Source organism: Camelus dromedarius, chromosome 10, assembly GCF_036321535.1.
Source record: "Camelus dromedarius isolate mCamDro1 chromosome 10, mCamDro1.pat, whole genome shotgun sequence".
Taxonomy (NCBI): domain Eukaryota; kingdom Metazoa; phylum Chordata; class Mammalia; order Artiodactyla; family Camelidae; genus Camelus; species Camelus dromedarius.
The window spans coordinates 70,845,287-70,987,674 of record NC_087445.1 but is presented as its reverse complement, the minus strand read 5'-3'; the positions used below and the strand labels follow the sequence as shown (position 1 = coordinate 70,987,674).

The following is a 142,388-nucleotide window of genomic DNA, read 5'->3' as shown; positions in this document are numbered from 1 at the left end:
CAAGGTGCCCAGGGAGCATAATACCCAGAGAGGCCTCCCTCAAGGGCCTGGCGTGCAGGTGCAGGTGGGCTCCTGAGAGCACCGCCTACTTACGTTTTGCATCCCACGTGCCTCCCTGGCCTCACCCTGGCCCTGCTACTGAGTCGTCTTCATCTTGGCTGGTGGGCAGATGTGGCTGATCAGAGGCAGCGTCCCCAGATTAGGGCCGTGGGAACAGTGTTCATCTTCGATAGAATCAGCACCTCCTAGAAGTCTAGGCATCACTGGAACAAGATCAGACTGATTTCGGTGTTCCCAGGGCCCAGCAGGCCCCACCCTTTCATTCAACACTCACTGAAGCCTGCTGTGTGCCAGGGGCTTGCTGGGCCTGGCAGCGTCAACCAGAGTAAAGTCTAAGCTCTGCCCTCAAGGGGTCCCCAGTCTAGCTGGGGGGACCGACACACACCAGCATTGACCTCTGTGAGGTGGTGGTGAGAGAAATCAGGGCAGCCTTCGTGAAGGAAGTCTCTTAAGCTGGAGGAAGCAGGAGTTTGCCTCCACAGGAAGGGCATCCCTCAGGGGAGGAGCCTGAGCCTGGGACATGCCCCGACCCCCGGGGCCCAAGGTGGGGGTCAGTGTCTGGGGGAGGAACCTGTGTCCCTTGAAGCTTCCGGTGGTCAAGTTCGAGGTGCAGGTCCTCGGAGAACTGAAGCATAGACAGGAGTCAGTCAGTGCCTCCCAGGGTCCTGGGCCCGTTTGTAGGAGGGGTGTCCTTTGAGGTGGGGCCGGTCTCAGCACAGAGCCCAAAGCCCAGAGGTGTGAGGCTGGGCGGCGTCAGTCTGGGGCCCCGACAGTCTGACTGGAGCAGATCCAGTGTTGAGCACAGTGATTCTCAAACTTGGCTTCATACCCGATGGATACAGGCCTTTGTCCAGACTTTTGAGCCCCAAGAATTGGAGGGAGGGGAGCAGGACTGGTCAGAGGATGAAGCTGAACTGTGCTCCAGTTACAGCAGAGACCTCAGACTCACTCCAGGGCAGGGCAAGGAGGCCGTTCTTTCATCCCAGCACCAGGCAGACCTTGGCCCTGGGCCACCCTGTGGGACGGAGGCAGTCCCACCGGCCAAGGGCCATCAACGGGCCACAGGGATGAGGAAGCGGGATGACTGAGTGCCTTGGTCCCGAGCCTCCAAGACACAGCCTCACCTGTCAGGGTTGGGGTGCTGGCGCCTTCCCGACAAAACGCAGATAGGCCGCTTCATACAGCACTGTCAACAAACCTGGAAAATAACACGCATTGGTGAGGATGTGAAGAAGTTGTGGTAAAACAAATAAAACATAAGCTTTATCATCTTAACCATTTGTAAGTGCACAGTTCAGTGGCATCAAGAACATTCTTAGTGCAAAAGGGCTGTAGTTGGTAGGAATGTAAAATGGTGCAGCCACTACAGAAAACAGCGTGGCAGTTCCTCAAAAAGTTGAAAACAGAACTAACCGTATGATCTAGCAACCCCGCTTCTGGGTACATACCCAAATGAATCAAAAGCAGGGATTCAAAGAGATACTTGCACACCTGTGCTTATAGCAGCATTATTCCCAATAGCCAAAAGGTATAAACAACCCAAGTGTCCATTGATGGAAGAATGGATAAACAAAATGGGGAATACATAGATATATAAAATAACCTTAAAAAAGGAAAGAAATTCTGCCATATGTTACAATATGGATGAACCTTGAGGACGTTATGCTAAGTCACAAATGAACAAATACTGTATGATTCTGCTTATACGGGGTACCCACAGGGGTCAAATTCATGGAGACAGAAAGTAGAATGGTGATTGTCAGGCGCTGGAGAGAGGGAGCAAGGAGAGTTATTGTTTAATGGGCATAGACTTTCAGTTTTGCAAGATGAAAAGAGTTCTCTAGATGGATGGTGGTGATGGAAACCTAACAATGTGAATGTATTTAATGTCATGAAACTATACACTTAAAACCAGTAAGGTGGTAAATTTTATGTTATGTATATTTTACCACAATTAAAAATAAGTTAACTAAGCAACATAAGTGCCCATCAATGGATGAGTGGATAAAGAAGATGTGTATATATATACATACATATACAATGGAATATTACTCAGCCACAAAAAAGAATGGAATCTTGCCCTTTGGAACAACATGGGTAGACCTAGAGGCTATTATGCTAAGTGAAATAAGTTAGACAGAAAAAGACAAATACTGTAAAATTTCACTTATATGTGGAATATAAAATAAGAAACAGATGAACAAACATAACTAAACAGAAACAGAAAATAAACAGGTGATTTGCCAGAGGGGAAGGAGGTAGGGGGAGGAGAGAAGTAAGTTAGGGAGATTAAGATGTACAAACTTTCAGTTTCAAAATAAATGAGTCATGGGTATGAAATGTGCAGTACAGAGAACATAGTCCATAATTGTGTAATATCTTTGTATGGTGACAGATACTATCTAGACTTATCATAATGTGAAATAAAATTCCTATTTTATGGCAAGACAAGAAAAATTTAAACATAAAAAGTTTTTCTCTGCTCTTTGACCTCCTCTCCCCCACTGTGCAGTGTGTATCTGTATTATGCATTTAATAAACCTCTCCTATCCACAGAAATACCTGCTCAGCCTTACAGAGCAGCATTCTCCTATCCCTAAAAAGACAACTCCTTAAAAGATAACATTCCTTCTTGGTCTTGTAAGGGGTCACGTGACCCACCAGGAGGATGCTTAGATCTGGATTATGTAAACTGTCAATAACATGTCATTGGTTGTACAGCCCTCTGTCTCCAAAAACTTATAAAACTGAACCTTGATTTCTAATAGGCAGAACAGTCCTCAGAGCTTTTTGAGATCCTCTTCCCAGGTACAATCCTCAAATTTGGCTCAAATAAAACTTCCCATTTCTTTCTTAGATGGACTGATTAGTTTTTTTGTCAACAATGAAGATCATTTTGAAATGTACAGAAATATTGAATCATTATGTTGTGTACCAGGAACTAACAGTATTGTAGGTCAACTATACTTCAAAAACAAAGAAACAAACAAACAAGTAAACAAACTCATAGAAAAAAAGAGATCAGATTTGTGATTACTGGAGGCGAGGGGCAGGGGCAGGGAGAATTGGAGAAGAGCGGTCAAAACGTACAAACTTCCAGTTAGTTATATGATAAATAAGTGCCAGGGATGTAATGTACAATATGATAAATATAATTGACGCTGCTGTATGTTACACATAAAAGCTGTTGGGAGAGTCCATTGTAAGAGTTCTTACACCAGGAAAAAAAATCTTTTTTCTACTTCTTTAATTTTGTATCTATAGGAAGTGATGGGTGTTCACTAAACTTGTTGTGGTGGTCATTTCGTGATGTATGTAAGTCAAATCATTATGCTGTATGCCTTAAACTTACGCAGTGCTGTATGTTAATGATATTGCAGTAAAATTGGAAGTAAAAATAAATTAATTAATTAAAAAAAATTCAGACCTGGAGGTGACAGGAGAAGGGGTGTCCTGGGTACGTCCTCTTCTGGGCAATGCCCCTTTCCAAGCATATTGTCTCTGTAAGAGCAGCTACTTTGTGCAAGGTCATCCTAACTCCTTGAGCTCAAACAATGGCCAAGGGCTCGGGTGTTGTGTTCCTTGGGTCTTCAGGGAAGCAGGAACTGAGAAAGAGTTAGGAATGCAAATGGTTTGTTGGAGAGTAAGACTGTGAGAGGGGAAAGGAGGAGAAAGCTGGAGGGGGTTGGGGAGGGGAAGATGGTGGTGCAGACCAGGCAAAGGATGCGCTGGCCCGGTGGAAAGCTCGGGGACAAAGTTGTCAGTTGGGGTGTCCTGCCTTGGACCCTTCTACCACAGTCCTGTGGAGCAACACTCATTGGCTGGGGCCACACCAAAACTTGACCTTGGCTCAAAAGCTGAGGCAGAAAGCTAACTACCCTTCCTGCCGGGGCAGAAAGTTCTTCCTTGAAGGGGAGGTCTGAGCAGTGCATCTCCCTGTCTGTGCAGCTGTCCACCCAGGCTGAACCAGCGATGTCCCTTCCAGGACTTAGGATGTCAGATCCAGGGACCATAGAGTGACGTTCTCTGGACAGCCGGAGCTGTGGCATGGCCAGCTCTGGAGCCCTTGCAGCAGGTGTTCTGTGGTGTGGACATGCAGGCTGAGGGGCAGGGGAGCCTGTCTGCAGTGGGAGAGCAGGGGGAAGCAGGGGTGCAGAGAGAAGAAAGGATGGGTTGGAGAGAGGAGCCGTCGGCACTCCATTTGCTGTTGCCACTTGTTCAGGCTCAGCTGCATCCTGCCCTTCCCAGCTTGGTGGCTCACCATGTTCTTCTCCAAGATTCTGCCAATAAACCCCCATTTTGTTTAAACTAGTAGTTTTAGAAAATCACTATAAACCAGAGTTTTAACCAATACAGGGAGGATTGGTTGGGCTGGAGCAGAAGGAGGAGGAACAGGCACAACAGAAACAAGAGGACTGAGAGGAGGTGGTGGCAGAGCTCTGCTGACGGCTGCCCTGCTCTTTCCTGCGTCGTCTCGGGGAATTCATCATGACCTTATCCAGAGCGTGGCTGGTCCTTCCTGGAGGCTCGGGGCTGATTAGTGGAGATGCAGCTGGGCCCATACCTGAGGCCCCAACCCCTGCCCCCGGCAAGCCTTGAGCTTACACTTTGCTGAATGCCCAATGACTGGTGTGCCAGGAAATCCATTTTCTGGCAAAGACTAAGAGAGCACTAAACTCTCAGCCTCTTCCATCAATCCCTGAAAATGGTAGGAAAAGATTTATAAAATAAGTTAATTAAAACAGAAATGTATTTGAAAGCAAGGAAGAGGATGTTCTGAGCAATAGAAACAGACAGGAATCCTTAAAGGAAGGAAACAGATGAAAGCTACACAGGAAGGAGCCACTACAGCCACAGTATGTGAGGGGAAATCTCAAAGGTGAGCATTCTTGAGTCACCCAGCGCCCGAGGATGCCAGCACAGCAGACAAGCAACAGCGAGCCCAACAGATGAGGAAGGTCACCAAGGAAGATGGGTGAGCAAACAGAAAAGATTTTGAATTAAGGATATTAACAGGATCATCAGAGATGAAGGAGGGGATTCCATTCTACAATCATAGGAAGTGATGAAGTCAAAATAGACACTTAGGAAAAGGAATCGACTAGTTTTTAAAGAAGAAATAGATCAACAGTGAATTATTTAAAAAAAATTCTGCTGAAGCATAAGTGGGTGAGCTGAAATACATTTCCAGAACATAGCACAAAGATTAAAAGAGGAGGAAATGTCTGAGAGAAAAGTTAAAAGACATGGAGATTAGATCTGCAACTTCTGTCTGCTGGAGTTATGGAAATCATAAAAGTGGTGCTCCCCTCAAAAGATAAATTACCTACAAAGAAATGAAACTCAACTGGGCATCAGACTTCTCATCAGCAAGAAAAAAAATGTAGAAATGGCTTTAATATGCTGACTGGATATAACTTTGAACCTAGGATTCTATAATAAATACATAACAGATATACAAGAAAGCAGAAAGTATGCTGCTCAAAGTCCCTCCTGATACTAACAAAAGATAAATTACAGCAAGAAGGAAAATGAAGCCAGAAGGAAGTTGTGGGCTTTACGAAGCAGTGGTGAGGCAACATAACATGTGTTGGTGATTTTTAACTAGTAATAGTAAAACATTATTTTAAATAACAAGCTGGAAACACAATTTAAATCTAAAAGAGTGTGTATGTGTGTCTCTGTGTGTGTGTAGAAGAAAGAATCAAAAATGTTAAATTTTTTGTTTTCATTTTTTTCTTTAGGTGAAATCACATCAATTCTGATTAACTTCAGATATTTTATGAAAAAACATGTTTAATAATGGGTGTCAATAATTTAAGGGAAAAAAAGTTTTTTAAGAATAACCATTAAAAGAACAGATATAGAATGTATGGCTTTCAAACTTTTAGAAACAGATTTTTGATCAACAACAGAAGAAAAAAAAAACTGTGTGTGTGAATAATGAAGAAGGCATGTTTATCAGTTATCTTTGGCTGAGTAACAAACTATCCCAAAATTTAGCAGCTTAAAACAACATCAAAATATGGTGAACCTTGAGGACATTATGCGAAGTGAAATAAGCCAGATACAAAAAGACAAATACTGTCCGATTTCACTTATGTGAAGTATGTAGAGAAGTCATATTCATAAAGACAAAGTAGAACAGTGGTTGCCAGGAGCTGGGGCTGAGGGGATGGGAAATTGTTGTTTAATGGGTTTTGCAAGTTTCGATTTTGCAAGATGAAAAGGTTCTAGAAATCTGATACATATAGTTAATACTACTGAACTGAATACCTGAAAAGGGTTCAGATGGTAAAACAAAAACAAAAATCAAACAGCAATTTATTTGGCTCGTGATTCTGTGGGTCAGTAGTTTGGGCTGGGCTCAGAAAGGCAGATCTGCTGATCTGGGCTGGACCCATTTGTGAGTCAGCAATCAGCTGCTTCGTTGGCTGGGGGCTGACTTGGCTTAACATGGCTCACTGGAACAGCTTGTAGGCTGCCAACGTGGGCTCTCATCCTCCAGAAGGCTAGCCCCGGCTTGTTCTTAGGGCACTGCAGGAGTCCCCAGAGTGAGGGTCAGGCTCAGAACTGGTGTACTGCCTACCACTCCACTCTGTTCCAAGGGCCAGCAAGTCACACGTTCAGCCCAGATTCAAGGTGTGGGAAATAGAAATCTCTTGATGGGAGAAGCTGCAAAGTCACTTGCAAAAGATGTCTGCTGTCTTATCTTCTGTTCTCTATTTGCTATGCTGGGGTAGATTCCAAAAATAGGGGCACATTATTTACCTCCCGATTCTTATCCCCATTTTACAGATAGGAAACTGAGACTCAGAGAGTTTCAAGGGTTTTGATTTGCTCAAGGTCTCATAGCCGTAAGGAAGTGAGTAAGGACATGGGATTGGAACAGTCAGTCTGATTCCAAAGCTCTTGGAGAACAAGATGTGGAGAATCCACACTCATTTTCTTCCTGCCTCTGGGGAACAACTATGTGCCCCCTTAAGCCTTCCTGGCCCCCACATGGAGGGGGAACACAAAATTCCAGGAGAACTTGACCTTCCTAGGCAGCTGCCTTTTCTCAGTGGCCACTTGATTTCCAAATGGATTCTCTTTAGGAAAATCCCAACTCTGAGTTAAATGAACTAAATGGCAAGAAGCTTTTGATTCATACTGAGAGTGGGGGGAAAGTTTTGAGAGGTACAGGACTAGGGAGTTAGAGGAGGAAGGCCAGGGGAACTGGGAACAGAGAGAAGCGGATGGGGAGACCAAGATGTGGAAGGAAGGTGATCGAGAAAGAGAAAGGAAGGAGGGAGGGACAGAGGGAAGAGAGAAGTGTAGGAAGAAGAAGAAGAAGGAGAATTTAATAGGAGAGAGACATTGAGGAAGGAATAAAGTGTGGAAATGATGAGGAGAAAACAGAAAAGCAAAGTCAGAAAGAGAAATGCAATGAGAAACAGTCACAGAACTCAGAAACAGCAACAGAGAAGGATGGTATAAGGGCACAGGGTGAACAAAAGGGAAAGAGAGAGACAGCAAGAAAGGGAGAGAGAAATGAGGAAGAAAGGAGTAAGAAGGAGAAACTAGTAAAGAGAAAGGGCAGAACAGACGGAGACAGAAATTGACAGAGAGTTGACAGGAGGGGACCAGAGGGAGAGGCGGGAGGGAAGACAAGGAAGCAGAGAGGCAGAGGCAAACTTTGGGGATTGTGGGTGCCTTGCTGTCCGCAGGGATGCTGCCTCCCGCTCCAGTGGGGACGATCCTCTCCCCTCCCCTTTGGCGCCACCGAAGACAGGAAGCTCCCCCTACCCCGCCCCAACTAGAAATCAAAGACCTGGGTACTTGGTACAAGTATTCCTCATTCAGAACAGAACCATTAATGTATTCTAAAGAGCTTTTTAGCTGTGGCCTGCTCTGCATGTTATTAATTTCTTTATTACAGATCTTGTTATTTTCAGAGGTCCCCGGGGATCCATTAACAACAGATTTTTATGGGAAAGAAGTCGGTTAAAGTGGTGGGAATAACTGCTCCTCAGCTCTGAGTCAGTAATCGGAGTTGCACTGAGGATAATGTAGGCTGTTTTAATTTCCAAAATAGCAACAGTTCAGACATTTAATTGCAGTTTTATGCCCTTTTTTCATGCTGCCGAGTGTAAAATATGTGACCAGTAATATATAACGGCTAACCACTGAGCCATAGACTGCCCAGCCTGCTGCATCTCTCCCTGAGAGAGGAGGAGAGAGGAAGGAAAGAAGAAAGGAAGGAAGGAAAGATGGAAAAGTTGAAGGGAAGGAGGGAGAGGGACAAAGGAGGCCACAGGTACGTTTTCCGGAGCTCAAACTGCTACGCTGATTCAGTCCTTTCTGCCGCTTCCTTTTTCACATCCTCCGACCCTCTTTCACCAGCTCTGTATAGTAAGTTCGAAAACTGCATATTTTCTTCTTTTTTTTCCTGTTGCTTCACCGTCCCCCACAAACACGCTGTGAACGGCGGCCCAGGTGACCACAGGTGACTAGATGCACCAGTGTGATAGATTTGGTCTCTGTCACAAGTTCCTCTTCTGATCCTTCTCTCTCCGCATCCTGCAGACACATCCCTGGAATGAACATAATGAATGCACCAGTGAAAACATTTGCATCTAACTTTCAAATGTACCAGTAAAATCCCTTTGCGCCCTTTTGCCTGTACCCAACCCTGACTCCCAATAAAGACACTTGCCCCGGGGGTCCTCACTCTCCTTCTGCTCCCTCGGTGCTCCTCCAGCATAACTCCTTCTTGGCATGCAGTGACTTTCTCTCTCAAGGACCTTTGGATATAACGAAACAAACTTTGTTTTCCTGAGCCTCTCCTGTGTCTCCTCTTGTGGCCACACCTGACAGACCATCCCCTAAAAGAACACAGAGCAATCTCCTAGCATGGCCACTGACACCTGGGAAACCTTTTCTGAGCGAACATGTGAGCTTCTCCCGTGACCGTGATGGTGGGTGTGTGGTGCCGAGGCGGGCTCAGTGATCAGCAGCCCGCTGGCAATCGTTCAGTCTATAGAGTTGAAAAGCGGCTTGTCCTGTGAATATCACTAGCCTACATTTCCTTTCCAATCCCTTCTTCCTTTGAGGGCCAGGCCTCAAGCATTTAAAACCTCCTAATTTGCAAGCGCCAGGAGAACTGATATGGTACTAGTTCCCAAGCCTAGTACAATGCCTGACACGTGGTGAAAATTATTTGAGTGGATGACAAGGATTTTCATTTTTATCTTTGGTTCCTTTCATGGACACAACTCTACTCTCTCTGTGAGCAGGTTACCTCCAACTCTCCAAATTCTCGATTTTACACGGTAGCAGTTGAGGAAATTTGTGCATAGGCTATGCAATAACTCCCTTATCTGAGAGCTGCCCCTTGACTCCCAGGAGAGGGCACCCAGCCAAGTTTCACACAGAGACTTGTGCCCCTGGGGTATAGCCATTGGACCAGGTGTGGACACATGGCTCTAGCAGAGCCAATCAGTTTCTCTTTCCATGCTATTTGGAGCCTTGACAGCAAATCAGTCCCAATCAATGGCTAATATTAAAACTTGTAAATTTATGCACTGTAGAGCCGTAATATTCCCTGTGTTGGAAAGTTCTATGGTTAACTTGGTTAAGCTTTGAACTCCCCTCCCAAAATCTCCTTCCAGGGTAGAACTGACTAAAAGAAGAATTGGGAGGTGGAGGCGCGGTAGCTGCCGTTATTCTCTGATGGTCTTTGTGGTTGAACATGGGACAGACAGATGCTGGGGTGTCTCTCCTCCTTCTTCCCTGCTTCACAACTTGCATTTCTTCCTGTTCACCAGGAGCAATTCCAGGTCCACCATGAGACACTTAGCAATGGCCTCACATGGGATGTCACTACTCAGAGGCAACAGCATCCCATGGACCACCTCACAAGCCCCCCTTTGCAGTCCCACTTCAGTGGCTCCATATGCTTGGCCTCCTAGATTCCACTCGAGCCAAAGCTTCAGGCATAGCGCTTAGTGACTTTGCCTCTGACTCTCCAGTTCTCCCTCTGGCCCTTCACTTCCCTAGCTCTGTCCACAGTTGTGTCAGGCCTAATCCCTATAATAAATCCACGTCCTATAACACTCACAGTGGCTTTGCTTCCCAGACTGAACCCTGACTGATACAGTTATTAGCAGTGGTGGTGCTTCCAGGAGAGCAGATCCGTAAGGATGGGAATCTGGCATTAGTGCTCTGAGTAGATTTAGAGGCATTAAGGACATTGTTTTCAGGAATAAAGGGGACACTGGTGGTCCACAGCATGTACTGGTGAAGCCATTATTAAATTATCACTTTTAGACCCCTGGAGTCACGGCCTGTCGAAGGCAAGACTGACCGAATGTCTACTGCCAGGGAACATTTCAGTGGCAATAAAGAGTAGGGTTGGCTGCATCTTAGTGCACAGGAAATATTAGAGAAAAAAGATGATGAGCTCAGGACTTTAAATTCCCAAATCAAGAACTGGGTCAAGATCCAGAAAGCAGTTATGTCTTCCCTAAAAGAAATCTTTATCTCCTGGAACTGCTAGTTGAGATTTCTGAAAACCAGGTCGAAGTCTATTCCTGTAGTTGCCTGGAGGGCAATGCCAGCTGAATCCACACCTTGCAAGGTCTCCTATTAAAGTTAGAGGGCTTTGACTGAGGAGTGGAACCCTAAACACTGGGATGGAGACACCTGGGCAGAATCTGATGAAGATGAGAACTGTGAACTCCTGAATCTAACCAACCTTTTTGCCAGTAGAAGTATCTCCTCCTCCCCTTCTGAGGAGGTTGCTTTCCTGGTATCTGGAGAACCTCTAGTGGTCTCTCCTGAGATGATGTTTTTGCTGGGGAAGGGGGATCTTCCTCAAGACCTGCCCCTCTACCACTTGCTGCTTCTAGATCAATAACCAGACTCAAAACCTGGCAAATTTCAGGGGCTCAGGACAAAGTGTGACATGTGAGGAGTCATCACATATAGAGACATATGAGATGTCTCCAACTTATATAAACATGGGAACAGACCCTAAGGGTGTTGGATCATGGTGGAAGAAATGTTGGATCTGGCTGAATTTATTGGTATGAATGTACTAAGAGATTTTAGATTAGTTTGGTAGTTTAAGTGGCTGGCTATTAGAGAAACAACCATTAGGATATAGATAGATTTCGATAAAAGATTTATTATCGGAATTGGATCACCCAGTTATAGAGACCACAAAGTCCCACAGTCTGCCATCTGCAGTCTGGAGAACCAGGATAACCAGTCTGGTATAATTCAGTCCAATTCCGAAGGTCTGGGAATCTGGGGGGCTGGTGATGTCAGTCCTCATTGGAGTCTAAAAGCCTGAGAATCAGGAGTTTGATGCCCATTGGATGTCTCAGCTTAAGAAGAAAGTGAGTTTGCCCTTCCTCTGCTTTTTTGTTTTATTTAGGTCTGAAATGGATCAGATGATGTTCACGCATGTGGGGGAGGGGCATCTCCTAAAGTTCACCAATTCAAATGCTAACCTCTTCCAAAAATTCCCCCACAGACATACCTAGAAATAATAAATGACCAGCTATCTGGGCATCCCTTAGCCCAGTCAAGTTGACACACAAAATTAACCTTGAGGCTGCGGTGGCTAACAGTTTGCTCGGGTTGATTGAAACCCAGACCCAAATATGAACTCTCCTGAGCCTAAACTGAATAAGGCTGGGATTTCAGAACTTCTCAGCCATGCTATAGAGGGAGGCATCCAAAAGCTTAGGGAAAGCAGAATGCCAGAGTGGACTTCTTATATAAGACCTGATCACCCCTGAAGAATGCTTTAGCTTGGACTGGTTGATTGTGGTGTCCCTAGGATTGAAATAGATGGGCATCTTACTTGATTTGTATAAACAAAAAGCTCTAGATCTGGTGAACAGAAGTCTGGCCTGAATCAACAGAATAAAGTGCTGCATTCTCTAAACCCATTCCCAGATTTGAGCCAACTCATAGAGCCCCAAACCCTTTGAATGATGGGGACACACTTGAGGAAGGAATGTTACACTGCCAAAAATGTATAGTGTAGCTCTTTTTTATTGTTTATTTTTATTATCATTATTCTTTTTATTGAAATATAGTTGATTTACAATGTTGAGCTAGATTCTGGAGTAGAGCAAAGTTATTCATTTATATATGTATATGTGTGTGTGTATATATATATATATATATATATATATTCTTTTTCAGATTCTTCTCCATCATAGTTTATTACAAGATATTGAGTACAGTTCCCTGTGCTATACAGTAGGACCTTGTTGTTTATCTATTTTCTATATAGTGGTTTGTATCTGCTAATTCCAAACTCCCAGTCTCCCAATTTACCCCTTCCCTCCCCACCCCCACGGCTCTTTTTTAATGTACTGGAACTTTTTGTCTTTGCCCTTCCTAAAGGGACCAGCAGCCATTTACCAGGGTGACTGTGCATGGGAGAATGGGAAATAACCAGATTTAGGGGGATCACTATATGCTTTGGGACCCAAAATGACATTGTGGCCCACCAATTATAGAAGAGGATTATGGTAATTGGGTGATTAATGGAGTTTTGGCTTGAGTTAGTTTCCATGTGGACTCAATGGTCTCCAAAACAAGCCACATCATCATATCACATCACTTCATCAAGTGGAAGTGGATTATACTAGATTGGGCTTGGTGGCTCTAGAAGGCACAACTAAGTTGGATGAGTAGGTGGCTCTTCTGCTATTTTGCATTGTCTCTCTTAATCTGTTCCTACATACTTATGAGAAGTTTCCTCATGGCCCATTAACTGAGGAAGAAAATTTTGAGGATTTGAAAATGATGATGCATGGCCACCTGAGTGTGGACCACTATAGCACAAAGGCCCCACTTGGGATGGTTCTGAAGAGCAGTGGTGAGACAGAATCCTTCCAGCGGGCAGTTGAGCAGTGTACCTCATTGATCATCTTGCCTAGAAGATCTACACAGATATACAATGATTGGTAAAGTTAATTGCAGAAAGTGGCCAATGGTTGGCTGGATGATCAAGGACTTGGAAATAACAGATTGGAAAACTGGTGACAAATATATCTTGAGAAGAGATATGTGAATAAACTTCTCCAAATTGTCACCCTGTGTGAAGATATTTGTGTCCCATGTAAATGCTCATCAAAGAGCAATCTTAGCAGAGAAGGATCTCTATGCTCAGACAGACAAGATGATCCATTCTCTGGATCCCAGTCAGCATCTTTCCCTAGTCACCCTTGTCCTTGCCCAATGGACTCATGAACAAAATGGCCATGAAGGCAGCATTGGAGGTTATGCATGGGCTCAGTGACACAGACTTCTGTTGAACAAAGCTGACCTGGTTACAGTCGCCACTAAGTACACGATCCACCAACAGCAGAGACCAACACTGAGTCTCTACATAACATGATTCCTCAGGGGAGCTGCCAGCCATGTGGTAGTAGGTTGATTACAGTGGACCACTTCCAACATGGAAGGGGCAGCACTTTGTCCTCACTGGAATAGACACTCTAGATGTGGATCTGTCTTCCCTGCTCACGATGCTTCTTTCACAGACACCATCCACGGCCTTATCTACTGTCATGGTATACCACAGGGCATAGCTTCTGACCAGAGAACTCATTTTACAGCAAATGAAGTAAGTGTGGCTGTAGGCTCATGACTCATGGTATCAACTGGTCTTCTCATGTTCCCCATTACTCTGTAGCAGCTAGCCTGATAAAACAATGAAATGGCCTTTTGATGACTCAATTATGACACTGGATGAGTGGTCACACCTTGTGGGCCCAAGGCAGAATCTGCCAGTTTGCGGTATATGCTCTGAATCATTGTGACCAATGTGTAGTATCATTTATTCTATAAACAGGATTCAAGGTCTTGGAATAAAAGAGTAGAAATGGGAGTGGCTCCTTTCACTATGATCCCAATAGTCCAATAATCATTAAGATGATCATGTGGCTTTTGCCCTTTATTCTAATAACATTGTGTGTTACATTGATTGATTTTCATATGTTGAACAAACCTTGTATTCCTACAATAAATCCCACTTGGTCATGATGTATAATCCTTTTAAAATTGATGAATTTAGTTTCCTAGTATTTTGTTAAGGATTTGTACTTGTATATTCATAAGGGATATTGGTCTATAGATTTTTGTGTGATGTCTTTGTCTGGTTTTGGTATCAAAATAATACTGGCTTTATAGAATGAATGGGAAGTATTCCTCCTCTTTTATATTTTGGAAGAGTTTGTGAAGGATTTGTGTTAATTCTTTAAACATTTGGTAGAATTCACCCGTGAAGCCATCTGGTCCTAGGTTTTTCTTTGCAGAAAGTATTTGATTACTAGTTCAACCCCTTTACTTGTTACAGGTTTATTCAGATATTCAACTTTTTTAAAAAAGCCAGTCTCAGTAGTTTCTGTCTTTTTAGGGAATTGTTTTATTTTTCATCTAGATTATTTAATTTGTTCATAGTATTCCCTTACAGTCTTTTTTTATTTCTGTAAGTTCAGTAGTACTCTCTCCTCTTTAATTTCTGATTTTGGTAATTTGAGTCTTCTCTGGAAATGGGACTTTGAAGGGGCACCAACTCATTCTGCTCCTTCCAACAGCTGCTGGGTTTTACTGTAATTGCAGTGAAAGGGCAACTGCAGGGCCAGGGAGGGGGATATGAGAATAATGAAAGTTAAAACACCATAAAGCTTGCTTTTCACTCTGAGATTCAGCTATTGGTTTTTAAAAAATAATAATAAATGCTCCCCAGATTGTTACAAGCCATTGGTTAGTTTCCAGAGTTCTTGAAAAGTTATTTCTGACAATTTTTTGCCAGTATTTTCATTATTTTTATAGACAAGGGAATTTTCAGGGGTCCTTACGTTGTCATTTTTGTTGACATCACCCCTCTTTTCTCTTAGAGGTACATAAAATAATAGTGTTTCTTACAATTGATAACATCTTAGATTTGATAAAATATTGTAAGCCTTAGCTGTAAAATACAACTACCTACCTAATGGGAGAGTTAAAAGTAAGGTAACACTAAATGCTGGACAATAAAAAAAAAACAAAACAGATGATGGGCTGATACATAAATTAGATATCTTAGTCCTTATATTATTATACAAAATGATAGAGATCTTTATTATTAATTCCTGAATTTGTCACATCAATTATTTATGTTATGTAAGGATAACTACTCAGATAAGGTAAGTGGAATATATAACTTATGAACCAATAAAAGGGAAAAGGGAAAATTATTAATTCAATGGAAGGCAGGAAAGAAGGGACAAAGCAAAACAGTGAAGAGACACACGCAGACACAAAATCAATGTTATAAATAATCTCAAATAAAATAATAATCACGATAAATGTAAAAAAGTTAAATTCACCCATGAAGAGATGGAGTTTTTCTGACTGGTTTAAAAATTCAGCTGTATATCTTATCTACAAGAGATACACCTAAAAGAATGAAAACAGATTGTAGCAAATGTACAGAAAAACATGTACAGTAATAAGTAGATACCAACCAAAAGAGAGTGTAGAGCAATGTTACTACTAAACAGAATAAACTTTAGGGAAAAGGGCAATATTAAGAAAAGTGGATAATAATTAATGATACAAAAGAACAACATCCCAGGAAAATATCACCCTGAATTTGATGCAGCCTAGAAGGCATTAAGCAAAAATTGACAAATTCCCAGTAATGCTAGGAGATTTAACACATTTCAGATGGAATAAGAAAAAAAAAAAAAAAAGAAAAAGAAAAAGCTAGTAAGGATAAGGAAACAGCAGAACTAACCAACTTAATATAAAGAACCCATATAGAATTCTCAATGTAGGAAATGAAGAAACCACATTTTCTTAATGCAGACGTGGAATGTTTGTAAATACCAACCATTCTAGCACAGAAAAGGAGACTCAAAAAATAGGAAAGAAGCACTACAACAAAGACCTCAGGAAATTAGAATTTAATAATCAAAGGCTAGCCAGAGTGGGAAAACATCCCTAAATCACCAATGGGTTAAAGAAGAGATTATACCATCAGTTACAAATATTTATAACTGAACTATTAAAACTCCACATGTCAAAACTTGTGGGTTGCTGCCAGAGTGGAACTTAAAAAATTATAGCCTTAAAATAGCTTTATTAGGAAAACCAAAATGACTAAAAATAATTGGACCACATTTTCAACTCAAGAAGATAGAAAAGTGAACTAGAAGACAAAGAAACAACAGAAATTATCAACAAAATCAAAAGTTAGTTCTTTGAAAAGAATAATAAGATAGACAACCTCTGGCAAGTTTAATGAAGGGAAAAAAGACATTTTTTTTTTAAAGGGACCTAAGTACAGACACTGTAGAGATGAAAAGGATCGTAAGGGAATACTTCCAATGCCTCTATGCCAGTGCATTTAGAAAATTGTAAGGGGAAAGCGAAATAGCTTAGTGGCACAGCAAAAAAACAAACAAACAAAAACCCAAACCAAGCCGAAAGAAAACCCTCAGAAACTTGAATAATGTAGATTTTTAAAAAAGAAATCGAAAAAATGATCAACACTAGCTTCAGAAAAATATAGAGAACTCAAATAGACCTATAACCACTTAAGAATTTGACCTACACTGAAAACATCAGAACTTGGAGATATTTTTCAGGTGAGTTTTACCAAAATTTCAATAAATAGGTAACTCCTATCTTATTTAAACTCTTTCATGAATAGAAAGAGAATGACCCCTCATTGCCATCTCCTTCCTAGTGGCTGAGAAAACCTTGATACCAGAATTAGAAAAAACAGCATGAGAAAGAAAAATGATAGATCAATCTCATTTAGGAACAAAAATACAAAATTTCTTTTAAGATGGCAAAATGATTCCTAAATTTTATACTAAAAATACACCAAGACTAAGTTGAATTTATCTCAGGAAAATAAGGATGGCTTAATATTTGTAAATCTAATGGTTCAATTCACCATACTCAACAGATTAAAAATAAGATCATTTTTTAATCTCAATAGATGGAGACAAACCATTTGGAATAAAAATAAAATATTTAAACTCTTAGAAAGCTATGAATAGTAAAACTTTTTTAACCTGATAAAATGAACCTACCAGAAGTCTACAAAGTGGTGAAATATTAGAAACAATCCCTTTGATTTTGTACTGAAAAGAAATATGTGCAACATGAAAGATATGATCGAAATAATTGATAAACTGAACTTCATTAAAACTATATCCAGAACAGCAGTAGCATTAAATGCTGATGAGGATGTGGAGCAACAGGAACTTGTATTCATTGCTGGTGGGCATGCAAAAATGTTAGTTACTTTGGAAGACAGTTTGGTGGTTTCCTACAAAACTATACACACTCCTGCCATACTCCCCAGCAGTTGCACTCCTTGGTACTTACTCAAAGGAGCTGAAAACTTATGTCCACACAAAACCCTGCACACAGATATTTATAGCAGCTTTATTCATAATTTCCAAAGCATGGAAGCAACAAAAAGATGTCCTTCAGTAGGTAAATGGGTAAATAAATTGTGGTACCTCCAGATGGTGGGATATTATTCAGGGCTAAAAAGAAACAAGCTACCAAGCTATAAAAAGACAAGGAAGAAGTTTAAAAGCATATTGGTTGGGTGGGAGAAGCCAATCTGAAAAGGCTGCATACTGTATGATTCCAAGTATATGACGTTCTTTAAAAGGCAAAACTTTGGAGACAATAAAAAGATCAGTGGTTTTTAGAGGTAGAGAGTGGGGGGAGATTTTTTTAGGGCAGTGAAAATACTCTGCATGATATTGTAATGATGAATATAGGTGATTATACATTTGTCCAATCCTTAGAATGTACAACACCAAGAGTGAACCCTAAAGTAAACTGTAGATGTGGGGTGATTTTGATGTGTCAATACAGGTTCACCCTTTTTTAAAAAGATGTACCTTTCCAGGAAGTGATGCTGATAATGAGGAGGCTATCCATGTGTAGGGGCAAGGAAGATGGGAAATCTCTGTACCTTCTGCCCAATTTTGTTGTAAACCTAAAACTACTCTAAAAAAATTAAGTCTCTTTAAAAAAAGAAAAGAAAAGAAACGTGGAATAGGGATAGGAGAAAAAAGGGATAAATTTGACATTATTTGTTTTGTAAGAAAAATCTATTGAGCAAAGCACTGGGGGATATGGAAGTAAGCAAAACAAAATTTCTGCTCTTACAGAGTTTACATTCCAGTGGAGGAGGCAGACACAAATAAACCAATTTATAGTACGTCAGTCCTAAAAAGAAAGAAAGGAGGAGAAAGATTGCTGTGTGTGTGCTCAGGGAAGGCCTGTCTGATGAGATATTTGAACAAAGACTTGAAGGTTGTGAAGGAGTGAACCAGGTGGGATAAAGGAGTTCCAAGCAGAGGGAATACCAGGTAGCAAGTAGAGGCATCTTTTGTGTGTAGTATATCTAAAAAATAAACATCAGAACTAATAAGAGAAATTTAGCAAGGTTGCCAGATACAATAACTATTCAAAAACCATTAGGGTTCCTATACAGTAGCACCAACCAATTAAGACACAGAGAGTGAAAAGCAAAAAAAAAAAAAAAAAATTTCATTCACAATGACAACAAAATCAGCATAACTATGACTAAAAGTAGCAGAAAATACACAAGAGTTATGTATAAAATAAATTATGTATCATTATTGATCTAATAAAATCTAATAACATCTACTAAATAATGTCTAAATATATGGATTATGTTTATGAATGGAAAAACTCAGTATTGTAAAGAAAGTAAGCCTCCACAAATTAATATAGAAATTAAATGGAATTCCAACCAAAAACAGCCAGGTCTTTAAAAGGAACTTGGTAAACTGATCTTAAAAGTCCTATGAGGATGTGCCAAAAATAGCCAAGACAATTTTGAGGAGGAAGAACAAGAGGACAGGGAGGTAATTAGCCATACTGTATTAGGATGACAATAGTTGCTGAAATGAACAAACCTCAACATGTTTAAGGTGCAAATGTGATAAAACTTCATTTCTGTCTTGTTTAAAATCCAAATCGGATATTCCTGACCAGTGGGCAGCTGTCTCCTTCAAGCAGCAATTCGTGGACCCAGTCTTCTTCCATTCTTTGTTCCCTTCTTTCAAGGTCACCATATGCATGTTTGCTTCAAGCTGGTAGAAGGGGAAAGAGAATGGAGGCTCATGCATGCTTGGGAGGTTTTATACGCAGTGCCTAGAAATGGTGTACATTGTTTCCATTCACATTACTGGCCGAACTCATGCACCTACTTGCAAGCGGAGCCCAGCTGTGGTCCCAAGAACAAGAAAAAAGAGATGTGGCAAAGTGTGAGCCAGTCTTCATCACATCTGCCATGTATCAATATTTCTTATGCAAATATAATCATCCAAACTGTCTGGTTGTGGCACAAGGATAAACAAATAGATCAACAGAATGGAAAGCAGAACCCAGAAACTGACTTACACATGTATAGGAAGTCTGTATATGACAGTATTCACTTCACAAATCAGTGAGGAAATGGGGAACCATGTAACATATAGTGCTCGGACAATTGGCCACCTATATGGAAATCAATATAAAGTAATACATATAAAAGAAAGGCCATATATAAAAATCTAGGTGACTTGAAGGCTAAATATAAAAAAAGCAAAAACTGAAAGAACTGGAGGAAAGTATTAGAGAGTATCTTATGGTGGGGTTTAGGAAAAGATTTCTTAAACATGGGAGAGAGAGAGAACCAACCATGAAGGAAGAGAGTATAAATCTGACTGTCCTTTCTCCTTCATTGCTTTGCCTATTCCTATGCCAAAACTACCATATACAAAGCATCTTAAATTTAAGATATTTAAAAACCACAAAGTGGGAGAAAATATTTTCAAAGTAAAAAAATTGTAATGGATTAATACTCAGGTTACATAAAGAACTTCTTCCATTCGGTAAGATGAAGGCAAACAGCCAGAAGAAAAGTGGACAGAGGACATGAACAGGTAATATACAAAGGAGAAAATGGAATTTCCTTTAAAAAATGAAAAGCTCAACTTCACTAATAATTGGGGATACACATAAAAAGGATCAGCAATAAAACACCATATCACATCCATCAAATGGGCAAACATCGAAAAGTCTGGCAGTACCAAGTATGTATTAATAAGGCTGTGGGGAAGTGACTCTTACACACTGCTGGTGGGAGGGCAAATTAGTGCAATGACTTTGGAGAGCAATTTGGAAACACAGCTTGACAATATTCACACCCCAGGATCCAGCAATTCCACTCCTCGGTATATTAATCAGAGACACTCTGTTCTTACATACAGAGACATGCACAAAGATGGTCATTGCAGGATCATTTGCAATTGCGTAAGAAATAAGAATGCAATCTGTTTGTCTACCAATAGTGGAGGAAATGAAGAAATTTCGGTGTTTTCATACAGTGGGTTGGTTACTCTTCCTCAGGCAGGATGAATGGACCAGGGCTACATGTATCAACATGAACAAATCTCAGAAAATAATGTTGAATAAAAGCAAGCTGAGAATGATTCCACTTATGTAAATATGTATATAACGGTATATGACAACTTATTTAAATATTAAAAAGCATAACATAATACTATATTTTCATGGACACCTATACAGTAGAAGTATAAAAATGTGGATGGCAGGACACATCAATTTAGAATAGTAGTTACCTCTGGGTAAGTAATAGCGAAGAAGGTAATGAAAATGGATCAGGAGGGCAAAATCAGATAGAAGTAATACTATGGCATCAAGTTAATGATTGCTAAATATGGGTGATGAGCAGAAGGTTTTACATTGCTCTCTATTATCATATGTATAAAATACTTTATATTTTAAACTTTAATAAAATAATTTTTTAAAATCCCAGCTAAGGATTCTAAGTGGCCTATCCTGGGTCAGCTGCCCACTTAGGGACCAACCAGCTGAGCCATGGAAGAACACGGCCGTTCCTGCATAGTCATGTATCGGCAGGAGGCTGGGGATGGAGATGCTGCCTTTGAGAAGGGAGGGGAGCTGCACAGACAGAACCAAAGATACCCACGGAGTGCTGGTCCCAGGGGCATAAGCAGCCAAGATATATTGGAAATTAACCAGGGAGCAGATTAGAATTCCCTAGGAGCTCCTTTCAGGACTCAAACCCAGATCTGCTGAGTCAGAATTTTCCAGCCATTCACATTTCAAAAAAGTCTTCCTGTTGGTTCTGATGGGAAACCCTAGTTAAAGAAAGTCATCTAAGACCTCAGGTTCAAACCAAGTTGAATCCCTGGCCCAGGTGAGCGGCCCAAGCCTTTAACCACCCAGCATGTGCCCAGATAGGGACTCCTTCCCTGAGACTCAGCCTGTGGACAAAGGAGAGGATGTGCACAGGTGGGCTGGTTTCTAGGAAAGCTCCACTGCCAGACTTCATCCTCCAGTAAGTAATGACCTTGGCCTGAACCACCCACTTCCGTTCCTCTTGGGTTTGGCTTTAGGAGGTGGGTGAGGAGAGGAACTTGAGCTTCCCTTAAAGAGCAAAAGTGGTAAAGTTGGTGGTTCTCCAAAGATCCTTCACCTGGTTTAAAATAACAATAATAAAAGACAATAGCTTACTAAGTGCCAGACACTGTGCAGAAATGATGTGCCCAAAGTCCCTAAACTAGGGATTGGCAAAGTCAGGATTCATACCTAAGTCTGTCAGACTCCCAGATCTATTCCACGGGGAATTTGGGGTCATTAAAGATCCCTCATACTGTGGCAGCAACTAGCCTCCTCTCCCTATCACCTGCTCATGACACCCTAGAGAATACGCTTCTCCAAGCACCCGGAGCACCACCTGGTGGTGGCGATGATGTAGTCGATGGCGTCACACCCTTCTTACAGCTGCGCTCCCTGCCAGGTGTCCCCTGAGTATCCTTCCTACCAAACCACCTATGTAACAAGGCTTCCTGGTTCTTCAGGGCGCTGCAGAATGCACACCATGCATTGCTTACCTCTCAACCCCCTCCATTCCACTGTGCACTCCCAAAGGTGGGCACCGATTTACTCACCTCTGTATCCCTAGTTGATGAGCACAATGAGGGGATGAGTGAATACACAAATAAGTGAACGAATGAATGGTAATGGTGATGGCAAGCAAATGGTAGAAATGCAGAGGAGGGGGATGCGGTGCCTGCAACCATAGTAACGATGATGTTGCTGTGTGATCGTGCTAGGAAGATGGTAACCATGGCAACACTGATGGTGAGGCCTGTTTGGACAGTACTAGTGCTGCCCGCTGTCCCTTTCCATGGCGAGCCTGACCCCCTCAGTGGCCAGACAAGATGATGTGCACAAGTAGCAACTGTTGTCCTGCTCCCTTTCCCAAGACACCCGCCCAGAGTTTCACAGTGGTCACACCCTCTCTTTGAGTGGCCCGTGAGACTTTAGGAACACCGTGTTGGAGGCAAGGAGGTCCAGCCTGCCTGGATGTGCACAGGCAAGAAGCAGTCCGATGGGCAAATGTACAAGGTGTAATTTGCACTAAGGACAATCTCATCTGTGTGAGTGCCATGAAAGGATCTGCTGCGAGTGCATTAGGGGAAGAAGGATTGTCCCATATATATGCGTGGGGCACGGCCAGATGCGTAGGGGGCTGAGTGTGTGGGGGGCGGGGGGAGTCAGTCCGCCTCGTGTGTGGCTGCAGCGCAGTGTTTCTGGGATGGGCGCCGGGTGTGTGCGCGCCCGCGCGCTCTCGAGTTTTGTCCTGGGGGGCGGGGTTCTGGGGCTGCCGGGCGGGGACCCTCGGCCCCACAGCGTACCAAGCCCGGAGTGGGGGTGCTCCGCCCATCCATCACCCGCAGCGCAGCGAGCGTGGCGGATATCACCGTGTCACGGGCCGCTCGGCTCGCAGATCTTATCCTCTTCATTTCCGCCTGAGCCGAGCCCGCCCGCGCTGGCTCCCTGAAGGCTCCATCCATCATGGGGGGAAAGACGGGGGGCTGGACGGGAATGGAGGGGACTCTCAGACGGCGAGGAGAGGGAGGGGGCGGACACTCGAGAAACGCATCGGGACAAGTTGGGGAGGCATTTCTGGGTCCGTTTTTCCACGTGGGGGAGGGGACGCTCTCTCGGCCCTGGTGGGGACGAGGGAGAGTGGCCAGACTCAGCCCTAGCCAGGAACACCCGGCAGGTTGCTGGGGTCCGATCCCCGGTGCCTGGCCTCGCCCTCCCCACGCTGGGGGGGGCAGAAGCGTGTCTCTACCCCAACCCTGGGGAGGGGGTGTTAAGCGCGGGGCCCACACCTGGACCCTCCGGGGTGACCGGGGGCCCGGGCGGCGCAGGCGGGGGCGGGCGCCCCGAAGGGAGGCCTTATTTCATTTCCCCGCGCTGCTGAGGTTTCTGCGAAGTGTCTCTCTCACCTCTTTAAATTTTACGGCGCTTGGCTTGTGGCCGCCGGGCCCCGCCCCGCGGAGGAAGCGGGTGCTGGGGTCTGGGAGCCTCCCTGGCCGAGGGGTGGCTCCGCCAGGCAGGGCGCGGGTCAGACCGGGGCTCACAGCCTGCGACCACCCTCTGTTTCCCCGGGCCTTCATGGAGGGGGTCTGGATTGTCTGGACCCAGGGATAGGGTTTGCCTCCAGCTTCTCAGGCCTGGCCCCGCCCCTCTTCCAGGCTCCTTTGACGACCACACCTCCCTCCTCCTGCTGCCAGCTGAGTGTTGGGGTGTGCGGGGCGGAGGGGTACTGGAAGAGGGAATAAGAGGAGCAGAAATGGAGTCCAGCCTTGGGCCCCACTTGCGTTTCCAAATGCCCCTCCAGCTTCCCCTGGGGACATCCGGATGATGCTTCCGAGTCCTGATTTGGGTCAGTACACCAGTACACACTGCAGATGGGGCAGGCAAGCTCTGGTCCTTGATGGCCGGCCTGGCACCTGCCTGGAGATCAGGTTGGGGGCCGGAGCTGAAGAGAAGAGATGGGAAGGCAGCTGGGCCCTAACGCTGTTCCCTCAGGAGCCTGAGATAATTCTTTACCAGGATCAGCTGGTGGTGGGAGCATGGCCTGGCACTGGAGGGGGATGACGGCGAACAGGAGATGAGAGTAAACAGGAGAGGGGCTTGAGGGAGGCGAGAAGTGTGAGCAGAAGGGCATGGAATATCTGAGGATCCCGTTAACTGGGGGAGGCACTGCCCACAGACACGTAGCCTGTTAGGATAGAGTCAGGATTTGAACACTGTTATGTTGGACTTCAGAGCCCCTTTCTAAGATTTGTAATCATCACCTTGATTCCAAGGCAATTTCCTTCTTAATAATACAGCCTCAGGCTACCCAATCAAGCAGCCACAGACATAACTTTGTGACAAGCACATAACCAGAAGGAAACAAGGCACAAAACAGAAATTTGGCTCCACTGCCCTGGGAGATGTGGAGCCAGTGGCCTAGCACTGAGAGACACCAGCTGCCCAGACTACCCTCTGCTGAGGCTCTGGGACACCAGGGCTGGCTCGGTTCAGCTGGGAGCAGAGGATTGGGGTTGGGGGCAGAACTGAAGCTAGAATATCTGCCTGGTGGTTGAAACCTGCTGGAAGCCGCCAGGCTGAAGAAGGCTCTGAAACATTCTTTTTCTGCACTGACCTGGAGAGGCCGTGTCCTGGACAGCACACTCCAGGGAACCTGATCACTGGCATCTGTATGAGGAAAATCGGTCACCTCCACATGCCCTGGCAAGGGCCTGTCATAGCTGCCCCTCCCGGGTTCCCAGCACTGCTCCTGGTTAACACTCCTGTCTTCTCACATTCCTCACAGCCAAACTTCTCACCAAGTCCTGTAGATTTGGCCTTCTAAACACCTCTCACATCTGTCCCCTTCTCTCTTGTCCCTGCCACTACAGTCATTGTCCTCCTTGCTGTGGACACTCCTTGTGTTACTGCTATGAGCTCCTATACACCCTCGATACAATGATGACAATTGGGCCCTGTCAGACTCTTGTAAAACCCTCTCAGGGCAGCCTGCTGCTCTCAGGATAAAGCCAAAGTTCACAGCACTGAGTTCAAGGCTGCCTTTCCTGCTTCCCTCATCTTGTTTCACCAAAATGACCGGGCTCCTTCATGCTTCTGAGCCCGCTGCATGTAGTTCCCTCTGCCTGAGATGCCTTTCCCTGCCTGCTCTACTGGGCTACATTTTTGTCACTCCGGGCCAGCTCAAATGTATCTGCTCTGGGAAGACTTCCTGGAGGGAATCCCTCTTCTGTGCTCTCATGGCCTCTGTGCTCCCTTGTCCCCTGGTTGTAATTGGCTGTTAGGACCTGCCTGGGTCTTGCACTAGACTAACTGCTCACCAAGGACAGGGACCCTCATTTAACATAGGAACCTGAGGACCTGACTGGAGGAGGCAAGAGGGGATTTCTGTTGAATGAAAAGGGGGAACCTGGTATTGTTTGAGACCTAGCACCAGGCTACTCTAAGCCTGTTTCTGGACTTCCTTGGACCTGGGTCCCTGGGGCCATGGTAACTAGGTTGTTGGTGAGGAAAAAGGGGTAGGTGAGTTTGAACATTATCCCTTCACATGAATTCTCTTTCCTTTGAATTCCCCCTCATAGTGCCCCCCAAGGCTGCAGAAGACCTACCTGTAATGAAGACTCAAGATTCAAGAATGTTCCACTCATTGCTTGTGACTTTTGCATCTCATGTAGGGCAACTGGTTGTCATGGAAACCCGAGTGCAGGAAACTCCTGCTGGCTCCCTTCCCAGGGTGGGAGCTGTGGGCTGACTGCCTTGTATGGGCTCTGGCTGAGCTGCTGTTGAGCTGGCAGCTGGTGCTGGATGGCTGGGGCCTACCCACTCTGGGGCAGGTATCATTCCTTCCTTAGCAGAAGCTTGTGGGTTTATCCCAGAGAGTTGACCTGAGCCTGCACCACACACTTCAAGGCTGCAATCCTTTAAACCTTTTTCTTCTCCTTTGGAGAACAGCAAACCACGGGACAAGCTCAGTTTCAGGCTCTGGAGTCAGACAGCATGGGTTCCAGTCTTGATTCTGTCACTGGTTGGGTTGGCTGTGTAGTCTTGAGCAAGACATTTAATTTTCTGAAACTCAGTTTCCTCATCTATAAAATGGGGATAAAATGATAATCATGGGATTTCTAATTTTGGCAAGATGGTGGACTAGTGCTCTGAAAGACCCTCCCACTAAAATACAACTAGATTCTGCATGAATTATAAAAACAAAACAAAACAAACAAACGAACAAACAAAAACAAACACTGCTGGGTTTGTTAGAAAGTTAGGGAAATCTCTAAGGACTAAACATCCTCTGCCAAGAAAAACACATCAAGACATTGGAGAACTGAAACTAAAGCCTGGAGGGGTGACTAATAGGTAAAAAGGAAAGTCAGGCTAAATGTTGAAATAAGCACTGTGACAGGCAAATTAAGCCTAGGGCAGAGGCAAGGTGAAAGAACTTAACTTGAGACTCTTTTAATGTGCCAGGTTCTCTTAAAGGGGGCTAAAGTAGTCCTAGGTTAATAGTGGCCCCGACTCCCTCCCGGCAGAAGCAAATGCAAATGCCCTCAGTAGGAATGCACCTCCAATTTAGGCCCTCAGGATTCCCACCGAGTAAATTTAAAATATGAGCTCACAATCAGTGATTATCAGACTACGAGGAAACAAACCACTATGAATAAGAGTCAGCAATACAATAAGCAATACACTGAGATACCCTTCCAAAATACTATGGCTATTGGAATTAGCAAATATAGAATATATGATCACCATGTATAAAATGTTCAAAGAAATACAAGATGGAATCACATCATGAAAAATATGTAGAATAAAAACTTATCAAGAATGGACAGGAAGATCTGAATAATAAACCAAGTACAACTTGTATAAATAAAAATTATAATCAATGATATAAAAATCTCATCAGATGGATTCAATAGATTAGATGCAGCTGAAGAGATAATTATGAACTAGAAAATAGAACTGAAGGAATTACCCAGAATATAGCATGGAGAAAAAAGGAGATGTAAAATATGAAAAGTAGGTAAAGAGAGATGGAGGCAAGAATAGGAAGGTCTATTATGCAACTGAGACCCACAAGGGAAGAGCAGAAAAAGCCAAGGTGAGATTATATTTGAAGAGATAATGGCTGAGAACTTTTCAGAACATGTAAGAGACATAAATTCACACCTAGACATATTGTAATAAACTTGCAAAAGACCAAAAATCAAGAGAAGACCTTAGAAGCAACCAGAGGAAAGAAACAAATTAATTATAAAAGAATGGCATTTAGACTAACAGTAAATTTATCAATAGCCACATAGAAATCCGTAAGAAACGGGAAACAATCTTCAAAGTGCCAAGACAAAATAACTATTGACCTAGGCCTGTGTATTCAGTAAAACCATCTTTTGAGAATGAGAACAAAATAAAGTCATCTTCACATGAGCAAAAACTGAGGGCTTTGCCACTGTCAGATTTCACTAAAAGAAAGTGAAGGGAAATTATCCCAAAAGGAAGGTCTGATATACAAGAAGAAATGGTGATAAAAGAAGTGGTAAACATGCAGGTAAATCTAAACAAAAATTATCTTTATAAAATAGTATTAATAGCAGTAATAATGTCTACTTTGTGGACAAAAAAGAAAAAAGGGCAGAACTCAAATATTGGATGTCAATCATATACAAATTGGGATGGGTGCTTGGAGTTAATGTGGTTTAAGGTCCTTGAATTATTTGGTGGGGAGTACTAAATAATTATTAACTAGAGACTTCTGTACATTTGAAACATAACATTTTAAGGGTAATTAATAAAAATAATAGAAAAGGAGTATGCAATTACCAAATGCGTAGAGGAAAAGAAATAAATGAGGGAAATCCCTCAGCTTTTAAAAAAGTGAGAAAGGAGAAACAAGAACCATGGAAAAGATGGGTGGGTCAAAAAGAAAGCACAAAATTAGATGGCAGATACAAGTCCAAATTTATCACTAACTCTTAAAAATTGTAAACGGGCTCAACTCTTCAGTTAAAAGACACAGACTATCAGAATAATAGTTTTTTTAATCCAGCTATATGTTGTCTACAAGAGTCACTCCTAAAACTTAAGGACACCAAAAGGCTAAAAATCAAATGATACTTCAGAAAAATATCAACCAAAGGAAAGTTGAATTGGCTTTGTTAGTATCAAAAGCATAGTCATTAAGTTAAATATTATTGTAAGAAATAGAGTTCCTAGCAATGATAAAAGTTTTAATGAACTTGATAAAACAATTCAACTCATAAAATAGCCTCAAAATATACAAAGCAAGAATGGATAGAACTACAGAGAAAATCGGTTAAATCTATGATTATTATGGAAGACTTCCACGTATCTCCTGTAGTTATTGATATGTCAAACAAAGAAACAGTTAAGATATAGAAGATTTAAACTACAAAATTAACAAACTCAAACAAATAGATGTAGATAAAATCCTAAATCTAGCAACCAGAGAATACAAATATTTCCATGCACACGTGGGAAATATATAAAAAGTGACCATATACTAGAACATAACGCAATTCTCAATACTGGTATCATATAGATTATGTTTCTGAAACCTACAGTGCAACTAGGTTAAAAGCCAATGATAAAACAAGGAGTAAAAAAATTTCCATTTACTTGTAAATTAGAAAAAAAATCACACTGGAAGATTTTAAAGTCCTTATGAATGAAAATACTACATGTCAAAACTTTTGTAATGCATGCTCACTTTGGCAGCACATATACTAAAACTTCTGTAATGCATTGTAAGTGGTAGTTTGAGGGAAATTTAGACTTAAATGCTTATTAAAAAAAAGAAAAGAAAAGAAAGCTGACAATTAGCTAAGCATCCAGCTTACAGAATTAGAAAAAGAATAACAAAACTCAGTAAAAGTAAAAGAGAGAATATCATAAATTAATCAAATAGAAAAATAAAGATACAGGAGAAGAAATCAACAAAGCCAAAATCAGTTCTTTGAAAGACTAATAAAGTAGATAAACATCTGGCAAAGTTTAAAAAGAATTTTTTAAATGTGTAAACCAATAATATTAAGGATGAGAAAGGAAATATTGTTACAGCTAGAGATTAAAAAGACAAAAAGAGAATATTCTATATAACTTTGTATTAATAAATTTAAAAGTAGGCAAAATGCACAAATTCCTTGAAACACATGACATCAAAACTGGCTTAAGAAAAAAATCAAAATCCTGAATAGTCCCACAACCACTAAACATAATTGAATAGCTAAGCCCACATAGAAAACATCAAACCCACAGAAAACTTTCAAAGAATAGATATTAAAATTCTATACAAACTCTTTCAGAGAACAGCAAAGAGGGAACACTCATCAGTTCACTTTGAAAAACCAGTATAACTTTATTACCCAAACCAAGGCAACCTCATTCATGTGCTTAAAATTCAAAAATCAAGAAAGAATAGTAGAAGACTGAATCCAATGACATATTTAAAAATCATGACCAAACTGGGCTGGTACCGTGGATGTAAGGGGTGGTTTAACATTAATACATATTATATATTAATATAATAAATATATATAATAATTAGATTTTATTAGTATATAATGTGTTCTATAATGTTATTTATATATAAAATTATAAATATATGCAGTGACATTAACAGGTTAAAGAAGAAAATCTATACAGAATAAGCATTTAATCAAATCAACACACTTTCATGATTAAAATTTCTAGGAATATAAGATAATTTTCTTCACTTGCAAGATTTGGCAAAATGGTACTTATTAATAAAAAGTAAAAAGCATTCTCCCTAACAAAACAAGGATCTTAATCAATATCCTCCTAGTCAACATTTTATTGGAAGTGTTAGCCAATATGTTTAATATAAAAAAAGAATGAGAAGGAAAATAGGAAGGAAAGAAGGAGGAAACATATAATGATTAGAAAAAAATGAAATTATAATTTCCAGGTGAGATGATTATCTACATTAAAAAGTCCAAAATAATATACCAAGAGATGATTAGAATTAATGAGTTTATCAAGGTGGCAGGATATAAGATAGCATTCAGAACTTAATTGCTGAGTGTGGGCTCCGGGGTGATGGCGGCGGCTCTTCGGGATACTTGGCTCACTCCCATCTAGGCCGGCTCTGGCCCAGCTCGTCCCCAGGAACTTGCTGCTTGGGGACCTGCGGGGAGCCGGAAGTACGGCCTCAAGATCCCCCAATACTATCGGGAAACGGAAGTGGCCATCGGTGCCATGTTGGGGGAGACCGGAAATGACGAGAGCTGTCGGCCATAGAGCCCAGAGATAGTACCAGTACCAGTATGGAGGGGCCTGACAGCCTGGAGGTGCTGGTGAAGACCCTGGACTCACAGACCCGGACCTTTATTGTGGGGGCCCAGATGAATGTAAAGGAGTTTAAGAAGCACATTGCTGCGTCTGTCAGCATCCCCTCCGAGAAACAACGACTTATCTACCAGGCTCGAGTTCTGCAGGATGATAAGACGCTCCAGGAATACAATGTTGGGGGAAAGGTTATCCACCTGGTGGAACGGGCTCCTCCTCAGCTTTGGCTCCCTTTTCTGGCATCTTCTGGGACAGGGTCTACCTCAGCCACCTATGGTGGGGGACCCCCGCCTGGTACTTGTGGGCCTAGGGCCTCTGTTCGTGACCGGAATGCCAACAGCTATGTCATGGGCGGAACCTTCAATCTTCCTAGTGATGACGGCTCTGCTGTAGATGTTCCCACCAACATGGAACAGGCCCCGATTCAGAGTGAGCCCCAAGTCCAGCCAGAGATGGCTCAGCACATGATCGGGGATATAGAGACCTTCCTACCCTGGAGCGAGTGCCGAGGTGGGTCCCAAGCGCAGCACAGTCTGCTGCCCCCTCAGACACCAGCTGTGGCCCCGGGGCCAGTAGCCTTGAGCTCTCAAACAGCAGAGCCGGCCAAATGTGAAGTGCGCCCTCTGGAGGCCGTGGAGGCTGCGGAAGTGGAGAAGCGTGCCGCCGCCCAGAGCCGGGAGCTCACCCCTTCCCGCCCAGGCCCAGCGGGCCCAACACCAGCCCCAGAGACAAATCCACCTAAGTGAGAGATGGAGAGAACCTTTTGGGGTGGGGGTGGGTTGGGGATTCTAAGTATGGGGACCAGGGAAGGTCTGATGGGAAAGGATTGCTTAGAAGTCTTCCTTGGAGGGTTAGTGTTGAGGGCCAGGGAGGGGCTCGGGAGTAGGTAAATGAGGTTAGGATTGGCGGCTGCGCGAGAAGCCCCACTCTCTCTGGGGCAAGGAAATCCAAATCCTGAGCCTGATGAAGATTCTTTCACCTGAGTTCACCCAGGCCCCATCTTTTTTTCAGTTTGTTTCTTCGCCGTTTGTAGATACAGGATTGTGTGGTGGGGAGGGTGGAAGCGGTTTATTTTCCTCTCCTCGTCTTCCCTTGGATAAGGTTAAAGACGAGAAGCTCTGCTAGTTCCGGAAGGGATTGGACAGGGGTCTGGGAGGCTAGGAAGAGACAGGGCAGGCATGGTGAGGTCGGGAATCTGAGGAAAGCCTTGGCTCACTGACTCTTGGGGTTGCACACAGCCGTCATGTCAAGGTGCTTCCGGAGCTGTAGCTGCTCGAGAGCCGCCTCCAGCCCTGCCTGCAGCGATACCGTGAGATTCTGGATGCCGCCGCCGCCGCCACCACCTCGGACAACAGCAATGTGAGCCCCGCTTCCCCACCACCTCCACTACTCCCCAGGTGGAACAGGGTGAAGTGCAGATCACCCCTTCCCCCCAAAAAAGACATTGTCCGCAACAAAATGGTTTCTGTCTGGACTTGCAAGTAAGCGATCTTTCCCTCCCTGGCAGAGGTGATGATCTTTATGACGGCCACTGTCCTTGCACCCCCTTGGTCCCTCAAATGAATTATTTAGGAAGTTTAGAAAGTAAGGGATACACTTGAAACTAACATTGTAAATTGACTACACTGCAATAAAAAAAAAAAGAATTAAAAAAAGTAAAAAAAAACTAAACTACTTATCTCTGCACTAGTTTATAAAACAATTCAGAAAAAGACAACGTTTAGGATAGCAACAGAAAGTAAGGAATCTGAAAACAAATCTAACAAAAGATGTGCAAGACCTGATGCAGAAAATGATAGAACTTTATTGAAGACATTAGAGAAGACCTAAATAAACAGGGAGGTTTGTCCTGTTCAAGGAGTCAATGACTCGTTATCCACGTTTTATCAGTTCTCCCCACGTTGATCTATAGAGCAAATGTCTTTCCAACCAAAACCCCAATAAGACTTTTAAAAGTACTTTACAAGCTGATCCTAAAATCTGTGTGGAAGAACAGTGGCCCAAGACTAGCTATACACTTCTGAAGAAGAAGTGGTTAAAGCATGCCTAAATGCAATCAGGACTTACATAACGTGTTAGTGGTTAGGATCCTGTGCTATTGGCACAGGGTGAGATCAACAGGCCAGTGCAACAGTAATAAATGCTCACGTGTACAGAAATCTGACATACAATAGAATTGGCTTTCAGGTGACTGGGAAGGGATAACTGCTGGATGTAAGGTGCCTGGATATGTGTTCATTCATATGAAAAAATGTGAAATTGGATGCTTATCTCTCCTGTACCCCAAAATAAATTCTTGATAGATTGAAATTTTAAATGTGAAAGCCAAAACTTTAAAATTTAAGAAAAAAATGTGAAAGAGTATCTTTGTGACCCAGGTAGGGAAGGATTTTGTACACACAAAGAAACACAAACCATAAGTGTATGATGAAATCAGACTATGATAAAATGAAGAACTTCTACAAACTGTAAGAAATTACTTGTAGCACATATAACTAGCAAAGGATTTGTATCTCAAATATATATTTTTTAAAAACAACCCTAGAAGTAAATAAGAAAAAGACAACCCAAAAGGAAATTGAAAGACGTAAATAGGCGTGTCACAAAAGAGGAAACACAGGTGGAGGATATACATATGAAAAGATGCTCAACCATATTAGTAGTAAAGTAGCAGCAAGTTCAGATCATTTAGAGCAGGTCAAAATCAGTAAGTACAGCCAAAGACGGGGAGCAGTGGGAATTCTCAATTGCTGATGGGAGTGTAAGTAGTAAAATCACTATGCAAAACACTGTCTTTGTCTGACAAAGATGATCCTCTGCATAACCTGGCAACCCAGCAACCCCCCACCAGGTTATGTTAGAGGTCATGTGGATGGACACATTGCAGCATTGTTTATTTTGATGAAAAATTGGAAAACGCCAAATATCTGCAATAGGAGAACTGCAGTTGAACTCCAGTTATATACTTTTTTTAAACAAGAAATAACCAAAAAAGGACAAAGAAAGATTGTAAAATAAAGGGCTGGACAAAAATAGTAGGGTAAGGCAAACAAACAAACAAAAAGGGATATAGGAGTATCAACATTATTATCAAAGTAGAATTCAAGATCAAAAGCATTAAACAGGGCAAAGAGAGACATTGGCTGATGAAGAAAGACATTCCCTGAGAAAGATAAGACAATCATAAACCTTGCTGTACCAAACAACACGGCAGCCAGTGGGTAGAAACTCCAGGGGAAAAAAAAAATCTGTCATTTGTCTTAATATTCTTCCTGCTCAGTGGTGGGAGAGCCCTCCCTGCAACGATGCTACAGCCAGACCCACTCCTGAGCTGTGTCGTGGCTTTGAGGAGTCACCACTGAGACAGGTGCCCACCTTTTCCAGTGGTTTGGAAAGGGCTCGGGGAGTATGGCCAGGTTCCCAGGGGTCTCAGTCTGCCACTGCCAGCCTCCAGCCCAGCTCCTGCGCTTGCTTCTATACCTGGCCTCCCCGTGGATGACCCCTCCTTCTTCCTGCTTCATCTTCTGACTCACCTGATGTTCATCAACTTTCTAGGCTCCTAATCTGCAAGATTTCTTCCCTGGACTTCCCTGGTGGGGGAAGGGGGGCCCTTTAATCTGAAAATGAGCCTGCTCTGCTCTCTCCCCTTCCCTGTCTTCCCGTCTGTGCTGACTGGCTGTGTGAACTTAGCAAGTGGCTAACCACTCTGAACTCGGCCATTCCCTTCTGGGCAGCACAAGGCAATGATTCAAGAGGCACAAATCATGCCTGTGATAGGGCTGGGCTAGTCACGAGAGGAAGGGTGGCTTTCTGGCCATCAGGCTCCATTTCTCCCTGCTTCTCTTGTCCTGGCATGTCTGAGCCAACCTGCTGGCCAGCACTCAGGAAGCAGCTTAGGCTAGGGCCACACCTCGTGGCCTGCTGTTGAGTCCTCACTCCTGTTGCTCTGGGCTGTGGCCTCCTCCTCTGTCCCTCAGGCCACTCCAAGGCGCTCTTTGGCATGTAGCCTGGTCTGGTGAAGCTTGCTCCTCCCCTCAGAAAGGCAGAGTTGCAAAATATCTGGGGCTTTTCCTTGTCTGTCCTGGCCTTCCTTCTAGGCAGAATTGCTTGTTTGCACTGGTAACCTGCTCTCAGGATCTGCCACTCACTAGCTCTGTGAACAAGCTGCGTCACCTCTCAGAGCTTCCGTGTCTTCATCTGTAAAATGAGGATAATACTACTTGGAGTATGAAATGAGCTAATGCCTGAAGGCACTGGCCTGTGGTAAGTACTCAGTACTCAGCAACTGTCATCATTGTCCTGGTCATCATCAGTAGTATCGGCATTACTCACTGGCAGAGTACTTTATAGGCCAAGAGACCCATTGCTGTAAGTTGCCTTCTTCCAGAGTTATTGCTTCACTTTGTTTTGAAGAGCAAGACTCCAGGTTTCTGCCCTTGTCACAATCGCTCTGTTTGTGGACATTTTTGTGATGGGTATAACTTGATTATTTGCTTATTAGTAACTCAGCAGCAGTAATTCACTTTTTCGATTGAACTCTGTTGCTTATGAAGTACCCCACTGCCTGGCCCTGCGGCACAGCCTCCCAGTTGCAGCTGTGGGTGAAGCAGGAGGAAAGGGTTCCCCTTCATGTGTGTGGGACCATAGGGGACCCCACACTAGCCAAGAGCTCAGATGGCAGGAACTGTGTGTGTGTTTTACACCAACAATCATTATTCTTATTTGTTCTCAGAAATCTCTGACAATAGCCAGCTTATTGGAATTTTTAGAGAAAATGCCCACCAAACAATGTCTCCTTTTAAATACTAGCTCAAAACCTGTGTACATGTTAGGGAAAGTTTTCATGGACTGTATTTGTATAAGCAAAGTGGGATGATATTGGAAAATTGGGGCTGGAGGAAGTGCAGAGGCTGTTACTGTACGCTGTTGAGAACCTTCTAGCTGCTTTTTTTCCAAGCACTGATTTTTATACCAGAGACTTGGAAATATTATCTCATTTATTCACCCAATAACCCTGTGAAATGGTGTGGGTTTTAGCCAGGACTCTTTGGTGGCCAATGACAGAGACAACTCAAACTGGCTTAAACAATAAAGGGCTTTATTAGCGCTGCATTTGTTAGCCCTTTAATGCCGCCATAAACTGAGGCTTTGGGAGCCTCTGTCTCTGTCCATCTTTCCTTCTGTGGGTGAATTGGCTGTGGTCTCTAGGGCGCCCCACTGTGGTAAGGAGCATAACTGCCAGCATCCCTATAACTTGTGCTCCAAGGTACCCAGTTTCACCTTGGACCAATCACTGGTCAGGAGGCCTGGGCCACGACACTCAGGCCTCACTGACTGGCAGGGGAAAGCTCCCACTGTCTGTGCCTCGATGCCTCCTTTGGCATGGCCCCTGAGGTAATGGGAGGCCCAGGTGTCTGTCAGCCTCGAAGCACAGGGAAAGGAAGGTTGAGGCCACAGGAAACCCAGCTCCTGGAAGCTTCCCTGGCCTAAAGGGGTAGGAGGAGCCTTGCCGTGGTCAGTGCCGAGCACTACCCCATACCCACCCCTTCAAGGCCCTTGGGCCCCTTTTGGTGCAGGGTGCTGGGCTGAGTTAGCTTCCTGGGTAGGCAGAGAGAGGGGCACCTGTGAATAATTTTAGCCCCACCATTTGAGGACCTGGGGAGGGCTGAGCCCTGTGCCTGGTTCACTTGCTCACATGACCCTCATGATGGGTCTGTGCTCATCCCTAAGTCTGCAAAGAAACCAAGGCTTGGGGTGGTCATGTGACTTGCCCAAGCTCACGTGGCTAGTGAGTGGCAGAGCTGAGACTGGAGCTTGACAACACTGCACTCCCTATCCAGTGAAGCTGAATGGGATGGGGCACCCTCAAACCCCAGGCCCCCAGGCCCCCTACCAGATCAATTGTGCCCCCACCATTGGGAGGCCCCAGTGACAAAAATGATCAGAATGAAATACTGACACTCAAATCAGGGGCTCCCAACTGTGACCTATACCCTCTATTCTGGAAGCATCACCAGGGCCAGCACAGCACACACCGAGGGTGGAGCTGGATTTGCACCAGTGACAAAAGCCCCCATCAGGTGACTGGGGAAGGTGAGTCTACCCTGGGTCCTCAAGGAGGGATGGAGGAGAAGGGGCTGGGAAGGGCTGTGTCGGGGGGATGCTCAGCAGTCCTCATCTCACCCCTGTGGTCCTCCCTCTGGGCTCAGGGAGGGCTGATTCCCCAGAAGCCAGGGCACTGAGGATAAGCAGCCTCCCCCAGGCTTTTAGCCTCTCCCAGCCTCAGTTTCCTAATCAATGAAATGGGGGTGGTGAGAGTAGCTGCCTCACAGATGAGTGTGTGGAGTCAATGAGACGAGAAAACAAGGCTGGGAGTCACTGAAGCAAGGGCTCAAGAAGAGGCTGCTATCCGCCCCCCCCCCCCCACGTCCCCTTATTGCCCTCCTCCTCTGTCTCTGACACCACTCCAGCTCTGGTTCAAATCCCAGCTTTGCCTTTCCCTAGCTGTGTGGCCTCGGGAAGATTCCTTAACTTCTCAAGCCTACTTTCCTGTTCTCTAACATAGGAATGCTGAAGAGTACAGGGTATCGTCCTTGCAAAGCGGCCACACAGGGCCTGGTGCACAGAAGCCTCCCAGAAGGAGGATTTCTTCCCTCCTTCCCTCTCTGGCTATAATCTGAAGCCTCGGCCACCTCTGCATCATCTGAGCCTAACCAGATGCTCAGCGCGCACCTGCCTGACTCCTGGTTGCCACCTCGTGGGCTGATGGGTGACTTGCAGGTTCAGTAGTGAGATTCAAACTAGCTTCTGATCCGTCTTGGGATTTAGTAGCAAAGCACCCCAAGTGTTGATAAGGGAGGTAAGGAGTGAAAATGGGATGCTGCCTGCAGAAAGGCGCTGGGGTGTTCTGTGCAGACGGGGGATGCACGAGGGGTCCCCTGCCTCTGGGTCCATTCCTGCTAGAGTCTATGCTAAGAACTTCCCCTGTTTCCTTCGTTGCTGATTTGGCTCTGATTTGATCAGAGGTTTTCAAATGAAGAAACAGGCCCCTGGGACCACGATGGGGCCCAGTGAGGGCTCCAAGGAATTGAACATGCACATTTTCTTTATCTAGGAAGTGGATGCAGAGGTGTTGGGGTTTTATTATTCCTCTTTAGGCCATAAACAGGTACTTTATACAGACTCCTCCATATTACTCAAAATCTCACAATGCGCGCACTTTATTCTCAGCTAAATCAGAGTACGGGACGTGCCGGGCATCCTCTTACAGCCAAGGGCCTGACTGACGCCAGTGCCGGTGCCAGGGATCTCACCTCCTGCGTCTCTGGCCTTTAGACCCTGAATTCAGCCTGGTGTGCCCCGCCTCCCTGGTCCTCTGCGGCCCCCACCTGTGAGCACTTGTTCTGGCTGCTCCCTCCTTCTGGAGGTTTTCCCTGATTTCCCAGGCACAGCTGATGAACCCCTCCCCCAACTTTGAGTCCTTCATGCTTCTCTCCTAGCTCCTTCCTGTGCTCTTCCCAGCGGGCCTGGGTTCTAGGGGGTCTGCCACGCAAGAGATGAAGACCCAAAGGATAAGCAATCTGGGCGCTGTCTCTACTCCGCGGTCAAGCCCCAGGGGTTGCCCTGCAGTCAGAGCCATACCTAGAGGCCCCATCCATCCGCCGGTGCCTGGGGCCAAGGTCTGCCTGGCATGGGGCCTGGGACACTCATTGGCCACAGGAGCAATGCTGGCCGCAGGAGGCAGAGTCTTCACCTGTCAGGTAGACATTACAATTGCTCCCGCCCCCGGGGCTTTGAGGAGAAAGTGGGACAAGATGTGTGAGGCTCAGCAGAACTCAGGGTGCATGGTGAGTGTCCCTGAAGGCTGCTCCTCCCGCTCCCAGAGGCAACGCGTGGGGAGCTCCTCAGCCTCCTGATTCTCTGCCTCAGCACCTGTCGACCCTTCCAGCAGGTGAGCCATGGACAAGCAGGCCAGCAGCATTCCCCGAGTCCAGGGGACGGCCCTCCTTCTGACCCTCCTCCTGAGAAATGCCTGTCGGACCATCAGTCTAACTGCCTGTCTGTCCAGGCAGATTCTCACTCTATTTTGCAGCTGAACAGACCTCACCTCCTCCAATCCAGGCCTCACAGCCCGCGGCTTTCTCTGGCCGCAGTGGTGAACTCCAGAGGCAGGACTGGGCCAGGCCTGTGACCCCTGAAGACAAGTTTTGTAGGGTGGGCTCAGAGCCATGTTCCTCTCCTGAGGCCACCCCTCTTCTCCACTCCCACGGGACCGTGGCCTAGACCCTCTCCAACCCCAAGTTCCCTGAAGGAATCACCCTGGAGCAAGTTACTCCTCCCCAGGCCTGGGTTTCCTCATCTGTGCAATGGGATGAGAGCTGCTCTGTGTTGTTGTGAGGGTCAGTGAGCTGGTCTGTGACTGGCAGTGGTGGGGACTTGACTAGTATTGGTTCTCGGGAAGGAGGGACCTGGAGGGAGACCTCCCATACCATCTCTTGTCTCCAGTCTCGGCCTGCATTTCCTCCCCCTCCCCTGACTTCCCCTTCTGGGCGGTGGGGGGTGGAGGAGGAGACAGGCAGGAGAAGGGGGAGCAGTGGATCAGCACAGCCCCTCCCCCACCGAGAACATTTTTTAGTGACGGGATTTGAAGAGAGTTGGCAGCCCACTGCTGTGGGGGTGTGGAGCTTGGAGGCCGCTCTCACAGAAGCCTCAGCCTCGAGCTTGGATGGAAGACCCAGTTTATTCCTGCCCCTGTGCTGTGCAGTCTGGGCCGAGTGACAATTTCTCTGAGCCTCAGTGAGGCCGCTCTGAAGGTAGGAGAATTTCCTTGCTCCCTGGGCCCCCAGGCCTGACCTTGGAGGACCAGGTTGCAGGGCCCAAGAGTGTTGGCTTGGGAGGCAGCCAGGGAGGTGTTGAGGTCATGGGTTTGCAACCAGATCTGGTTTTGAGCCCTGGTTCTGCTGGCCCTTTTTAGCTTTGTCATATTTAGTCATATTGAGCACTTCCTCCCTCTGAGCCTTGGGTTTCCCTTCTAAAACATGGGATCTTGACATCTGCCTCTCCAGGTGTGTCAGGTGCAAAGGAGGCATTGAATGGAAGGGCCTCGACATGTGTCTAGACACCCAGAAGCCCTGGGGCTCTGAGGCACCTGAGGCTGCAGGAGAGGGTGAGGGCGGGGCTGCCCCCAGGGGGCGCTGGGGCCCCTGGGCAGAGGAAGAGATGCTCTTGGTGGCCTCCAGGTGATCCTGACTTCAGGAGGCCAGAGGGGGGCTGAGAAGGAAAAACCCGAAGGTGGGGGAAGGAAGAGAGCATTAGGACTTCAGTCTGCAGGCAGGAGGCCTCCCAGGTGCGCAGATGTGCGAGACACGCGGGTGTGGATATACAATCGTCTTCACCGACGCAGACACTTCTGAGATGCCCTACTCCATGCACAGATCTCGACACCCGGCTGAGCACCGTGTACAGATACCTGCGTGATATACCCAAGCAAGCCAGCCCCCAGGGCTAGTGCCATAGACGCACACGCAGGCGCACACACTCATACTCCCCAGGGTACTCTGAGGGAGCTTGAGACCTCAAGGAACACACTTTGAGAACCAGATCCCTTGAGTCTCTGCCATCTTCATACCCCTACCCCCGCCCCCATCTCCCCCGGATCCCAGGGCCATGTCTGGCCCCAAGTCCTCATTATTCTTCAGGGTTTGGCCTCAGCTCCTTCATTCTCCCTGTCACATTCCCTTGGGTGCGTGCACCCACCTTGTGCCTCAGTGACCATCTACCTGGTTGTTGAACACCTGGGTGCTCAGTTCTGGTCCTTTGAGGCTCAGCCCTTCCCACGAAAGACATCTCTTGGATGCTCCAGAGACCCTCATCTCCACGTGCCCCAGACCAGAGAGCTCCAGGAACCCCCGGCTCAGTGACCCAGGAACCTAGATGTTGACTTGACTCCCCTCTCTCACCAATACCTCTGGTATCAGCACTGGTACCAGCCGAGTCAAAGCCATCATCACCTGTCACCTAGGTAACCCAGTTGACCCCCTTTGTCTCCATCCAGTCTACCTGACCTAATTGGATTTATTCTCCAGTCGGCAGCAAGACCCTGGATACCTGGCCTTGCCTCCGGCCTCATTGCTTCTCCCTACCCCTAAACTTAGCTATTCTTACACGTTGGGAGATTCACAAGATTTTGCCTGCCCCTGAGGTTTTGTACAAGCCTGGAGCACTCACAGATACTTCTCATCACCCCCTAGCCCTCCCATGCCGACCTCAGCTTAATATATAGTTTCTTCTAGGAAGCCTTCTATGATGCTCCATCCCTCCAGATGAGGTTGGGTGCCCCTGTAACAACTGAGCTCACACCACACTATCTACCTCCTGCAGGCAGGGACCTGCCCCAGTTCTCAGCCTAATGGCTGGGCTTAAGGGGCCCTTCATATTGGCTGGTTGAATACGTATTGGGAAATGGGATGGAGTGAGACGGGAAGGATGCGTTTGTTTCAAGGATGGAGCTGGGTCGGGGCTGGGATAGGACAAGGATGGGGAAATGAAGATTATGGGACGCGACAAGGAATGTGTTGGGCAAGACTGAGGACCCGAGTTTCTCCCTCCGTGACCTGCTGTCCCTGGTGCCTGTTGAGAAATCTGCTAATGTCTCATGCAGGACGGGCTTGGGCCCCGCACAGCCCCTCCCCCCAAGGAGAGGCATCACAGGCGTGTACAGGTTGGTTTATTTACAAATATACTGATGTCTCATCTTTTTTTGTTGTTTCCATTTTCTGATTTTGTGGGAAGAGGCGGAAGGTGAGAGTGGAGGGCAGGGTGGGGGTGGTGATGTGGTAAACGCTAATAAATAATTTAACAATGACAAGTTATTAAATAAAATGTGTCTGGGGATGGCGGGTGGACAGTGAGAGTCTGTACAAGAAAAACAGGAATGGCCGGTGGCCTGGTCCCCACACCCAGCTGTGCTGAGCTCCCTCGGGACCTCCGGTAGGGGCAGGGGCACAGCGGAGAGGCCCCTTGGAAACTGCAGCATCCAAGGGCCAAATGTTGGTGGGTCCTTCCTGCTCCCTGGGCCCCCAGGCAGTGTGTCTGTGAGTGTGGGTCTGTGAGCCTCCGTGTGCATCTGGGTGTGAGTGTGTGTGTCTGTGTGTGTGCGTGTGAGCATGGACCCCCTTCCCCCGGGGGCAGAGTGAGTCCCAGAGCTGCAGGTTGTCCCAGATGGGAGGTGAGATCTCACCTCAGGTGGTGCCCAGACCGCAGGCTGGGGCCAGGGAGGCATCAGCCAATTCTCCTTCCCCCAAGCCTCACTGCTCTGGCCCTGCTCATCTGGACATGGTGGGTCTCCCACCTCACCTCCTCCAGGAAGCCTCCCAAGATGCCCAGCACTTACACTGGCCCCTTCTCTATGGGCTCTGCTGGCCCCATGTTCTGACCCTTAGAACCACAGTGTCCCTCTGTCCATGTGGCCTCCCTGGAAGGCTACGTGGTGGCAGAAGCCTGCCTTCCTGTCCCAGCCTTCACTTGCTGTGTTACCTGGGGCAGATTCCTCCCTCTCTCTGAGCCTCAACTTCTCCACAGGGAAGCAGAACTCGGCTTTTCCCCAACACTCCCCCTCCCCTCTTCTCACTCTCTCCTTCCTCCAGAGACCAGACTGTCACCTCCCCCTTCCCTGGGCTTCTGACCCAGCTACCATGTGGTGGTGGTCCCACTCTGAGGCAGAGGTGGGGTGCTCCTGGCTACTCATGTCCCCCACCCCAAATCAAGGCCGCGCTTCCTACATGAAGTGGGAAGAGTTAGATCATCTCGGCCCCAGACCCCGGTGAGCCTGCTCAGCTCTGCATGCCTCTGCTGGGTGACCTTCTCTGAGCCTCAGGCTCCTCATCTGGGAAATGGGTCCCCAACAATGTCCACACAGGCCTGGGATGGAGTGTGTGTCTCTCCTCTGAGGAGAGAGCCCCTCAAGGGCAGGCCCTACCTCTCGCTCATCTGTGTCCCCTGCACCCAGCCCAGGGCCGGGCAGAGGGGGCATCAGAGCCTGGGGCACGGTGCAATGAAGAAGTTACCTAAACTGGCTGATGGGGCGTCTCTCACAGAGGGGCTGAGGTCCCCCTTGCTTTACAATCTGTGGGTCGTGAGTGTGGGTGTTCTAGACCGGCTCCTGGAAGGGGCAGAGCCCAGTCTGGGCCTGTGCTTTGTGACGCCCCAGAGCGGCAAGTTTACTAACAAAAGTCATGCCCCATGACCTGGAGGTTGTTCACTAGATAAGGAGGATGAGGGCCTGTGTGGCATCCCTATTCTCAGCTCCAGCTCTGTCCCTGACTTGCCGAGAGAGGCCTTGTCCCTGGCCCTCTCCTGGCCCATGTTTTCCAGCTGCAGAATAAGGAGGTGGATTATTTGACCCATTCTTGAGGTTCCTTCCAACTTAAAGAGTCTGGGAGAGAAGGGCCAGGTCTCCTGAGGGGGGACATCCACTCCTGGGCCTGCCTCAAGTGCTCCCAGCATGATTCAACTGTGGGCACAAAAGGAGAAAGGGACCATCTCTTAAGAAACCAGAGTGGCTGCTGAAGGGACCAGTGGTGACTCAGGACCAGGAGACGGCACACAGCCTGGGTAAGCTGAGGCTGCAGAAGGACACAGGACAAAGTTCTGTGTGGAGCCAGAAGAGCCCAGAAGGCCCAGGCTGGCTGCTCCGGCCTGAGGAGTCCACCACTCAGGCTCAGGTCGCTCTGGAGGGGCTGAGGTCTCCCCAGAGGACAGAGAAGCAAAACCACAGAGGGGGTTGGTGCACTTCAAGGATCCCAGAGAGGGCCAGGCAGAGGGGCCCAAAGGTAGAGAGACACCTGCCATCCCATCTGCTCAAAGGCCGGACCAGGCAGACCTTAGGGTGATGGCCTAGGGCTTGGCATTAGAATGAAGAGCAGGGTGGTGAGCACTGGCTGAGGACACTGTGGCCTTCAAGGCCCATCGAGGGGTCACTGAGAACAGGGCCTATCAGCCTGACCTCACTTCCTCTTTTGAAGGGGTTAGAGTTGAGTAGATTGGGGACAGGGGTTGACACAGTGTATCTGGCTCCTAGTAGGGCCTTTGACAAAATGGTCCACACTCCTTGGCTCAGAGACACAGGGCCGACTCCTTACATCGGCAGATATGCTCAGGAGCGAGATCAAATCAGTGGTCACAGAGTTGGGGTGCAGAGAAACTCCACAGGCTGGACTGAATCAAATAAGAGGAAACATAACAAGAAAAAAAGTCAAGGTCCTTTGCTGGGTCTAAATAATAAGTGGCCTCCCCACACACAGAGAGAAGAGGGATGTGGCTTATCTGTCACACATGTGTGAGGGTCAGAGGATCTGGTTATAGAAGGGCAGGCTGAATTTCCAAGGTGATGTGGCCTAAACCACTCGCTGGATCTTGGGCCATATTAACAGAGGCAGGGTGCCTAAAGTGGGGGAGGTGATGGACCTACTCACTTTGGCTGGCTGATGACAGTGGGAAGACTGGGTTATATCGGCTCCACACCTTTAGAGGGAAAGCTGGAGCCAGGCTGGGGGGTATAGTTTTAAAAGGAAGAGCTGAAGAAGCTATAAAAGCCTGGCTTTGAGAAGCAAGGACTCAGGGTTGAAAAACGCAGAGGCAAAATCAGCAGAAAAGGCAGCTGACCTGGAGCCCAATGAAGTAGTGGGCTCCTTGTCATTGGAGGTATGCAAGGAGAGGCAGAGATGGCTTGGGCAGGAGCCAAACATCTGATGGAGTGCCAAGTGGGTGACCCTTGAGATACCTTTCCACCTGGAGGTTCTGCCATTTGGCCTGGTTCTACCTAGTTTGGGGGCCTCTGTCTCTGCCCTTGAAGCTGGTTGGGTCTGGGGTGCCCTGCCTGTCTAGGCAGCCCTCATCTGGGCCAAGGCTGAGATACATGTGTGTCCATGTGCTTCAAGCTCACCCCATCCTTTCCCATCCTCCCACCCCTCCTGTTGCTATGAGAGGGGGTCCCTGCCCTTATCTGGCCTCTTTCCCCTTCCTGACAAGGCAGGGCTGACCCGCAGAGGCCTCTCTGTCTTTTTCAGCATTTCTATGTATCTCTGTGCGTATCCACATGGGTGTGCCTTTAAGAGTGTGTGCGTTCATATGTATGTCTCCATCCCTTAGAGTCCACCTGGGCTCAGTGTACCCGCCCTCCCGCCCCCCTGATGATTCCCTCTCAGGGCAGAGCTGTGATGGGCTTGGCCCACCTGCCAGGCTCCTCCCCACTTCTGCTCCAGGCTCCTGTTGGAAGGGGCGATCCCAGGCTGGCAGGCCTGCCCCCAGAGGTGGGGGAGGTAGGCACCAGCACAGGGCACAGGTACACACGCTTTTCCAGGTAACAGGCACCTCAAACACCACCGTCTTGGGCGTGCATGGGGGCCCTGCCTTGACCTAGGCCCCAGGCCATGGAGGTTGGCTTGACACAGAGAGGACGTTTAAAAAAATAGAGAGAATTTAAACTTCCCATAAAAGAGATGGGGAGGGGGAAGGAGGTGATGGAGGCGAGTGGCTGTCCTAGAGCTCTGGGTCCCTGGGGATGACATGGTCTCTGTGGGCAGGACACAGCCCCTGCCCAGTCCACGCCCATCTGCCTGTCTGGCCGTGCCCAGTGGGCATTTGAGCCAGGCCCAGTTGGCCGCAGGGAGGGCACTGTATGGCTGTCTGCAGAGTCTGTGCGGGCGGTGGGGCCAGGGGTGGCGAGGCTGGCCTCAGCGGCCCGCAGTCCCACCCAAGGACCCTTGCCCAAGCGTCCGTGCGGCCTGGCTGGCTCTCAGGAGGCGAAGTAGGAACTCTGCATGGAGTAGAGCCGGTCGATGGGGTTGCCCACGCGGGCCTGCAGGGAGCCCACATCCGAGGAGCCGAGGAAGCAGTCGCTGAGGCTGGTTAAGGAGGTATCGCTGTCGATGTCATGGAAGATGGAGTCGTTCCCTGGGGGGCAGAGGGGGCATCAGCACCGGGGTGCGGGCTGGGGCTCTGGGGGCCCTGTTGGCCCTGCAGGCTGTTGGGCTGGAGGGGAGGAAGGGAAAGCGCCTGACCAGAGGGGCTAGAGGTCTGGGGTGGAGTCTCCAGGGCGCCCCCTCCGGGTCAGGAGGAGGCAGGTGAGCTGTGCTGGCAGGGCCTGCCTGGGCCCTGGGGCGGGAGGTGGCTGTCTTGGCCCCAGGCTTGCCGGGTCAGCCAGTGGGCAGGGCGGTGCCAGGGCTGCGGGAGGCGGGCAGCTTACCATAGGGGTTCATGTGGTCACCTGGCATTTGGGGTGGCGTGAGACCCTGCTGGAAGGGGTCGCTGCTGCCATAAGGGCTCTGCTCCATGGCCACGATCTGCTGCTGCGGCGGGGCCAGCGGCGTGTAGGAGGCCATCATGCCCTCCATGCGACTCGACAGGACCTCTGGGGACACAGCACGCCCTCACTGACCGGCCTGGCTTGCCCCAACCTGGAGACCTCACAGGTGTACCCCAGCAATCCCTACTGACTTCCCATATGACCCCCCAGTCCAGGCTGCCCACTGCGTCCCCTCGGATCTCCTCTGGACTTCCCCAGCCCCTCCCCCTGCTGAGGTTCCCTGGGGCCTTCCAGGGCCACCTAACCCAGGTTTCTGACCACTGGCACCTTTCCCCAGATACTCACTCCAGCCTCTCTCCCAGAATTAGTTTATCCAAAGTCAGAGAGCCCTCCCCCCCCACCTCTCCCTTCCTCCAACAGCTCTGTCCGCCAACAGCTCACAGCCGGGGGAAGACAGACACCTAAGCAGCCAGCAGTGGCTCAACGTGTGCAGTGAGTGCCCTGCATCTGGAAGCATCAAGGTGGAGCCTGCACCCAGGCCAGTGAGGCTTAGGGAAGGAAGGTTTCCTGGAGGAAGGGGCCCTCCACCTCCATGTGACTTAAAGAACCAGCAGAGGTTCAACCAGCCTAGCAGGGGGCAGGCAGGCCAGGCTGAAGGACAGCAAAGGCAGAGGAGAAACTGCTGGGTGGGAGCAGGGAGTCCAGTCCATGGGGCCAGAGCATGAGGACAAGGGAAGGTCATGCGTGGGGAGAGAGATGATTCCCTGGGGCCCAAGCTGAGTGGGGGTCCCCTGAGGCTGCAGGAAGCCAGTGGAGGGTCTTAGCTGTGGAGGGACTGTGGACAAAGGCTGGGAGGGTGGAGGCCAGAGGCAGGGACCACTGGGAGGAGGGAGTTACAGGGAGGGGATGGGGTCCCAATTAAAGCAGATGCGGTTAGACTAAGAGGGGCATAAAGGACACGGGACAAGAAGCCACTGCCCGACTACGTTACTGAGCAGACGCAGTGCGCGTAGGACAGGAAGACAGGAAGGGTCAGAGGCGACGCTCGGGTTCCCTGTGTGGGGGCTGGGTGGGTGGTGGTGCCATTTGCGGAGAGGGGTCGGGTAGGAGTGGGAGGTGTTTGTTGGGAACATTCTCAGGGAGGCCACATCCAGGGGGCAGCTGGGAACACCAGAGAATGAGACACAGCTTGGGAGCGGGCTGGGAGACCCGAGGGAGTGGCTGCAGCCCCAGGAGGCTGGGCGTCTCCAGAGAGGGAGCAGAGAGAGAAGACAGGAAGCCCTGGGCTCTGAGGTCACAGCCATGAAGTCCTGGGTCCAGCCTGGGACCCTGGTCTGCCCCCAGAGTCCTGAGTAGAAAGGGCTGCCCACCAATGCCCTGGCATCTGCCTCGGAGCTCCCATCCCACCGGGGAGCCCGCCCCTGAGGCCCTGTGCCCTCCCTTCAAGGCCTTGAAGGCTCCATGTCCCCAGGCGGCCTGGGAGGCCAACCCCGGCCCACAATGTGGAAACAGCATTTGGGCAAAGCGCAGTTCACCCTGGACTCCTCAACAGCCTGCAGGCTTTCTTTGGAGATTTCTCTGGAGAATTCCACTGAATTCTATTGTGGGCAGCAGAGTGAGTGGTCATGTCAAAAGCAGAGGCTCAGGAGCCCCACACTTGGGGCTGAGGTCTGGATTTGCCCCTAACTAGCTGAACGATCCCAACCAGTCCCTTAGTCTCTCTGAGCCTCAGTCTCCTCATCTGAGAGATGGGATGTAACGATGCCCTTCCTCTCGGGGAGCTGTGAGAATTAAGTAAGACTGAGTGAGTTGAACGGTGGAAACAGTGCCTGGCACAAAGCAAGGGTGCATAGATGTCAGTTTTAAATATGGAAATTCAGCCACCCCTCTGGGCTGCCATCTCTCCTCCTGTGTCCCTCTCTACTTCACTGATCTCAGCAGGTTCCAAGGCAGCAGCTGCCTGAGCTCTGATGGCCTTGGCAGAAGGTTTCCCGGGAGACTGAGCCCCGCCCCGGCCCCGCCCCGGCCCCGCCCCGGCTCACCTTGGCCCAGCCGCTGGGAGTTCTGCTGTTCCTGCTGCTGCTGGTGCCGCCGCGCCAACTTCTTCATCTGCAAGAGACACGGGACACAGGACGTGCCAGGCGCCTCCCAGCCCCCATTCATTCCCAGCCCCACCCACACCAGGCACCCCCGTCTTCTGCCTGCCCACCTCCCCACCCCACCCTGCCCAGCGCAGAGGCAGGTGGCCTGTGCTCACCTTTGCTCTTTGGTTCTGAAACCAGACCTGGACCACGCGCACACTGAGGCCCGTCTCCGCCGCCAGCGTCTCCCGGACCTGCCGGGCGAGAGGGAGACGGTCAGGTTTGGGGGTGGGCAGGGGGGACTTCAGGATGGCTGGGGAGGTGGAGGGATGTCCCAGCCCCCTGCAAGAGTGGAAAGGGTGGTGACTGGAAAGGCAGCGGGTGTCGGGGTGTCAGCCCCCACCCCACCCCAGCCGCCCCTCACCTTCCGGCAGGGCTTGGAGGAGACCTCGAAGGAGGCCTTGAAGGCTCTTCGCTGCTGCGTGGTGAGGATGGTCCGGGGCCGCTTGGGCCTCCGCGGATCCTTCCCATCGTCCCCGCTGCCCTTACTCTGGTTGCCCTGTCCCTTGGCTGGCTTCATGTCCCCATCCTCGTCCTCGCTCTTCACTGTGGGGGACACAACTCAGCCAGTCAGACTTTTATCCTCAGGCAAGCTGCCGCCCGATGGGATCCCATCACCTGCCCACACCTGCCCTGACTCCCCAGGGCCCTCAGGGTAAAGACCATCCCTCCCCTGGCCCACAGGCCCTGCCTTGTCTAGTCTCCCATCTCCTGTCTGTCCCCTGGCCCATTCCCTGTGTGTCCCCTTCCTTGGCACACACTCCTTACTTCCTCATCTGGGGCCCCTGGGGAGACCTGAACCCAGGCCCCTAGACCTGCTCTGCTGACCACACAGGCAGACATACACAGGAAGGCACCCAGGTGAGCAGACACAGACACACACACACATGGATGCACACGTGTGCAGGGGGCAGAGATACAGGCCCATGTGGGGACAGGTATGGACTCTGCAGGATAACCAGGTGCACACACATGGCCGTGCACATGCCTCTGTGTGTGGACACACGGACGGGAGCACGATTTCACTGATGCTCACACACGGCCAATCTGCCCACAGGCCCCCAAGGAGAGATGCTGGCGTCTGTGTTCATTCTGGCCCTGGGCTTCCCCTGACCCATCTTGCCTGGGACCCACCTTGTCCTGTCGGCCTCCAGAGCCTGGGAGACCCCAGCCCAGCATGCCAGCCTTTGAGAAAACTAGTTCCCATGCTGTTGGCCCAGCCCCAGCCAGGGCTCAGGGCACAGAGAGGAGCCTTCTTCTTTGGAGCTTCCAGGGACTAAGAACTGATAGGCAAAGATACACATTCCAGATGTTCTCACACAGGAGTGTTCATAACCATGGCACACTTGCACACACGTGCACACACGTGCACACACACACAGGTGCATGCTCACAGGCGGGAACATTCAGGTATGCACACATCTGAACAGGCGCACACACCTGCACGCAGAAGCATTTCTACTCACCCAGGGACACACTCAGACCCACCATGCACACAAAGCCATTTCCAGGCCTGAGTGTGGGTCTCAGAGATGTCAGCCCCAGACAGACAGCAGAGCCTCCCCCCTCCCCACGCCCGTGCCTTCTGCTGACCCCAAGTCTGAACTGGTCTCCTTTCTCCCGGCCCATCTTCCTCGGAGCATGAGCCTCTGGGGAGGGGGCCTCCCTCCGAGACTCCCTCCCAGGGCCTGGTACAAATGTGCCAATGGCACCTGGCTGACTTCTGCTCTCCTCCAGTCCAGGTAGCCTGGCTGCAGTGCTGCCCCACCCAGGGATGGACAGAGGGACAGATAGGTGGGGGGCTCACACCTCTTCCAAGGGCCTCCAAGATCTTCTGGATGGTCAGGTCCTGTGACTGTCGGCTCCGGGTTCCCCCACCGGGCCTGGCAGACCAGGGCACCTCCTCCCCACACCCCCTGTTCCAGTCTGTCCCCACCACCCCTAGGAATGACAAGGCACCAGTCCCTCCCTGGCTTTTCCCTCCTTAAGACTTGTTCCTGGCTGGCCCCGCCCTTCCTGCAAGGAGGGCTCCAAACTGGCAAAATCTTTGGGGGCTGGAATAGGGTAGAGGGGGCCTTTCCCACCACCACAGAGGGCCTTGGTCTCCCCACAAAGCCAGGAAACAGGGACTAACTAGGGGTGCTGCTGCCCACTGCTGAAGGCTCTGGGGAGCTGATGGAGAGAGGACGTATCAGATCAGACACCTGCAGCCTGCAGACCTAGTGCTGGCAGAGACCCCTGTGGTGCTGTGCTGTGGTGGGGCCACAGCAAGAAAGAATGAGGGTGAGGGTGCTGGGCCAGAGAGCAGGGTGGGGTGTGCACCTGTGTGCAAACCACAGTACACGTGAGCACGTGGAAAATTTATTTACTGCATGTGTGTTGGGGCACGTGTGCACGTGTTTACATGCGTATACACGTGTGTGTGTCCCTGGGTGTGGCCTTTTGCATGCTCAGGCATGGAAGTGCACGTCTACACACGTACATGTGTCCAGCTATTTGCACTCTTGGCATGGGTATCCACACATGCATTTTACATGTTGGTGTGTGTCCATCTGTGATCATGTGCACCTACACATGTGCACGAGCACGTGTGCCTTGGTGATAGTGTCCAGGTGCACTTGTGTGCCTGTGGGGCTGTGCGCACATGTCCGTGTGCACCCAGACATGTGCATGTGTATATGTGAACACATCAGTGCACACATACATGGGATGTGGGTGCAGTGTCTGTGTGGAGCTCGGGTCCTGGGGCCAGCGGCCGGCTTCTCCTGCAGGTGTGGCCCTCCATGGCATGCTGCCAAGCCCCTCTCCCTGCCGCCTGCCCCAGCTCCAGCCCTGGCTCACCAGAGTCAGACTCATCGGGGCTCACGGAGCTGAGCAGGTCCTTCTCCTTCTCGTAGTCACCCTTGCACAGCAGCTGGCCCTCCTTGAGCACAAACTCGTCGCCCTTGCGTAGCTGCCGCTCACACACGCAGCAGCAGAAGCAGCCCAGGTGGTACACGCACTCCAGTGCCCGCATCACAAATTCAGTGGGGGCGATCTTCTCCATGCAGCCGCTGCACTTGGCCGCGAAGAGCCTGCAGGTGCACAGAGTGGGCACACTGGCTGGAGTCAGGGGTTCCTCCCAGAGGCACTGCCCAGGAAGGCCTCTTCCTCCCGCCACCCTGACCCTCCAGCCCAAGTGGGAGAGGCCCTCCCTGGGCACAAAGCCAGACAGTAGGAGCCCTACCCCTTGGCTTGCAGGGTCCTGGCTCATGGTGGGCACTGGGCATCCTGCCCAGAGGTGCCCTCTTCTGGGAGCAGTAGCTCAGGGCCCTTCCCGCCCAGAGACACAATGGCCACTAGAGGGCAGAGTGCAGGGTCAGCCTCCACCTTCCCCGAGAGCCAGGTCGGCCCCTGCCCTGAGGGGAAGGACAGGCAGCCCACAGGTCCCATCCACCCTCACTCCAGGACCTGCTCTGCCTCCTAGCTGCCCTACCCTCTCCCCCACATCCAAGCCATCCCCAGGCCTGTCCAACCCACCACCCAGCCTGGGCCCCTTGTCTCCTGCCTGAGAGCTGCTTCTGTGCCCTCCCTGGGTTCCTGGTCCTTCCAACCCTTCAACTCAACTTCCAGAATGAGAGCCAAAGGGATCTGGCTAAAACACACATTTGATCATGCTGCTTCCCTGCTCCAGACTCTTCCATGGCTCCCTAGTGCCCTCAGGAGAGCCTCCAAGCTCATGAGTCTGACACTCAGACCCTTCACAATTCTGCCTCTTCTCTCATCCCTCTGCTCCCCGAGGCTGTGGCCCCGTGGAACAGCCTGCAGTCTCTCCAGAGCACCATCACACTGGCCTTTTGACCTGTGCTTTCTCTGACCCTCACACTTGCTTGTCCCTCATTTCAGCTGAGAAATCTCCACCATAAACAGATATTCATGGAGCACATACAGCCTACCAGCCACTCTTCTAAGCACTCTTCGTGCAGAAATGCATTCAATCCTTGTAACAAACCCTACGAGGCAGGAACAAATATTCATCCCATTTTAGAGATAAGGAAACTGAGGTGCTGAGAGGCGGAGTCACTTGCTCAGGGTCGCGTGGGTAGTAAGTGACGGAACTGGCTCTGCGCCTGGGCTTGGTACGGTCCTTCCATGACAGAGAGGATCCATCTTCCATCTCCGGAGACAAAGCCGGGGGTGGGGTGAGGGGGTCTCCTTGCCTCTGGCGAGTGTACAGAGGAGTCTAAAAAGCATGGCTGCGCCTCTCCCCAGACCTACTGACCGCTCCTCCAGGCCCCCATCCCTATCACGTGCCCTGCTCTGTGGGAACTCAGCCTCAACAACACTTTGATGGAAAAATTTATGAAGAATCAAATTATTGCTGCTGGGAGGGAATTAAAACCATTTTTCATTCCCCGCGTCCCCGGGCCACGTCTGCGGGCGCCACCTTGGGAGCACTGCGCACATCCCATCCCTCTTTATGGCCCGCCATCACAGGCACAGATTACAGCTGCAATTCTCTACTAATCGGTTCTGGAACAGAAATGGCCATAAATGCAAGGCTCTCAGCCTGCCTCCCTTCCCTGGGCTGCCATCAGCACCGCCCACAGCAAGCTGGTGGGGCGCAGTGGACAGGGCCAATCCGAGCTCTGCCTGCTGCCCTGGCACCAGCCAGGGCATTCAAATTGGGGGCACCCCAGCAACCCCTGCCATCCACTTCTAGTCTACCCAGCAGGCTCCTACTCATCCTGCAATGCCCAACTCCAATGCCACCTCTTCTGGGAAGCCTTCTTTGAAGCCCGAGTCTTGAGGAGGTGGCCTCCTCTATGCTCATCTCAGGCCTCAGTTCCCTTTACTGTAAAATGGGGATGTCAACAGGACCTCCCTCAAAGGGCTATTGTCAGGGTTCAATGATATTGAGCGTTTAACTCGATGAATAAGTACCACATCAGAGTGAGAGCGCATGCCCCATCAGCTCCCAATCCTACACAGGTCTGCCTGATCCTTAAGGAAATCTCAGTGAGTGTTCGAGAAGCAGGTGAGTGAAGGCTTCGCAGGTGCAGAGGCTAAGGCAGACAGAACTCTATTGGCCCACAGAGCTTCACAAGATGAATTCATCTCCAATTTGGCCCTTTGGCTGAAGACCTTTGTTCAGGGTGCAACCCACCCAACTGTCCATGGCACCCTAGGCAGAGGCCCCTAGAGGTCCTCCAGCTCTACCAAGGGGCTGGGGAAGGAGCCAGGTTTGCAGAACCTGCTGCTCTGACATGGAAGACCCTTCTGTCTCCTCTCTCCCAGTGTCTCTCTGACCCCTCCCCACACTCTACCTCCTGACCCAGGGGCCTCACTCAGGGCTGTGGCCCCCAGGCTGACAGGGGATGGCTGCATCTGTGCCACTTGGCAGGACCAGAGCCCCAGGCTGGGTTGGTACACCTTGGGTGGCTCCCAAGGAGGTGGCTCTCTTAGTCAGGGGGAGGGTGCAGCAAGGGGGTTGACCTGCATTTGCAGGCGCCGCCACCAAGCAGGCTCCGTTCAGAACTGCCGCGCTAATGCCTTGGCAGCAGGGGGTCGATTGCTACTTTCTCCAAACTCATCAACACAATCTATTATTAATACTTCTCCAAAGGCTCGGCGCCGCCATTACGGAGGCAGCGCCAGCCACTCGGGGCATCATCTGTTATCTAGATTGCAAAAACTCGGGAAATAAAACAAACTGTGCACACTTTATAAACGGAATGTGCCATCCGTTTGGTCTCCAAGCATCTCTCCAACCAATAAAACATCGGGGGGGATGCATGAAATACTTGCTCCCAATTACAGGCTGCCTTTGTCTACCGTGCCAGGGTGAGAGCTACTAACGGCATGTGTGGGCGGGCTTGGGGCACCAGCAGCGTGCCCCCTTCTTTGTGCGCCCCCACGCCCCCTCCTCGATCCCTCCCACCATGAAGGATTGCTGGAACCAGCCATCAGGAAGCAGCCCCAGCCACAGGCGGATGGCCCTGTAATCAGATGGACTCAGGTTCAATGCTTGTTTCTACCACTTGATGGTTTGTAACTGGGCAAGTAATTTCCTCTCTCGAGGTCTCAGCTTACTTATCTGTATAATGGGCTCAACAACACTGCCTGTTTCTCAGTGGGAAAATGTAGGGAGCTCAGGATAAAGCTGCCAGCACAGAGCGGGTGGTCAAGGGGCATAGGCAGGCTTCCCGTGAATGCTGTACAGAAGCTACAGATATTGGCCAGAGATACAGAACTGCTCAGGCTGAAAAGCTCCGAGTCTTCTTGCCTCCCTCCCCCTCCTGCCCCCGAGGGGCTCCTGGATCGGGAGCTCAGGTCCTGCTCTCAATCATGACTGGCTCTGTGACCTTGGGCAAGTCTGAGCCTCATTTCCTCATCTGTAAGAAACAACAGTCCCCACTCCCCAGAACTGAGCAGGGCATTCCTGATGGGTGTGTTTTTCCTTCTCACACTTGGGCTGGGAGGCCAAGACGGGGCAGGCCCTGGGGTCAGTGGATGGGAGGAGCTACCTGTGGCCTCCCCTCTAGCTGCCCCACCCTCTTGGCACCAATCCCCTCGATCTGGCTCCTCCCCTAATCTGGAAACTCCAAATCTAGACAGCAGCTTCATGACCACATCACAGACACACAGGCTTGATAGCAACCCACACAGTCCCCGTTCCCATTCTCCATATAAACTGCTGACCCTCTCCTCACGCTATCCCTACAACCTAGAATGCCGTTCCCCCTCTCCCAACTTTTGCCCAGCAAACGCCTGCTTATTTTGAAGGAGTTAGCTTGGGCATGCTTTTCTCCAGGAAGCTCTCTTCTCCTCTCCAGTCTTAGATCAATGTCCCCCCCACCCCCCCCACTACTGTAAAACGTATTCTACAGATTCCACTCTACTTCTTTCCAGGTCCACCTTCCCCACAGTCACCTGTGTCTTTAATGCTGAGCACAAGCCCCCATACACACTAAGGTGAGCAGTAATTGTTTGTTGAATGAATGTTAAACCAACCAATATAGTCCTGTTTGGCGTGTGAGGCAGGGCGTCAGTCCCCACCCCCAAACTGGTCTGGTGGGAGCCACCTGAGGAGACAGTGCTACCTGGGAAGGAGCGGGGGCAGGCAGCCTGGAGTTCTTTCCTGGCTCCATAACTTTTTCCCTGTGTGACTTTGGTCAAGACATTTAACCTCTCTGAGCCTCTATTTCTTTATCTGTAAAAATGGGAACGATGGTACCTACTTACAGGGTTGTTGGGAGGGCTGAATGTGTGTGAAGCCCTTGGCCCCGTGCAGGCATGAAGAAGGCATTCCACAAGAGCTGGCGTCTGTCTTTCTTTTATTCCTTATGAGTCCAACATGCCTTTGTCAATTACCTTCACTGGGGTCTCCCAGTGGTCTCTGGAAGCAGCCCAACCACACCTCCCTCTCATGACCACCCTGGGTTCTGGATCGGTCCTTCTAGCTTCTGTCTGTCTGGGCTGGACAAAGCACCCCTGGCTCAGTTCTCTGTCTCTCTCATTAATATTATCGAGCTCAATTAACATCTAATGGCATCACCTCATCAAATCCCCACAAAACCCTAAAAGGAAGCTGCTGTTTCTATCCTCATTTCACAGACGAGCACAGGAAGGTGTAGAAGGCAGGTTCAAGGTCATACGGCAGGATCACCATATACTCCCTCCCTACTCCGTGCATCCAAATGTTTCTTCTCTCATCAATTACCCTTGCCCTTTGCTGTGAGTACCATGCCCACATCCGTGCCCTCCCCAAGAACATACCAAGTTCTTATTATCTGGCATAAGCCCAGCACCCAGTCGGTGTGGCTGAGTGGGTTTTTCTTAAACCAAACTGAACATCTCTCTCCCGCAAACACATCCTCCCTCTCCCAGGATCATCTGTGATTGCAGAGTAAGAAATTCCCTTTTTAGGGATGTCCTTCCCTTAAAGAGTCCCAGGCTATGACACACATCTCCATCTCCTGAGTTTTTACTGGTTTATGTGTTTAATGCTCAATTTATTAGACTCATAAAGCTAACAAACAAAACTTAGAAAACCAATTTTTTTCTGGAACATTTGAACATGGACTACAAATCTGAATAATTTCTCTTAAACCATTGACACCTGCAGAGATGCATACAGTACGGCTGATTCTTTTACCTCCGATAAAATCGGTTTTATCCAGCCTCTCCTCATGGGTCTTCAGCCCCAGATCTTGGAGTCCATATGACATGCACTGGGCTTGGAATCCTGGCTCTGTCACTTCCCAGCACTGGAACCCTACACCAGTCCCTTCTCCTCTCTCAGCCTCAGTGACCTCATCTGTCCAATGGGGATAATGGCTGGGCACATGAGACAGGCTCCATAAGTGGGGACCATGATTGCTGTCATCATCTCTCCCAGACTTTCCAGCACTGGTTCACTATCCTTGCCGAGTAGAAGCTCCTCCCTCTTCTCCTCACTGTACTGCCATTCCCAGACCCCCATCACTGAATTTTACAGTTTATGTAGCCCTTAGCTGGGTTCTCAGTTCAAGAGCTCCCAGCAGTTTTAAGATAAGCCCAAAGGTCTAATCATGGCATTCAAAGCCTGACTCTACCCCTTCATACCTGGCCTCCGGTACTCTGCTCCAGCTGCCATGCTTCTCATTGTTCCCTGAGCACAGTAAGTCCCTTCCTGCCTCCTTAGCACCAAAAATTTCATCTGACTCCAAGGCCTGTCTTCTTGCCCCCTTTCCTTTGCTTCTTATTGAACTCCTCTTCATCCTTCAAGACCCAATTCAAGTATCACCTCCTATGTGAAGCCTTTCCTGATACCCAAAGACCCAGATATTTATGTGTCTAAAGGCCCCACTGACCTAGAAATAAGGAACTGGGTCTAATTCAACCCCCTACCCTGGGCTCTGGCATTGAGTTGGTGGTTACTGAGTGTTTGTTGAATGAATGAATAACCTTGTGAGAAACGAAATGGGCAGTCAGGTAGGACAAGAGAACACTGGATATTCTGCTGCTGGGGGGTCTGAGAACACGGCCAGCTAGCAAGATAAGTGAACTTTCCCTCCCCTGCCCCCTTCACAACTACACAAACTGGAGGCCAGTGTCCCAATTTTTTATCAACAAAATTCTATACATGCCTCCTGCTGAGCTGGGAATCCTGCAGTAACACCCCCGGCTGCACTCTCCTGCCTAGTACACAGGGAAAGCCCTGGGAGTGCCATGTTAGTATAAAATGACTCCCCTGACCATTAAGTGACTGGACCAGGCCTGGACACCGGACTCGAGGTGGGCCAATTGGCCCCTCTGTCCTATGTCCCCTCCTTCTCCTGCTCATTCAAGGGCTCTTTGTCAGCTCCCCATCCCCATCCTCATTCTCAGAGGAATGGCTTTCCACATCTCTAGCACCAGCTGTGTGGCTTTGGGTCATTCACATTCCTTTCTTTGAGCCTCAGTTTCCTCTTCTGTAAAATGGGGGTGCTGATCCCTCCTTCACTGGTGATTGAGAATCCTGTGAGTTTTACTGGATATGAGAAAGCCAAGCCCAGTGCCTGGCCCAGAGGGCATCTCTGCAGGTGTGTCTTCCCTTTCTTTCCCTAGTCTAAGTCTCATGTGGTCCCCAGTGTGGGCTCTGGAACCTTCTCGTCTACACCTCCAATTGCAGTCTGAAGCCCCTGATACACTATTGAACCTGAGTTCCCCCTGAGGTATGATCTTCTGGGAGACTCTTGCCCAGAGCCGCACTGGGGACCAGGCAGATTCTGGGCCTGGTTTCTCTCAGGGCTTCTCCAGGCCTAAGTCCCACAGTCCCTGGAAACACTCCCTTCATGGGGACTGCAAGGCTTGGCACCTGGAACTGAATTCCCTGTCCCCACTGGCCAAACCTTCACTGATTCATACAGCAAACACCCAAGGAGGCTGACTCTGTGCCAGGCTTGTGCAAGATGCTTGGGGGACTGAGTCAGACCAAATCTTGTCCCCTGGGAGCTGGCACAATGCGGCATGTGCCTTGATGCGTTACACTCAGCAGGCTGGGGGAGCATAGAAAGGTATGCTAGTCAATCTGGAAGACAGCTGAGGACTTCCTGGAAGAGGCGACATGAACTTGGTCCTGGAAGCAGAAGGAATGGTCTGAAGAGTCTGAATCTCACCTCTGCCAATCCCAGCTGCCTGAACCTGGGCAAGCCATCTCTACTCACTGGCCTGTTCTCCAGCCTGAAAACGGGGACCACAATCCCCGCCCCTTACAGGTGATCACAATCACGTTTACCCTCTGTGCCACACCTTCAGAGGCTCGCGGCAGGATCCCAGGGCACTAACTGGGCCCCACATAGGAAGTGCTCAGTAGGCGGCTCGTGCTGTCATTGCTGCTGGGACTGTGGTGTCTGCAATGATACCTGTTGAAGGATAAGCTGGAGTTCCCAGGAGTCCAGGGGACAGGACTCCACACTCTTGGGGTTCCAGCTGCTGCTGCTGGAGACTGCCTGTCATTTGGAGGAGCTGATGGGGCGAGAGCAGGCAGAGGGAGCTGCCTGGCTGCCTCCCTCCTGGACTCGTTGACATCTCCCCCACGTGCCTGCCGCGTCCTTATCATTCCGGGTGTAGCTGTTTTTTATTTTGAGACAAAAAGGGGCCTGTTGATGGGGCTCCAACTCAAACCAGCTGCAAACATCTGCTTTGATGCGGCGGCGGCGGGCCAGGCGGGCGGCGGCGGGAGCCGCAGGCGGGGGCCCCGGTGCGCCCGTCAATCACGCGGCTGGAATGCGCGGCGTGGCCGGTCGCTCGGACCGACGGCTGCCGGGCCGGCGGCGCGCGCGCCTCGCAGGGCCTCTCCGCCGCCTCGCCGCGCCGGGGCCGGGCCTGCCGCGAGGGCGGCCCCGGCGCTTCCTGCGGGCGCACAGACCCTGCTGTGCGGAGCCGCTGGCTCCAAGGCCCTTTGATCCCGGCCCGGGGCGCTGTCGGGAGCCCGCGGCCGGGGCTGGAGGTCACGGGCCTGGGGTAGGAGGGACGGGCCCAGCCGGCAGCCCGGGGTACCATCCAGGGGCCAGCCCCGCCAGGCAGGCACACATTCCGTGATTCCACACCTATTTATTTAGCACCTACTACCTGCCAGGCACTGTCTGGAGCCTGGGGAGAGGCAGTGAGCCAACTGGACAGTTTCTCCCAACACCCCCCTCCAGCTTCCATTCTAATGGGTGTGGAGACAAGCTAGAAATAGATACCTCTCTAGCATAAAGGGTGTAACAAATGGTGACAATGATGATAATGAGGCAAAGAAGAGCCATCAAGGTGACTGAGGCAGTTAGAAAGAACCGTCAGAGGCCTTACTGAGATACCCCGGAGGGAAAAGGGTTCCCAGCAGAATGAATAGCAAGTGCAAAGACCCTGAGGCCTGACTGTATTTGGGGTGTTGGAGAAATGACAAGCTGGAGAAGATGAGCGGCAGGAGAAGGCCAGGAGGTGCAGGTAGAAGCAGGGGTTGGGGCAGATCAAGTAGGGCTTTGGCAGGAGGGTTTTGAGCAGAGGGGTATATGAAGTGACGGACATCTAACCAGGTTCCTCAGGCAGCTGCGTGGGGGCCAGGAGATGCTTTGGGAGTTTATCTCCATAATCCAGGCAAAAGTTAGGGTTGGCTCAAACCAGGGGAGGTGCTGAGAAGTTGCCCTGTCCCGGATGCGTTTTGAAGGTAGACAGGGACACGAGAGGATGTGAGGGAAAGGACAGAGACATAGGTGAGTTCAAAATTTGGGGACCTGAGCAAGGACGGAGTTGCCATTAAATGAATGGAGACCAAGGAGAGGTGGGGGGGGGGGAGAGTCGGGAGTGCAGTTCTGGACATGTTCTATCTGAGCCCTTTTAACAGCCATGTGGATGTGTCTAGGGGGCAGTTGCATGTTCAGAGAGAGGCTCAGGCTAGAGATACTCTTTGGGAGCTTCCAGGATACACAGATACACAGATACACACACACACTCCTACAGAGTGAGTAGCACATGGCTTGGCAGCTGATAACTAGTCTCTCATCTTTGGGGCTCTGATCCCTGGGGGTGTAGAGGCAAGGCCCAGACTGCCCCAGGAGTTTCTTTTCATTTTGGGGATACTGGGACTTCTCTGGGTACCAGATCTCTCCTGGTGACATCAGGGAGAGACAATCAATGGTGCAGGTTGGTGCAGGGCAGGTGGGAGGTATCGCATCATGCCCCTCTGGCCATCCTCCCAACTGCCCCTTCCTGCCCTCCAGCCAGGGCCAACGTGCACCAGAGGTGAGCGCCAGGCCAGGCCCGAGGCTAAGGGCTTTACCATATTACTTCACTAACCCTTGGATTGATGCCCTTCCCTCTTTTTTTCTGCCCTTCACTGGTGAATTCCATTCACTTGATGATTCATTTATTCACTCATCCACCTAACATTCATTGAGCACCTACTATGAGCCAGGCCCTATGCTGGGCTCACAGTAGGAGCCTTCTCCCAACTGCTCATCCAACCCCTCTGAGCTGATTCCAGGTTCCCTTCCCCCATTCGCACTGAGTCACCAGCTCCTGGTTGCCAAATCCAGCAGCCATTATTATTGTTATTATTACTTACTAAGATTTTTAAGTGTTTCCTACATACCAGGGCCCGTGCCTTATTTGCACACAGACTCCTTCCCCATAAGCCCATTTAGAAGTAGGCACTGCCACTCTTTTCACATGAAAGGAAAGTGGTGCTTGGAGCAGGTAATACAATTGCTCAGCGTGAGAATGGGGACTGAAGCTGGGATGTCAGGCTCCAGAGCTCACCTTCCCTGCCTTGCCACCGGGACCTCCTTGTGCTGGGAGGGAGCGCTGCCTCCGCCTCCCTGCCCACCACTTGGCACGACTCTGTACTTGCTCCATCAGCTCAGAGCTGTGGGCCCACGCCCTTGGCTGGGGCTGGGGGTGCCACAGGTACAGAGATGAGGGGCTAACAACACGGGTGGAAGATAAGAAACCCCACACCACAAGCTGTAGAGACCTTTGGAGTGACCAGCATGCGCTAGGCCCAGAGCTGTGTGCTGAGGAAGGGCTGAGGAATCCAGGACAGGGCCTGATGAGGGGAGAGTTCCCAGAGGCAGGCCGCGGCTGGGGAGCAGGGATGACTTCCTGGAGAAGAAGCTATAAAGAGTGCAGAAGATTGAATTGGGGGGGAGGGTATAGCTCAGTAGTAGAGTGCTTGTTTAGCATGCATAAGGTTCTGGGTTCAATCCCCAGCACCTCCATTAAAAATAATAATGATAATAATAAATAAACCTACTTATCCCCCCAAAAATTTAAAATAAAAAAAGATTGAATGGGGTAAGTGGTCAGGCTGGGGTGTGAAGAGGAGTGTGTCTAAGTCCAGAGTCTGGACTCTGTGTAGGGAGGGGCAGAGAAGCAGAGAGGCCATTCTGGGAGGGAGAGGTTGAATGAGCGGAGGCCATTTTCAGGGTTAGGGAGACATGGGTCAGAAAGGTTGGAGCATAGGTGAAAAAGAAGGGTCAAGCTGGAGGCCTTGAATGTTGGGCTAAAGAAGATAGATGGTTTCTTTTGTTGCCATCTACTCACCCATCCATCCATCCATCCATTCATCCATCCATCATCCATCTACCCCCTCCAATCACATAGCCACTCAGCCAGCTATCCATCTATTTATCCAACCACCTACCCAACCATCATCCATCCATCCATCCATCCATCCACACACATCCATGCACCCATCCATCCACCTGCTCAGCTATCCACCCATCTCCCACCCACCCACCCACCCTCTCAGCCATCCATCCAAAGATACACACCTCCATGCATCCATCTATCCAACACACACTTAGGCATTCACTCTGTGCCAAATCCTGTGCCATGATTCCTCCTCTTGAAAGCAGAAGCTGCCTTTTAAGGCTTTACCGTAAGGCTTGCTGATTCTGTAAGCATTTCCAAACACCCACCACGACCAAGCGCTGTGCTAGGTGATGAGGAATCAGTGAGGAACAAGACACAGGATCACTTCCCCTCAGTGAGTTCATGGTGTAATGGGGAACAAGGTTTTCCAGGGGGAAAGAGGTCGCAGAAGGAGAAATCCAGGACACCTCTGGAGAGCCTAACAAGTGGCCAAGCTGACGTTTTGGCCCCCTCTTTCTGATCCCAAGGATTTTGGACTCCTTGCACACAGACCACAACATTTTAATTATGGTTGGAACAACATTGATAAACTTCCTTTGAGCAAGTGTTTTCTGGAACAAACTCCATTACATCAATTTAGTTTTTTGATCAATTTTCTTTCTAGTGCAGTTAAATAATTTACAACTTTTTCCATTTTCATTTTTATTTTACTAAAATTATTTTCATTGAGATACTTTATTTTCCATGAAAAATTCTTAATAAACGTTTGCTCCATTGTCAGGTTTGTGCCTGTACTGCATCTAACTGATTATCAGGATTTGACTCTTGCGTTAATTTGTAGCCAGTGATACATTTTACCGTGGGTAGTTTCGCTGTTAGTTTACTGGTTAATTTACAAAGTTAAATTTCCCCCCAGGCTCAGGTAGGGTGGTTTTTAACATCAGCAACAAAAGTACCAAAGGTTATGACTGCAGATTTTACCAAGCAGCCAATGAAAACATGCTCAGGGTCAAAACCACAGGTGAGGACAGCCTTGTGGTATCATATATTGGGTGCGAATGTCCAGCTTCAGCTGGGACCCCTTAGACTAAGTAAGCATGCTCTTTCTTACCCAGAGACAGTGATCTCTCCCTGACACTTTCCTCTGCTGGTTAAACTCCCAAGGTTCTGGTGGCTGTTTCTCTACACTCCAGTTATGAGTCTGTGTTTGCCAAAACAGCCCTTAAAAAGCATGGCACTCAGCAACTCACTGCTTAACACAGTCCTCCAGGGGCCAGAAGAGCCATCTCCTCCCTTATTCCCTACCCTATGCTCCTCTTAATGCAGCCAGAGATAACATTAATTTTGCTAGCCCAATCACTGAGGGCCTCACTGCCCAGTCTCATGAGATCTGGACTAAGTCCCCCCTCATCCGCTGCCCCCCACACACACATAGATACACACAGACACACACAGAAACACACACACGTGCACCTGTGTTCCTGCTGTCCAGTTTCTGAACCACGCCCTGGCATACACCCCCATTGCCACACTTGCGGAAACCCTGCTCAGAGCTTCACACGCAGAGGTTTCACCAATGTTTCATGACCCCCTCGGAGGTGGGAGTCCTTCCTTACACAGGTCACCCAGCTGGTTTTGGTAGAGCCAGCACCCCATCCCAGGTCAGCCTGGCTAGTAACCACCGCTCTCCTGCCTTCCTGGAGGTCGGGAAGATGGGTGGGGACAGGGGAGCAAATGCCCCAGAGTTTGGGAGCCTGAGATCTGCTCCCAGCCAGCGGCCTGTCTGTGCCCCGCTGACTGCAGGGACGCAGCGTAGTGTGTCAGCAGAACACGACCCCCGGCGGAGGCGCCGAGAGATAATCTGAGAAGTGGGTTCAGAGAGGAGGGGACTCCAGGCCGGTGGAAGGCCGGAGGGGAAATTCTGGAGGCCGCGGCTCTCGGAGGTGTAGGTGATGTCATTTCCTCCCCACAGCCCGGACCCCTTGCTAGGGAGTAAGAAGAGGCTCCGGGAGACACCTCCCTGGGCCTCGGCGCCCGCTCAGGCCGCTGCGGCCGGGTCAGGACCGGGCCCCGGCGCGCACCGCCGCCCCGGCCCCCGCCGCCCGGCCGCCCGTTTAGTGGGTAACTGATCGCCCCGCGCCCCGCCACCGCCGCCCGCCGCCCGCCGCCCGCCGGAGCCGCTTAATCACCGCCCGCCCGGCCGCATTAGCATAGTAATGGCCTTTAAATTGAGCCTCTTTGTTTTTTAATTAAGCTCCCAGCAGGTACAGAGAAGAGCGATTATTGAGGAAGCTGCCAGCGCTAATCGCCCGCAGTCATTTGACAATTAAAAAGCGCCCGACTTTAACCCTTTCCCCGCGCCCACAGCAGCTCCCCCGGCATTTATCCAGCGCCCACTGTGTGCGCGCTTTCCCGGTGGGATCCGCGGACCCCGCCCTTAGCAACTTTGAGAGACCCGGGTGAACGCCTCGGTTTTGCTAAGACGCAAACTGTGATGCAGGGAGGGCAGGTCACTTGCCCAAGACACACAGCTCGGCTTGGGCGTCGGGGAGCGGGGACTGGCAGACGGTGCTAAAGAAATCCAGCTGCCTGGGCTTTGCGCCTGGCACTGCCCTCTGCTTGAAGAACAGACATCTTGTGAGTCGGGCAAAATCCTCCTGCTTCAAGACCCAGGTGGGCACCTCCCAGCCTTCATGGCAACAGCCTTCTACCTACAATTCCTCTCCCCCAGGGCATCCTCTCCCCCAGCGAGTACAGCCATTCCCCCAAATACTGATGTGGTCTTACTGTGTGCTAGCCACAGTGCTGGGCACTGGAACAGCTGAGAACAAGCCAGAAGTGGGATCTGCCCACACAGACCTACAAGCCAAGAAGGGAGACAAGCAAATAGGGAGGCAGCACAATTGTTCGGGATCCAGCTCAGGCTGGGGGGTTATGACAGAGAAGGCGGCTCTCCCGAAGACAGAGATTTGAGACAGAAAGGAAGGAGAATCAGCCAGGTAAGGATGGGAAGCAATGGACAGCAGAGGAAACAGTGTGTGCAAAGGCCCAGAGACAGATGAGCATTAACCAGAAATAAAGGCTGCGGAGGGTGTGTAGCTGGTGGGGGACAAGAGGAGGTTGAAGAGTAGTAGGATCAAGCTGGAGTGTGCAGGGTCTTGCAGACCACCTACTTTTAAAATTTGGGTATTTTAAAAATAATTGAATAGAATTTTGAATGGGTAGTGCATCACATGGTTTAACGTTCAAATGTGCAAAAGGGTGTTCACTGCCATCTCCTCCACCCATCCCTAGCTCTGCAGGTCCCCTCCCCAGAGAGGAGCCAGGTCTTCGATTTGAATCCCCTTCCTAAGATATCCCACACATGTAATACACAAGCCGTGTGAATCCATTTTTTCCCCTCACCCGATTTTTTTTTCGGGGTTGGGTTTTTTCTTTCCTCCTTTTTAAAAAAAATGCAAACACTACCTTACACATTGTTTTCCTTGTATCCTCCCTTCTCCCCCCTCCCACCCACCTGCATAACTGAAGAGGCTCCCACGGCTTGGCCCAGAGCACCTCCTTTTACAGCTGCTGGATACTCTATTGTATGAGCAAACCCTAATTTATTTAACCAGTGCCCTGTTGATGGCCTTGTGGGCCATTTAAAGGATTTTTGTCTTAATCTCAAGAGCCACAGGAAGCCATTGAAACGTTTTAAGTGGGAAGTGGCTTGAGTGATTTACATTTTGAAAAGATCATTTTGGCTGCAGAGCAGGGACCCAGATCGGGAGAACACCAGGCGGGAGCGGGGAGACCAGCTATGAGGATCACTGTCGGCGCACTGACAGTGAGAGGTGCAGGGGGTCCCGGCCAGGGGGTGGAGGAGTGCGAGAAGGGAGCCGGTGCTCTGAGAGGAGAGTGATGTAGGGCATGAGATGGACCGGACTCTGGGGCGGGTGGGAGGAGCCCCAGGTGGCTCCCTTGACCTGACTCTGCCTGGTGGATGGAAGAGCCCAGACCAAGGTGGGGACAGGTAGTGGTGGATGGGGGACGGTGTGGAGACGCCAGGTCGCAGTCACCCTGGTCTCACTGTTCCGACAGCCAGCGCAGTGTCTGATTCATCATTGGGTCTGGGATCTTCCCCCAAGTCAAGCTCTCTCGGTCTGAGCTGGCTCCCCGACAGCCAACCTCAAGCCGCATCTCTGCCTGCTCTCACTTTAGAGGGGCCTGCTGCTGGTGGCCCCGAATCCTGCTTCCTCTGTTTCAAGCTGACCTGGTGGTGGTGGAGACAGGGTGGCCCTGAGAAAGCCCAGTAGCCGCCTTTTTAATAAACATGGAAGAGGCTCCCTAGGGATTGGGTGTGGGGGTGAGGAGGAGAGCTCTGGACAGACTGAGACAGATTCTGCCCCTGCTCACCACTGGGAGGGACACCCTTCTCCTCTGCCCTTGGCTCCCTGGTGGGAGTGGGGGGTGGACTCTCCATGCTCTGGAGCCCCCTAACCTTGTCCTTGACTCAGAGTAGAGGTGTCCTCCCATTCAGTAGCTAAGGTGGGGGCAGCCAGGACCACCCTCTGCCTGCCTTGAACCCTGTGGAAGGAGGCAGTGAGCATGTGGCACCGCAGGCAGCAAGGGGTTAACAGTCAGCCCACCCCCATCTATCAGCCAGCATCTACCAAACAGACGGACAGACAAGGCAGCTGTCCAAACAGGCCTGTGTACCTGGCCACAGCCGCAGAGAGGACAGGGCAATGCTGTTTACTCTGCTTCCCTCCCCCAACACAGCCACACACACACACACACACACACACACACACACACACACTCTCTCTCTCTCTCTCTCTCTCTCTCTCTCTCTCTCTCTCTCTCACAGGGCTTTTGCAGTCTCCCCTTGGGGATGCTCCCCCCACCCATGCTCCTCCCACACCCCTGAGAAGATTCTGAAATGCTCAACTCTGCAAAAAGGATGTCCTTGCTCAGGGCTCAGGGCAGGGGGTCTCCAGGAGTTGGTGATAGAAATAGCTGATTGCCCAGCTGGCCCACAGTCCCCCGAGGCACCACAGAGCTCACAGCCAGGTGCCCACCCCCTGTCCAGGAGACGCCCAGCAATGCTCCCTGATGCCCACTTTCTGCCAAGAGCAGAAGCTGAGTGTCTCAAAACCTGGAGACGTGGTGAAGCCAGCGAGTCTGGGGAATCACCTTCTCAAATCACCTCTCAGGCATTTGTCTGCCCAGGGCTTCCCGGGCCCCGTGCCAAGCCTGCCCTCAGCCCTTCTCCTCACAGCTCCCAGGCAGCTCCAGCTCAGTGTCCCAACCATAACCCCTCAGATGCCTCAAGAGAAGCTGACCCCATTGACTGGCCTCTAGACCAGTGTCTTCTGTGTCTCCATCTCTCTGAGGCCACAAAGAGCCACCCTGCACCCCTGCCTGAGCAACCCCTGGGTGCCCCCTCTCCCTTGACTCTGTCCCCACATTTGACTCCTCCTCAAGCCCCTATGTGGTGGCTCCAATCTGACCCTCCTCGGCTGGTGGTGAGTTGTTTGTGGGACCTGGGTGTGTTAGGTGCCCACAGTGCCCAGATGCTGCATCCTCCCCCTTCCTCTGCTGGTGGCCCCACTCACTCCTCATCCCTGGTGCCCTCAAATGCCCTTTCCCTTGGGAGGTGCCCCTGCAGGTTCAGGCTCTCCATCTGCCCCGGCACCGGCACCGACAGTACTGTGTGCTGAGTGCCTGCTCTGTGGCTGGCCCTGTCCGAACTCAAGCATTATTTATCTCATTCCCCAACCCTGTCCCCCACAACCTATAAGGCAGGGGAAATCACTGCCCATTTCACAGATGAGAAAACTGAGGCTCAGAGAGGCAATGTGCTTCATGCCAAGCCTCATATCTACAAAGTGTCAAAGCCCCACATAAGAGAGAAGGCTGGTGTGTGATTTGGCAATGGACAACAAGAGCTGCTTGCTTGGTATGTGAGCAGAGTTCTTGGCACCATGCCTGGCACAGGCGGGCACTAAGAAGTGCACAACTCTGACCAGGTCCCTGTTGCAAGGCACCCCATGGGGTCTGTGATCTCATCACATCAGCCCATCACTTGTCTCCCAGCTGGCAGCACTGGGGTGGAGGATGCGTGATTAAAGCAAATGCTCCTCCTTACCCAGTGCTATCTGTGTCCTGCTTTAAAGAGGGTGGGCCCTGAGCCTCAGAGAGGGAAGCTCTTGTCCGGGCTCATCTGACCTGACATGGTGCTGCCCCAGGCTGTGCACACCCACCCAAACCCAGAGGCCAGGCCCTGGAGCCCTCCTCAGCACCCCCACCCAATGTGACATCTTTACGGCACATGCTGGGCCTGCGAAGGTCTGGATGGGGTGAGGGGGAGGCAGGACACCTCTCAAGTAACGGATTGTAAATTCCTGGGCCCCGGCTTTCCATCCCTAACAACCTCCTCCCGGGGCTCACAGCGCCTGTCCCTTCGCAGCCAATTTAAATGAGGGGTCCCAGACCCTAGGCGTAAAGCATTCCAGACTCGGGAGAGGGGGCAACTATTGTTTCTCTAAGAAAAAATAAAATAAAATAAAATCAACTGGGTCTCTGCAGCTTCTAATCACTCTCACATGTGCTGCGTGGCTCCTGCCGAGGACAGCCCTCTACAGTGTGTGAGCCCCTCAGGGGCACAAACCCTGCTTCTCCCCAGAGCCTGTGAGGAGGCCCCGATCCCCACTGTACAGTGGAAGAAACTGAGGCTGGGGAGGGAATAGAGAGTGTCCACACCCTGGTAACCCACTTACAGAGGGGACAAGTGAACACCTTGCCCAAGGTTATCAGCCAGTATATGGGCCAGCCAGGATCTCCTCAGGCCCACAGGCCCCATGGGATTTGAACCCCCATCCTTCAGACCCCAGAGCTGGAGACCTTTGCCCTGCATGGCATGGCCTCCCCACACGAGGGGCATCCACCGCCCCTTGGAAGGGGCCTGGTACCTGCAGCCCTGCCCCAGGCAGGTCCCCCTACAGCTGCAGCTGGGGCCTGAGAGCATCAAGGCTGGTTTTTAATAAGGAAGATGAATTTTCTTGGAAGCCTGGGTTTGGAAGGAGGGGGCAGCAGAGGCTTCCATCAAGGCTCTCTCTGCCCTTCTGGTGGGAGGGGAGTGGAGGCCTGGCCGCTGGGGGCTTGGGCTGTGGGGGGCCGCCGCCCCAGGCCTGGAGGGAGCTGGCTCTGCGCGGCCTGAGCTCTCTCCCCGCGTAAGCCCACAGGATATTACACTGCCTTTGTGTGCCTGGTGACCCAGCTGCTGGTTATTGAAAAATTCCACCGCTCGGCACAGGGCAGGCCCGCTGACCCCTCATCCCGGGACGCGCCTATCTTTCAAAAGATACGGGATTAGAGCACCAGACCCGACCTGGAGCAAAGCCCCGTCTGGGGTGTCTGTGTTTTCGTGGCCTCTTGGGATACTGGCTGGAGTGGGCTCTTGGCGCAGGATTTAATTAGTTGGAATCAGCCTGCGATTACTGGGCGACTATTTACCCAGCCACTCTGCAGTCTGAGCCCTGCTCCGAACAAAGATGGGCCCCTTGGCCCCACTGGTCAGGCCAGGGGCCCCAGCTGAGCCTGGGCCCAGCTGCCGGGAAGGGAGGGTGGCGGGCCTGGCCAGGCCTTCCGCTGGCGCACCTCATTTAGCTGATATTTGTGGGTTTTCGCAATGCAAAGCATCTACATGGGGCTTTTAAAAAATTAAAGCATCTCGAGAAATTTATGGTTGATTTCCGAGTGTGGTCCCCTCCCCCAGCTCATGGTGGAGCAGAGCTGGGTTCACTGGGGTGGGGTTGAATCCTGCCCGTGGGTGAGCTGGGTGTGGATGTGTGTCTGGGATGCTGAGCTCCAGGAGTGCTGAGGAGGTGGCCTCACCCTGAGCTTCCCTTGTCCCCAGCTCTGCCCCCATGGATGCCCCCTGGCTGTGTGTTGGTCGGTCCCGCACTCCCCACCAGGCACGCACTGTGGTAGCAGCGAGCTTGGTCAGGGAGAAAAGCTCTATGTCCCCAAGTCTCCTGTGAGCTCGCCTTCCACCAGGGCACACAGGACTCCACACATGCATACGCCTCCTAGTATACATGCATGTGTGTCCGCCGGGCCTGCACACACCAATAGTCTATAGGCCCCCACACATCCATGCACATGCACGCATAGCCACTTACACCCACCTGAACCTCTGTATCTGCCCCAGCCTGCTGTTCACACATGCCTGCCTATACAAATATGAGTGTCTGCACCCATGCGCACACATGTCCTGTCACATATCCAGGCGCACACTCACACGCCATCTTTTAGGACTGCACATGTGCACAGCTACATCTACAGGCTGATCTCTGAGCACTTCACACGTTTATACAAATGTGTGACTGCTCCCACACCTGCACACACACATGGACACACAAATGTTTCCACCAGGGAGACATCACGCAGGCGGTGTCTAGCCATGGGAAGCCGTCGGGGCTGTTTCAGGGGTCTGCCCCTTAAAGGAGTGTCACTCAGATCTCAAGCTGGTGACTGCTCTAGGAGACCCAGTTCTGCTGGCCTACGTTTTGGGAGGTTGAGGCACAGGCCAGAGGTACTCCTGGGAATTCAGATTTGGGAGACCTCCCAGTGCCAGGTTTCTGGAAAAGCTGCCAATTTGGGGTCCTTGTCAGTCAGGAAAGTCCTGCCTATAGTTGTCATCAATCTCAGGACTAGGAGCCCTGCCCTCAGCCACCTCTGCAGGCTCCTCCCTCTCACCTGCCTCCCTCACCTCTGCCAAGGTCACTGTGGCTCCTGTCCTGCCTTGTGGCCCTGGGGTGCTTGGGAGGTCATCCTGGGAGAAGGGAAGTGGGCTACCCAGGTTCCAAGGGACTTGGGGCTCCCTCTCTGCCCTGCACTAGGTACAACTGACCCCCCAAGCCCCAGTGCCGCATGGCCTCATAAGTCCATAGAAAGACACACACAGGGACACACCCATAACACATATGCATACCCTGGACACATTGTCACACACATCTAAGGTGACTGGAATGCCATCTACTTACAGAGGGAAACCTGCAGGCACATACAAAGGTACACACAGGCATCTGGAGATACACGGTGTGCAGAGACACACACAGAGGAGCACAAAAACCCAGGCACACACTAACAAACAAGAACACAAGAGATGCTGCACAAACAAGGACACAAATAGATACACAGACCCACATAGGTGCCCAGGGACACACCTAGACACACAGGTACACACACACACACACACAAACACACACACACACATAAATACATACTGTAGGCCCGAGTGGAGCTCTTTTCAAGGAGAAAATGTCTAGGAAGGTTTGGTGATCCTGAAAGTGGCTACTGGGTTAATGCTGGATGGGGCGGAAGGCCCAGGCAGAGAGGGGAGTGGCTGGCCCACAGGCCGAGGCTGGTTGGTGGCTCATCCGGGGCCTCCAGCTCGCTGACTGCCTCCTCTACTCCTGAACTCCAACCTTCCCCCAGTCCTCACACCCTTGGGAGCCATCTGTCCCATTTTTGGCCCTTTTGTCCCACGCCTGCTCAGGTCTCCCTGCCCTCCATCCAGCTTTCCTTGGCCCCATCCCATCTCAGCTGCCATGAAGCCCCAGCCCTCAGCTGGGGCCCTGCTCTGCCTCCTGCCTCCCTGCTGTTTCCTGCACATGCTGTCCCCTCTCCACCCTTCACTCCTGCCCGGCTGCTCCCTGGCTCCTTCCCATCTTCTCTGCCTGTGCAAGCCACACTCTTCCTCCTCCCACCCCAGGCTGTGGAGCCAGGGCTGCTCAGTGCTGAAGGTGACCAGAGAGCCCCTTGGCTGGACTGGATCCCAGGCCCATCACAGACTCTGTGTCCATTCCTAAATGGCAAACAAGTCTGACTGCATCTCAGTTTTTCTTTTTTTACCCAATAAAGCATCCACGGTGGTTTAAGAAAGGAGGAAAAATGCAAAAAACTCTCCCAACTCTGGGTAAAGGGAACCATTTGGCGGCTTCTGGCTCTGCATTTAAGTATTACTCCTTGTTAAGCACCACCCCAGGAGGGCCTGAGCTGTGGTGAGAACTGGGAGTACACAGGTGGGGGCTTCTTTGGAGACTGCAAGATGTGGATTCATCTTAGCTTTATGGCCCTGGGCTCATGACTTCACCTCCAGAGCCTCAGTTTCCTCATCTGCAAAATGGGAAGTTATAATCTGCCTTTGCAGGGTTCTGGTGAAGACGTGCTGAGAGCCCAGGACAGTGCTCAGGAAGTGACTCCCACACCCCCTCCAAAGCCTCATCTCTTCCTCGCCCTCCCTCTCCTAACCTGCCAGGACACTCAGCTCCCCTCCACGTCTTCAACCTGCCTGCCTCTCCCCTTCTCTGGCCAGCCAGGTTCCGGGGAGAATGTCCACCCTCTGCTACCACAACTCTGCCTGTGCTCCCTCCTCTAAGCACCCTGGTTTCAGCTTTCTCCACTTGCCCAAAACTACTATTCAGCCAAAAACACACACACCACCTTCCAGACCTGAGGGCCTCACTGACTCATTCATTCCTTTAACCAGCCAGTGTTCACTGAGCAGCTACTATGGGCCAGGACTGTGCATGGGGCTTGACACCCTCTTCTGCCATTTGCCATCCCTTTCTTCTGGAAACTCTGATGACATATGGCCTTGGTCTCCTCCGACATGTCTGCAAGTTCCTGGTTCTCCACCTGCTCTTAAATGCCAGGACCCCCAGGGCTCTGTCCCCTATGACTTTGATTGTCACTTTGATGCCAAATGCCCTCAGGCCACCACCTCCAATTCTGTAGCACTGACCCCTCCTTCAGGCCCCCGTCCTCCTCCCCTGGGCTCCAGATCCCTTTCCCCACCTGCTTCCTGGGCTGCTCCGAGTAGATGCCCCCAGGGCAGCACCACCCAATGTGTTTACACCCCAGTTCCCGTCAAGCAGCACATGTGCACAAAGATATATATACCAGGATGTTTGCTGATGTATTGTGTGTGTGACTGTGAAGCACTGGCTACAGCCCAAGGGGCTCTCAGTGGGGGAAATGGGTTAATAAATCAAAGCTCACCCATTCCCTGGACTGTTATGTCGTGGTTACAAAGACAGAGGTAAATCCACATGTACTGACACGGCAGATGTCCTCAGCATGTTGCTAAGTGGAGCAAGCAAATGGGGAGCAGAGCAGTGCTGAGAAAATGTGGATCCCGTAAAAAGGAAAGCCGGCTGCATGTGCACCGGACATGCTCGTAGAACATGCTCGCACACATGTAAGAAAGGTCTGGAATGTTCCCCATCAGTCGCTCACCGCCTCTGAGAAGGGGGTGGGGGAAGGGGTGACGACTGTCCCGTTTTGTTTGACTTACCCCTGCTTGGTCTAGATTTATTAAACAAGGAACAGTGACTTTTATAGTATAAAAAAGAAAGGAAAATGCCCCAACTCCATTTGTCCTTCCCCCTAAGCTCAGTCCCTTCTGACCAGCTCTTCCAGAGGTGATGCCCACCATGTTCCAGGGCTGAGGTCCAGGACCGAGGGTTCACGGCCCACTCCTCTCCCTGTTTTGCTCACATGGCACCGCTGCGGGCCCCTGCCCCTGCACACCTACCCTGCTGGGCCTTCCGCTGGCCTCCCGGCCCTCCTCCTGGATCTTTGGAATGAAAGTCAAACTGTGCCACAGTGCTCAGAAGCCTCAGGGGACCTCCACTCAGCAGCAGGCCAGACATCTGAGGGTGCCTCCAGCATCCTCCTCAGCCAGCCTGAGCGCTCCGTCCACATTTTCAGTATTCGTGAAGCACCTAGAACTGCACCAGCTCAGAGGAAAGGCCACTGACACCTGAGCTGTTGTCATCACTGTGGCCACTTCAACAACTTCTCTTTTCCACTTCCCTTCTTCCTTTTGCCCTTTCCTTCTTGGCCCTCAATTTTCCATCCTCTCTCTTTCCCTCGTTGCCTCGCCTTCTCTTTCTAGAAGTGGATGTGAGGCTCCAGCTGCACAAAGGCACGCTCTCCCTGATCTGGCCCCACTCACTTGATCAGCCTCCCTCAGGCTGCTACGCTGTATTCTGAAATCCTCCCCCGTCCACCTCGTTGCCTTTGCTCCCCTCATCCTCCTCCAGGCCTGCCTGGTGCCTCTCTGGGGCTGTGGGCTGAACGCTTTCCATCGTTCAGGGCTAGATTCAATGGGTGCTTCCTCCAGGGAGCCTGCCTGTGCCCCTGGCATCCTCCTGTGGGCTGCCGTAACAGCCCTGAGCCCCTGGGAGCTGGAGAGCTGAGCAGCCAGAACTGGGTTCTGATCTGACCTCTCAAACCTCAGTTTTTCCATCTGTGAAACAGGGCAAATACAGTGGCTACCTCACAGGTTGTCAGGAGGATTACTGCACTCCAGGGCATAGGCCCTCAGCCCAGTGCTGGGCAATGGTAGCTCTGATGGAAACCCTTCCTCCTCCTCCTGTCTTTGTTCCACTGGCACACTGCAGCCTCTCCATGAAGGACTCCTGAGTTTTGGTCAGTGTTTGCATTAACCCTGGAGACAATGGTGCAGCCCTCAGGGAGGGCCCACGCCCCCATCGTTGCGTATGTGTGGGTCTCAGTGCAGGGGGGACACAGCTGAGATGCCCCAGGCTGGCATGATCTGGCCCCACTGAAGAAGCAGGCTACCCGGGGGCGGGTGGGGGGCAGCTGGTGCCTGATCTGTTCAAAGGCCAGCAATTCTCCACGCTGGTGAGGGGAGGTGGGGGGTTTCAGGCAGGCCCGCTCCTCCTGAACGCACACCACCTGGGGAGGGGGTGGTCCGGATCAGAGACTCAGTGACCCCGCCCCTGCAGCCCAGCACAGGGAGCACCGGAGGGGCCTTTGTTTCCCTGGGAAAGAGGGGCTGCCCCCCTTCTCCAGACGAGCCCTCCTGGAGCAGCCCTGCTGCCGCTCGCTGCTGCCGGAGGCTGCGCCGCCCCGAGCCGGGCGAGCCTTTTGCCAACACTCAGTAAATACTCAATACTGCATTAAAGCAATAAATAGTCATTTTAAGGAAACCGAGACTCAATTTAGCCACTACAGTCAGGAGCAGCGGTTAGCAGGGCTGCGGAATGTCACCGCACAGCTGGCAGCCCCGCCCCCGCCGCCGCCCCGCCCCCCCCCAGAGGGGGAGGCGAACAATGGGCCGTGCCAGGCTGAGCCGCCCCTCCCCCCCAAATCAGGTTACCAGGCGGTGGGGTGGGGGGTGCAAGGAGGGGGACTGGGTTCCGGCAGCGGGTCCCTGAGCTGGAGGAGGCCAGAGAGGCAGGAGGGCGTGGTGGGAGCACCCTACCCCCACCTGGAGATAATAATAGCACAGCAGAACCACTAGCTGCAAGAAAGCATCCCCACTGAACGGGCCTTCGCTCCGGGCCAAGCACCACGCTAAGCACTGTACGTGCATCGTTTCATTTAATGTTTCGTCCCCTCTATGAAGGTAGAGACTTTTACCCCCATTTTGCAGGTGGAGAAATCGAGGCTCAGAAAAGCAAATTACTTTAGTTAAGGACAGGAAATATTTTTGCATTATTTGTGCATCTATTAAGTACCTGGTACAGGCCACACCACAAGTTCTATCTCATGACACATCCCCATTCTACAGATAAGGGAATTGAGGCCCCACGTGGGGAAGGGACTGGGAGGTGATGGGCTGGGCTCCCTGTCAGTGGCCCCGTGGCCTGGTCCAGAGGAGAAGAGTGTGCTGTCCCCCACTCTGGGCCTATCCATCTGATCAGGTCGGGAAGTGTGCTGGGCTGAGTGGGGATTTGGGGGGCCGGGGCCTGTGACATGGTCTCCAGAGTTATGCGGGCAAAACAAACAAGGCTCCTCTGTGCAGCGCTAGGGGATTTGTGCTCATTGCCATGGAAACCATACAGAGCATGGGGGGCAGGGGAGCCTGGCGGGCTCTGTAAGACCCCCACAGCCTCAGCCCTAGGGCCAGCCGTGGGTGGCCTGGAGGCTGCTAGAGGCAAATAAGAGGTGGCTGGACAGGTGTCCTTAAAACCTGGTGTCTTCCGAGGCTGGGGTGGGAGGCCCAGGACTCAGGCAGGCTCCATGGGCGCTGCTGGCACAGGAGGGCAGAGGAGTCCCGTCAGTCAGGACATGCCAAAAACACCAGGAGAGATAAGAGCAGCAGCTCCTACCCACCCACCTAAAGACAGTCCCACGCTGGGAGGCAGAGGCCAGGATGGGGATTCCCCACAGACGGCCTGGCCCGCTGCCCCTGCGTTGTGGGTGGCCTCGTCTGTGATGAGCCCATCTCTTGGGCAGGGCAACTGAGGCCAAGGCCAGGACAAGGGCCCTAGCCCGCAGTCTCAGAGAAGGCTCTCTCAAGTATGAGTGCTGGCTCTGGGCCAGGCACCACCTGGCAAGTGATCTGCAGATCTGGCCTCAACCAAAACAAATCAGGATGATGATGATAATAACAATAGCTGCAGTCGTTAACGTTTACTGCACATCCATTACCTGCCAGGCACTGTTCTAAACATCCCTTGTGTTTCATTTCATTTTGGAAATGAGGAAAGGATTATTATTATCCCTACTTTACAGATGAGGAAACTGAGGCTCACAAAGACCCCTCTGCCCAAGGCACACAGCTGTGGGGATTGTCGAAGCTGGAATTTGAAACCAAGTCTCTCTGACTTCAGAGTTGTTAAAGGGCACAGAGGCCCAGAGAGAGGCATTCACCTGCCCCAGGTCACACAGCAACAGAGCCAGGATTGGAACCCAAGGTTTTCTGACTCTCAGGTCCAAGCCCCTCTCCAGGTCCCAAGTGAGTCACCACAGCCAACACCACCCTCCTTGCCAGCAGTGTGAATTGTGCCTGTTTTCTTTCCGCTTGGCAGCGCTGTCCCCACCCTGCCTCCTCTGTCTGTCTGAGCTGAGGATACCAGCCGTCCTGCCTGTCGCCTGTAGCACAGCCCCGCCCAGAGGAAGGCCAGGCTAGGGCCTGGGGCTGCCCTGTCTAGACACTTCTCGAAACTCGGCACTGGTGTCCGCTCTTGAGGGCCTGGCCTGGCTGGGCCCAGCAACAATGGGCCCTCTGTGCCCAGCTCAGGGCCTGCTCCAACAGGCCGCCCACCGGCTACCAGCCTAGTCCCAGCCCCACATACTTCCAAAGCTCCTCCCCAGGCCCCTGTGCCCACCCTGGGAGCAGGCATCCTTCCCCCTGAGGGCAGGGCGTGGGAGTCACACACAGCTAGACCAGGGAACTGGTTCTGCAGAATTCCCGGGGCTGTGCTCCCAGGCTGGGAGCCAGGAGGTCTCCAATGGCAGGAACCAGGCCAGACGCTATGCAGACTGGGACATTTCTGTCCCTGCCATTACCCTCAAGCAAAGGGGCTCCTGGCCCCATCTGACAGGTAGGGAAAGTGAGGCTGAAAGGAATTCCCTGGCAAGGGTCACTGGGAACTACAAATAAATGAACATTTCCTGGGCAGATAGAGTAATGATAATTATTATTATAGGCTCCCATGTACTGAGCAGTCACTCATGCCCGGCCCCTGCCAAGCACTGCATGGGCCATCTCACTCAGTCAACATAGTCCCTGAGCTCAAATAATGTACCGTATTAACGCCATTTGTACAGATAAGGAAAACGCAAGCTAAGAGGGGTAAATGACTCTCCCAAGGCCACACAGCTGGCAAGTGGCAGACTGGCAGTGGTACCCAGGCCTGTCTGACTCCAGACTTCTTTAACCTGCAGGGAGCTGGGGGTGGGAGCTGGGGGTGGAGGAGGGGTGCAGGGGGCTCTTCTGTCCGGCAGGTACTGTCTATGCCCGGTGGGCCTAGCGCTGGCAGAAGCCAGTTTCTAGCCATTCTGCTTCCACAATCCCCGCATTGTTGATTCATTAGGTAATTTCCCTGGAAGCACCAGCTGTTCTGAGGGTGGGGAGATGAATGATGGAGACGGCTGGGGGCCGCGGGAGCCACTAGGCCGGGGGGCGCTGCAGGCCTGCCCGGAGGAGGGCAAAGGTCGCGCCTGGCCAGGTGTCCTCCTCCCGGCTGTGATGGCTACACCTTGCAGAATCCCCTCTGACGATAGCGGGTGGTCGAGGGGTGGGCAGGCCAGCCCCTCCCCCCGGGGCCTGGCATTTCCAGGTGCCTGCTCAGGGCCGGGCCACAGCCCCACCGCAGGCTGGTGGGTGGGGAGGGGCGGGCAGGCTCTGGAGGCCCAGCTGAGCTGGGGCAGTTGGGGCAGGAGGGAGGGGCCTCCCTTGGCTCTGGCTCCTCTGAGGGCCGCCTCCCTATGGCCTCCGGGCTGGCCCATTAAACCCGCTCTGCTGCCCAATAAACAGACAGCAACCATGTGCTGCAGCTCAGCTTCAGTGCCCCCCACACGCCAGCCTCTGCCCACCACCCTGAGCAGCTGCCCTGGAGAGGTCTGCCTCCCTCATCCTCGGCTGCCCCGGCTGCCCGGCAGCCCAGCTTGTAACCTGCCCTGGTCTGGCTGGAGCTCCTGGCAAGCAGCCAAGGGACCGGCAAAGGCAGCCCTGCATAGGGGTGTCCACACCAGCCTCAGAGATTACCCTGCGTGGGGTGTCTGCACTGGCTGCAGAGGCCACTCGGGGTCAGGGTATCTACACTGGACTCAGAGGTTGTCCCGTGTGAAGTTTGCCTACTCTTCTCCCTGAGCTATCTTGTTCCCATCCCAGATCTTAGATCTTGCTTTTACAGGGACACCTTCTGTGGGGTGTGGGGACCCCTAACTGGTTAAGCCCTCCTGCTCTGAGTCTGTGTTTTCCCTATCAGGACACCTTCCAAAGGCCCCGACACTGCCTGTTTCATTGTTTGTGTCCCCATTCCAACCCAAGAACCACAGCAGGCCTGGACCACAGCCGGCTTGGTTCCAGCCACAGCCCCTGCCCACACAGGTGCCCCGGCCACACAGATGAGGGAAGGGAGGGATGGGCAGATAAGTCTATCCAGCAAAGATCACCCCAAAGTTCACAGGAGCCTGGAAATCACCCAGCCTCTTGTATTTCGAGCCCTGCTGTGGTGCTGTGTTCCAGGCTTCAGTACAAACGCTTTACAAATAGTAACCCAGTTAACCCTCACAGTGCCCTGTGGAGGTGGGTGTTGTTACCACCCTGTTTACAAATGAGAAAACTGAGGCACAGAGAGGTTAAGCAACTTGCCCAAAGTCTCACAGCGGTCAAGGGAAGATTCGACCGTGGCCACTTGGTCCCAGAGTCGATGCTAATTGCTTTATTATTTCACTGGCCTTAGAAATCACTTCTTGGGCAGCTCCAAGAGGGTCTACCCCGACCACAGCAAGCTCATAATGCCTTGGCCACATGAGGAGAACTTCTAACGTTAGTGGAGACACTCACACATAGGACAGCCTCTAAGGCCAGTGTGGACAGCCCCTCACAGGACAGTCCTAAGGCCAGTGTAGACACACACACACAGGATCATCTCTGAAGTCTGGCCAGTGTCTGCAGGCAGATGACTGAGCAGGGCCCCTGCCCTGACCTGAGTGGAGGAGGCTGCATGGGCCAGCGCTGGCCCTGCTCGTGGAGAGGAGGGGCGGGCACCTGCAGGCCTGGCCCATCCCCGGCCCAGCTGGGGAGCAGGAGGGCCTCCTGGGGGCAGCGTGAAATTGCCATTCTCTACTGAGGGGCTACTGCTGGAGGGAGCCTTCCGGGCCCAGCTGGGAGGGGGTCAGCGGGCGCCCCTGGACACGTTCCGCCCAGGCCCGGGACCCTCCTCACCACCTGCCCAGCACTGGTGGCCGGGACAGGAACCAGACAGGCCTGGGGCATGAGTTGCCTGAAGCTGTCATACTCTGTGCGGGCAGGGGGTCCATTCAGGCCTGTGACAGGGCCCTTCTGGGTCCAGACAAAAGGCACCAGCTCCCAGCAACAGAGGGTAAGGAGTGTGTGTGTGTGCGCGTGCGTGAGTCTGCATGTGTTTGCATGCATCTGTGTGTGTCTGTCTGTATGTCTGTGTGTATATGAGGGAGAGGGGGCCCCAGCAGACCCACCCTCAAGCACCCCAGCCCTAGCCCCCTGAAAGGCCCTCCCCAGCCTGCACCCCAGCCCCAGGTCCGGCTGGCCGTGTCCCATGGGGGGAGCCTCTGGCCCTCAGTACAGACTTCCCACACTTGCTAGGAAGTCCTCACTTCCCACCGGCCAAACCAGGTCTGAGAGGGGCAGGGGGCTCTCTGGATTAGGTCTTTCCTGCTGCAATTAATGCAAATGATTTTCCAAGGTTTTGGCTTGATAATTTGATTATTTGTTCAGCATTTATCTTAAGCAAAGTGGATGACAAATAACTGCAAACTAATGTGATAAAAACCATTTATAAAGCTGCCTCGTTCGGGGGCCTTCCCCTAACTATTTATGACAAGGTAATAACGCTGCGGCGTGCGTCCGCCTGACTTTAAATTGGTTACTTAGAGGCATGATGGATGAGGGGCGAGGCCACCTTCTTCTGAGGAGAGCTCCTGATTTCTGATCTCATTTTTGAGGATAATGAATTATATCTAATTAGTCCTTCCCAAATCTAATCAGGAGGTGGGAATTTGGACCAGAGGGAGGGGGCTGGCAGGCGGCAGGGAGGGCAGCAGGTCAGCAGGCAGGTGCCCCCAGGCCCCTGGGGGCCTGGCTGCCTGCGGGAGGGGCAGGCCAAACTGGAGGCTGGCTTGCTTCCAGCCCCTCCCCGTGCCCTGGCCAAAGGGGTCTCAGAGCTGACAAGCCCCTCCCTGGCTGCAGACCCTTCCCCACTCCCTTCCCCCAAACTCCAAACCTGGCATTTGGTGCCCTTTGCAGGCTCAACCTCTCCTGTTCCATTGGCCTCACCTCTCACCCCTCTCCCAACTCCTACAACCCAGCCACCACTCGCCCCAAAGACAGTATCCTAATTCATGCCTCCTTGACCTTTGCACTCATCTGAGAATTCCCTCTCTGCCCTCCACATCTAGGAATCTCTGACAATGCTATCATGTCCCTTAGCCCCTCTTCTGAGGGACTCCTTCCCCCTCTTCCCACTGCTACTTACCCCAATTGAAGCCCCAAGGCCCCTTGTCCCTCCCTTCCCTGGACTGCAAGCCCACACTGGCCCGTGATGCTAAATGAAGGTGGCACCCCTTCTCCTGGCCAGACAGAGCCCTGTACCAGGTAAACAGAGTGCAAGATAGATTTCAGTCTCCTACTCACCCCCCTCGCTGGCTGCCCTTATGCAGTGAATAACCTATACAATGGTTCACAAGTAGCCTTAGGTGCTCTCACAAAACTGGGAGCTCCCTTCCTTATCTCTGTTTGTTCCATGCCTAACACAGTGGCTGGCCCACAGCAGGTCCTGCCTGACTGAATGGATGAATGCGTCAGGACCCCCCTACTTCCAGAACTCTGGCCCAGGAGCTATAGGGTATCCAGGCCCCTGTGGAAGGGGCAAGTGCTCCACAGTGAGGATGCCCGGATGCCCTCCCTCATGAGGCTTCTGGGATCCCGTTCCCACGCCCCTCACCTCTGCCCACTGCAGGCAGGCAGCCCCTGAGAACTGTTGGGGAGCAGACTTACACGTATGAGCAGAGTTCTGTTTGCAGAGAACAAAAACTGCGATCAGATTCCCAAGCACGCTTGGCCCCTTCTGTCCGTTTTTGTGTGTTGTATAAAATACTTGCCCAGCCTTTGAAGATGCCCTCCAGTGTTTTTAATGCACTTCCATGTTGGGGTTCTCTAACGGTATTATTTTCCTCCACAAACAGACAGTTTTTACCCACTTTGTCAAGCTGATGGTGTCTCCTTTGTGAGAAGAACATTTCCTCTTACTAGCAGTAGGGCTTTTACATTGACCATTTCCCACTTGTTTGACTTTTTTAGAAGCTCAGAACAAAATGTAATAAAATAGTCGAAAAAATGCATACACGTTACTTAAAAGGTGGCAGTGGGGCCAGGTGAGGGGGGGTGGCCAGTGCCACCGACAAGAGTGCTGATTCCTTTTTTCATCAGGTGATGGGCAAAAGCTGGACCCAGGATGGAGGGCAGCTTGGGGTATCAGTGTACAACATCTCCAAAAGCAGCCAACCCAAAGTGTAAGCGTTCCTCCAACTCAGTGGTTCTCGACCAGGGACGATTTTGCCCCCCCAGGGGGCATCAGTGATGTCTGGAGACACTTTTGCTTGTTGTGACTGGGGGGTGTGGTGCTAGTGGCATCTTGTGGGGAGAGGCTGGCATGTTGTTGAGCACCTGCAGTGCGCAGGACAGCCCCTCAGGACAAAGAGCAGTAGTGCACAGGGTGAGAAATGCCGTGGTCCAACCGTGGTTTAGACTCTCGCCAAGAAAGTTCAGCACTAAGGAGCGTGGGCATGGAGAGCTGGGGGATGTGCCTCCGCCCTCCGGCTGGGCTGCTGAGCCCTTCCTGCCCCCCAGGTTCCTTGAGTTTCCTGAAGCATCACATCCCTTCCTTCCCCAGCATATGACCCTCAAATATGCCTTCTCCAAGGGCTTCTGCGCCCTTCGTCCGCGTTTGTTCGAAACTCTGAGTGAGGGGAGACAGCCTCTGTTGATAGTCCTGTTCAATATTCCACTTCATCAAAGGCTTAACTAGAGCCTCTGATGGGCGGGCACCAGGCAAGGGCTAGGGATCTGACACCTGCCCATTTCCCATTCCTCATACAGGACATCTGCAAAAAGAAGATTTGGTGATCGGAAAACAAAACAAAACAAAACAAAACCCAAGTCTCTCACAATAAACTCATCAGCCTCCTGTGGTCAGACCACGGGGATGCTCTACTCCATCCTATTTCCCCTTGTGCCTTGGCTGCTGGGATGCTCAGAGCTCAATGTAACCCTTATCTCAGTAATGTATTAGCCTGGGTGCTCGACTGACTTCCCGTGCACTCCCCAGAGATTGGATCCACACTGCTTTTATTTTAGGAATCTTGGAAGCTGGCTCACACCCTCAGGAAGGAGTAGGTGTACATCAGAAACCACGAAGGGCAGCCCCAGCCAGTCACTTTGTGGATCGCTCGCCCCTCGATATCAATTTCAATGACCAAAACAGCAGCATGCAACCTTGCGACTATGCTAAAAACCAGTGGACTGGACACACTGAAATGGTGAATTTTATGTTATACAAAATTCTATGTTAGGCGAATTATGTCTAAAACAAACAAAACAGCTGCATTATAGTCCCATTTCCAACCAAGGCTTAGAGAAGTGATTTGCCCAAGGTAGATTCAGTCATTCAACAAATGTTTTCTGAGCAGCTACTGTTCTGGATACTAGGGATTCATACATCGGTGAACAAAACAGCAAACCCCCTCCCTCTGTGCTGTGTCTGCTGTGGAGAGTGTCTCAGCCAGTAGGGGGCAAAGCCAGGATTCCAGTCTGGGATGCCAGTCATCCCAGAGCCCCCCTTCCCAGCTGCCTGCCTTCCCTCTAGGGACAGAATTCCCCTGTGCTGGGCGGGTGACCCCCAATTTCTGGCCCTGGGCAGCCCGCTCTGCCCAACCCATCCTGCCCCCATCTGGCTTGACCCCTTCAGGAGAACAAGCTGTGTGTCTGGGGCAGGGAGGACACATAGGTCTTCCCATCGGTGGGGCCACCGCAAGAGGGCTGGAGGGCAGGACTAGCAGGGTTCTCAGGGTTGAGCTGGGGACACCCTCCTGGCTTCAACTCCAGGCCGGAGCACCTCTGGGGGCCTCCAAAAAGTTAACTATCCCACAATGGATGCACAGCTTTATCACGTGTGCCCACCGCTTCCCTGACTCCTCCTAGTCACTGCACCCAGAAGATTTCATCATGACCCTCCAGACCCAGGGTGAAGGGACTTGTCCAAGGTCACCCAGCAGGCAAAAACAGACCCAGGATTGTGTGTCACAACTGTCCCTACTTTTCCCACTGGCCCACCTTGTTCCTGGTGGCGTGCTCTGGGCCTGATATCCAGAAGGCACTCAATAATTGTTCCTTTATTTCCTTCTCCAGAGCCAGCTGCTCAGTCCTTGGCACTCAGGTCACAGGAGAGAAGACAGAGTTCACAGTGGGAAGGGCCTATTCTGGGACATGTGGCTACGGTTTGGCAAGAGCAAAGCAGTCCCTCCCTCCACCGGCTCCAACTCCTGGCTGTAGGTCCCCACCTGGGCACCTACCACCCACTCATCCGTCCACTGATCATTCAGCCAAACTCAATTCAGGTGTCTGCTCCCAGCCACGTAAGCCCAAGGCTTACTGTGCTAAACCAGATGCAGTCTCTGCCTTCAAGTTATTTGCTGTCTCTGGGGAAGACCAGTGAGTAAACAGATCGTGACAATACATGGGCTGGGGGCTGGGGGGTGGGGGGAGCACAGTGGACTTCGGGAGCCCAGCCAAGGGGCAGCAAACCCAGGCAGAGTGTTGGAGAAGGCCCCGGGATATGGCACTCCAGCTGAAACCTGCAGGAGGGGCTGGAGTTCCCCAAGAGAAGGAGGCAGGGACAGTCGCTGGGCCCCGGCAGGGGGAATGGCTTGGTCCTGCGGCACCCCGGGGGCCCTGCAGGCAGCTCAGAACGACTGGAACACAGAGTAAAAGACAGTGAGGGCTGAGGAGGTGAGCAGGGCAGAGCTAGCACTGTCTTTCCTGTTCCTGTCCTAACAGTGGAGCAGTGGGCCATCTGGGGTATGTGGCCATGATGGGGCTAATGCTGTGGTTGAGAAGCAGTGCCCAGTTACGGCTGGCACTGTGGGTGGGTTGGCTGGGCCCAGCCTGGAGGGGGAGAGGCCAGACACAACGGAGAGATGAGCCAGTGATGGGAGAGTGATGGGAGTTGGAGAAAAGGGGAGAGAGTTCAGAAACGATTAGGGTTAGGTGGATGCCCAGGTGTTGCTGACTGGATGCACTGCACAGTGATGGGGAGTAGAGATGAGAGGTACCAAGACAACAAGCTGATTTCCATTGTGGGAGCCTGGGAGATAGAGGTGTCATTATCTAAGATTAAACAAAACAATAAACCCCAGGGGGTTAGGGATGGAGGGGTGGGCGGGAGGAGGGTGAGGCTATAGAAGGGCAGCAGAAGGATGTGATAGGACCGGCCTGTACTTTTGTCTGTGGTGGTGGATACAGGAACCTACACATATGATAAAATTGCACAGAACTATTGGCACACACTCGTCCGAATGTACGTAACACTGGGGAAATCTGAATTGTACCGATGTCAGTGTCCCACCTGCGATATTGTACTTTAGTTGTGCAAGATGTTTCCATTGGGAGAAACTGGGCAAAAGGTACAGGGGGTCTCTCCGTATTATTCATTCAACTGAATATGAATCTACAATTATCTTCAAATAAAACCTTAACTTAAAAACATCACTTGAAAAAAACCAGGGGGGTACAGGATAGGCCTCAAGCTAAGTCAACTCCTAGCACAGAAAGACCCAGGCCCCATAGCACCCTTGGGCCCACTGCTCTGTCCCAGCCTTTGGGCACCCTGGCCCTACAGCTGGTTTCCCTTTAGTCTCCCCTGGCGCTGGGCAGGACCAGTCCCCCTCACCTGACTTGGCCTCTCCCACAGGTTCTTTCTTCTTCATGAATATCCCCGGGGCCACACCTCAGCATCATGTCCCTTCTCCCTCCCCCTGTCCCTGCTGTCCCCATGAGTGACCTGTGACACTGCTTACTGACCCATCCCCTGATTCCCACAGGCTGGTGCCAGGCGCAGGGACCAGCATCACTAGGGAAGCTCGGTCCCAGGCACAGATCTGAGCCCCTTCCTTTTGTTCTCTGCGCCGAGCAGGTCTGCTTAGTGCCCACCCACCGAAAAGTCGCGCACAAGTGGGAGACATGCACAGAACCAGCACAGCCACGTGCACACACGGCACACAGACCTTTGCATGCAGAAACCGTGGATGTGCGTAAAGATGTGTGCACACTCACGATCACGGGGACACATGCACCCTGGAGCCCAGACCTGCCCAGGCTGCCTCCCCTGCCCCCCACCTGCAGGAAGGCTTCCTTGCCAGGTGCAGTTATCACGCCCCAAACAAATCCCAGCTGATAAGGACACTGCCTTTGAACCGGAGCCCTCCCCTCCGCTGTGATCAGATAAGCAGACAGGGAAGAAAGAGAAAATCCCCGCTCTTTCTCCTCCTCAGACTCCTGCTGTGCTGCTGCTCCTCGCAGAGGGGCTGCCTGCGGGCCTGCAGCCCCCCTCCTGCCTCGCCCCCTCTCAATCACACTGCGGATCACAGGCACGGTGACAGGCCGCTCCTCCGGTTTGGGTTTCAATCCGGGGGAGCTGCAGCCTCGGGCAGCCGAGCTGGGGTCCCTACACCTGGGTCTGATGGGCTACTGGGGCCTCTGCTGTGGGGACCCTGCCTCCAGGGTCCTGGCTCACAGGGGCCCCCAAGCCTCAGGCACCCTGGCTCATGGTTTGTTTTTTTGTCCCAAGAGCGCTGGTTTATAGGATTCCCCTATTTTGTGGGGTCTCCAAGCTCACACCTTAGCTTGTAATGTCTCCCTTTCAAACTAGATTGTGGGATCCATCTAAGACCCTGGCTTGTAGGTCCCCACCCCACCCCCAAGGGGACTGGTTGGCAGGATCTCTGGGTGCACACCTTGGTTTGTTAAATCATCAGTGCAGGACATGGCTTTGGGGATCCTCATCTCAGAGACCCTGGGGACACAGGTCCAGTTCTCAGAGGCTCTCATCTCTGAGCGCTTCATCTTTCAGAATCTGGGTCACCAGGATCCCGCTCCCCTTTCCCACAGAGCCAGGCACTGAGACCCAGGAGGCCTCAGGAGAGGAAGCTGGGACCTGAAGGAGAGGGGTCAGGCGGGCATGTTAAAGGGGCAGCGTTCCCACGGCCCTGCCTGTGGCTGAGGCATAATTAAAGGTCTCAGGTGTGTGTGTTGTGGGGCGGGGCTGGGCTCAGAGGGCCTTCATTTTGTTTATCTTTCACAAAGACCCCACCAGGGGGCCACTGTCCCCCTTGAGACGCTCTGCATCTCAGCTCCAGGCTGCCCCCAGTTCCCTGCAACCCCCACCTTGCACCTGCCAGCTGCCAGGAGGACAGCAGCCCTCAGGGGGCCCAGGACCTGCATGCGGTCGGCCACTGACAGACCAGGCTGCCCTGGAGCCCAGGGCGGGTGGGAACCTTCTCCTGCTCCTCCCAGCCCTCCTTCAAGGTGCCTCCCCCGCTCAGCTGACTCGACAGAAAACCCCATGATTTATTTATGCCCAGGAGCAGCCTCTGCCCAGGATGCAGATGGAGGAGGCTCCATTCAGGCCCAGAAAGGAGAGGGAGACAGAAGAGGGGGAGAGAGAGAAAGGAGAGAGAGGAAGGAGAAAGGGAAAGAGAGAGCGTGAGAGGTACGCAAGCCTGTCTCCGCCCTGGAGCCACATCCAGGCCCCTGTCCCCACATCCCCACATCCAACTGCATCCTTCCCCATCACCACCTCATCTGGGCCTTAGCAGACCCAATTACTTATAATAAACAATTCCGTTTATCTTTATCAGAATCATTATCTAAATTGGCTACATGACACATACTGTTCTCTAAGTGCGCCCCGGGGAGGAGGGGCCATAAAAGCCGGGTTCTGCACTCCGTAATTATCCCTCTATGGGCCATAAACCATTACACTGGTGTTTAAAATAGGTATGGCGAGCAGTTTCCCAGCCTGCAGAGGGCCGCCCAGGGCACCCACGAAAAGGATGCGCTGGAAGTTTTGCTGTGGCCAACAACTTCCAGTTGCACCGAGGCTCCTAACCAGGCTCCTATGGGGCTGGCCACACTGTCCTGGGGACCGAAGGGCATGCGGGGCCAGGCCCGAGCGGCGGGCAGCCGAGCAGCCAGCCAGGAGGCCGCAGGGCTGTCTTGGAGCTCTCTCACTGCCATCCTGGCGTAATGAATGTTCCCTTTCCAGGACCGCTGGCCCTCTCTCCCCCGCCGCTGCTGACCTGGGTTTTCCTCACTGTTTGCAGAAGCGCCTCCACCACCCGTGGGGCTGGTCTCCCCCTCACTGTCCCCAGGGAGGCCCACGTCAGCATCTTGCTCGTGATTAAAACAAAACACTGGGCTGCCCCCTCGGAGCCCCACCAGCCTTTCAGCTGACCCATCAGAGCTGCGGCTCTGGCCTTGTCTTCCCAAAGGCTTCTTCTTGTTCTGGCCTCTAGGAGGACTGACAGGGGTCTGTGTCCCCACAAATGGCCTATACCCCTGGCAGCCAGGTCCTGTGCCTGATGTCCTAGGACAAGCTGTCCAGATGCTTGGGCAGGGCAGAAAGCCCCTTATCTGAAGGCTCCGATGCCTGGCCCTCATGGAGACTCAGAGGTGGTCAGACGAGCTCCCTGCTGCATGGACCAACAGGGACAAAAGGGAACTGTAAGAGAGGGGCTTCACCAGGCTGAGAAGAGAAAGAATAGTCTTAGCAGGTACAGCAGGTGCAAAGCTTTCGAGACAAGAATGAAACTGATGTTTGAGAACAGTTTAAAAATTTTGTGTGTGTGTGCCTAGAACAGTGGTTCTCAAAGTGAGGTTCCGCAGAACAGTGGCCCCAGCCTGGAGGCCTGGAATCTTATTAGAAATGCAAATTCTCAGGCCCTATCCTAGACGTACTGGATCAGAAACGCTGGGAAAGTGTTTAATTTAACAAATTAGTTTGTTGGTAGTTGGTACAAACTACAGTTTGTAGTTATTTTAATAAGCCCTGGGGCAAGGGTGGGGGTTCTGATGCCTACTCAGGCTTGAGAACCCTGGTGCTAGAGTGTACGCAGGAGGGGAGCTGGGAGGATGCGGAGAGATTCAGCAGCTGAAAGCCTCTGGGAGGTTCCTAGGAGGTCTTGAATCTGTGAAAGGGTACTGGAGAGCTTGAAAAGTTTTTAAGCAAGGGAGTGAAAAAGATCGACATTTTAAAAAGTAAACTCTGACTTCAGGGAGGAGGGGGCAGCTGGCAGGCAGGGAGGCCACGAAGAGGCTGACGTAGTTGTTCAGGGGAAGGAGGATGGGAAGGCCTGGGTTGGGGATGGCCCAGGGGACAGAAAGAAGGGAAGAGGTTGGAGTGACAGTCAAGGAGCCAAATGGCCAGGATGTAGGAGGTGAGGGAAAAGGAGGCACCAAGGAATCTGACCTCAGTACCCAGGAGGATGACAGGTGCCTCTCACCAAGATAGGAAGGAGGGCTTGATGGGTAGGGGGTTCTGATCAGCGGTGTCTCAGGGCCCTGCAGAGCCCTCACATGAGGAAGCCAAGAAGTGATTGACATGGAATATTACTCAGCCACAAAATGAATAAAATAATGCCATTTGCAGCAACATGGATGGACTTGGAGACTGTCATTCCAAGTAAAGTAAGCCAGAAAGAGAAAGAAAAATACCATATGATATCACTTACATGTGGCATCTAAAAAATGACACAAATGAACTTATTTACAAATCAGAAAAAGACATACAGACATGGAAAACAAACTTATGGTTACCAGGGGGCAAAGGTGGGGAATGGAGAGATAAAGTGGGAATTTGGGATTTGCAGACACTAACAACTATACATAAAACAGATAAACAACAAGGTCCTACTGTATAGCACAGAGAACTATATTCAGTACTTCATAATAGCCTATAATGAAAAAGAACATGAAAAGCAATATATAAATGTGTATATATATATATTTAAATATATGTATCAGAATCACTATGCTGTACACCAGAAATTAACACAACATTGTAAACTGACTATTCTTCAATTACAGAAAAAGGCACTGATGTCCCATTTAGGTAGAGCTCTGGGTCTGGAAGTTGCTAATGTGCAAAGGGGGCCGGAAGTCATGGTCTCCCTCCACCTAATTACTTGTGGTTCCTAAGGTCGCAGCCTCCCCAGTCTTGGTGACCTCATGGTCCTAGGGAGCCCCACTGCTCACTCACAGTGCCTCCACTGGCAGCCAGCATCTCTCCACCTGAGTCCAGCATCATCTTCAGGTGGGGAGTCATCCACCTATACATCTGTCCACCCATCTAGCCATCTGGCTTACTGAGCCAGCACTCTGCCCGTTCCTGGGCTTGTTGCTTTGCAGTCATTACATTTTCCCACACTCCCTAAGTGAGGGATGATTAACACCATTTTATAGTTGAGAATACTAAGCCTGAGAGAGGTCAAGTCACCTGCCCAAGGTAACACAGCAAGTAAATGAGAGGAGTTCACATTTGAACCCAAGTCCTGCCCCCACCACTCCACCAAGACGGCACCTGTGTTCTTCCCCAGCGGCAGAGCTCTAGCCCCACCTTGCTTTCCCAGGGCAGGAAGGAGCTAGTGCCCAGGCGAGCAGACCCGAAGGGCTGGGACCTCCCTTCGAGGGAGGCCTGGGAGTCTCAGAGCCTCCTTAATGTGCCCATAACTCATTCCCTGGGTTCACTAATGTTCCCGGCTATTAGTGCCGAGCACAGCTAAGCAAACTACAAAATATACCTCTGACTCAACAATCAATTTCCATATTGTTACAAATGGAGTCCACGCCTGCCACGGTTCATTTTTCTTCAAGGGTCTTTTTTTCCCCCTTTCTTCTCTTTACCCAGTACAGTGAGGAAGTCATTACTGGGTGTTATGAATTTCATAACATGCTGAAAAAATGAAGATGCATGCGGCATCGCGTCAGGGCCACATGCTGGAAAGCTGCCTGCTCCATCACCCAAGGAGCTGCCAGGGTCAGGAGAGCAGGGGAGGGGCAGAGATGGCAGGTCCCTGGAGGCAGCAGGATGAAGCATTGGGGGCAGATATCGGATCCCTAGGGAGAGAAGCCTGGGTTCCCATGAACTCACCTTGTCCATGCCTGGAACTGCCCTGGGCTGGCTGCTTCTAAGGACACCGGGTGGGCTTGTGGAGCTGGGCCTGGGGTTGTGTGACGCCTCTGGGCTTCCCCGAGAGGCTGTCATCCTCATGCATGGGTACGGCGGCAGAGTCCTGAGCAGGCGCCCCAAGCTCTGAGCCCCCTCCCGGTGTGGCTTACTGAAGGGATCAGCCAGATCACGGATTCCCGTCAGGCATATAACACTTCAGCCCCCTGGGAGCCACTAACCAGCCCCTGGACCAGGCAGAAGCCACTCTGTGTTTGTGGGTGCTTGCCTTTTCCCTCAGGTCTGTCTGGTGGTCTCCGCCTCTTCTTTCCCAATTCACGGCCAAATCCACTCCTTGAGTATCTGTGCAAAGCTGTTCTGTAAGGATGTTGACCGTGGCAGTGTTGGTAATAGTGAAAATTGGATGCAAACCCCATTAAGGTCTGGTTAAAGGAACTCTGGGCCAGCACACAGTGAAGAGGAGGCACCAACATTCACTTACAGTAAGTGAAAAATGCAAGTTGCCAAACACTATATGCAGCACAATTCCATTCCATCCTGAAGTTATGCACATAGAACTGAATGTAAATGTGTAGAGTGATGTCTGGAGGAATTTATCCCACCCAGGGAGCGGGGCGGGCAGTGGGAGAGATCTTTCACTTCTTTGTTAAGACATTCTGTATTTGAATTTTTTCCTAGCCTCTATTGCTTTGGTAATAATCATGATAATAATTTTAAAAGGATATTTGTTCAAAAGAGTAAGTCCATTTGTTTCTTCTTACCTAAGACATTCCCTGACCCACCAAAGCAAAATGTATTTGTCCTTCCTTTTGGCAAACCCCAAACCTTGATTCTGGAGCTATTGGGGCACATATCACAGACTGTGTCCCCCCCTCCTTTAGACTATGACTTTGTTCAATTCACCTCAGCAACTCTGGAGCCAGCATGAGGTGTGAGCGTGGACCCCCAACAGCCGAGGGCAGGGACCTTACCTGCAGTGTCCCAGCACTAGGGCAGGGTCTGGCATAGGGGAGGAGCTCAAGAAATACATGTGAACTGGGCCAAAAGTTTGATTCTGGGGACATTGGCTCTTAGAGCTGGACTCCGCTCATCTCCCAGAAATGGGACCCAGGAGCCAAAGGGCTCGTCTTAACAGATGTCCACACTGGCTCTGGACTTTTGGGACTGGAGTCTGCTGTACCTATCACTTCACTGCCTGTCTGTCTCCTGCACTGGGCTATGAGTCCATGAGGGCCAGCTATGCCTGTAGGTTCCACTGCTGTGTTTTCATTCATCTAACATGGGGTGTGGTATGGAGTGGACTCTCGGTAAATACTGGATGGATGGATGGGTGGATGGAAGGATGAGTGGACAGATAGACAGACAGATGGGTGGATGGATAGGTGGGTGGATGAGTGAATATGTGTATGGGTGGATAAGTGGGTGGATGAACAGATGGATGGGTAGATAGATGGATGGATGGACAACTGATGGATAGATGGGTAGATGGATAGGTGGTGGGTGGATGGATGGGTGGGTGGGTGGATAGGTGGGTGGATAGATGGATGGATGGATTGATGAACAGATGGATAGGTAAATAAATGGATGGGTGGATGGTTAGATGGATAGCTGGGTGGATGGGTGGGTGGATGGAAAGAGTGAGGTGGTGGATATGAGGTAGGAGGGGTCAGCACACCTTCCTGCTTTTCTGGGTACTCAGACATTCCATTCATCCACATTCTGTTCTACACCCCCTTATTACAGGGGAGCAAACTAAGGGTCTCTCCTTTTCAAGAGGAAGAACAGAATTTAGCCCAATGTTTTGCCCTGGTCACACTGCCAAGAAGCCAGGAAATGTCTGGCCTCAAATGAGAACTGAGCCAAGATTCTAACTCTCTCCCCTGGGTTAAAAATCCAGTCAGGAAATACTTATCAAGTGCCTGGTGGGCTTCAGATACTGCACTAAGTGTGCAGAACAAGCCAGGGCAGGCCCTGCCCTCACCGCACTTCCATCCCAGAGGTAGAGTGTTTCCCTAAACCTCCTCCCTCATTGGCTTCTCCCCTCTAACCCACCCTCGTTGAAGCAGTTGGGGTACCACGGCTCCCTTGCTCAAAAACCCCTTTGTGGCTCCCTCTAGAGGCCAGAGTCAACTCAAACTCTTACCCATGGAATCCGAGAATTCTGAGGACAAGCCCACTTCCCCCTAGCTCCCCTTCGAGCCATTTGCCACCGACGTTAACCCCTGCCTTCCCTCCCAGTGGGTTCACAGGCCCTGGAGAGCAGATCTTCCACCCTCTGGCCTTGTAAGCACCATCTCTGGCTTAAAGGGTCTACATTATTGTCTTCTCCACGGATCTTGCCTCCATGGACCTTCCAGGCTGCCCTGTATGCTTGCCTAAGTTGTTCACTGAACAAGATGTTCCTAGAGGGGTGAGTGGGTTGAAATTCAGTCCGTGCTCAGCTTGCCAAGCAAGAACCCTGTGGGAAGGGCTGGGTTAGAAGTAGTTCTGCTCCCTGCTGGGCCACGGGACATCCCTCAAGGACAGCAGGGATCACCCAGCGTTTGGTATCACCAGTATCCATATCTGTCTCCCCTATCAGACTGTGTGCTCCCCGAGGATGGGGTCCAGGTCTGAGTCCTCCCTATGTCCCTCCACAGGGCCAACTGGGCCCAGAAGAGGTGCCGTTGAGGGGTCTGCCTAGGGCCAAGTGCTGAGTTCTGGAGAAAGGCGATCACTGGGTAGGGGGCAGGGAGTCGCCTTGAGAGGTGGGCTTCCTGGCCTGAGGATGGCTTTTCACAGGACCTCTAGTGGGGTGGGGGCAACCTAGCCAGAGGAAGCTGAAAGAATGCAGGGAGGGAGGATGCCTGTGGACGCTGGGGCCAGGTGGGAGATGGGGAGCAGCGTGCCTCTCTGGGGGAAGACTGACAGCTGGTGGGCTGGGAGGGCAGGAGAAGCCCCCAGGCCCCCATCTCTGTCAGAGCTTGGCAGGGGTTCTAAGGAACTCAACACAATTGCCAAAAGGCCTGTCCTGCTCCAGAGAATCCCAAGTGAAGCGTGCCCGTCTCCACTTAACTCAGGAAGATGTGCCCAGGAACTGCCCTCAGAGTCGGGGTCGAGCCCAGCCAGGTGTACTTCTGAGTCTCCTGGCGCCCTGCAAGGTGGGTAGTGGTCCCGTTTCACAGAAAAAGAAGCTGAGGCTCAGGGAAGGGCAGTCATTCACCCCGGGTCCCGCAGCCAGGAAGGGGCAGGGCAGGGTTCTCACTTGGCTCAGCTGGACGGCAAAGCCAGGCTCCCTCCTGTTCTGTTTCATGGAGGGCATACCCTGCCCTGTCACAACACAGCCCTGTGATGCAGGTGGCAGAAACAGGGAGCTTTCAATTAGGGAACAACTGGTCCCCAAAGACAACTGTCCAGAGGCTGCAGGGGCACCCCCCCTCCAGGGAAAGGGACTGCCCAAAGACCCCCAAGCAAGTTATTTTGGGGGGGGATCAGGCTGAGGGTGGGGTGCGGGGAGTCAGCATTTCCCTCTTCCTTTCTGCGCTTGACCCCAGCATCCTCTCTCCACGTTAAGCTTAAATGGTGGCTTGGGAGGAGCCTTCCAGTCAATCAATAGCTCACCCAACAAACAGGTTTTTCAAAACCGCCGTTTATAGATTTCTCTCCCCATCTCATTCTTTAATCCTGACAGCTGCTGAGCTGATGGGGGAGACCTATCAGCCGGGAAACCAATTCTGCAGATGCCCCGCTGGTGGGGTGCAGGACACTGAGGGCCTGAGGAGGCCCGTGCAGGCCGTAGAGCCAGCGCCCGGTTACCTGGCAGGGTGAGATGGCTTCCACCTGGCCTCCAGATGGCCCTTTATCAACCCAATCTCCTCTCCTCTCCTCTCGGCTGCTGGGGCAGAGCGACTGGCCTGCCCTGGTGGAAGAGTGGGCAGTGCAGTCCAGTGGTTACATCTCCAGCTTGAGAGTCAACCAGATCTGTTTTCAGGGCCCAGTTCTGTTCCTTCATGGCTGTGAGAACTTGGCAAGTCACTTGACTCCTCTAGCCTCAGTTTCTTCATCTATAAAGTGGGCACAAAGCGGTACCTATCTCATTGAGCTATTGTGACAATCCCATGAGAGAACACAGTGCCTGGCATGCAGTAAGTGCTCCATAAATGTTACACAGCATTGTTTTTAGCTCATCCTAGGAGCCCTCTGCCTACCAACAGGCACCAGGGAAAGATCTGGGAGCACTGTGACACACCTTGACATGCCTTGTCCCTGACCTGTGGAAAAGTGCTTTATTGATAGGTGACCATAGATCCCAGGATGCCTGGGACAGTCTTGGTTTATACCTGTGGTCCCAGCATAATTATTAATAATGTCCCCTTTCACTCTGAAAGTGTCCTTGTTTAAACAACGAATGACTTGGTCACCTAATTTTTGAGTAGCTTAGCTGTGGCAGGGACAAGTGTCACTAAATCTTGTCAACAATCCAGGAGTAGGAGTCGTGCTCTCTAGTTACAGAGTAGGCAACTGAGGTTCAGAGAGGGTGCGTGACCTGCTCAAGGACACACAGCTGGGAAGTGATTGAGCCCTGGTCTGTGTGACCCCACCGACCTGCACTGCCTGCACTCACTCATTCTCCTGGGCTCTACGGGAGATGCAGTTGAAGGCTCAAGGGTCAAAAGTTGGTGCTCCTGGGGGCAGATAGAGGTCTTGGGACCCCTGTTCCTACTGCAGCTGTCTCTACATGTACACTCAGCCCCTCAGCCCTCCACAGGCACGTTACAGAGAGCAGATCCAGCTACCTGGAGAGCTCCCAGCAGCCCTGCACACAAGTCAGCCTGACCCAGGATAACAAGCTGTGAAGATCTTATCAGGTCCCTGATGGCCGCGGCTGATGCTAGCAGGCTATCCCGCCCGCCCACCGTGGCCACAGCCTCCTCCCAGCCTGGGGAATCCTGTTTTCTTTCCTAAGTGGAACATCAGATTACGCAGGTCTGATTTCACCGCTGATTGGGGGTGGGATGGTCGGGTGTCCACTTAACACCCAGACAGCTCTCAGGACAGGGTGAGGCCAAAGGGGGCTGCTCATCTGTCACCTGCTGACAGTGTCCTCGTCCACACTTGGGGCTGACAGAGTTTCAATCCATTTTTCTTTCCACCCCGCGGTGGGAGTTTCTGGGTGAGTACAGGCCAATTTGTCTCAAACCTCCAGTCTGGGCCACCACCAGGAAGTTCCTGGGGAGTTATCTGAAAGGACCAACAGAAGTATTTCTTCCCCGTTTCCTTCTTTTACTCATTTGTGCATTCATTCATTCATTCAACAGACCCTCCCCATTGTTTGTACTATAATAGGAGAGCCTCCCTCCAGGTAATGCCAGGGAAGCAGGGGACAGTGGCAAAGCCACGTGATAAGGGGTGGGGCAGCAGGGGTGCCCAGAGGAGGCAGGGCCAGCCCCGCAGGGCACTGCAGAGGCTGCCTGGGGATGGCCCCAGAGCTGGGTCCTACAGGATGAGCAGTTTGCCTGGTGGAGGGAAGGGAAAGCTATTTGGTGGAGGGGACAGTGAGGACGGGGCATGGAGGCATGAAAGACAGTTCATGTCCAGGGAAAGTGAGAACTGGCATCTGGAGGTGGGGTCTGAGGGGCTGGCAATGGGACCTGAGGGGTCTGTGGAAAGAAAACTATGAAAACCTTGGCAACTGGCACCCAGACTGGAATGTCTCCTGAAGGTGCCAGGAGATCTTAGAAAGGCTGGAAGGAGAGGCCAAGAGTGTGGGCTTTGGGGCTTCCCTTGTTCATTCGTGCATTTGTTCAACAATCTTTCTGGGACCTAGAGGGTGCCAGGTCCTGTTACAGCAGGAGACAGACTATGAGCAGGACAGATCCAGCCCCTGACCTGCTGGGCCACTTAGGCTGGCTGGGGAGACAAATATGAACACAAACTGCCATGGCATTAGGTGGCATGAGACACACAAGAAAGCTATGGGGCAATATAATTGTTCCAGTTGGGGGAGATGTGGGGGGAAGCTTTGAGTCTCACTAGGACCCTAACAGGAATGTGTCCTCTCTGATCCTCAGTTTCCTCATCTGTGAAATGGGGATATGATCCCTGATCCCTGCCTCACAGAATTGTGGGAGAGCAAGTGGGAAATACTCACCCAGGGCCTGGCCCAGAGCAGGGGCTCATGAATGTAAGCTCTCACCAAGACTGCTCACATTTAAGTGTGCAAGAGGCTAGTGGGGCTGGTATTGTGGACAGCAACCGGGTAGGAGATGGGCTGGACAAAGCAGGAATCTGGGAGAGATGAGGGGGTTAGAATCTCCCAGAAGGATGGGAAGGACAGCCATTCATGTCCAAAAGGTACAAAATTCCCCCAGAGACAGAACCCACCCACTGGCTAACCAAGGGCAGAAGGCCACTCCTGGCCCGAGCCCAGCCTGTGGACTCACTGTCAGGAAAGAAGGTGGCTCAGCTCAGGGGAACTGCCCTAAGGAAGTGGGGGACCTCCACCTTTCTCTGTGGACCTCAGTTTCCTCTCTGCTCTAGTCCAGTCTAGAAAAGAACCAGCACAGCCTCCCAGAACCCAGGTTCGGGACACACAGCAGCCAGTGCCTGACCCGGCCGTGCCCTGACAGCCAGCCTCCTGGAGGAGGCCAGGCAGGGATGGAGGGGTACAGGCAGGGACAGAAGTGGGGGCCTCCCTGACCTGGGACTTGGAAGTGGACACATGTGGTGAATATGGCTGAGGCCCCACAATGACTTGTCACACAGATGACAGGCAGGTCATAAAATCACCCCCAGTCTCAAAGGCCCAGGACTGGTGTAGCCCCTGCCCTCAGATGCAGGCCACAAAAACTGGTGGCAGTTGGGAGTGCTGGCCTCTCTGACTCTGCAGCTGCTCAAAACTCGACAGGGCAATGACCTTACAGCCACTTGGAGCGGTCCTATGACAAGGCCTACAGGCCATGGAGCTCAGGACAGCGGGAGCAAAGGGCTGTGTGCTGGCCCCTCTGCCTGAGCCCTGGGCGCACCATCAGCTCCCCCACATCTCAGCCCCAGCCCCTGAGGCAGGCAGGCACCTGGGCCCCATGGCTCAAAGGGACATCTCCCTTCAATGGACACATCCTCAAATATATACAGGGTGTGTTCTTTTTTTTTCTCTCCTTTCTATACATTGGGCTTTAAAATCTGGGCCATCCCGCCACCCGCATTAACTGCGTTAAGGAGGAATTATAAAAAGAAATCAAATTTCCCATAGCATTTGAACGCCATTAAAATGCCAAACAATAAACTACCAGGCTGCAAATTAGATCAGTGGAAATATCAAACACATTGAGGTATAAAATCCATAATTGCATTTAGTGGCAGCCGTCCCTGGAGAGGCCCTGCTAAAGATCATCACAGCCCCACATATGAGAAGCTATTGACAGAAGAATAAAAATCGACAGGCCAACGAAATAAACCGCGGAGGCTTCATTAAATATTCAGCAACGGAAATTTGACTATCCCGGGCCTCTCCCCTTGGTCCCATCCGAGCCCTTCCCTACCCAGCTGGGGGCTCAGCCCCTGGCCTGCCCCAGCCACCCAGAGCTTGTGCAGACAGGAGCAGAGGACGGGGTCAAGGGAGGATGGTGGGAAGGGGGCTGAGGCTGCAGCAATAAGGGGAGGGGGCTTCACCAGGATTATTGTTGGGCGGGTGTTATTAGCTTTCACCCTGGAGTAGGTCCCCCCCACCACAAGTCTTTAATTAGGTCATTACAGGGGTAATTTCCAGGGAGGTTTTAACCCCTTAGGAGCTGAAGAGCCTCCGGCCTGAGCCCAGACACCCAGTGGGGTTTACAGCCTGGCCCTCTGGGTGGGAGAGGGAGTGGGAGACAGACCCCTATTCGGGGGCAAAGCTTTGTTGGGGGCTCCTGGAGGACCAGGTTCACCTGCCCTTGGATAACAGAGCCCCGCTTGCCCAGCCCTGGAGGGCCGGGACTCTCATCAGGCAAAGCAGGACCCCAGCCCACCGGGACCCTGCCCTCTGGAGGCAGGGGGCTTCTGGCTCCAGCCCTCACTCGTGCCTCGGCCCCTTTCCTGGTTCTCGCCTCTCCAGTTCTCTCTTCAGTGATGTCTCCTTCCCCTCCTCTCCTCCTTCCTTTCCTCTCCAGTGATCCTTCCCAACTCTTTCCCCTCCCCTCCCCTCTCTCTCCTCCCCTTCCCCCTCCCCTCCGCTCGTACCTAGGGGCCCCCTGCCATGTATAATGCATGCAGTGGAAGCACCCAATAGGATTAGGCACCTCCGCCCGTCTTTGCAGAGAGAAAGTTTATGTAAATGACTGATGACAGCGCTATTGTGTGAGGAATATCAATGGAGTAATTACAGTTACACCGGGCGCCCGCGCCGCCGGCCCGTGTTAATTTTTCACCGGCTCCCCCGGGAGAGATCGGAGCGCGCTCCGAAGAGCACAGCTAATAATGGGAGCTCGGAGCCGCCGCTGCGCCACGCGCCCCGAGGTCTTTCTGAGCAGACTGCTAAGCACTGGCTGTCTCCCCGGAGAGCCGAGAACAGAGATAAAATGATTAAAAACTGCCAAGCGGGCCTGGCAATCACTCGCTGCGCTGTCAGCCCCAGACAAGACAAATCTCTGCGATTTTTCTCTTCCCTCCTCTCCCTTTGTGAGCCCCCGAGCTGGGACGTGGGGGGCCCGGTGGGGTCGGGGTCAGCTCCCCTGGGTGGCTGGGCTGCCGGCGGGGCAGCAGCAGTCGCGGGGGAGCCCTGGCCTCGGGCTGGGGCGGGGACGGCAGGCTGAGGCTGAGCCGAGTCCGCGGGAGCCCTGCAGGCTCAGCCACTGGCCCCTCGGGCCCCAGTGGGCCAGCTCCACTGCTCCTCCCAGAGAAATTCAGTCAGGGCACACCTGTCAGGGCACACCTGTTGGGGGCCGAGGGCTGGAGCACACCTGTGAGGACACACCAGCCAGGGCACATCCACTGGAGTGCACCTGTCGTGACCCACCTGCCAGGGACACCGGCAGGGGCTCACCTGAGCTGGGGGCTCTTTGAGCTTCCAGGAACCTGCCCCCTGCCCTGTACTGTGCCATCCTGACCCCTCTCCACGTGCTTCCAGGCCCTAAGGCCCCAGCCTGGGCACCCTGATGAGGCTTCTTGACCACAGGCCTAAAGTAGACCCCCAGGAGGGTCCACAGAAGAGGATGGATTGTGGGGGGGAGCAGTGTGTGTCTTCTCCCAGGGTCTGCATCCAACCTCAATCTCAGGGGAGGGTGTCCTGAATATCCACACCTTTGGCCTGTAAATTAAGCCTGAGCCCAGCACCTAAGAAGAAAGGGGAGGGAGAGGAGGAGAAGGAGAAAGGCGAAGGGGGCTAGGAGGAGCTGCCGACTGTTCCCACCTGGGACAGGAGTTGGGAGGGTGACCGCCTGCCTGCCTGCCTGCTTCAGAGCAGTCATCTGTCATCACACCCCACCCTCCACCCTCCTGACCATGATAAAGGTGAGAGGAAATTCTTGCCTAAACCTGGGCTGGGCTCTTGGAGTCATGGCCATGGACGTCACAGACCAGGAGGGGCCAGCTGCTGCTCTAGCTGGCATACCCAACTCTTGTGTCCAAACACACACACACACACACAGTGCCCTCACTGACACATGTGTACACCCACCCCGACACATGTGTACACCCTCCCCACATCCTGCCATGTCAGCCCACAATAGCCAACACCCACTCCCACACCCAGCATCCCCAAGAACGACAGGAACATACACCACCCGCTGTAGAAATCACCCATGTCCACACACACACTGAGAAACACACAGGCAGCAGCACGCCCTCCCACGCTGACACACAGAGACACAGGCAGACAGAGACAAACACGTGTGTGCACCCTGAGACCCAAGCTCACTGACACGGTGACAGGCAGACACACTGTCACAGGCACAGAGGAGGAAGCACAGGCACACAGACACACCCACAGAGCAGCACGCCCAGGCACACAGGAGCACATCCAGGGACACAAACACAACGACACAGGTGCTGTCCTCCCCACCGCCCACCCGACACATGCACTGGCATTCCAATGTGGGAGAATAAGCCAGGGTCCCCAAGGAGGCGCAGAGCTTGCCTCTCCAGATGCTGCCTGTTCCAGAGCGCTGTGCCCACCACCCACCACCCGCCACCCGCCCGCCATCAGCTCAGCCACCATGAGCCAGGCAGGTACTACAGTGATTAAACTGTTCAGGACAATTTACAGCAGTGATAACCCCAACAAACGGCATGGCACTAACACTGAGCAGAGGCAGAGCTGACAGCCTCTGGCCAGGGGTGGGGTGTCAAGACCAGGTGGTATCTACACACATTGGGCCAGTCCAGCTGAGCCCAGCAGCTTCTAGCCCTCCGGTCCAAGGCTCCCTGGGCCTCTCCCGGACAGCAGGGCTGGACAAAGGGCTGCCATGCGTGCACACACACAAATACCCTTGGAAACACACAGGGACACGCTATCATCGTTGACAGTCACACGGATATGAGTGCAAGGTGCCCACTGACACGTGTCACCACATATTCATCAAGTCCCCACCATGGGCCACACCCTCATGGGGCTCAGGTCTGTTGACACCCACACAGATGGCCCTGTCCACCTGTACTCACAGCCACGTGCACTCAGGTGTGCACACCTGAACACTGCCTTGCAGGGCCTCCTCCCCAGGTCCACAGCTTCCTCCCTGGCCTCGCCCTGCTCCCCCAGCAATTAACACAGCCATTGGAATGAATGTCGTGCTTAAATCTGACCATGACACTACTCTGCCTAGAATTCTTCCACGGTCTCCAGTGGCCCCTGGAGTATAGGCCAGACCCCTAGCATGGCCTTCAAGACCCTGTGTGATCTGACCTCTCCCTGCACCCCCACCACGGCCTACTTTCAGGCCCTTGAGGATGCCAATCTCTCCGTCCCAAAGCTGCTCCCCTCCCCTCTTTAATTGGATAATCCCTCTGCTCTCAGCCTGGACAGCTCCTTCTCCAGGAAGCCCTCCTCCACACCCCCCAGTCTGGGAGAGGAGCCCTGTCCCCAGGGTCCACAATGCCCCACGCTTCCTCCATTTCTTTGGGGATAGGGCTGTGTCTGCCTTGTGTCCTCAGTATATGGGATAAGGTACACAGTAGCCTCTCAGAAAACACTAGAAAGTGGAGGAAGCCACACGTGGGCTCTTACCTCCTAAGTGAGACTGAGTGAGGCCTGCAGAAAAGCCAGTGTTGAAAGGGTCATTGAGGGGATGGCGCTGGAGCGAAAGGTGCCCAGAGACCCCTTGGGCCATCAGGCTGCCCTTCTGCAGAAGTGGCTATTGCTCTGTCACTCCCTGTCCTCAGCGTGTTCCTAGGCCATGGGAGTGGAATGCCTCCCCACTGTCCACCACTGAAGGGCTGGCAGCCCACAGGGCAGGTGTTGGCTCAGGCCGCCTGGGTTCAAATCAGGCCTTGGAGGGAGGCAGCAGCCCACAGTACCAAGAGGTGCAGCCCTCCGGCCTGAGTGAAAATCACCCACTTCTCAGAGCAGCCACTTAACCTCTCTAAGTTCCAGCTTCCTCAACTGCAAATTTCTGAGACCATTATTATTGTTGTTGTTGTTGTTGTTATTATTATTATTACTTTAAAAACTGCAGCTACTATTTCTTTGCTGAAAATCCTGATTTGGGTTTTGAGATTGCCCAATTCATAGGTGAAGAAACTGCAGTTAAATGGCAGGAAGGGATGGAACCAAGTTCGAGAACACCAGGTTCCGAAACACACGCTTCTCCTTTGAACCTCCAAGGTCAGAGTGTGACTGCATATTGTCATCAGTCATGTGCAGGGAATATTAGTATGGTCGGGGCTCGTCAGCCTCTCTGCCTTTGCCCAAACAGTACCCGCAGCCTGGAGTGCCCTCACCACAGCACCTCCTCCGACTGCAGTTGTTTTTCAAAAGCTTCCTCCGTGTACCTGTCCCCAGTCTCCCCAATCCCAAGAGTCCACACTCCTTGTCTGTGGATGACAAGGATGTTTTGTGTGACGGATGTGGGCAATGAGAGAGTAGATGGCAGCAGCTGACTAAAAGGGGAGGGGGGTGGGAGAGAGGGGGCGGGGCAGGCCTGGAGTTGGACCTAGTTGTGCTGCAGCTCTACACCCCAGGACAAGCCACCTACCACTTCTGAGCCTCAGTCTCTTGACCTGTAAAATGGGAATGATAATCACACCTACCTCTCAGGCATGTCATGGGGCTTCAGAGGGTGCAAGTGACAAGCTCAGCCAGAGTCTGGGATATAGCAGGTGCTAGGACTTGGAATCAGATCTGCTGAACAGCACTGATCTGAGGGGAGGACAGCCAGGGACAGAGTGGGAAGGGAATGGGAGGGCAGGGACACTGTGCTTTGTCTAACAGGCCGCAGTCTTCCACATCTCCAGGCCTTGGCCAACACACCATTCCTCAGCCTGGAAAGCCCCACCACCACTTCTCCCAGCTCTGTCCAAATGTCCCCTGCTTAGTTAAACCTTTCCTGCCTCCCCAGGCAGCACTCACCACCTCTTTCCTCCAGGTGCCCCCTCCCTAAGAACCACCCCCATCACAGTTCTCCACCCACAGGATTATCCTTGGTATCCCTGCCCTTCCCTGGCTCTGTCCCCTCTGAGGTTGGAGCTCCAGCAAGGTCTGGGCCAGCTGAGTCACCTCTGCTCCCTGTGCAGTGGTTGAAGTGGGACCAGAATGGGGGCCAGCCCCGAGGAGGAGGGAGGGAGAGGAGAAAAGGAGGTAAGTCAGTCTCTGGAGGGCTCAGAGGGGAAGACTGGTCTTCCTATGGTTTGTTTTGTTAGAATTCTTATTAATAACACAAATAATAATGACCACCACAATAACAATAGCTGTAAAGGAAACATTTTTTTCCTTTACTTTCCCTTTTTTCTTTAAGTGATGAACTCCCACCTAGGGTTAATCCTTCCAATGACCTGGAAAGGAGGAACAGTTGTACCCACTTTACAGTTAAGGAAACTGAGGCTCAGGAAGGCCAAAGTCCTCTTCAAAAACAGCCCCTCATAGTCATGACATTAGGGAGGGCCTGGAGCTTGGCCCTCTGGGGTGCTGACTAAAGGGGTTGTTGCAGTAGGTGGACAACTGAAAAATGTCATGGCGACAATCCCTGAGCACCTAATATGTGCCAGGCCTGCTCCTGGCAACTGTTTTTCTTTGGCTGGACCCCACCCTGCTCTGTGCCCCAGGGCCCATTTGACCAGGTCCCCTCCATGCTGTCTGCCCCTTGGATCATGAACTCCCTAAGGGCAAGGCTGCCATCTGTCTTGCTCCTCAGGCCTCCCCAGTGCCCACATGGGCCTGGCATGGAGGGGGCTCCACCATATTTCTGGAATGCCACCTTTCGAGACTGGTCCATCTGGGCCTCTTGACAGAGCCCCGCCACCACTGGGCAAGGAGGCTTTCCCAGCCCCATGCTCCACCACGTAGCTTTCTGGGTGCCCCCTCACAGCCCGTCCTGCCAGAGTCAGCTGCTTCTTCCCTGAGCCCGCCTGCACTCCTCATCCCCATGTGTACCAGGCTAGGATATCCTGCTCACCTTGAGCTCATGGTGTCAGCTCAGCCCTGCCTGGAGCAGGGGTCCTTCTGGTTGGATGGGGGCAGTGTTGGGCTTCCTTCTACTCTCCCTTCTTTCAGCAAATCCTCACTGAGCACATGCCAGAGGTCAGGTGCTTTCCTGGGACATCACAAACAGAAGCCACAGCAGGGATCAGTCATCTCAGAGGCAGACTGATGGAGTGGTTGAGCTAAGCTGTGTGGCCTTGGATAGCTGAATTCACCTCTTTGTGCCTCAGTTTCCACATCTCTGAAATGGGAATAACAGACCCTCCCTCACAGACTTGTGTAGGTTTAATGAAATAACTTGAGTCTTTAACTCAGTGCCTATGTAGTATAAAGAAATAAAAACAAAAGCCCTTTACTTCCATCGTGCTGTTATGATTGTGGGCAGGGAGAACCATACCAGGAGCAGACAGCCCTTTACAAGGGGGTGGGGAGAGCTTTGTACACTTCCCATCTCCTAGAGGGTACACCCCACAACCTGGGATTTCAAGGAGAGGGGAAGAACCCTGGCTCAGCCAGAATAGCCAGGATGGGTCAGGCATCCTTCCAAACCCTCCTCCAGAACCACACTTGCTGCCATCCCATCACAATCTAAAGTCACCCACTGGTGCCACTCCACGTCAGGACGCAGGGAGGCTGTGCACATCAAGATGACAGACAAGCACAGCTCATTCATTCACTCAGCATACAGACATGGAGCACCTACCCGGTACCAGGCCCTGTGCCAGGCTTGGGAGCACCTGGGACAGAGGTTCTCAAACCTCAGTGTTCACAGGCACCCCCAGGGGTCAGTTAGGGATACATATTCATAGGCTTCACCCTGAGAGTTGGAGTAGGAATCTGCATGTTAAACACGTACTAGGAGACAGATCCAAGCCTCGGCAGAGGGTGGGGGGTGGAATATGAAGCCACGGAAACTCCATAACACTGGTGACTCCTGTGCCAGGCCTTCAGAGGACTTTTCCAGAAGAATATAGGATGATGGAGGCCAGGGACATACCCTGCACAACTGCTACGACCTGAATAAGACTCTGATGTGGACAAGCATCTGAGATGTGTGGGGAATAGCAGGTGAGCTGGTGGCTGAGCTCAGAGCATGAGAGGCCTTGGCAGGGCCTGACTGAGGAAGGCCTGATGGCCAAGCTGAGGGCCAGGAGGAAGAAGCCATTTGAGGACAAGCCTTGGGCCAGTGGTAGAAAGGAAGGTCTCTTTAAGCCCCACAGGCCTGGCTGTAGCTCGAGCCCTCCCAGGCCTCCATTCAGGAGACTCAGGGACTAGGACCAGCTATGCAATTTGCAGGGCCCAGCACAAAATGAAAACACAGGGTACTTGTTCAAAACATGTTAAGAATTTCAAGAGGGCAACGGCAGAGCATTAAACCAAGTATAGAGCCCTTCCAAGTGCAGGGCCCAGTGTGACCAAACAGTTAATAGGTCCATGAAGCTGGACCTGTCAAGTGGGTCACCCTTGCTGTGTCCAGTCCAGAGTGCTCAGAACCCAGGGTTCTAGTCAACCCAGCTCCAAGCCCCGGGCCCCTCTGATTCTCCCTTTGCCCCATCCCCTCCCCTGAGCCCTCAGAGCTGCCTCCTAAAGTTGGCTTGAACCTGTCCCTTCTCCAGTCCCCTCCACTTCCCTGGCCTCCAAAGTGGCAGCAGCTCCTCCTGCCTGTCTCCAGTCTCCAATCCTGTGCACACACTGCCAGTGTCATCTCCGTTAAGTGCCTCTCCAGTACTGTCACTCCCCTGTCCAATAACCTTCAATGGCTCCCTCCTGCCCACAGGATAAAATCCAAACCCGGTTGCATAGCTACTGGCCCCTGCCTCCCACTGCAGCCCCGCGTCCCGACAGCCCCTAGGCAGCCTCTCCAGCCAGACTCATTGTCTCAGGCCACTTTTCTCAGTCCACCAACTTAACCCCTAATATTCCTCCTACATTGCCCCTAGCTGGAATGCCCTCTCGAAATCCTCCTTGGCTCCAGGTTCTCATCTCACAGGCACCTGCCCAGGGAAACCCACCCAGACTCTTGCTGTCTTGTGTTATCAAGCAGACCCCTGCCACGGCCCTTCTCAATAACAAAAATGGCGTACATCTCCCGGCCTGGCTCTTTGCCTGCATCGTCTCGTTTAATACAACCACCCTAGAAGCGGGCCTTTTTGATTGTTCTCGTTTTACCAACAAGGAAACAGGCTCAGAGAAGCTGAGGAACTTGCCAAGGGTCACACAGCTAGAAAGAGGTTGAGCCTGGAATCCAGCCCAGCCAGGCTGGCCCTGAACTATTCGCATATACATCCTTTCAATACTAATCGAGCACCTACTGTGTGTCATGCCCCGTTCTAGCCGAGGCATGGTGCACACAAAGAACTCTGGTCAGAGGATGGCCCGACACATGTAACCAAAGCCAGATGCCTGCTTAAGCCCAACCCAAAGGACTCTGGGGCATCAGTAACAATACGAGCAAGAGCCACACTCCCAGCATGAGGGCCTCTCATCCGCTCTTTCCTTTAAATCTCATCATTACCTTGAGGCAGGTGTTTGGTCCTCAACAGACTTTGAAGGAACTGAGGCACAGACAGGTAAAGCATCTAACCCAAGGTTACAGAGCCGTCAGTGTCAGAGCCTAGATCAAACTCTGAACCTTGAGGATCCAAAGCACTGGCATCTACCTGGCTAAGAAGCTTGTTAGATTCTTGGCCACCCAAAGAATCAGTTCTGGGGTCATAAAATCAGAAAAGAGGCCAACATTTCCGGGCAGAGGGCCTGTGCTGGAATGATTTCTGCGTAACTCTGGCCCCACCTCCACCGCATCCATTTAGCCCAGGAGCGCTCTGAGGGCAGGGTGGGTCAGCTCCATTCTGGCCCAACTGAGCCAGAACCTGGCTGAGCAACTAAAAGGCCCCAGCTGGGTTCCTGGTAATTAGCCGCCCAGATGCCCCAGTCTCTTACCTAATACCCCTCCTGACTTCCTGCCACTGAGCAGTCACCATGCAGAGCACATGGTTGATTCCAAGATACTCCCTTTGCTCCAGGGCAAGATGTTTCTTTTTACAAGTTATTATTATTATTACCATCATTACTGTTATTTTAATTTAAATCTTTGACGTTTGGAGAGATGTTTCTCTGCAGCCACAAGGGCATGTCTGTGGGAGGATGGCACCTCACTGACTGGCTCGAACTCCTGCCACGTGGGATGGCTGGACCAGTGGGCGGCCTGCTCCATCCTCCTCCAGGGGTCTGCCGCTGCTCACTTATCAGGCTGACATCCCACAGGGGGCCGCCGCCCTGCCCGCCCCTCCGGCTCCAGGCCTGCCGACTGGAACCAGACCTGGAGGGGTGGGCAGGCGGGGGCACGTGGGAGGGGGCCAAGCCCTCACCACAGGCCCCTTTGCAGTTCAAAGTGACAGGCTCAGGCGGCTGTCCCCTTCAAAGGGCAGACAGAGCCTGCCCGGAGCTGCTGTACCGGCAGCCTGAGCTGGGAAGGCAGGGCAGGGGCAGAGGCAGCCCTGGGAGAGCTGGCAGAGCTCCCATCCATGGGCTGGTCCTGCTCCCTGGTCCCCCTGCCCAGAGCAGGAGGGCACAGCCCAGCCGTCGGGCTATACCTTGCAGTGCAACACTGGGAAAATCACCTTCCCTCTGGGAACCTCCCTGTGGCCACTGTATTTGCAAAGCACTCAGAAGGCATTCAGGGATGGTCAGGCATGATGCCGACAGTGCTGACGATGAAGATGATGAGTCAGAGTCTCCCTCTGAGAAACACTGCCCCAAAGCCAGATACCCAATGTGATTCTCATCAGCTGCTCACTAGCCGTGTGACCCAGGGTAAGTCACTTCAGTTCTCTGCCCTGGTTTTCCTATCTGAAAAGGGAGGCTGGAATGGGATGATGCCATGCCCACTTGGCCTGAGGCAGGTCACAGACACGCTCCTCCCCTCAGTGCCATCATATGCCCCACCTACTGCCAGGGCAGTTGTTCAGCCCAAGTGAGACCCACCGAGAGGGTTTGGTCCTAGGACTCCCCCAACTCTGGGCCCCTCAAGGCTGAGGGTTGGTCAAGTCCTGGCACCTGATGATGCTGGCTCCATGCTGGTGCAGCTCCCCATTGGCTATGTGACCCTGGGTGTGTGGCTTTACCTCTCTGAGCCCCAGTTCAGGAACCTGGGTAAACAACAGAGCTTTTAGGAACTCTCGTCAAGATCTGGGGTGCCAAGGGCTTAGCCCTAATCGTAGATATAACATGTGCCCAGTATACATGGTAGCTCTTATCACTGCTATCTGAAGCTGTGTGACCTTGGGAAAAACACTGCACCTCTCAGGTTAAGGATGCAAGATGGGAAATGATAATAATAATACCTTCCCCAGGGCAGTGAGAAGATTCAATGGGCTAATTCCCATGGAACCTTTACCGCAGGCAGCAGTAAGGAACACTGGCCTTTAATTATGAAGCATTCATTCAACAAATAACAGTGAGCTCTGGTGCCAGGCATCACCAGGCCAAGGAACCCAGCAAGCGGTCAGAATCTGCCTTCCCAAAGGGTCCCTGAAAGTTCTCTCCTGACAGACTGCCTGGGCTCCAATCCCAGTTCCCCTTACTAGCTGTGTGACCTTGGGTAAGTTACTCAACTTCTCCATGCCACTTGCCTTATCTGAAAATGGAAATAATAATAGCGCCCCTGTTATATCGCTGGTAAAGAACGTGATGCACTTGGAGCAGCGCCTGACAAACCACGATCGTTCAACAGGCATCAGCTGTGATTATCACTGCGGCTGCAGCTGCTGTTGTGTGCTGTCTGGGCTGGGCCTGCCCATCAGCAAGCCCCCTGCAGCCAGGCCCCTTCTGCAGCTCACAGACTTGGGAAGTTTTAGCTCCTGAGTGTACCCTGCAGAATGGAGGCTTCTGTGGGCTTCCTCCCTGGTCTGTTTCCCCAGCAGCTGGAACACTGAAGAAAAAAAAGCTCCCAGCCTGCTGGGCTTGTCAAAGCAGGGCCAGATTTACTAGAACCAGGTTTGAACGGTAATTTTGCGGTCATAACAACTATTTTCTTTACATACTGCTATAGAAAGGGGAACCCCTGGCTTTAAAAAAAAAACCTAATTGAAGACACCATCAAGCGTAAATATGCTGGAGTTTTTAATAAAAACATGATGGAGGAAAACATTCAAAGCTCAATAATCAGAAGCAATTTGCGTCGTGAGCAGAGATGTGTCATTCCCACTCCCCACCCCCTTCGCTGTGCTCTGTGCGGGACTGACTCTGGAGCTGGGGCTGGCAATTTTAGACCTATGGCAAAAATAATGAACAGCAGTGAGGCTTGGAGATAGCTTGAAAAATATCCTGGAAAAGAAAAACATATGCCAAAGAGTGTGGTGCAAAAGTCATATTTCATGCCTGACTTTAGAGAATGTTAATAAGGATTAGAACCATACTCCAACAGAACAACTATCAGTCAAGGTGGGTAATTAATTTTGCTTCAGATCTCTGCTTGGGAAAATGAAAGCGGTAAGTGTTGTTTCACAGCATTGAGATTCCACCGCACTAGAACAGCTCAAAGAACTTCCAAAGCCATGTCCTGATCCCAGCTGAAAGAAACCTGGCCATCGCTGGCAGTCTCTCCCGATCTGTTACCATGTAGATCTGGGGATCTTTTCCGAATCGTAACAATATCAAACTCTTTTTAAAATTTCTGGATTGGTTAATAAATATGATTAAGATAACACATCCCAAACCACATGTCCTCTGCTCGGCCTCCAACATGTGGATGACAGATGTGTCTTCCGTGCACAGATGACCCAGCCGGCTGCTCCCCCGAGGCAGGGACCCTGGGAGATGGAGCCCTGAGAGGTCCTGGCAGCCCAATGGCTCTCTGTGGCCCTGGCCAGGCCACTGGCCTCCCTGTGACCTGCTGTAGAGAGGAAGGGCTAAGCCTAGAGTGTCTGGGAGTCAGGCACTAGAAGGATGGAGGAAAGGTGGGATGTGGCACTGAGCTCATGAGCACACCTGAGTCCTGTCCCTCAAGGTCCCAATTTAGAAGATAAAATTCCCAAACTCACATAACCCCATAGTATCCAGAAAGTTTGAAAAATCATTTCATCATGGAGGCCTGTTACCCCCTCTCAGGAACCAGAATCGAAGGACCTTTCCCTCCCAATGACCTTACTCTAGGGGGATAGACTAGGTCACTGATAAAGCCAGATCCTGGAAGAGGGTTCTAGAAAAAATTGTGGGGTTGCCGCACAGACTTCTAACCTGGCAGCGGGTAGACTGAGCTTCCTGCCTCTATTCTGCTACAACTGAGTGATATTTAGGGCAAGTCTTGGCCACACTTGGGCCTCAGTTTTCCCATTTCTACAAGGATCCTGAAGAGCCCTTCAGCTGGAACATTCTAAAGCAGGCCAAGGTCCCAGTGGTGGGTGTAATCCTGCTTCAGTCTCTCTGTGGTCACTGAAGAGGAGGCCATAGAGAAGGCCAGCTCCTGGAGACCAGGGCAGGGAGGCCTGGGCATGCTGGTGTCTGCAACAGGACTTCAGCTCTGCGGGGAGGGGGCAGCAGTCTCAGAGTCAAGGCTGGTGTGGGTAAGCACCCTTCCCACCCCAACCAAACAGGGCTCCACCCCCAAAGGAAGGCTCTGAGCCCAAGGTCTGACTGAGCCTCTGTCTTAGGTTTCCCTTGGGGCTAGGAGAGAGAAAAGAGTTAGTCAGAAGGGCTAAGTGGGCAGAGAGAGCAAGGTCTCTCTCTGAATGAATGAATGACTGTCAGGAGGCAAGGGCTTCCCAAACTCAATACAGCAGGCGGGCTGAGGACAGGGCACCTCCCAGAGAGGAAAAATGCTACTATTGGTCCCTCGGGCAGGAACACTATGACCTGGATCAGCCCCAGCTGCTGCAGGGCAGGGGTGGGGTAAACTCTGGCCACTAGGCAGAGGCGGGAGGGTCTCCTTTCACGACCAGTCAGTTCTCAGAGGCTACTCTGGGCAGACAAGGAGGTCAGGCTCCACCTGAGCTGAAAGGGGTCAGAACCGCCTGCTGGAGGAACTCTATCATTGGCTACCTAGCCTCCTTTCAGCTGGAGCCCACTGGCCATTGACTGCTGCATTTCTGGTCCCCTATTACTGCTCAGGCCTTGGCCTTCCTGTAAGACCCTGGCCTCTCCCCTGCCGAGGAGTCCAGGCCAGCAGGCAGACAGTGCGAGCCCAGGGCTGGCCCGGCCGGGCTGATACGAACCATCTGCGTTGTCTTAGGCTGCCCTTCTGCCCACTGTCCCTCTGAACTCGGCCGGTTCCCGCGGGGCCGTTTGATGCCTCGCAGGGTCACAGACCCCCGCACACAAATCACTGCCGCGGGGCTGGGGGTGGGGCAGAGGCGCTGAAACCTAATCCGCAAAGTTTGCTCTGCTGCTGGCTCACTCCTTCCCTCGCTCATTCGACCACCCCCCCTTTCCAAACAAGGCTTATTTTTCTTGCCAAAAAAACAAAGTTGGTATCAAGTGTTTCGAGGGAGAAAGTATCTCCCCCGCCCACCCTGGCCTGGGAGGAAGGGCTGGAGCTGTAGGCCGAGCCCCAGACTGCAGAGGGGGCTCTGGGAGAGCGCAGGCAGGAGGTGAGCTCTGGGTTTCCAGATCCATCCATTCCCTTTCTAGCTCTGACCAGTCCCCATCTCCTGCTTAACAGCCACGGACCTGACTGTTTCTGACCCTGCCCTGTCCTCCTGGTCGCCCCCAGCCAAGATGGGGCTCCATCCATGGGACTCTCCATCCCAGAACAGCCAGAGATGGAAGCATCACTTCCTGCCCCTTCTCCCTCCCCATAAAACAACCCTTGCCTGTCGCTTTTACGAGGTGACACCCTGCTCTCAGCCTGATCCTCCCCGAGCCCCAGAGCCTAAGCTCGAGAGGGAGGAGACTGTGTGCAGTCAGGCGTCTCCAGAGCGCTCCCAGGGCGCACTGGGGTCCCTGGGAGGCTGCCCCAGCACAGCCTAAGACCTTTAAAGGGAGGCCAAGGAGCCGGGTATATTACAGACAAATTCCTACGAAGTCCCCCTCCAACTCCATTGCCTCTGGGGCCTTGAGTATAAGATCCTAGAAGTGGGACCAGAAGAAGCCTGCCTGGTCCACTGGAGGGGTGCAGAGTAGAGCCCCAGGGGTGCGCGGGTTTCATTTGCTGGGTGTTGGTTTTGCTTTTGGTTTCTTCAGCCTGTGCAGCGACTCGGAGCCGCGTGCGGTGTCTTCCCCAACGCCCGAGGCTTCCCACTGTGCCCGGAGGCGAACACAGAGGCTGAAGTCCGCTCTTGTGGCTCCCGCTGTGCAGGCTGGAGTTCTAGTTGTCCGAGCAGGCAGCCAGAGCTCAGGGTGGCGACGTCGTAGTCTCGGTCAGTGGATCTGGCTGGATCTGCGTGGCCAGAGTGCCGCAGGAGAGATCTGCAAACTGTGGGACGGGGTGGCGGCGCCACTGGCCTGGTGTTGAAGCAGGTTTCTGCAGGGGTCGGACAAAGGAATTCGCCCTTGAAAGAAAGGGGCTGAGTGAGCAGCTGGGAATGTCAACCCCGAGACTCAAAGGAGTAGCAACGTGGCAACATCAGTCCCAGGGATCCAACGAAATGAGCCCTGCGGAGGACCGCAGCCTGGCATCTCCATTCGGCCTCTCACTGCTTGACTATCCTGCTTTAATTGGGATGGTGGGTGTGAATCGCTCAGCGCCACCTTTCCTGGGAAAAGGGGACCGGCCTGGGCCTGTGCTCTCCGTCAGTGGAGGCAAAATCCCCAACTTGTATCCTCTGATCCTGGGGCCTTTGCCCCCATTTTCCAGAAGCTGACAACTGAGGCTCCCGCAAAGCAACCCCTTCCCCCACCTTTGCTGCAACGCCTGGCAAGCTCAGGAGACCCAAGAGCGCTGGGAAACGAAAGGCGCCCCGGGGGCCACGAGGCCGGAGCCCCCCTCCTCCCTCCGCCCTCGGAAGGGGTGGAGGGGACACGGTTGTAAGGTGCTCGGCTTCTTTTCTGTGCTTGACATGAATAAGGGGATTAGGACGGCAAGTTTCCGTCGTTCACTTCGTCGGACAAAGGGCCCCGCGGTTTGAGCGGAGCAGCCTCTGATTAAACGACAGAGCCCTGTCACTCAGCACCATCCTAGGTACTTGTGTTCATGACATAATCTTATTAGAAGATAAAACCGGCGAAATCCTTTTCATAATGCAAAGTTACATTTAATGGCTGGACTCGCCCCCCACCCGCTCCCCGACCCTGCTAGCTCCCCCCGTTGCTGTTGGATATGGCTCGCCTGTAATTGGCATTTAAAGCACCAAGTCCGGGAGAAAAACGGGGTTTAGGGTTTTTGTAATCCCCCTAAACTGTCTTTGTTCGAAATCTCCACAGATACAAGTCTGTTAAGAGTAAATATTTGTGGATTGATACAACCCCATTTCCCCCCTGCAAACCAAATCTGAAAAAAAATCCGCCCTCCCGCCGCGCTGCGGCCGGGGCGCAGGAGGGAGGGGGCTAGTTCGGCCCCAGCATCCGCGCCGGGAACTCGGCTATCGGGGCGCCTTGCCGCCTCCAGGAGCTGAGGGACTTTGCACATTTCTCAGGCGGGAAAAAGGTCTTAGACTCTTTTTTCAATTTTCTATTCCCTCGATAAACAAACCTCTCGATCTCGTCGCTTTTGGGCCTGCCGGAGGGGGTCGACCGGAGAGCTTGGGGAGGGGCGAGGGCTTTGCTCAATTCCGAATGAAAATGCGAACTCTCTCTGCCGGCGTTGCTCCGTTCCAGCGGGTTTAAACGGCTCCGAGGGGACTCGCTTCCCCTGGGCCATGGGAGGCCCCCGCCCGGCAGGGCTCCCTGAGTCCAGCCCAGGAGAACGCCCCAAGCCGCCAAAGGTCCCCGCAACGCGAAGGAGCCCGAAGGCTGCCGCGGGGGCCCCGGGCTCCCGGCTCCAGCCCAGCCCGTCCCGGGATCGGATTCCTTCATAAATCAGCGGCTGGGTGAAAGGGCTGCGCTTTAGAAAGGGCAGGACCGTGTGCGCGTATTAGAGCGCACGGTTCCCAAATCCAGGCTAAACCCCTGGTGACACCGAAATTCATCAACCACCGCTGGCGCCCGCGGCTCGGCCAAGGAGCCCAGGAGCTGAGGAGCCTGTGCACCGCGCTGCCCTACTCGGGGGTAAAGGAGAACAAGAAGCAAGAACCCTCCGAGAGGTGGGCCGGGAGGAGAGCTTGGGTGGAGATCGCTGAGAGCAGCCCCGCCCGCGCGCCCGGGGCCAGCGAAGGAAGCTACCCGGCACGGAGAAAGGCAGTTATTCTAACCTTTTTCCTTCTCTGGCAAGGGCTAGCCTTACTGGGGGCATTCTGGCGGGAAGAGGGCTATGACCCACCCAACTCCACTTCTTACAATCCTCAGGGAGTGACACCCCCTACACACACACACACACACACACACACACACACACACCTCTTCCAGTCTGGGTGCTCTAGAGAGATTCAATGTCCAGAGTGGGGAATCTGGGGCTTCCGGAGGTCAGGAGTGAGGGGTTAGGGATCCCATCCGCTCTGGGAGTTAGACTCGCCTGGAGAAGAGTCTGCTACAGAATAACTCCAGACTTGGGGGAAGTTACTGAATTCCCTCAGTCTGGGTCTTCTCACCTATATATGCATGGAGCTAAAGCAAAAGAGGTCAGTGCACATCCAGGTGCTCCAGAAATGCCAATTCTTTTCCTTACAGATGCACTACTGTGGCCTGCCCCTCTGGGGTTCGTAAGGTTCTGCTCCTGCCAGTTCACATCCACACTGGCCATACATGCCTCACTAGTAATGGGGGCCCATCCACAGGCTGCTGACTGCCTGCCTCCAAGGACCATTTCTGACAGCCAGACCTGTCCTATTCCTTTTGCAAGGGGAAAATTCAAAACACCAGCCCAGACCCAGGTGAGGAGCAAAAGGGTAGGCAAGGCCCCTCCAGGAGGCCTGTTTAGGAGGCTCCCTCTCTGGGCCTCCCACAGGCAGCAGACAATGCATTCCTGCCAGGCAGGGAGCCTCAGGCTTACTTCCCAGGCAGGAAGGAAGGAAACATACATTGACTGAATGCCCAAAGTAGGCTGGCACCTTTGGGTCTGCTTCACTTTCCTTAGGGCAACCTTGTGAGATTGGAATGATCACCCCTATTCGACACAGATAGAAACCGAGACTCAAGAGACTGAAACTGAGACCATCAGCTTTCCCTAAGGCCCTTGGCCTGTGTCACTGGGAGCCAGAGATGATCTCGATCCCCTATCTATAACTGCAGTTTTGCTCTTTCCTTTAAAAAAATGTGCCCACCCAGAGAGCCTTCCATTTGGAGGAGGTGGCCCCACAGCATCTTGGTCCTCTCCATCTCCACAGGCTTGGGCAACTCCAGGCCTGGGCTGGTGCCCACACCCCGGCAGCCCAGTAACTATGGCAATTCAGGAGTCACATGACAATAGTCACTGAGTCCCAGAGGAAAGCAGGAGGCGGGAGGTGGGGGAACGGCAGTCACACCCAGCTTGTCGGGACCCAGTACTGCTCCTCCCCTCCCACCACCACTGCTGCTGCAGCGCCAGCAGAGGCATCTAGGTGGGGGGACCCCGGCAGCCCCGTGTTGCAGCATGCTCACTCATCTTCCTGCACCCAACCAGCTGCTAGGTGGACGCCTCACTTCTGCCAGCCCTGGTGGGCACCTCTGTCGCTCTGGGCAGCCTTCAGAACCCTCCCTGGCTGGCAACCACCTCCCGGTTCCCGAGGATACCTCTTATGGCACAGCCAGTCGGGAAGCAAACATCTTTGTTTCTTCTGGAACCAGACTCCAGGAACCAGGTTTCCCCCACAGTTCACCAAGTGCCAGGCCAGCCAGGTGCTCTGCCATTACCCAGAACCCTTGGTCCCCTCTGGGCCTGGTTCCCAATTGACACAAAGGCCCCTCCCCCTACAATGTGCTCACACATTCCCCCAAGACCCCTCTACTCCCCCACCTCCCTTTAGGGCCCCAGGGTCCACCAGGCAGGTCCACCAGGCAGGTCCAGCGGCTGCCAGTCAAGAAGATGAACAGAAATGCATACACTTTTGCCCCGGGAATCACAAAGGAAGGGCCCATGCAGAAATTTATTTGTACTGATCAGGAGAAGCAAAGGTAAAGGGAAGCGAGGAAGTGCTGTCAGCCAGGCCTGAAACCCAAGAAAGTTGCCATTCGGAGCACAGTGGCCCCTTATACCCCTCCACTCCCGACGTCGCAGTAGTTAAAGCAAACACAGGCCCTTCACTGCCCTGTCAGTTACACCTTCCCTCCAAAATTATACAAACTTTGAAAGATTTTTCTGAGAGAAGATGGATGCTTCAGGAGACTTGAGGTCAAGGCTAGGCTGTTTAAAGTATATTATTAACAAATAAACATTTACTGCAAAAAAAGGGGGGGGAACCCTATAGGCCACCAGGGAACCAAATCATGTTGCTTTTGGCTTCAAATGACAGGAGACATTTATGACATGAATGGAGAACACCAGCCGGTCGATGAAATGGCAAACGTCTGCCACTCTGCTTCCTCTGCCTTCGTGAATCAACTTTTTCAAATATGGTTTTCAGCCTTGCCCTCCCCTCACTACCACCACCTCCCCACTTCTGACTGCAGTGGCAATAAAGATATATAATTTTGGTTTTGCTCTCTGCTGCCATCAGCACAGAATCTGGGGTTTGGAGAGGGCTGGGTCAGCCAGAGAGCCAAGGGCCTTGGGTCCTCCAGCACCCTCAACTGACTGACAGCTCATACAACTCCTTGGTTGAGTGGACCATCCCTCTCCTCCTCCCTCCCTAAAGCTGAGGCCTGATTGTGGTGTCCAACAAATTGGAAGTTATAACTCATGTCATTGAGAGTATCCTCCATCCCTCTGCCTAACTAATGCCAAAGTAGGACTGGGTGGTTGTATGTGTGGGGGGTGTGTGTGTGTTTTTCTTTTCTGTTTTAAAAACCTCACGGCTGCAGGGTAGAGGAAGTTCCCTGAGGAAGAAATGCCAGCTCTTCATGGACCAAAAAAACTCCCTGGGCTGGAAGATCCTTCTGACTGCCTGGGCTGGTGTTTCTCACCTTTTAAATCTCATCTTCTTTCTGAGAAATATACAGATCCTTGGATTTCTCCCCCTCCAACACCCCCTCATCTCAATCTCCCCCTCAGCCTCTGAGATGTTGGTTGAGTTTTATTTTCTGTCATTTGAATCACAAAAACAATGAGCATGAACAGTTTTCCAAATATTAAATTATATTATTGAGTACGCTTTTCCAAGCTATATGTAAACCCAGGAGATTCCAACTGCTCCCCAGTGGAAAGATCTTTACTTTAGCCCAATCCCCAGCCTCCAAGGAGAAATAGGCCAGCACCCCAGACTCAGCCTGCTGCCTGCCCTTCCTGAAAATGCAGTTGGCATTTGTTTTCATCCATACAGTCAGAAGCTTTTCTGCCTCTCTGGAGGTGCAGGAGAGGAAACTGGATCCCATGGAGTATGGAACATTTACTGAAGCCCCTCCACCCCCTGTCCAGGTGCCCTGTGTAATCCTTACAACAACCCTGAGAAATTATTTCATCACCACTACTTTGCTGAGGGAGAACCTAGGGCTCAGAGATGGGCAGCCACTTGGCTAAGATCACACAGCTGCTGAGTGCTGGGGCTGGCAGGCAAACCCAGGTCTGTCTCACAGTGTCCCACTTAGGCAAAGGAAACGGTTTTCCCAGGGGTGCTCCTCAACTTCCCTGCAGAGAAGGTTTATTGCAAGCCTAGCATACCAGCTGCCCCTCTCTTTGGCATGGAACCCATGGCCAGGTTGGTACAGCCTTGGAGACAAGACATTCCTTGCCACGCTGATGGTGATAAAGTAACAACAATAATTTCCAGAGTATTAACAACATGCCAGGCAAGATGCCAGGTCCTTTGGGGCACGTTATCTCAAATCCTTATAATACTTTCCCCCAGGTGGGTATGTCCCCCCCTTTCACAGAAGAGGCTCAGGTAGGTGTCAGGGCTCTGGGGGTCCTAAGCCTAGCTCCAATGGACAGGCAGGAGCCAGCTAAGAGTCACTGATCACATACCCCAGAGGAGATCCTCGCAGCCTGCTTCCCCAACTCAAGAAAAACCCAGCAAACAAATTAGGCTACACCAGCTCAGAGCCTGGGGAATACAGGGTGAGCCAGGAGTCAGCTGTGAATAATGCCTCCGTTCAGCGGCGGAGGACTGCGGCCTCAGGAAGGCCTTTGCTTACCCTTCCGCCTGCAGCCAAGGTGCTGGGGTTAAATGGAGAGATGCCCTCCCAGGGGCCAGAGGGTCCCCAGACTTGGGCTGGCAGAATGAGCCCTTCAGCCCTCAGATCTCCAGGGAGAGCACTACGAAGGCCTTTCTATAAGGCAAAGCATTGGCTCTTCCTTCCAAGGAAATTCATTTCCAGGACAGGCCCACTACCCCAGGCTGTGGGCACGGGTGTCTGTGGCTCTGAATTAGTCTGATGGGGGCCATGCCGGGGGGGGGGGTACCCACTGGTGGAGGGAGAGCTGCTGATAACTGTCACCCTGCAGTAGGGCCTGAGTGGGGACTCCCAAGCTGGGAGAAGCAGCAGTCAGAAAAGGCTGAGGCCTGACTTTGCTCTCCCCTTGCGCCACACCGGGTGCTCCGAGGAGAGGTGAGCCTCCCAGGAAGGCCTTTCCCAGTGTAAACACTTCCCAGGCAAGGAATGTGCTGGGAAGAGCGGGGTTGGGCCACTGGAGTCTTAGCCAGCTGGGGTAAATTTAAAAAAAAAAAAATCACCCCAGGACTCAGACGGCTTTTTCGTGAAATTCAGAGCCTCGCTGCCAGACTCCTTCTGCAGTGGGCGCATCCTACCTGGGCAGGCAAGGCCGAGAGGACCCGCGCAGGCTCTGCAGCAGAGAGGCGAGGCCGCCTGGGCAGGCCCGGTGGCGGAAGGGCGCCGCCAGCCCGGGACGCGAGGTGGGCGCACGGCCCGGCCTGGGCAGGAGCCCCGCGTCTTTCCTTCCGCGCGCACGCAGGCTGCCGCTCTCTCACCGAGGAGGCGCGGTTCGCCAGACCTGGGAGCTGTCTTACAAGCGATTAGGCTCCATTTTGTGACAGATTTTTGGACTCTCCCGCCGACCCTCCCCCCTTCCGGAGCCTCCTCCCGGAATTCGCCACCTCCTCGGGATAGAAAGATAGAAACCCTTTCCAGACGAGCGACAGACGACAAGGAAAGAGACTTACATAATTCTATTTGGCTAAGCGGCAAAGAAAAAAAATGAGGGGGAGGGGTGGGTTATGTTGTCTTTTTTTCCCTCTGTGTTCTCCGGTGGAGGAAGGAGAGAGGTGTTCCTGATTTTGCATTTGGAGGCCGAGTTTCCTCCTCGGTTTCTAACTGGGTTTTCTGTGCGAGAAGGGGCTCGGGCTGCCGAGGGGTCAGAGTCTCGGGCACAGGAAAATGATCCGATGCTTCCCCCCCTTTAAGAAGCCCCCCAAAACACGTACTGAGCAAAAGGAGACTTCGAGTTATGCCTGAAAATGCCCCAAATGCCGTGGCCTGGGCTTCCCTTTGTAGGTCCAGGACATACGAGTGGATTTTATCAAATGCTATTAAATGCACCCGAACGTTAATTAATCACCCCCGTGGTGCGTAAAATAACGTTGTGCTTCTGGGTGTCCCAGATCTTTAAAACAAATCGAAAGGAGGAAGAGACGCTTAATAAAAATAGCAACCTCTTTCCAAGGACCGAGCCCGGCAGCTCCTCCCGAGTGGAAGAAACATTTTTCAAAAGTTGGGGCGATTGAGGTGGTGTTAATTTCCCAATACCGTTGATGCCCAGACTCAAATTAAGACAAAATCAAGAGAGCACGTTTCTGCGCCCATTTGCCTGGATTCTCGTCTGAAAAGCATTTACGCACAGATGCAATAAATATGCATCTGCGATCCTCAAAGAAAATAATCGTGAAATACATTTTTATTGTGCAGAGAACATCGCTTCCCAGTGAGCCCCCGCCTGCCTCTCTGCACTGTCTCTCCCTGAGAAATGCTGAGGCCAGATCCACTGGGGTATTTGTCCCCCAGATTGTCTTGATAACAACCCCTCCTCAGCCCCAAGTCGGCCAGCCTAGTGCACATATCTAATTGGCCTTATCAGAAGAAAAGAGGGGGCTTGGGCAGAGCAGGGAGCCATGAGGACGTGAATAATGCCCGCCCGTTGCCCTAGACTCGGAACTGGAGAGTCCCCGGATCGAAAAATTCACTCACAAACACACGTCTACTGCTCTGAAGGAGAAAGCTCTTAGGCGCCTTTTCTTTTTTTAAACAAATATACTTTCGGCAAAACAATCTCTCTTTAATGTTTAATTGTTCTGTAAAATGAGAGAGTTTGCCGCTCAGCTCTAAGGGCTCACCCAGCTCAAATTCTGTGACTTTACAGCTCTGTGCTCTGAAGAACCAGGGGGCATCTTCTCCCCGTTTTAAAGAAAAGCTCTATAAACGACTGGAAGGTGGAGAGGAGAGAATGGACAGATATGTACAAGAGGCTGGAAAGAGTCTTTACAACATGTAAACATTTTTTTCAAAAACCTGCACAAATGATTCAGAGGCACATTTCCAGTTTTCTGGGCCTCCAGCCCCCAAGTGTTGAGTCGTCCAGGCTGAGCATTGTGGGTTGTGGCACTGCCAGAGCCCAGCTTGGGTCCGGCAGGCAGAGCAAGCCGAGGGCAGGCAGAGCAAGCAGGACAGCAGGACACATGTGGGCTGGAGGCTGGTGAGCCCTGCTGGGGGGCCAGCCCAAAGCCTCCAACCACATCTACCCCCCCAAACTCCATGCTTGCCTGTGGCTGAGCTGACTGGTGGCCTCATCTTCTCCTGGAACTACAATCGTATCTGTACAGGACACAGAACAAACCCATTGCAGTGTGCCTAATCTGGGGCACTCCAGGCAGAGGAGGAGGCATCTGGGAACACAAAAGAGCTGACTCTGAACAGGGCCCCAATTCCTGCCCGCAGACCTCCCCAGCTGGTAGGAAAAGTGAGGCACAAAAAGAAGCTCCTGCTGGGCCCCCAAACCAAAGGAGCATAGTCAGATTAGGTGCTAGCACTGGGCTCGTCCAGAGCCTTTTGGAGTAGAACCCGATACCCTCTCAAGGGCTCTGGCCTGCAGTCCCACCTATTTCTAGGTCTCAGCCAAGAAGCTGGAGAGGTAAGGAAGGGGCACCCCCACTGCTCCACCTCCCATCTAGGCCTGGATTTAGGGACAGTCCCTGGGCAGAGCAGGTAAGCTGCACTCACTACCAGGCACTGGCAGCCAGATGTTTCCCAGAGGCTTGGGCACACACACTCTGAGCCCCAAACCACCTGAGCAACCTACCCACATTTCAGCCCCATTTGAAATGGTTTTCTGGGCTTCACTAGAAAGTTCTCACAGGCACCCACTTGTCTTTTAAATACTGCCCTGGGGATCCCCACACCCCTCTTTTTGCTGTTGCTCCTTCTCTGCCTGTCTCTTAATCACACTGCCAGGCACAAAACCCTGAGAGGATCAAAAGAAAAAAAAGCCAAAAACCTGGATCTACTCTCATCTGTCCCAGGCCTCTTGCCGGACAAACCCATACACAGTCTCAGCTAAAAACAAAAATCAGCAGGTAAGGCTCAGCCCACAGTCTCTGGCCTCAACCCTGAGGCTTGGGCTACACTGAGGCCTGTTGAGGAAGGCTGACTTGGTCAGTTCCTCACCCCATGGGGAGCCCAGATTGTGGTTTGCCACCTCTTAAGGTCCTCTTCCTAGACAGCTTTTCCAGCCAACAATAATTATAAGTGTAAAATTCCCGCATGGAACGGTTTGGGGAGGATGAACACCCTTTTCTCCCCATCAGGGACTAAAAATGCACCAGGGAGCCTGGCAGGAAGGGGGCATTCCCAACTTCTCCGGCAGTTCGGCATCACCCCGGCACCCCGCCTCCGTGCTTCAGGAATCCCAAACTGCCACAAATCCTGCCCTTGGGCAGACAAAGCACACCGCCAGGGCCTGGCTCCCTAAAGCACTGCTTTCATTTGAACATCAATTCTTGATCCCCAAATCAGGACTCAGTGGGGCCAGGCCCTGTCCCACAAACACAGCATTGAATCCCCCCGAGTCCGCCCAGGGCCTTGTCCCAAACCCCAACTGAGCGGCCCAGCACAGGTTTCCCAGACAAAGGATGGCAACTAGGGGCTGCCGGAGGCTCCCGGCCACCCTACCAGTGTTGGCCGGGCTGCGGTGGTCCTGCCCTGCCGGGCGACACGCAACCCGCGGAGTTCTCGGAGCTGACAAGGCCCAGCGGCGCGCAGGGCCGGCGGCAGGGCGGACGCAGGCTGGCCTGGCAGGGGGGGCCGCCGGGCTCGAGTGCCGGGAGGCGGCAGGGAAGAAGGAGGACGAGAGGCGCTTACTGTTGGTAGTCTTGTTTGCAGTACAGTTTCCGATCCCGGAAGTAGCAGCTGGTGGTGAGAGCTTGCTGACACGCCGCGCACTGCAAACACTCCTCGTGCCAGGACGACTCGTTGACTCGCATCAGGAAGCGGTCGGAGATGGGCCGCTGGCAGCCCTCGCAGACGGCGGGATGCGGGCAGTCGGAGCCTGCAGCGCATAGGGCAAGAGCCAGGTCGTTAGCGCGGACCAGCCCGGCCCGGTGTCCGGGTCGCGCGGTGCCCACAGCCACGGTCCGAAAGGCGAGGCAGCCCGGGCGCGCCGCTCGCCGCCGGCGCTTCCCCAGCTGCCACGCCAGGGGCCGGGCAGCCTCAACTAGTTCGTCCCAGTCCGCGGACTCTGGCGCAGAGAGGCCTCGGGCCTCGAGGCTTGGCTCGGCGTTGCGCTCTCCCCTTCTCTGGAGATTCAACGCTTGATGTTAATACATAAGAAAACGAGTACGGCGCGGGGCAGCCGGCTGGGACCGAGACAGACGAGGTGAGGCTAAGGCGCCGCTCGCTGACACGCCCCACGGTGGCATTCCTTGTCTTCTGTCCCCCATCTCCCCAAAACCTGTGGTTTGGGTGCCCCAGAAACATTTTCCTCTTAGAGACTCCCCCTCCCCAAGTGACCTGACACCACTCCCAAGCTTGCCAAGGTGACTACTTGGGTCCTCCATCACCCCTGCCACCCGCCTCCTACCTCTCGCCTGGAGTGGCAGCTCTAGAACCGAGGCCCGGTGAGAATGGGGGGTGGTGTCTGGAGCTGTCCTGCCCTCCCTCCTTCTAGGTGGTGTCCCTGCGTACCTCTATCCCCTCAGGATGCCTGTCTAGGGGTGCCTGCTGCCCCTCTGGTGGTAACTCCAGGAGTCTTCTCTCTCTGTCCCCCACGTCCCCATGTTCTGCAAACCATTGCCTTTATCCGTTGGCCTGGACGCCTGTGTCCACTTCGGGACGAGGCCCCTGTCCCCTGCCCGTGACCACTCGGGCTTTCCGACTCGCACTCACCCAGCAGCACCCCCAGAGTGGCGGGCCCGGGGCGCAGGGCGTGCTCCTCCATTTTGATGCCGTCCAACATCTTAGCGCAGTCCGTCTGCCCGCGGGGGAAGCACCTCTCCAGCGACTCGGGACCTGTTGCTATATCCATGGGATGCGGGGCGCGCTGTGGGCCCCGCTGGCCAGGATGCTCGCCCGCCCGCCCGCCCGCCTGCCCGCTTCCCGCCGCCGCGGCCCCGGAGCCGGGGAGGCGCGGCCCCCCGGGGTTGGGGCTGCGGCTGGGGCCGCAGGCTGCCCCCGGCGAGCGCGGAGCGGCGACGCGCTAGCCCCGGGCCCCGGCGTCGTGCGGGCGGGCGGGGGCGGCTGCGGTCCGCGCCGCGCTCTCCCGGGCACTTGTAGCCACACGCGCCGGCTCCTCTGTCACCTGCTTGTCAGCCCGGGAGCCGGGCTGCGGCGGCGGCGGCAGACGAAGCCGCGGGGAGGAGACGGCGGCGGCAGCGGCGGTGGCGGCGGCGGCGGCGGCGGCGGGCGGGGGAGGGGGCGGGGGTGCAGGGGCGGCCCCGCGGGCTGGGTGGGGGGGTGCGGGCGGCGCAGCGGGGTCCCGGGCGGGGCGCAGCGGGCCGCTGGGCTCCAGGAGCGCTCCCCGCACTACTCCAGTGCCATGGTGCGCCCGAGGAGCCGCTCGGTTTAGAGCTGGGGCTGGCGGCGGAGGGATACTCCGGCCGGGAGCCGCCTCACCCCTCCTCAAACTTCCTGACATTTGAACTCATTGGTGCGCCTCGTATCCCTGCGCCGGGATGAGCCGGCGGCTCCACGTCAAATAGTGCCGTCGCTGCCCCCCCGCCCGCGGGAGGGCTCCCCGCGCCCCCGGCTTGCGACCCGCGCCGCTCCCGTTCCGGAGCGCGGGCCGAGGCGCCCCGGCCAGGGCGGGCTCCCCGCTGGCCCCTCGCAGAAGTTTAGGTTGCCTTCTAAACAAATCCTTCTGCCCCACCCCCTTGAAAAATTGATTTGGGAGTTAGGGAATGAAGGCTTTCTTTTTTTCTTTCTTGCCTTCTTTATTATTAATATTTTGTAAAGCTTCAGTGCTAACAGGAGTCGCCCCGAGCGAGGCCAGACTGCACGGACGGCCAGGAGCGCAGTGGCTCCACCAGGGGACGGCGCCGGCCGGGAGTGGCCGCCCAGGGACCCCGACTGTCGGCCGAGGTAGGTTGCACTGGGCTAAGTTGGCGTCCCCCGGGTGGAGGCTCCTTCCCAGGGCCGGTTTGGACCGTGGAGAGGGCTGTCAGTTGGGATTGAGGGACGGGGGCCGGCAGGAGGGGAGGGCTCCTGGTCCAGGACTTGCCAAAGAGGGCTCTGGCCCGGGCTGGGGAGCGAATTTGGCCCCGGATTTGCGGTGAAGGTCCGGGAAACCTTCAAGCGTGGCAGACGTTGGGTGGAGGGGTGAACGAAGATCCGAGAGGGGTCCCGGGATCAAGGATGCCCACCGGGCAATGGGCAGGCCAAAAAAAAGGTGAGGCCCGGGTTCAGGCGACGTAGACTTTAGAGGACGATTAGGTGTGAGAAAGGGATCTCCGTTAGGGGTAGGGGCAATGGACGAGAACCTAGCCTCGTAGGGTTGGGAGTGAAGGGCATGGGTAGGGGGTGGTGGCCCCAGGGTCGCGCGCTGACTGAAGGCCCGGGACGACGTGCGTTCGGCTGTTCGAAAGAAACCGGATTGATTGCTGCGATAGGCGACCTTTGATGGTGGAAGGACCGGGCCAGGGGTCGGTAGGCCGCGCCCCGCAGGGACAGCGCCCTAGCCGGCCTGGACAGAGTGGGCCTCGGCATTGGAAAGCGAAAAGCCGGCGAGACCGAGCGGCCGACTGGGGCGCATGCCGGGCCTGGCACCCATCGGGCCTGGCACCCGAACTCCGTGCGCAGGCCGCTGCGTCGGGCTGCAGTGTTCCGCACCCTGGCCGGCTGTGTCTTTGGCCCCCGGGGTCCCCACGGAGGCGCCGCTCGCCCAGGAGCAGAGGGGCTGATGCAGCCCTGCGGCAGGCGTAGGCTGACCCCCGCGAGCCTCTGCGCGGCAGCCCCGGCCCCTCCCGGAGCGGAGCAGCGGCGCGGAGCAGCGGTGCGGAGCGGGGCGGGGGCGGAGGGCATGAGAGGCGGGTCCCCTGACCCCGCTGGAGGCGAGAGGGCGGATTGGATTTGGAGTCTGCGGGAAGCTTGGTCAGAAGTGGCCCCCTGTGCCCCGGGGCCCCGCGGAGGGGCCCGGCTTTGTGCAGGATTAGAGGCTCCCGTCCCACCCCAGTACCTGCGTGTGTGTCGGTGAATCTCTCTGTGTTTGTGCGTGTCGATGCTCCTGCCTCTGAGGCTCTTAAATGCCTGTGCACCCGTGTCTCTGTGCACATACAATATTTTTGCGACCCTGCGACTGTCTGGGCTCCAAGCGTGTGAATCTGTGAATCTGTGTCCGATTCCCCTGCATCCGTGTGTGTGTCTGGCTGTTAATCTCCTAGGCCTTCCATGCCTCCGAATCTTCCGTGTTTTTATAGGTCTTTTGTGTGTCCCTGTGAATGTGTCACTCTATGCGGGTGCGGAGGTCTTTGTATGTCTCCCATCCTCTGTATTGTGTCTGGGACCCTTTTCTGTTTCTGTGTCTTCGTGTCACCTTTATGTGTCTGTGTGTACTTACGACTTGTTACGATTCTGTGTCCCTGTGTGCCTCAGAGTTTTTCGGGTTGTGTGTGTGTGTCTTTGTGTCTCCGTGTATTTCTTGGCGTCTTTGTGTGTCTGTATCCAGGACGGTGGATGAGTGGATATGGGTTTTCTCTCACACACCCTTGGCTCCCGTTCTTGTGCAGCCTGGAAACCCCAGGCCTTGAGCTCCGGAGGCTGGGCCTGCGTCTGGGCCTGGGTCGCCCTCACCGGACATCTGGGGCGGGGGCTCGACTGCTGCCGGGAGAAGCCCGGCGGACAAGGTTCAGGCGCGCAGAGCCGGGCAGCTCAGAACCTGGCGCAGAGCTGGCGGACGGACTGGGCGCATTCTGCCCTCTGCTGGCAGCACTCCGTCCCTGCATCCGCTGTCGGGCGACAGCCCGTAGGCGAGAGGGTCCTAATACCAAGCCCAGACCCTCGTCTTCTTCAGAAAGCACTTAGGAACCCTCCTTCCATCACAGGCTCTGCAGAACCACACCAGACTCCAAATTCTCAGTACAGCATTCCAACCCCACCCCTTGTGTCTCACTCCCCACCTTCCCTGTGCCCGGGACTCTTTCTTCACACTTCTCTTCCCTTTGGCAGAATGGGGGCCTCTGTGGCCCGGCCTCTGAGGCTTCTCTGATCCTCTGGCTGGCGTCCAGAGCCAAGTCGGCTGCGGTCCCCAGCCGCCCGAAACCCAGGTGTCTAGGCAGGAGGACGTGCTGGCGCCCTCCCTAGGGTGCCACGGCTCTCTGTCCTGGTGCGCACAGAATCAGGGCACTTCACCCCGTGCTCCTGCCCACATCACCAGGGCCGACATCAGAAGGGCCAAGGGTGATGCTCAGAGCCACCTGCGGCTGCGGAGGTGCGGGGCCGGGACCCAAGCATCGGGCTGCTTTCTCTGGTCTGGAAGTGGGGCTGCTCAGACCACAAACTTGGTATCCCCTCTCCACGTCCTCACCGTTCACTGTACATTAACCCTCCACCCCACCCCAACGCCACACTCTGGATCACCCCATAGGTCCTGTTCCTTGCTCTTTGTCTCGGCTTCCTGGGTCCCTCATTCCCCGCAGCGGAATCAGCGGCGGTCCGGCTCCTTCGCACGCGCGCTCCGAGGCCCCAGATCTCTTTCGAGCACAATCACGGCTCCTGCGCCTCCCGACCGCTTTCCCTGCTGAAAACGTGGCGGACTGGACGGTAGAACCGCGGCCTAGGCCAGAAGTCGGGTGTTGCTCGTAGGCACCGAGCGGCACCTCTCTCCGCCAGGCAGGAGCTGGTGCGATCCGGGACCCGCCGATTCCCCGGGGCGACCCCGGACCCACAACGCTGGCGGCCGACCTTACCCGGGCGCTCCGGCCGATCCGGGATTCTCTTAGACTCGGACTAAAGCGTCAGAAAGAGCTTTGGATTTTCTCCACATAAGGAGAGACCGAGTCGGCTGTTTGGAATTGCTTGGGAAGAAGCAAAAATCGAGATGGAAGCTCTAGGGCGGTAGTCTCAGCTCCCGCAATCCTGCGGGCGCCCATCTCCAGAGCTCTTCCCTACCCCTCTTGGCTCCTCTCAAGGCTTTGCCCTCTCGGCGCCTGCCTGTGCAACTAGCTGCCTGGGAACACAACCCTGTGACCCCCTCCTGGTATCAGAGCCCTGTGCATCCTGGAGGGTCCTGCTTCTGTCCAGAGCCAAGCCACGGGATCCCCTCCTTGTTCACAACCCCAGCTGAAAGCGAGAATTCTGGGCAGGGATGGAGTATAGGGCGCAATGTGAAGGCGCCAGCACCGAGCCGCATGGATCCGAGATTCCACCCTGCCAGGAGGGAGAGTCAGGGCTGCCAGAGTGCCCAGACCTGTTCGGTGCTGCCCGCCCATCCTTGGCCCTAGAGCTCCTCAGATCCTTGGGTAGGGGGCAGCCAGACTGGACCAGAGCTGCTGCAAGGAAAGACCCAGGCCAAGGTCTGCTATTTCCAGGATGCAGCCTGGTGTTCGGAGACCTGGGTGCTCAGGAAGTGGAACAGGGGGGCACTGAAAGAGGTCGAGTGTCCTGGGCTTCGGAGCCAGCGGTAACCACACTTCCCTCCCCGATCCTGGTGTACTTGACCCCAGGACACGTGAGTCAAAGGCTCGGGCCCCTTCTTAGCCATCAGAGAGATGAGTGTATGTGATAAGTAATCTGGCCCCCTTCCCACAGCCCAGGGAAAAGTGTCTGTGGTCTTCATGTGCCAGCAGAGAGCTCAGAGGCGCTGAGCCCTGGGGAGGTCCACAGAGAGGAATGACTGGGGAGGTCCAAGCTGGGATCCCTCTGACGCAGTGGTGGGAGTAGCGTCTCACTCTCCCATCTGGGGTTTTTGAGGCTGAGGTGGCAGGGGAAAGGATTTTAGTCGGAGCTTGCTGGTGAGGCACAGTGTGTGTGGCTCTGAGACAGTGTGCTGCTGTGTCTGTGTGTGCAAAGTGGGGCCTGCCCAACCCCAGCAAAGTTCTTCTGTCCTCTCTGCGGCCCAGCTCCACTCTCAACCAGCTGGTGGGGTCTCTGGCCACAGACTCATGACTTTTCAGCACAAGGTCCAGGTCATTAGTCATGGGATTCCTCTCTGTTGGGTCAGGAGATCAGCTACAAAGGCTGCTGAGAGCCCTCAGGGCTGGAGAGGGCCAGTGCGCTGGCCAGGTGGCCCAGGGCTAAGGTTTTTCACCAGGTAGGCAGTGGTTAGAAGTGGGTTCAAGAGCAGGTCTCAGAGGGTCATCCAGATCTGGTTCAGATCTGGTTCGGCATCTGGCTGTGGGACCTCTGGGAAGTCCTGCCCTTTCTCTGTACGGCAGCTTCCTCATCTGTAAAGTGGGCATAATAGCATAGAGTCCTTGTGAAAATGAAATATAAATGCTCACCACAGTGCCTGGCACATAGTAAGTCTCTACTCAAATACTTGGATGAAAGGGAGTCCTCAGGACTTGGGGAAATCACAGCTGCCTCCTCCTCTTCCAACCAGAGACTAAGGGGAACCAGACATGTTTGAGCTCGGTAATCTATCTTCCTTTGGGGCAGGTGGAACTCAGGGCTAGGCAGCTGTGGGCTGGGACAGGAGACCGCCTCAGCAGTGCCCAGACATCCAGCACAGCCAGCCTCTGCCTTTGCCACTGCCTCTGGCTGTGGTGTCTGGGCTGGGGGTATTTGGAAGGCCACAGAATTAGGGGCTTCAACCCAATGCATCAAAAGTGACCATGTGAGACTCTCAAGGTGCCGTTTATATATATTTTTTAAAAGGCACTTTCCTCAAGAATCTCTGCATTTCTTGCCAAATGGATGGGCTGGGTTATTTCAGCAGTCCATGTAGAACCAGGGGCTTCCCCAACGAAGGACCGGAGCCAGAACAAAGAAAAGGCCAAGAACCATATTTGCAGCCATAAAAGCCCCATTAGGACACTAAGAATAACTTGCAGAAAGACATTTTATATGAATTGGACACAAATTCACAAAAGCAGGAAAGTTCATTGGTCTCCACCCTGAGGGTCCATGGCTGGGGAAGGGGGCTGGGTGTGATGTGGGGGCCAGAGCCCATCCTATTTGATCTTTATCTTAAATCCACTTCAAAAGCTGGGCATCAGCAGAGTTGGAGGTTTGCCTCTTCCTGTAATTATTTGGTGTCTAGTAAAGTTTTTATGAGTGTCTGTGCAAATAAATGCATTTGATGTGCATTTGTTTTGGCTAGTGCCGCTTTATATAGGAGGCATGTGCGTCTTCTGTTGGCCCTCAGAAAAGAATGAGAGTGAAAATAAAAATAAGACCGAGATATCTGGACCAGGCAGAGGGGTGGAGCCAAGGCAGTCCCACAGAAGACCACCACCCCCTGACTCGTAGGCACTGCGGAGGCCGCCAAATGAGTTTGCAGCCTTTGGGTCTGCTGTGCGGAGTTGCTCAGGGCTGGGAGGAAAGCTTGGTGGAATGCAGATTCTAGGAAGGCTTATTTTGGAAACAGAATTCTGCCTTCCTTTTGGTTACTGTCCTCTGGGTATTCTTGGTGGAGCACAATGAATAATAAATAAGGGTGAGTTTTTTGGGCGGCATGTTATCATTCAAGTGGCAGGATAAACCGATTTCTTTGGAATTTGAGCTCAGCAGACTCTGGCAGAGGGGCAGGTTGGATGGAGGTGTGACTCCGCAGCCCTCTCTGGACAAGGTGGCTGGGGTGGGCAGGATGGGAGTTTCTCCTGTGTGGCTTAGGAAGCAGGGGTGCTCCCTAAGGGCCAGAAACCAGTCCAGGGTGGCAGGGGCTAGGAGCACCTATGCCCCTGTCTCAGGTGTCCACCTGGTGTGTAGGATGCAGCCTGCAGGTGTGTTCAGTTTGGCCCACATTTGCTGTCTCTCCTCCCAGCACCACAGTCTTGATTTATTTGTTCTAAAATTATTTTAGCATTTTTATTGAAGTATGATATACATACAGAGAAGTGCACAAAGCATACATTTACAAAGGGGACACACTTATGCCCCCAACACCTCAATCAAGGAATCTTTAGTGCCCCAGAATCTCTCCTCATGCCCCCTCCCAGGTGCTACCCACCCCCTCCTCCAAGGAAACCACTGTCCAGTTTCTGTCACCATACATGAATTTTGTCTGTTTTTGGATTTTATGTAAGTGGAGTCATAGAGTATGTGCTCCTTACCATACTTTAATCATGAGATTTTGTATGGAAATACGGATTTTTCTCCTGAAAGATCAGAGGTCTGATTATCTTAGACCCCGATTCCAGCAGGGTGTTGATCATCTGGAGCCCTTCCTCCATCCCCCAGTTAACCCCCACTCCCACCCTGCCCCAGGCAGGACACCCACCCTCTTCAGTTTGCCAGGTGACTCCTGCTGTCGGCCTATGGCTTCTTTCCCTGGTCTTTAGTCCCTCCCTCAAAGGAATCACTGTATGTACACTGGGAAGGTACATCCAGAATCTTCTCTTATCCCAGTCCCTCCATCTACATCCAGTACCCCCTGAGGTAGAAACCATGAGACCTTTTAACAGGTGGGGAAATCAGCACCTCAGAGAGGTGAAGTCACTTGCCCAGGGTCACACAGCATTGTAAGTATCAGATCCTGGATTCAAACCTGGATTGGCTGGACCCCAAACCCCAGGCTCTTGTCACCTCCCCACATAGCTCCCCTGGGCATCCAGGCCCAGGCGTGAACAATCCCCTTCTGCCTCCTTCCAGCAGGGAGGAAGCTGGACTTTTTCCAAAGGAAACGCTGGGAAACACAAAACCCAAAACAGAAAACAGGGCAGGGATGGTTCCCAGGCCCCGGCAGCCTAACCTCGGGTGATGCAAGTCTAGTCTGGGACGGGCTGGTCTGGGCTGGTGCAGCCTCCCCAGATGCAGCAAGGGAGGGCGGCGTCATGCCAACCACTGAGTATCCACCACATGACAGGTTCTTCCTGTATGTCATTCCTGAATGTTCACAAGGTGCCTATGAGGTAGGTATTATTATGTAGCCCCACTTTACAGATGAGAAAACTGAGGTTGATAGAGGTCAAATATCGCCTTAGACCACAAGTGTATGAGGGCTATGCCTTTGCTCTGTGCCACACTGGCCCCACTCTTCTTCTTGGTTCAGCCCTTTTATCTGAGCCCCCTCCACTCTCCTGTTATGATGGAGGTACAGACAAGTGCTTCCTCTTGGGTGTGCAAAGATTCTGGAGCCTGGCTGGCATGGCTTGAGGCTTAGTTTCAGGAGTCATGTGGTAGTTCATAGGGCCTCAGTTTCTTCATCTGAAAATGGGGTTACTATTTCTACTTTCCATTGCTATTTGGAGGTTCAACAAGGTCAGTGGGCTTTTGAATGTGGAAGAATTGGCAGTGGCCTCTTAGAGGGGGCAGGAGGGTCACTGGATATGCAAAGTTCCTGAAGCAGGAAAGAAGCCTATATGGCTGGGTCAAAGGAAGGATGTGGCTGCCGGTGTGGGCAGGAGCCTGACCACAGGACATTATAGGTCATGATGAGGAGTGTGGACTTGAAGCTGAGGGCAGTAGGGAGCCATGGGAGGGTTTAAACAGCATAGTGCCACGGTCAAGTTTGTTTTTTAGGAAGATCTCTCTGGCTGCAGTGAGGGGGCGAGACCATAGGCCGGAGGCCAAATGACGAGGCCTTTGGGTTTCAATATCCCTTTTGTATGGAATGAGGTTGGGCGGTCCGCAGAGCAGACCTTATCCTCTAATTTCCCAGAGAGGTTGTGTTTCCAGATTCAGGGTTTCATGTTACACAGAGTTATTCTTTCTGGAATGTGTCCCCCGAGCAACCCCGCTGGACCCTCTGTGGAAGGAGGGGCTGTTCTGAATGCAAGATGCACATTTATGCAAAAAAGTAGAACATCCCAGTCCCGGGGCTTGGCAATGTCTGTCCTTGAAACAGTCTAGCAAGCAACAGATGGAGCAGCGCTTAGGAGTTAGGACAGGCTGCAAACATCAGTCATAGCAACAAGAGTAATGATAATAATTAACCTTTACTGAGGACTTACTATCCCAGGCCCTTTGTAAAGTCTCCAACATCTGTGATCTCATGGCATCTTAAAACAAGCCTGTGAGGTAGCTGGCATTGATACCCATTGTACAGATGAGGAAAGTGAGGCCCACAGAGGGGAAGTGCCTTGCTCATGGTTACTGAGCAGCAGAGCTAGGCTGGCATCCACTGCCCTTATGCTGCCACCTATGGTTGCTGGGCAGCCTCAGAAGGATGGTGAGCAGGAGTGTTGTTGAGTTCTGTGGGATCCAGACGGCCCTCCAACTGTCCCCAGGGCACAGAAAAGCCAGAAAATTCCAACTTGGCATCCTGGCTTCCACCTCCACTTCAGCCCACACAATCTGCCCGGCATAGTTATTCCTCTGGAAGAGCTTGGTAATTCAGGCTTTTCCAAACCCAGGAAAATCCTCCAAGTCTAGAATCCTCCCAGTGGCCTCTAAGTCCTCTTGGCCCGTGTCCACCTCCCTGGCCTCATCCCTGCCTCCTTCTCTTGCAGGCTGTGCTACTCGCCAAGTGTATTGGCCTTATTTCAGCTTCTCAAGCAGCTCATACTCTCCTGCCTACAGGCTCTGAACAGGCTGTTCCCTTTGACTGGCAGGCTTTCTCCACTCCGTTTTCCTAGCTTACTCCTATTCATGCTTTCTGTCTCAGTGTAAACGTCACCACCTCCCAGAAGCCTTCCTCGTTTCCTAGGTCTCTGTCTTACATGTTTCCAGCAACATGTGTTTCTCCATCACACTGAGATGGGTTATCTGCCTTCCCCACCCTTCTCCCATCTCCTTGCAGTGTGAGGAAGGAGTGATGGGGAGGGCATCCTCAGTGTCAAGGCAATGGAAGGGGATCTGTAAGATGGGGAGAGGACAAGTGCCCTTGGAATATAACACCATCTGAGTTGTGCTGTCTTGATGGTTGGAGGTATGCCTCTCCCATGTAGACCAGCTGAGGACTCAAGGCAAGAAATGACTTCTCACCGCACGAGACAAGTCTGACTGTACTGAATGATCACCCTGTTGCCTTCGTCTGCCTTCACTGCCTTCCCTTCTACCCGGGGCGCTAAGCATGGAGGAGAAGACAGCTTGGACTCACAACCCACGCTGGAGAAGGTGCAGGTGGAGCCTTGGGCTTGCTAGATTCTCGGGGAGGGTGGAATGGTGTGGGGAAACTGAGGCGGCAGGGTCTTGGGGATGGGAGAGGAGCTAGGAGGCCTGGAGGTGGGGGATGGGAGAGGGTGAGGAAAGGAGAGGCTGTTCTCTGGGGAATTCTTTAAAACATTTTTTTTAAATTGAAGTATAGTTGATGTACCTGGGGATTCTTGATGGCAACCACAGAGGCAACTCCTAGGGGCGTTGTGATGGGCTCACACAGTGCAAGGGGACAAGAGGCGTTAGTTAGGAGCCCGGTCCTCGTCAGAAGCACCCAGTTCGTGGTGGTGACTGTCAGGATTCCATCCCTAAGGCTGCAAGCCCTTGTCTGCTGCCCCTGAGCAGAGACTCCCATGGAAGGAGCTCATTGTGGGGGCAAATGGAAGATGGCAGCCCTGAGGGGACCCCTCAAAAGGAAAACTGTGTTTTGAGGGTGTTAGGGCACAGGAGCAATTTTAAAAATCTGTTTTCAATCATTTCCTTAAGACACTCATTTTTAAAAAATAAATGAACATTAAGAAGCATAACACAAAGAAGAACCTTTTAGACACTAAATGTTCTCTGGGTTTAGGAAACGTCCCATCACAGGGAGGGCAGGCTTTGTGGGAGTCTTGGAGCCCTGAGCTCTGGGTTCTAGGCTGTGTGGGAGCCCAGAACAGTCCAGGCTGTCCAAAGGAGAGCCAGGCTGGGGGGCAGTGGTGATGGGAGATGATTCTGTTATGCCCTGAATATGTGAGAAGGGATGGGCAGTAAGTACCCTGCATTCCCCTAATGAGAAGATACCCTCAAGTGTGTTTTTTGGCCAATTTGAGTATAGAAACTCAAGACAAGGAGACTGTCAAATGCCTACTTAAAATATTAATGTTTTGAGTTAGGTATTACCTGCAAAGTTATAATCACAATATTTATTATAATTTTGTATATTTATAATAGTAACCTGATAAATGGGTTAAAAAGAGATAGTAAATATAAATATTGATTTTTTTCTTGCAGTTTCTGAGACAGTTTAATCTCAAACTCTTCACTTACATTTCTTCCTTTTTATGATTATTTTCAATTGTGATGAAATACACAGAACATAAAGTTGACCATCTTAACTATTTTTAAGTGTACAGCATACAGTGGCATTAAGTATATTCACGTTTGTTATGCAGCCATCACCACCATCCATCTCCAGAATTCTTTTCATCTTGCAAAACTGAAACTCTGTCCCCACTAAACAATAACTTCCTATTCTCTCCTCCCTGCAGCCCCTGGCAGCCACCATCCAGCTTTCTGTCTCTATGAATTTGACTACGCTAGGTATCTCCTTTAGGCGGAATCATACATACTTGCCCATTTGTGAGGGACTTATTTCACTTAACATAATATCCTTGAGGTTCATCCATGTTACAGTATGTGTCAGAAATTGCTTCTTTTTTAAGAATGAATAATATTGTACGTATACACCACGTTTTGGTTATCCATTCATCTGGAAGTGGACACCTGAGTTGCTTCCACCCCTTGGCTATGGCGAATAATGCAGCTATCAGCATGTTTCTTCAAATCCCTGCTTTCGAGTCTTCTGGGTATATACCCAGAAGTGGAATTACTGGATCATATGGTGATTCTATTTTAATTTTTTGAGGAACTGCCATACTGTGCTCCACAGCGGCTGCACCAATTTACACTCTTACCATTAGTGCACAAAGGTTCCAGTTTCTCCATGTCCTCTGTTGTTGTTGTTGTTGTTGTTTTTGGAGGGGGTAGGGGTGGTCATTAGGTCATTTATTTATTTATTATTAGTTTTTTTTAATGGGGGTTCTGGGGATTGAATCCAGGACCTCGTGCAAGTTAAGCATGCACTCTACCATTTGAACTACACCCTCCCCCAGCTCTTTTTTTTTTTTTTTTGATAGTAGCATCCTAATGGGTATGAGGTGGTATCATTGTGGTTCTGATTTACATTTCCCTAATGAATAGGAATGCTGAACATTTTTTCATGTGCTCATTGAACATTTGTATATCTTCTTTGGAGAAATGTCTATTAAGTCTTTTCCTCACTTGGTGGGATTTTTGTTGTTGTTGTTGTTGAGTTATAGGAGTCCCTTATATATTCTGGATATTAATCCCTTATCGAATATATGATTTGCAAATATTTCTCCCATACAGTGAGTTGCATTTTCACTCTGTTGATTGTCTCCTTTGATGCATAGAAATGTTCAATTTTGAGGTCCAGTTTATCTATTTTTGCTTTTGTTGCCTGTACTTTGTCTGCATTGTTGAATTTCTGTCCTTTGCCTTTACTGAGCTGCTTTTCAAAATGTCCAGCGTCACTTTCCAGAGCACTTCCCCCCATTTCTCTCTAAGTAGTTTGACAGACAAATTTATGTCTGGTGCTGTAATCATCCCAGCCACAAATGCCTGTTTGCCAAACATTACACCACTAGGTTATACTTATTCTTGTAGATACAAATTCATAATCTGCAGTTTCTGTATTGCATCATAAAGTGAACTGTAAAAGGCTTGTTTGCAACAGTATCCAACCCCTGTGTGTGCGTATGAGGCCACACTCCCAGGAGAAATTCTATAGCTACACAAAATTACTTTATCTCTTTTAGCCCATTTGTCAGCTTATTGCGATTAACAGCAAAATGAGCACCCAGTGAGGTCATTTCAGGCTAATATGTCTTCCCCAAACAGCATTCTATTGGTCCAATGAAATAATTGAGACAGTGTCCCATAATACAACTTGCTTTGGAACGAGGCAAATATAAGGAATAATTTTGAGAGGAAAAGCCCTACTTTATATTCTAGCTATAGAATAATTAATATAAAATAATAGCAATAATAATAGCAGCAGAAATCACCACCATTTGTTGGGAACCACTCCAGCCTGGCACTGAGCACAGTGGTTTACACACATTCTCACCCTGAATCCACACACCAGCCTTATGGGGAAGGTACTCATATAAGGACCCAGGCTCTCAATCACTACATGATTCTGCTTTTATCCACCTGGTTGATGTCCCCAACACTGCACGGGACCCAGAGAGGAGCCTGCCCAGATGGTGGTGGGGGTGATAATTCTCCTTCCTCACTTAAGCAAAGTTGGCTGCAGTGCTAGGGCTCAAACCCAGCTTGGTTCCCTCTGCCTGATGGTCGGTGGTCCTTCCCAGGGTGCAGGCTGATGGGGGGAGGGGGCATCACAGGTGGCCCCTCCTCACCCCTGCTCAGGCAGGTTAGAACCAACTCACCAACAGGCACTTGGAAGGAAGAAGGGAAGAAAGTTGCTACTCAGGCCATATTTTACACAAAGAAGTGACAACATAAAAACATCAGAGGCACACGAGATCCTGGGTTGCCTCTGCCTTTATTAAAAAGAATTTATATTTTTACTTTTGGTAAACTTTAAAAAATTATGTAAAATTCCAAATGCATGTAAAAGTAGAGAGAATAATGTACTTATCACCCGGCATCCACAATTATAACTCATGCCCAATCTTGTTGCATCTACATCCCATCCCAATTTCTATCTCCCACTGGATTATTTTAAAGCAAATCCCAGATACTGTAACATCTCAACTATAGCTACTTCAGTGTATCTTTCTAAAAGATAAGAACATCTTTTAAAAAACAAGATTATATCCATAATACCATTATCACACCTGATGAATAGGCAGAACACAGGGGATTTTTAGGGTGCTGAAACTATTCTGTATGATACTACCATGGTGGGTAAGTTATTATCAGCACACATATCTAGTCAATGTTTACATTTCCCTGGCTGTCTCATAAATGTTTTTTGCACCTAGTAAAAAAGTCCATATATGACTCTTAAGTCTCTTTTAATCTAGAGTGCCCTCCCCTCCCTCCGTCTCTACCCTTGTCATTTATTTGTTGAAGGAACCTGGTGGTTTGTCCTGTAAAGTTTCCCTCAATCTGGATTGTATTCCTGTGGGGTCCTTTAACATGTTCCTCTGTCTTCTGTATTTCCTGTAATTAGATCTAAGTCTTGATCGGATTCAGGTTCGATTTTTGGCCATAATACTTCACAGGAGGTATTGTGTTCTTCCATCAGGAGGCCCATAACATCTTGTGAGCTCTCTTTTGGTGAAGTTGGCAGTCATCGATGTGCTTTGCCCAGGCTCATTATTTCCTTAGAGGACGCGAGATGATGATATTCTAATTCTGTCTTCCTTCTTCATTTATTAGCTGGAATACTTGTAAACGGGAAAATTCTCTTCATCAACTCTTTAGTTACCCTGAGGTACAGTACAATATCCACTGTATATACAACACAGGTGGTACAAAGACTTGATTATTTAACAGTTCTCAAATAATGAGTTGGTTTCCTGACATCCTTGGAGTTATTTTTTATTGAGTTCTTTTTTACTGTCATTATGAACATGAGGGTTTAATGTGATTTGGTGTGTTTCAATCCCCTGCAATCATTATTCTTATTGATGCTCAAATGATCCCACTCGGCTAGAGTGAGGTTCTTTGCATTGGATCCTGCAGCCTTTTGACCTTAGTAGACTTTGATAACTTCCTTGCTTTCAGGACTAGCAAGATGTCCCAGATTTGTCTTGGACATTTTCTGCCCCAGACCTGGAATCAGCCATTTCTCCAAGGAGCCCTGGTTTCTTCGAGTGGGGAGTGGTTTTTAGGGACCACAGTCAAGATTTGAGTGATGCTCATTGTCATTGAGTTGGTCATTGTTTCTGGGCATTTTCAGTGGACAGAGCTAGGGAAGACATTTGTTTTCTTAAAGATAGAATACAGAGTGAGCCATAACTGCCAAGACTTGGAAGCAACAAAGATGTCCTTTAGAAGGTGAATGGATCAACAAACTGTAGTATATTTGCACAATGGAATGCTATTCAGTGGTAAAAAGAAATGAGGTATCAAGCTCTAAAAAGACATAAAGGAGCCTTAAATGCATATTGCTAGGTGAAAGAGGTCAATCTGAAAAGGCTACATACTGGATGATTCCAAATATATGACATTCTGGAAAAACCGAAAGTGTGGAGACAGAAGATCAGTGGTTGCCAGGAGTTGGTGGGGAGGGAGAGATGAATAGGCAGAACACGGTATTTTTTAGGGTGCTAAAACTAGCCTGTATGATGCTACAGTGCTGGATTACATGTCATTATAAGTTTGTCAAAACCTTTAAAATGTACAGCACGGAGAGTGAAATCAACTATGGACTTTGGGTCATAATTATGTATCAATGTTGGCTCATCAATTGTAGCAAATGTACCCCACTAATGCAAGATGTTAATAATGGGGAAACTGCAGGGGGAGATGAAATGGTATATGGGAATTCTCGGTGTTTTCTGCTCAATTTTTCTATAAACCTAAAACTGCTAAAAAAAAAAAAAAGAGTCCATTACTTTATTTTCAAACTGTGAGTCTCTGTTGACACTTCTAATTTAAATTTAGGGTTACAGTGTTTCTACTTAGCCTCATCCACCTTACATCTGCATATCCTTTCTCCCATGCCGTATGTCCTTTCTCCCCAGTTCCCGGGGAAAGAGATACTCATATGCTGAGTCCTACTTCCACATAACACTGTCAGATAAGAACACTGATGCCACCAACAATACAGCTATTGATTTTTTTTCTTTGCAGTTTATTTACTTTTGCTTTGCCTTGAGGGAATATCTTATTAGGGATGGACAGTCAAAAGTACTGTGTTTTAGTCATTTGGGGTAATTCTTTTCCATGTGTTTATCACCAACTTGCCATAAGTTAGCTTTTTGTTTATTTTGCTTTTGATATTTGGAATTTCTTTTCTAAACATTTAACATGTTTAACATATGATTATGTAAAATATTCGCCTGGTTTCCAAGTCAGGTCTACAAATCATGGGCTATTATAAGTAGTCTAGCTCCTTCTCTGCCCCTCTCCCCTGTCCTCTTCCTATTAGGTAACCATCCTAATCTACCCAATTGGAAATAAATAATTTCTGTTCTTTGTCGACAGCCTACTGCTATTTCCAGGCATTATACAAAAAGATTTCTGCACACTAGTTGAGCCTTCAAACAGCGCCATAAGGTAGGTATTATCCCCCAATTTTGCAGAAGTGGAAACTAGAATTGAATGAGTTGGGATTGGAAACCGTGTCTCCCTGACTTCACCCATTTCTTCATAAATATTTCCAGAGCTCCTAACTCTGTTTCAGACCTCATCCCAGGTCCTGGGATACGGAGATGAACCAGGCAGGGCCCTGTCCTCAGGGGGCTCACGTCTAGTGGGATCATTCATGTCTGAGCATCTGTTCGTCTGTCGGCCCACCCACTGCACAGGGAGTGCCTCCAGGGAATCTGATCAACTCTAAGCGAGAGCCCTGCACGGCAGAAATCAGTGGATGTTTATTGAATGAATAAATAAATAAACGGAGAAAGAAGGTTGAAAGAAGAACAACGCTTGAGGTTATTACGGAAGTCTTATGCCTCTTACACTCAGAAACCTTTGTTAAAAATTTAATAACTTTTAAATTATGAATATAACATACTTCATTATAGAAAATTCGGAAAGTATAGAAATTCACAAATGAGAAGACAAAAATAATCCAGAGTACTAACCCCCAGGGTTAGTCTTTTTGTTTATTCCTTTGGTCTTTTATATGTCTGGTTATCTTTTTTAAAGAAACAACACTTGGATCTTGCTATATATATAGCTTTGCAGTTTACATTATAAAAAACACTAACAGTGTATCATGAGCATTTTCCTAATGGAACATTCTTTCAAACCTAAGTGTCTACTTAAAGGTTGGATTTATTTTCACCAATGGTGACATCCTTTACCATGTAAAATAATTATAAACCCAAGACTGAGGTTGAAATCACAATGGGAAGAATATTTAGCAGGTTTCCAGGCTGCACACTGGGCCTCAGCCATGGCTGCTCAGTCTTTCCCCAGCAAACACCCTGGGAAATGCCTTGAGAATGTCAGCTGGAGGCATCAGCCTTACTTGGCTCCTTTAAGACTCAGAGTTACATCATCAGCACATTCACTTTCTACAGTTTTGATCTCTGTGGGTACCATGAAAATTCCCTTGTGGCTGCAGAAGAACTGTGATACAGGCATCAGAGTGTGTGATTAAGGGCTGGCTCTGGAGTCAGATTCAACCTAAACTGGCTCCACCTGAGATGGGTGTGTGATCTTGGCAAGGACCTTCACCTCTCTGGGCTTCAGTTCTTTCATCTGTAACACAGGGCAGCACCTGCGCCCACCTCCACGGGCAGTCACCAGAAATTGAGCACAATGCCTGGCACATGAGAAGCCACCAATAAATATCAGATATTGTTATAACTTGTGTGTTTGAAGCGTCTTCTCTTTTTTCCAAGCTGCCCTTGTCATTCTCTGGTGTCAGGGTTGCTCTTGACATGTCACTCATGTGGGTAGAAAGATACAAAGCAACTGGATGATCACCATCCTGGAAGGAAGCACTGGGCACGAGTGTCTCAGGTGTGCTCTGACCCCACCCTGACCTTAAGCAGCCAGATTATGATTTTGTTTCTAAATTCATCAAAATACTGCACAAGTAATCATGGAAGTCAATATCACACAGTAACTAAGTTTCCGGTCTTTGGAGCTGGACAATGAAGGTTCAAATCCCTGTCTCCTTACTTACTATCTGTATCATTTTGAACAATCTATATCCTGTCTCTGAGCTGCAGCATCCTCATTAGTAAGGTGGATATGGTAGCTGCAGTGAACAGCTTTTTTTTCCCCTCCATCCAGCATCCATTACCCAGCTTTTGCTTTTGCTCTGGGAGAATCAATTCTCTGTTACCCTGAACTATGAGTTCCCTCCGTGGCTTCGTGAGTGGGTCATGTGACTTGGGCTTAAGCCAGTCAGTGCACCCATCACCTGATGACAGAGATTGGTTGGTGGGCGGGCATGCGACCCAAGCCAGTCTTAGGGCTTTTGCGAATCACTTCTTTTCCATAACCTTGCAGTTGTGACAGTGTGACTGGTCCCTGCAATAAACCCATCTTGTTCCCAAATATATGGAGTGTGCTCCAGGTGGGTAGAGCCAAGAGAAACCAGTTGTGGACAACTTTTGAGCCCCTGCTTGAAGCCAGTCATGATTTTCCATTGACACCAGCAAATGAATCCTCTTTCTTTGCTGAAACCAGCTTGAATTGGATAGTCTGTCACTTTCAGCTGAAAGAATCCTGCTTGATAAAGCGATAGAACCTGTCTCCCAGAATTGTTACAAGGATTAGACAAGGAAACATACAGAAAACAATACTTAGGACAAAGTATGTACTTAATAAATGGTAGTTGTTTATATTATTATCATTATAACTTTGTAGAAAAGCAAGAAAACACAGACAAAACAAAACTCAGGGAACAAAGTGCACATTATTCCTAATTTCACCTCTTAGGGGATAATCAGGTAAATATTTTGAAATATTTTTCTTCCAAACATTTTCTTAGATATATGGATTTATAAAAACCCACATGGGGCTGTTCTCTAATACTGTATTGAACCTGTTTCACTCAGACGGAAATCAAGCACATCACAACGGCTTATCTGCACAGCACAGTCACTTGTAACAGCTACACAGCATTCCATGTTTTGAATATTCTGATTATCACAAAGTTATTTTTATATAAATGATGTTGTGATGGCATTCTCTATTATAAGTCAATCGATTGATCTGTATCTTTGTGTGTTTCATAATCTTCTAGTAATCAGTTTCTAAGACTAGGATTTCAGAGTCAAAGAGTTTTACAGATGTAAAAACCTACATTGTAATCTTTACTGGAATGTTTAATTTTTGAATAAAACACACATCTTAGTCTTTTCAGACTGCTGTAACAGAATACCAGAGACTGAGTAGCTTGTAAACAACAGAAATTTATTTTTACAGTTATGGAGGCTGGGAAGTCCAAGATTGCCGATCTGGTGTCTGATGAGGACTCACAT

The 142,388-nt window shown here is 51.8% G+C and overlaps 2 protein-coding genes and 1 long non-coding RNA gene across 4 annotated transcripts; 2 read left to right on the top strand and 1 right to left on the bottom strand.

The window, feature by feature from the left end:
• Window positions 1-29,510: 29,510 nt before the first annotated feature.
• LOC105092659 (large proline-rich protein BAG6-like) lies at window positions 29,511-31,848 on the top strand. The gene is given in 4 exon segments (XM_031449531.2): window positions 29,511-29,538; window positions 30,173-30,268; window positions 30,316-31,105; window positions 31,602-31,848. Coding segments are annotated over 4 exon segments (1,161 nt in total).
• A 12,779-nt stretch (window positions 31,849-44,627) lies between these two features.
• Window positions 44,628-123,344, bottom strand: LMX1B (LIM homeobox transcription factor 1 beta). Its single transcript, XM_031450478.2, has 8 exons — window positions 123,160-123,344; window positions 122,137-122,323; window positions 50,650-50,882; window positions 48,173-48,354; window positions 47,925-48,002; window positions 47,710-47,776; window positions 45,629-45,772; window positions 44,628-45,315 (listed from the first exon to the last, which is right to left on the bottom strand). The coding sequence occupies exons 1-8, from the start codon at window positions 123,296-123,298 to the stop codon at window positions 45,158-45,160; spliced, it is 1,188 nt and encodes a 395-aa protein (XP_031306338.1). The 5' UTR covers window positions 123,299-123,344; the 3' UTR covers window positions 44,628-45,157.
• A 783-nt stretch (window positions 123,345-124,127) lies between these two features.
• LOC105092619 (uncharacterized) lies at window positions 124,128-140,742 on the top strand. 2 transcript variants are annotated; one of them, XR_837469.3, is made up of 4 exons: window positions 124,128-124,350; window positions 133,235-133,422; window positions 139,429-139,500; window positions 139,628-140,742. It is a non-coding gene; the product is annotated as an uncharacterized LOC105092619 (long non-coding RNA). The 2 variants fall into 2 exon arrangements; XR_004136385.2 differs by having other exon boundaries at window positions 133,235-133,428.
• The last annotated feature ends 1,646 nt before the right edge of the window (window positions 140,743-142,388 follow it).

Coding starts and splice junctions, on each gene's coding strand:
- LMX1B (XM_031450478.2), bottom strand. CDS start 123,298: ATGGATATAGCAACAGGTCCCGAGTCGCTGGAGAGGTGCTTCCCCCGC. Junction 48,355..50,649: donor CCCCGATGAGTCTGACTCTG/GTGAGCCAGGGC, acceptor TGTCCCCCACAG/TGAAGAGCGAGGACGAGGAT. Junction 45,316..45,628: donor CACGCCACCCCAAATGCCAG/GTGACCACATGA, acceptor TCTGCCCCCCAG/GGAACGACTCCATCTTCCAT.